At 35.5% G+C, this 141,786-nt stretch overlaps 13 protein-coding genes across 31 annotated transcripts; 3 read left to right on the plus strand and 10 right to left on the minus strand.

Annotated features, from left to right (window-relative positions):
• On the minus strand, positions 12,593-17,927 carry LOC109715321 (DEAD-box ATP-dependent RNA helicase 53-like). 4 transcript variants are annotated; one of them, XM_020240270.1, is made up of 8 exons: positions 17,369-17,927; positions 16,475-16,602; positions 15,923-16,331; positions 15,690-15,788; positions 15,343-15,567; positions 14,654-14,815; positions 13,702-14,253; positions 12,593-12,895 (listed from the first exon to the last, which is right to left on the minus strand). In XM_020240270.1, the coding sequence occupies exons 1-7, from the start codon at positions 17,780-17,782 to the stop codon at positions 13,702-13,704; spliced, it is 1,989 nt and encodes a 662-aa protein (XP_020095859.1). In that variant the 5' UTR covers positions 17,783-17,927; the 3' UTR covers positions 12,593-12,895. The 4 variants fall into 4 exon arrangements, with proteins under 4 accessions (XP_020095859.1, XP_020095858.1, XP_020095856.1 ...); XM_020240269.1 differs by lacking the exon at positions 12,593-12,895 and adding an exon at positions 13,095-13,515; XM_020240267.1 differs by lacking the exon at positions 12,593-12,895 and adding an exon at positions 13,095-13,539.
• LOC109715806 (renalase) lies at positions 18,739-43,686 on the plus strand. 11 transcript variants are annotated; one of them, XM_020240986.1, is made up of 11 exons: positions 18,739-18,852; positions 18,958-19,057; positions 19,164-19,344; positions 20,018-20,090; positions 20,177-20,356; positions 21,168-21,265; positions 21,682-21,779; positions 21,860-22,033; positions 22,661-22,833; positions 28,424-28,510; positions 28,589-28,782. In XM_020240986.1, the coding sequence occupies exons 1-11, from the start codon at positions 18,813-18,815 to the stop codon at positions 28,702-28,704; spliced, it is 1,320 nt and encodes a 439-aa protein (XP_020096575.1). In that variant the 5' UTR covers positions 18,739-18,812; the 3' UTR covers positions 28,705-28,782. The 11 variants fall into 11 exon arrangements, with proteins under 11 accessions (XP_020096575.1, XP_020096583.1, XP_020096576.1 ...); XM_020240994.1 differs by lacking the exons at positions 28,424-28,510; positions 28,589-28,782 and adding an exon at positions 43,297-43,686; XM_020240987.1 differs by lacking the exons at positions 28,424-28,510; positions 28,589-28,782 and adding an exon at positions 34,201-34,492.
• Positions 37,168-40,851, minus strand: LOC109715808 (protein arv1 homolog). 4 transcript variants are annotated; one of them, XM_020240999.1, is made up of 10 exons: positions 40,609-40,851; positions 40,485-40,532; positions 40,097-40,186; positions 39,332-39,377; positions 39,143-39,225; positions 38,952-39,049; positions 38,619-38,685; positions 38,447-38,522; positions 38,110-38,145; positions 37,596-37,732 (listed from the first exon to the last, which is right to left on the minus strand). In XM_020240999.1, exons 1-9 carry the CDS (start codon positions 40,756-40,758, stop codon positions 38,135-38,137), a joined length of 669 nt encoding a protein of 222 aa, XP_020096588.1. In that variant the 5' UTR covers positions 40,759-40,851; the 3' UTR covers positions 37,596-37,732; positions 38,110-38,134. The 4 variants fall into 4 exon arrangements, with proteins under 4 accessions (XP_020096585.1, XP_020096584.1, XP_020096587.1 ...); XM_020240996.1 differs by lacking the exon at positions 38,110-38,145 and having other exon boundaries at positions 37,168-37,732; positions 38,952-39,046; XM_020240995.1 differs by lacking the exon at positions 38,110-38,145 and having other exon boundaries at positions 37,168-37,732.
• Positions 41,766-46,774, minus strand: LOC109715805 (histidinol dehydrogenase, chloroplastic). Of its 2 annotated transcripts, XM_020240983.1 has the most exons (15): positions 46,592-46,772; positions 45,665-45,803; positions 45,453-45,574; positions 45,303-45,355; positions 45,118-45,190; positions 44,809-44,910; positions 44,626-44,727; positions 44,436-44,507; positions 44,300-44,362; positions 44,184-44,225; positions 43,732-43,791; positions 43,406-43,516; positions 42,668-42,838; positions 42,321-42,411; positions 41,766-42,182 (listed from the first exon to the last, which is right to left on the minus strand). In XM_020240983.1, exons 2-15 carry the CDS (start codon positions 45,786-45,788, stop codon positions 41,905-41,907), a joined length of 1,464 nt encoding a protein of 487 aa, XP_020096572.1. In that variant the 5' UTR covers positions 45,789-45,803; positions 46,592-46,772; the 3' UTR covers positions 41,766-41,904. The 2 variants fall into 2 exon arrangements, with proteins under 2 accessions (XP_020096572.1, XP_020096570.1); XM_020240981.1 differs by having other exon boundaries at positions 45,453-45,803; positions 46,592-46,774.
• On the minus strand, positions 47,531-51,943 carry LOC109715625 (WPP domain-associated protein-like). Its single transcript, XM_020240731.1, has 5 exons — positions 51,682-51,943; positions 49,297-51,176; positions 49,014-49,140; positions 48,292-48,393; positions 47,531-48,000 (listed from the first exon to the last, which is right to left on the minus strand). The coding sequence occupies exons 1-5, from the start codon at positions 51,697-51,699 to the stop codon at positions 47,917-47,919; spliced, it is 2,211 nt and encodes a 736-aa protein (XP_020096320.1). The 5' UTR covers positions 51,700-51,943; the 3' UTR covers positions 47,531-47,916.
• On the minus strand, positions 55,531-61,328 carry LOC109715458. The gene is made up of 9 exons (XM_020240465.1): positions 60,219-61,328; positions 59,014-59,143; positions 58,298-58,803; positions 57,813-57,893; positions 57,559-57,660; positions 56,980-57,093; positions 56,779-56,862; positions 56,536-56,607; positions 55,531-56,407 (listed from the first exon to the last, which is right to left on the minus strand). The coding sequence occupies exons 1-9, from the start codon at positions 60,558-60,560 to the stop codon at positions 56,147-56,149; spliced, it is 1,692 nt and encodes a 563-aa protein (XP_020096054.1). The 5' UTR covers positions 60,561-61,328; the 3' UTR covers positions 55,531-56,146.
• LOC109714896 (release factor glutamine methyltransferase) lies at positions 65,273-67,928 on the minus strand. Its single transcript, XM_020239625.1, has 3 exons — positions 67,237-67,928; positions 66,277-66,522; positions 65,273-65,686 (listed from the first exon to the last, which is right to left on the minus strand). Exons 1-3 carry the CDS (start codon positions 67,897-67,899, stop codon positions 65,555-65,557), a joined length of 1,041 nt encoding a protein of 346 aa, XP_020095214.1. The 5' UTR covers positions 67,900-67,928; the 3' UTR covers positions 65,273-65,554.
• Positions 68,236-75,423, minus strand: LOC109715822 (cell differentiation protein RCD1 homolog). Its single transcript, XM_020241013.1, has 9 exons — positions 75,126-75,423; positions 73,810-73,881; positions 72,834-72,923; positions 72,292-72,334; positions 71,025-71,131; positions 70,284-70,379; positions 69,224-69,414; positions 69,048-69,117; positions 68,236-68,664 (listed from the first exon to the last, which is right to left on the minus strand). The coding sequence occupies exons 1-9, from the start codon at positions 75,378-75,380 to the stop codon at positions 68,563-68,565; spliced, it is 1,026 nt and encodes a 341-aa protein (XP_020096602.1). The 5' UTR covers positions 75,381-75,423; the 3' UTR covers positions 68,236-68,562.
• Positions 79,944-87,109, minus strand: LOC109715829 (homeobox-leucine zipper protein HOX32-like). Its single transcript, XM_020241021.1, has 18 exons — positions 86,880-87,109; positions 85,468-85,627; positions 84,949-85,067; positions 84,768-84,858; positions 84,573-84,668; positions 84,387-84,500; positions 84,187-84,270; positions 83,922-84,077; positions 83,738-83,812; positions 83,550-83,656; positions 83,284-83,461; positions 82,641-82,832; positions 82,166-82,243; positions 81,946-82,074; positions 81,208-81,533; positions 80,871-80,976; positions 80,614-80,763; positions 79,944-80,415 (listed from the first exon to the last, which is right to left on the minus strand). Exons 1-18 carry the CDS (start codon positions 87,092-87,094, stop codon positions 80,269-80,271), a joined length of 2,523 nt encoding a protein of 840 aa, XP_020096610.1. The 5' UTR covers positions 87,095-87,109; the 3' UTR covers positions 79,944-80,268.
• On the plus strand, positions 99,637-102,675 carry LOC109714890 (40S ribosomal protein S12). The gene is made up of 5 exons (XM_020239620.1): positions 99,637-99,724; positions 99,815-99,878; positions 100,754-101,036; positions 102,153-102,218; positions 102,356-102,675. Exons 2-5 carry the CDS (start codon positions 99,874-99,876, stop codon positions 102,413-102,415), a joined length of 414 nt encoding a protein of 137 aa, XP_020095209.1. The 5' UTR covers positions 99,637-99,724; positions 99,815-99,873; the 3' UTR covers positions 102,416-102,675.
• LOC109714967 (accelerated cell death 11-like) lies at positions 103,403-106,791 on the minus strand. The gene is made up of 4 exons (XM_020239734.1): positions 106,482-106,791; positions 105,557-105,729; positions 104,616-104,761; positions 103,403-103,858 (listed from the first exon to the last, which is right to left on the minus strand). Exons 1-4 carry the CDS (start codon positions 106,674-106,676, stop codon positions 103,752-103,754), a joined length of 621 nt encoding a protein of 206 aa, XP_020095323.1. The 5' UTR covers positions 106,677-106,791; the 3' UTR covers positions 103,403-103,751.
• On the plus strand, positions 119,145-134,404 carry LOC109715867 (187-kDa microtubule-associated protein AIR9). Of its 2 annotated transcripts, none has more exons than XM_020241081.1 (38): positions 119,145-119,301; positions 119,863-120,700; positions 121,138-121,203; positions 121,736-121,801; positions 121,942-122,013; positions 122,097-122,162; positions 122,266-122,328; positions 122,428-122,493; positions 122,683-122,782; positions 123,482-123,583; positions 124,213-124,436; positions 124,534-124,648; positions 125,569-125,689; positions 125,818-125,993; positions 126,262-126,394; positions 127,258-127,358; positions 127,447-127,494; positions 127,611-127,795; positions 127,926-128,043; positions 128,138-128,265; positions 128,392-128,560; positions 128,987-129,105; positions 129,271-129,439; positions 129,652-129,736; positions 129,818-129,891; positions 129,974-130,093; positions 130,696-130,888; positions 130,982-131,103; positions 131,195-131,402; positions 131,529-131,602; positions 131,814-131,952; positions 132,033-132,214; positions 132,516-132,671; positions 132,813-132,944; positions 133,049-133,107; positions 133,495-133,527; positions 133,633-133,767; positions 133,881-134,404. In XM_020241081.1, exons 2-38 carry the CDS (start codon positions 119,957-119,959, stop codon positions 134,055-134,057), a joined length of 5,040 nt encoding a protein of 1,679 aa, XP_020096670.1. In that variant the 5' UTR covers positions 119,145-119,301; positions 119,863-119,956; the 3' UTR covers positions 134,058-134,404. The 2 variants fall into 2 exon arrangements, with proteins under 2 accessions (XP_020096670.1, XP_020096671.1); XM_020241082.1 differs by having other exon boundaries at positions 133,636-133,767.
• Positions 134,486-139,849, minus strand: LOC109715868 (cationic amino acid transporter 1). Its single transcript, XM_020241083.1, has 2 exons — positions 139,203-139,849; positions 134,486-136,165 (listed from the first exon to the last, which is right to left on the minus strand). Exons 1-2 carry the CDS (start codon positions 139,627-139,629, stop codon positions 134,772-134,774), a joined length of 1,821 nt encoding a protein of 606 aa, XP_020096672.1. The 5' UTR covers positions 139,630-139,849; the 3' UTR covers positions 134,486-134,771.

Raw genomic sequence — 141,786 nt, forward strand, 5'->3', positions numbered from 1 at the left:
AAAAACTTGGTAGCACTATATATATATATATATATTCAGAAAGTGACCTCTTCACTGAGGAGATTAGGTCTCTCAGTACACCCAGGAATGAGACCATGCGATCTGTTTGATATCGACCTACGAATCTCTCTCTCTCTCTCTCTCTCTCTCTCTCTCTATAGCATGACTCGTTTGGTCTCTCTTTGTTGGCGTGCAAAATTTAAAGTATTATTATTATTACTATAGTTACATTAGAATAACCTGTTCTTATTGATTGTTCATAGAATGTTGTTTTTAGCGATTGTTGATGTATTAACATATATGTTGCAGCGGTATGCATGCATGTGGGATTTTTTGATATATAAGTATTTTTATTCAGGTTGCTAATAGAACGCGTTGTCGATCCTACTGACTTAGATTATGACATGTCCCTGCATATCATTGTTTGTAAAAACTTTCGTACAACCCTTAATACCAAGCTGGTCCTAAGAATAGCTTGTTGGGGAGCTCTAGATTATTATATTCGTGACATTTAACTAAATAATAATAAAGAAATGGAACAAGGAACATGGCGCAAGTAACAAGACACTTGATTACATAGTTGTAATTAAGCACAACAAATTCTTTCTCGTGATCCCGAGGGGTTAACAGCTCTAATTCCTACTCTTTGACCCAGCTTTACATAACCATGCATAACATAATAAGGTGCTTATTTTTGCAACAGCTTAGATTAAAAATATTATTGATGAAGTTAATATTGTAAACATAATAAAGATTGGTTTAGATTTTTTGAGCTGATGTTGTGTCTGTTAAAATAATATAATAGAATCAATTTTTTTTCCAAAAATTTACGGTATTTCTAATATTTATATATATTCAGTGTTTTTGATAATCCTAATAGGTGAATTTGAATTAAATAAGAAAAAATTAATTATGTTATAGGTGTATGACGGGCCTCTAACTCGGTATTTTTAATTCTGATACTATATCAAATTGTATAAAATAACTGTTGTTTTTTAAAAACTTAAGCGGTTAGAAAACAACGTCTCTAAAATTTATATTCAGCAGCGCAACATTAATTGTCATATTTGAAATTTAAAAACTGAATCAAATGCAATATTAATCCATAAGCAGCGATAGAGTGTACCTTGGTTAATTAAAACTCTTTCTTATTTGTTATAGTTGCAGGTACTATATATGATATCAAATTATGTTGGTTTCGTATAACTCCACGACAAAGTAATTAATTATACACCTAAGCTAAAATGATTCGATCATAAGGGCTACTCACACGATAACAAAATAAATATAAAATGCTTGCTTAATTTCTTTTTTTAACTCATTAGTTTACCGTTTATATAAGCTATTTCTTTTTCCTTGTCCTTTTTTTTTTTTTTAAAACTTCACAAATAAGCTGTAATTCTTTTACATAGGCACACATCCATACTCTTATATGAATCCCCAATGTAAAATGATGATGTGGCAAACTCTCTTTTTTTTTAGTTTACGTTTCTTTTCCATTCTAAATGCTCAACCCTTCACCTCTCCACATTTAATTAAATGCATCATATTCCACCAATTAGTTTCTTCTCCATTCCAAATGCTCAACTCTTCACCTCACCATATTTAATTAAATGCATTATATTCCACCAATTAGTGAGCTTTGTAACTCCAATCCACTCCCCTCCACCATTAATCCCCCACCATTTTTTTTTTTTTGCATGACATGTTATTTTCCATGCAAAAAAGAATATTATCATCTAATCTCTCACCCCACACTCATCCATGCAAAAAAGAATATTATCATCTAATCTCTCACCCCACACTCATTTCCTTCTCTCTATCTCATTATGTTAACAAAAATTATGAGGATGATGAAGAAGAAGAGCATGCGAAGAACGTTGTCTCCTTCAAGAAGTATCGTCCTGTAAAGTCCAGTCGTGGCCCATATAAGTGCTCGCTGGGCCGGTCTGCGCCGGAGCCCTCACTCGCCGTGAACCGCCACCGCCTCGGCTGCCTCCTCGCGTGGCTCGCGCGCGCCCACAACTGGGCCGAGGGGAGCGGTGTCCTAGCCTCCTCTTTGCGGGCACGTTGCGCGGGAGCTCCTCAAGAATCGCAGGAGGTAAATCAAATTGTTTAAGAATTAGAATTTCTGTGTTTGATGTGATGGCAAGACTGTATCGGTTTAGATATCGCAGTTTGGTGATGCAGATGATGTGTTTGTTCATAGGTTACAATGGAAATCCAGAAGTGACTCGACGCGGGAAACAACTACTAGCTGAAGATTAAGAAGATGTATGAGATTTGGATGAGTAAAAGAAGTGCTCCAAAAAAGTATTAGTTTTTTTAAGATTGATGTTTTTTGTTTTATTTTTCATTTTATGACTTTTTTTGAGTAGACACCATTGTGGGCAAAATTTCTTTCGTAAATTAAAAAGTATGATGTGGAGACTGGAGCCTGAAACCCCACCCAAAATTTTCTTAAGCCAGATACATTAAGTTATTATTTATGTATTTCATATGCTTCTAGCTATAATTTTATTTTTTTAATAATTAAATTTAGCCATGCAAATTAACTGTGCTTAACATGGTATAGCTTTCTATAAGCTGTAAATATAAATTTTATTAAAATTTTAAAAAATTGTTTCTATTATCTACTCACTGCATCGCACGGGTCTCTACACTAGTTATGGATGACAACGGGAAAGGGTAACCTCTATCCTCGTGGGTTTTTAGAATCTCCATCCAATCATAGTTTGAAGACGAGAATACCGACGAATCAATAAACTAGTTTGCTATAGATAAGCAGATACATCCAATATGATCATAGTCACAATTTACTATGTGAAACATGCAAGTGCAGCGCACTAGTGTTTTATTTTTATTATTATTTTTTTTTTTTTTTTGAGAAATATGTGTGATATTACTATCCGGCTTTTGATTATTTCATTTGAAAGTAAACTTAAACCTCGAGTATCAGCCACCAAGCCTTTTATTGACCACTTGCGCTAAGACGGTCAGTAATAATTTCCTACATTATATAATATATATATATTATATATATAATATATATAATATATATAGAGAGAGAGAGAGAGAGAGAGAGAGAGAGAGAGAGGAGAGAGAGAGAGAGAGACCTCCTAATACTTTTCGAAAGTACGGAGGGTCCATATTTGTAAGTTGTTTTTGATGATGGATATCCAATTCGGCGATTAGTTCTATTAGACATAATCTACACTATTAGAACAATTAAAATTCAAATTTTATAATTTTTGACTTTATTTCTCTAGTGACACAAGTAGTCTAAAATGAACAGCTAAAATAAAAATTTTATAAAAATAATAACAAAAATTCAAAATTAAAATCAGAGTATTGACCTTGTTATTATATTAAGTAATTTTTTTTATTAAAAATTTCATGTAATTTAGATGTTTCGACACTGTGAACTTAAAAGCGTGCTACATTGACCGTTAAAACAATCATTTTTTAGACTTTTTGATCACTTGATAAATGATGTCGAAAAATTATGAAGTTTGATTTCTAAATAGTTCAATAGCGTAGATTATGTCTAATGGACTGATCGTTAAATCGAATGTCTTATTTATTTAAAACAACTTACAAAAAAAGAAGACCTCCGTACTTTCAAAAGCACATGAAACGTACTATAATATATATATAATATATATATATATATTTGGATAAAAATATAGAAAACTTATATCAACTATACTCATTTTGACCTGACTATCTAACCATTAAAAATTATGGATTTTGAATCCTTTCAGTCACTAAGTATAATATACAAAAAATCGCAAAATTATTTTTCTAAAAACTTCAAATACGCTAGATCAAGTCTAACGGAGCCGATCGTCGATTCGAAATTCTATCATCGAAAACGGCTCAGGAGCACGGGGCCTCCGTGCTCCTGTAAGCACAGCAGTCCTATATATATATATATAATATACTATATATATATATATATAATATATATTATTGAGAATAGTATATACTATTCCGCTTTTGATTATTTCATTTGAAAGTAAACTTAATACCTCGAGTATCAGCCACCAAGCTTTTATTGACCACTTGCGCTAAAGCGACGGTCAGTAATAATTTGCTACATTATATATAATATATATATATATATATATATAATATACTATATATAGAGAGAGAGAGAGAGAGAGAGAGAGAGAGAATGAGGAGAGAGAGAGAGAGAGAGACTCCTATACTTTCGAAGTACGGAGGGTCCATATTTGTAAGTTGTTTTTGATGATGGATATCAATTCGGCGATTAGTTCTATTAGACATAATCTACACTATTAGAACAATTAAAATTCAAATTTTATAATTTTTGACTTTATTTCTCTCTAGTGAACAAAGTAGTCTAAAATGAACAGCTAAAATAAAAATTTTATAAAAATAATAACAAAAATTCAAAATTAAAATCAGAAGTATTGACCTTGTTATTGATATTAAGTAAAATTTTTTATTAAAAATTTCATGTAATTTAGATTGTTCGACACTGTGAACTTAAAAGCGTGCTACATTGACCGTTAAAACAATCATTTTTTAGACTTTTTGATCACTTGATAAATGATCGATCGAAAAATTATGAAGTTTGATTTCTAAATAGTTCCAATAGCGTAAGATTATGTCTAATGGACTGATCGTTAAATCGAATGTCTTATTTATTTAAAACAACTTACAAAAAAAGGAAGACCTCCGTACTTTCAAAAGCATCATGAAACGTACTATAATATATATATATATATAATATATATATTGGATAAAAATATAGAAAACTTATATCAAACATACTCATTTTGACCTGACCTATCTACCATTAAAAATTATGGATTTTGAATCCTTTCAGTCACTAAGTAAATAATATCAAAAAATCGCAAAAATTATTTTTCTAAAAACTTCAAATACGCTAGATCAAGTCTAACGGAGCCGATCGTCGATTCGAAAATTCTATCATCGAAAACGGCTCAGGAGCAGGAGGCCTCCGTGCTCCTGTAAGCACAGCAGTCCTATATAAATATATATAATATACTATATATATATATATAATATATAATATATATATATTATATGAGTCCGGCTACTATACTATTGATAGTATCAAGCCCTTGGTACTATTGAGTTTTTGGCCGTTAGATCTATCCTTTGATCATTCTATCTGTTAGATTATGCTACTAAACCAACCACCCCACTCAACCTAGGTGGCCACTATAATTTACCGGGACCACTATCATCCTAACCGCACATCCTTCATCCAACGGCCAAAAACTCAATAGTACTAAGAGCTTGGTACTATATAGAGTCCGGCTACTATACTTTTATGAGTATGGCTCTCCTTATACTCATAAGTTTTCGGCCTTAGATTTATTCCAATGATCATTTTCACCCTTAGATCATACTATTAAACCAACTACCCACTAACCCTAAGTAAACCACTATCATTCTAATTAGGAACACCATCAATCCTAACCACCACATCTCATCAATCACGTTAAAAATTTATGAGTACAAGGGTTATATACTCATAAGAGTATAATAGCCCTAGCATAAATATATATATATTATACTATATATATAATATATATATATATAATATATATATATATATATTATATATATATATATAGTAGGTCTTTGGTGCTATTAGGAGCACGGAGGCCTCCGTGCTCCTAAGCCTGTTTCGATGATGGAACTTTCGAAATACGACATCGGGCTCCGCTAGACTTGATGCTAGCATATTTGAAGTATGCTAGGAAATAATTTTTTGTGATTTTTTCGATAATCATCTTACCTAACAATCGATAAGGTTCAAAATATCAGACGGCTGAAAATTAAAAATCTCATAAAAAGTGCTGATATAGCATTAAAATTTGGATCAAAGATATTGATTCTGCTGTGTAAATATATAAAAGTAATTTTCTATCAAAATTTCATATGATTTTTTTTTGAATATTCTACACGTTAACACTGCAAAACGAATATACATCAACTAATTAAAAATTATTGATTTTGACTACTTTCGATCGCTAGGTAAATGATCCGAAAAATCACAAAAATATTTTTGAAGATAGTTTCAAATACGTAGTTCAAGTTTAACGGAGCCGGATGCGTGCGATTCGGAAGCTCCATCATCGAAAACGGCTTAAGAGCACGAAGTCCTCCGTCCTAATAGCACACAAGACCTACTATATATATATATATATATATATACATGCTAGGGCTACTATACTCTTATGAGTATTGAAATCTTCGTACTTATAAGTTGTTTTCAATGATGAAGCTTCCGAATCGACGATCCACTCCGTTAAAAATGATCTAGAGTATTTGAGACTTCTAGAAAATAAATTTCGTAAATTTTCAAAATCATAATAAAGTCCATCAAGCGGGTATAAAATGAACGGTTAAAATCGAACGATGTCCTAAAAATGCATGATCGGATCCTTTAATTTAAGATCGGAGTTATTGATCTTTATCTAGTAGTGAATAGAATTTTCTATCAAAATTCAACCAATTCCGATTATTTTACACCGTTAAAATAGCAAGTATTCCATACCGACCGTTAAAAATTGTCAATTTTATGACCTTTTGATCGTAAGGTAAATGATGTCAAAAAATTATAAAATTTGATTTCTAAAAATTTTAAATGCTGTAGATAACATTTAACGGTATGGATCGTTGATTCGGAAGTTCTATCATCGAAAACGACTCATGAGTACGAAGACGATCGTACTCATAAGAGTATAGTAGCCGGACTCTATATATATATATATGTACACTACTCAAAGAAGCTGAAATAGTCACGGGGCCCCAAGAATCAAATTAAAGCAGTAATTAAAGATTCAAAATTAACAAAAAAAAAAGAAAAGAAAAATTAAAAAAAGAGAGAGAGAGAGAAATTTAGAGATGAATTGGGTCATGTGGTGGGTCGGAGTCGGGCTCAGAGAATCCCACTTAAATCCAACCGCTCCGAGACAAAACCAAGTCCAAAAAACACACAGCGGGCACAGTAATAAGCGAGGAGGTGGTACATACATGCATAGCCCATCGTCTGCATCTGAACACTCCCTCACCAGGGATATATTATTGCACGGACCATGTTCCCTGCACCGGAGAGCGTCGACGTAAATAAACCAACCGTTAGATATGATCTATAACTCCTGAATGATCATTAATTTGTGTATTAGACTCGATCGTCATTAATTAATTCTCGTGTATTATCTATATATATATATATATATCTTGGAACATATATAGACTTTCTAAATATGTGTTCAAGCAATATATATATATATAATCTCGATATATCGATCTTCTAATTAGCAGTAGCTTTAAACTTCTACTTCTACTTTCTAAGACAATAAAAGTACCAGACTAACCACTTCGCGCGCTAACGGTGACATGTTATATTATAATCTATATGACACTATTACTATAGAGTGTAGTACTATTTGAAAAATTTTTTAAGGTAAACTTCAAATATCACCCTATGTGGTTTCGCACTTTCTTACTTTAGTACTATGTAGTTTAAATTGTATTAAGTTAGTATCCTGTGGTTTCATTTTTTCTTTTCGTCAGCTCCTCCGTTAATATTTCGTTAAATTATATACAAAAAACTTTAGGTACTCCATCTAGATTTATCGAATATTCACTTTAATATCTTTTAATTTTAATTTTGTCTCTGATTTAACAAAAAAAAATAGTGAAATGAATAATAAAAAGAGAAAAATAAAATCACAAGATACTAAATTGATATACTTTATACTATAGGGTACTAAGGTGAGAAAGTGTGAAACCACAGAAATTGTATATATTTGAAGTTTTTCCAAAATCGTATATATAGGGAAATACTTTAGCTATATATTACAATCTTATGTATGAAACTCAGAATTTTATCCCTGCTTTCCATAGAGAGTAGCTCAAATTAAGTTATCTTTTATCAAACTCTCCACTAATTAATTATAACAGCAGAGATCAAAGCAAACCCTAAGATCTCATAATTAACTGTTTAATTAGTTTCGGAGACTCTGCATGTGTCTGTACATAATATACATAGACTATGGTACATGCAATATATAGTATCTCCACATGCACCAGGGAAGGTGAACACACACACACACACACACACACACACACGCATACTTAAATTAATTTCTAAGATTCTCACCCTCCACATACGGCCGAAGCCCACCCCTGACACTGTTTGCCAGCTAAACCCTAGCTAGCTAGGGTTTCCCTTTGGAAGGGTGTGTGCTTTTATTCCCCCTCTTTCTTTTTAACTTTTTATTTTTTTTAAATTTAAGTAAGAACACTGAGAAGGGGAACAGTGGTCATCATGGCTAGGGTTTTTGGTGGTGGGTCACTTTGCATCTCTTGTTCTCATGAGTTTGTGAAGTACTCATTAGCTGTAGGGTTTTGGGCTTATTTATACCCTGTAGGGGATGTTATAAGAGTGGAGAACGAACGTATGTGTGCTACTACTCCCTTCATGTTTACTCCTCCCTCCTCTCTCTTTATCCCTTTCCTTTAGAGAGAGAGAGAGAGAGAGAGAGAGAGAGAGAGAGAGAGAGAGAGAGAGGGGGAGGGAGAGTTGCATGGTGGGTTTTACAGGAAGAAAGAAGAAGAAGGAGAAGGAGAGTAGGGTTTGATAAGTGTTGGTGTGTGTATACATATAAAGCATGCAAAGCATGGAACTGGTTAAGTAATTAGTTAGGTTTATGAAGGAATTATGTAGAGAGGTGCACTTGTTCTTGTGATCATGATGAGTACTTTGTGGAGTACTCTTATATGTTAGAGGACTCTTAGGGGTTTGGTTTTGTATATGGTTCTCTATTTGTTATACCTTATAAGGTTTCTATTCCTTTTATCTCTATTGCATGAGGCCAGGGTTTTAGATGAAGAAGAAGAAGAAGAAGAAGAAGATAATGATGATGATGAGAGTTTTATGTTAGTGTTGGTGTAACTACATACATGGTGCATATATGCATGTTGTGGAGTGGAGTTAAATAAGTGTGTTAGTTGAAGATGGAGGAAATGAATTAATGGAGGAGGGAAACAATAGAGGTGATCAAAATGGGGATGTGCCTGGCTCCCTGTATGCCACCCTTGTAGCTACCAATCTAAGCATGTAGATTGGCTACTATGGTTGGCGTGCGAGGAGCCAAGCATGTCCTTCTCTCTCTCTCTCTCTCTCTCTCTCTCTCATGCATTTTTTGTTTATGTACTTGCAAGTGTGTGTTAAAGGGCTTGAACAAGCACAAAAGCTTAAGCTGATAGGTAGAGATTGATACTTTGCTACTTACCTTTTTTTTTCTATATACTAGTGAATTTTGTGTGTGTGTGTGTGTGTGTTAAAGGGGTCGAACAAACACAAAAGCTTAAGCTGGTAAGTAGAGATTAATACTTACGTACTTAATTTTTTTCCTTTGTACTAATGAATCTTTTGTGTGTGTGTGTGTGTGTGTGTTAAGGGCTCGAGCAAACACAGAAGCTTAAACTGATAGACGGAGATCGATACTTAATTTTCAGATTTTTCTGGGTTCATATGGGGGTATTATTCTTCCTCGGAGTGTTAATTAATCTCCAATAAATGGGTAAGTTTGAGTATTTGAAGATATCTGAATATTAAATTAATATGCCTTACCTTTGAGGTTAATTCGTAGGTCATTATATAACTTCATGTTTTAGTTTTTTTTTTTTTTTTAATTTCATATATAAGGTTTGGTAGGCAAATATATATAGTGTTTATAATGAAGTTTTGGATAACGAATTATTTAGTGCGTTTAGTGTTATTACTTGTGTTCAATTATCATAGATCGATGAAGCATATGAAATATGTTAATAGCTATGTGTAGAACCTTAATTAGGTATTTTTCCTTTGCATATCCTTATTAGTTTCTTGTTCAAAACATCAGTGTTTACAACTAAGAAATATTAACTAATCTCATATTCTATGATATGTTAAATCACCCTAAAATCAATCGTATTATCCTAAATATTGAAGTTCTTTTTGGATATGATATCATGAAGATGTTGCATTACTCTAGGGCTCTTGTTACAAATATTTGAGCTCTACAAATTAATGAAGCCGCAATAAGCCATGCATATATATATGTTTCTATTAAGTGCAGGTACATAGTCATGTCACTTCCGAGTGTATTTTGGAAATGAAAAATTAATGCGAGTGCAGGATTAATCAAATTCTCCATCATCTACACGAAAGGGATTATTCATTATTCTACAAAAAGATACGAGTTAGACGCATGGGCTCAGATGGATTGTGGTCGAACGAGCTCGATTTCGATCATACATGTGTTTGATGGGGTTTTAGATTGAAAAACTGGGTTTAGATAAGTGGTTCGATGTTGGTTTGATTCTGGTTCGCTTTGTGGCGACTTGTGAAGAAAATGGTGAATATATGATTCTTTGATGTAATCATAACGTTTTGTGTTTTGATCTCTCAAATGAGGAAATTAATTAATGTCGAGGCTATAAATCATATTGTACGTGATACTTGTGGGGATTGGTAACAATTTTAACTTTTATTTGTGGAATGCACACATTTTCATGTGCTATTTTTATTTGTGGAATGCACACATTTTCATGTGCTATATATGTTGGATTTTACGTAGAATATTGTTATATCTACTAGTCCAACTACATACGTACCTTCGCCTTTGTACTCATAAATTATCTTCATATTTATTAGTTGTTTTAAAATGATAGATTTTTTAAATCCGCGATCCATAAGGTTAAACATAATTTAAATTATTTAATATTTAAATATTGTAAAATTTAGATTTTGTAATTTTATGACTTTTTATACCTTATGTTAAAAGGTTAATTGTCTTCGTATTCATAAATTATTTAATTATTTTAAATGATAGAGTTTTTAAATTCGCGATCCATAAGGTTAAACATAATTTAAATTATTTAAATATTATAAAAAATTGAATTTTATAATATTTAAATATTAAANGATCCATAAGGTTAAACATAATTTAAATTATTTAAATATTATAAAAAATTGAATTTTATAATATTTTTACCTTTATAGTTTACGTTAAAAGGTTGTAATTGGTAATTTTGACGGTCGGTATAGAGTGTTTTCTAGTTCAACGATATTAAAGGGTTTTTCTCAAAAAAAAACGATATTAAAGTATTAAAATTGGTTAAATTTTTAATAGAAGTTTTATTTACTATCTAGAAGACTAGAACAAGATCAATAACTCTGATCTTGAATTTAAAAAATTAATACTCTATTTTAGATCGTTCAATGTTAACTGTTTATTTTATACACACTAGATGGACTCTATTATAATTTTTAAAAAATATAAAAAGTCATTTTCTAGGTTCTCAAATGTTCTAAATCATGTTTAATAGTATGGATTAGTACTTTTAAAAATAATTTATGAAAGCTTTATCACTAAAAATAATTTATGAGAAAAAAAACTTTCGTATTCACAATAATATAGTAGCCTTTACTATTATCTTCCCTCTAACTAGTATATTATTAACTGCCATAAGAGACACTCAAATCGAGAGTTTATTTATTTATCTTAATAAGGAAATCTCTAATTAAAATTAATTAAAATGAGCAATTTTATCTTTTATCAAACAAACACTTTTTAGATTAATCGTTGAAATCAATTACCAATTATAAGAAGAACATGTTGTTTACGTTCTCATCACGTAAGGCGCAAGTCCTTTCAAATATAAGGGTTTGATTAACACAAAGAAATAGATGTGAGAGGGTTTTAAGCTAAGGCTCCAATTGGAAATTTGGAATCACAGGGACAAAACTGAATTTCTTTTTGTAATGAATATCATGATTTTTTAAAAAAATAAATAATAAATAAAGAAAGTAAAATAGAGTTGATTATTCGATGGGTAGCTTCCCCCCGTCCCATTGCATATGATGCCTCTGCACACTACAAAAAGTTAAAATTAACTTACTTTTTAACTTTTTTTAAAAAAAATTGCCATGCATAGTAAACTAACCAACTTTCAATATTTCAAATAATATGAAATATACATATATTTTTTAGCTAGGGTTACTATCCTCTTATAAATATAAACACTATATACTCACAAATTTTTCATCATCGGATAAAAAAATCTCATTGAATAGTATAATCTAACGGATAAAAATATTTAAAAAAATAGATCTAACGGTCGAAAGCTCATAAGTATAAAAAAATTTATACTAGTAAGAGTACAGTAGCCAGACTATATATATATTTTTTAAAAACAGCAACTATGTCTAAAGGACTCGTAACTTTTTCGTTCCAAAAGTAGAGTTTGTGCCAAAATGAACTTATTCATAGCACTGAGAAGCTCGTCTACAGTAGCATCGCTAAACCACTCCTGCCTCTAATAAGATGCACAAGAGAGAGTCAAATCTCCCAAGACAGAAAAGCCATTTCATATGCATTCTCTCCCACAGGTTAGTAGATTTTCTTTCAAAGATGCAAGAGAATATGAACATATGAGACGCGTCGGAGACTCATGAGGCCAAAATATCAAAATAAACATTAGCACTCTTAATACATGCTCGAAGGCGAAAATGAACTTCAAGGAGATGATCCCAGAGAAATTGAAACAAATTACGTTCCCAATAAGAGTGACATTCTGGCCATATTTTTTATGCATAAAATCACAATTAACACCATTAAATTCAAAGTTGATTACTAGAACACAACATCAGCGCGAAGAGAGATACAGATAAGCTAAAAACAGATGGGCAGTTGAAGAGAACATACCAAACCTACTTTAGGCGAATTCGACAGCTTAAGATTGCATGTCAAAACTAGTTGGTTCACCATCTCTGAGACTTCGAATACCACAATAAAATTTTCACTGATGCTAATCCCAATATCCAGTTGATTCATAACTGTTCTGAAACAACAACAGAGTATAACAACAAGAACTTTACGCTACGCAGAAAATTCTATGATAAGATATACACAAAAATCATCACCAAATGTAACCATTATGCAGCTTAAAACAATTATTCACAATGAATTCACAAGAGCAAGATAAGGAAAGATAAAAAAGGCAAAACAAAAAAAAGGAAACAAAAAATTGTCAACTGACCAGCCATAACAAGAGCAAAATATTATCATTTGACCGGTAGAAAACTTGAGTATATAAGTAAATAGATAAACCATTTCGAGTAGCCAGATTCTTACAATACAATAATATTATGTTAAGAAGTAACAACAGAAACAGTAATTTCCATAGCAACGAGCAATACCCTCGAGCAATACCCTGGTCTATATTTTCGATATAGAGGCTCCAATGCACCAAAACTTAACCAAAAAGATGATGGAAGCTTCGAAAATTCGAAATATTATTTCCTTATAGTGTAGTAAGAAAGAATCTGAAGCTCACGCATCCCCCTGTTAGAGTCATGTGCATTTGAGTTTTCTGTTTGGTGAATAAAGGGTGACGAAATATTCTTTTGTCGACAAAGCTCGAAAGGATCTATTTATATTTTCTAGTTAAGCCTTCCTGCAAGATGAAAATATCCAGTACCTGTTACATAAGAAAGCCTCCTTATGAAACCTACAGCCGGTAAAAAATAAGTTAACACTAACTAACAAGGTCGAGAATCAAGCGAACAATTAAATTAGACAATATTGAGTTGCATCATGAAGGAAATTGATTAACTTTGTTTGATTTAAGTATGAGACAAACCTAAAACGAGCTCATTGACGATCCACTCAACCAGCCATCATCTCTGTCGTCCTTCTGAGAATCAGTGCCGAATTTGCCAGAGCCAAACCCACCAGAGCTGCCAGACTGACTGGGGCTAGGTTTCCTGAAACCGCTAGGACTGCCGAAGCCCGACTTTCCAAAACCACCCGAACGCGCTGAGCCTGACTCACCAAAGCTACCGAACCGCCCTGAACCTGAGTCACCAAACCCACCCGAACGGCTGGAATCAGAGGCACCAAAACCGCCAGAACCAGAACGGCCAAAACCAGACCCACCAAATCCACCAGATGAACCTGAACTGGACCTTCCAAAGCCACTGAATCCACTACCAAAACGGCCTGAACCAGAATCGCCACCATAGCCACCAGAGCGACCAGATGGTCTATCAAACCCACCAGGATCGCCAAAGTTGCGAGACCTCCCATAGTTAGAGCCACCATAACTGCCACGGCCAAAATTTGAGCCGCCCCGACCACCGGGCATATCATCAAACATATCTTGAGGCCCACCCTCGACTTCAATCCTTGGAAGCTATAAGGCATTAAAAAAGGGTTAGCCAGCATTCATGTACTAGCTAATTGCAAGGCCAGGAGATTAGCAATGTAGCACCAGGATAAAAAATCAGAAACAAAAAAAACAACATAAAGAACACAAAAGGACTTGAATAGTATTTTGTTAAAAAGCCATTAGAACTGTAAAACAAATGTGTGCCCCCCCCCCCATAGCTAGCCCACACTTCACTGAGCAAAACAAATTGGACCCAAGAAAACATTTGGAAAATATAACCAAGAAAAGCTTCCTTCGGTGCTCTTTCTATGGGATAGTTACCAGTCTACAACACTGCCACTTGCAGAAGAGAATAACACATATTTCTTGAAATATGATCAAAGAAAAACGATCACATAATGGATGAGTGAGAAAATCATCATACCTCAGTAAACTTGCATCCAACATCTTGCTCAATAACCCTAACGGCTCTAGTTTGTTCACGAGTATAAATCAGAATTGCACTACCTTTCTTTCCTGCTCGCCCAGTTCGGCCAGACCTGTGAACGAATAGCTCTGATGTGTTTGGTAATTCATAATGAATCACCTAGAAAATAAAAGAAACGCAAGTCAGACAATTTTTTCGGTCAAACTATTCTTCTCCGACTTAGCTATCATGTTTCACAAATAGAGGTCCATATACTAAGCAATACAAAATGTCAAAGCGATTGCATCACTGAAGCCAATGAATATGCTCTCATTCCTTGATTGATTATGCAACTGAAAGGTACACTCATTTTCCTAACAATTTTCAAATTTTCATTTTATAAGCACAACCAATGGAGTAAAATGTCTTGTGTTGTGTCCAATAAAAATCCGATTAGCAATCTTAGTCAATAATCAGATCTTTGGGTCAAAATTCTTTATCAAATTTGACGTAACTCGACATTTTTGCAATTCAATCGATTGGGAAGTCTTAGAAACTGGGATTTCTTAACTCTTCAAAATAAGGTGCTCCATAAAAAGTTCAGGAAAAAAAAACCCTTAAGGGTAAATAGACAAGGAATCAGTGACAACAAATCATAAAAATAGTGATGCTAACCTATCATATGAATAGCAAGCATAACAACTCACCAGATCTACATTAGGTATGTCTAGTCCACGGGCAGCAACATCAGTAGCTATCAAAATATTAAAACGGCCATCTCGAAAGCCGGCAAGTGTTCTTTCCCTCTGATTCTGTGAAATATCCCCATGAAGAGCATGACATGCAAGACTACGACCCATAGCATAAGCTAGTCGATCTGCATCACGCTTAGTTTGGGTAAACACAATGCATTTGCCACCTTTAGCATGCTCCTGTTAACAAAAAGAAGAAAAATAGAAAAAGTGGATAGGTTATAAGCCGCATATAGCATTGCTGGGCATATAAACTTAAAGAAGAGATTTGAAGAAGAAAAGAGAGCATGCTTAATACTCACTCTTATCAATGGCCCAAGAATCGATGGTTTCCCATAGTTGTCTGAAGCAACAGAATAAAGCGAAATTCCTTCTGCTAGCTTCTGGTCAGAATCACCGACCTGAAATAAAATTTCTCACTCCATCAATAAATATAAAGGATTTCTATAGAACAATAAAACTGTCAAATATTACTTTCAAAATGAGAACGTCATGCAAATTGACTGCTGACAAAAGAGTGAGAACAAAGACTCACAAGGTCGATGGTAACTGGATCTTTCAAGTATTTCTGAGTGAGTTTTCTTATCCAACTTGGCATTGTTGCAGAGAACATCATGCTTTGACGGTTCGCTGGCAACCGTTCGAGAATTTTCTCAACATCTTCGTCAAACCCCACCGCTAGCATTTGATCTGCCTCATCAAGAACAACAAACTGGATCTCTGACAAATTTAAAGAGCCTCTCTGCATCAGATCAATAATTCGACCAGGAGTTCCAACAACAGCATCAACACCATAATCAAGAGTTCTCATTTGTTGGCTAATGGGAACACCTCCATAAACACAAATTGTGTCCAAGGAAGAAGATTCTCTGAATTCCTTCTCCACTTGGCGAGCAAGTTCTCTAGTTGGAGCCAAAACTATAGCTAGAGGATTTCTACCACGACTGCAGGCGTCAAGGAAAATTAAATTAGTATGATATGGGTATCTACCTGATAAAAGATAAAACAGTCATAATATGTCACAAGTACAAGGGCAGAGAACATTAATAATACCACACAATTACATATGAGAAAATACTATACTAACCCATGCTTCTCATTAAAGCGAATTATTTTGTCCATAATGGGAATACCAAAAGCCAGAGTCTTCCCTGTTCCTGTTCTGGCACGGCCAATCATGTCCTTTCCTTGCATTGCAGGTTCAAGAACAGCCCTCTACACAATAAAATAAGAGTAAAACTCTTTTAACATGTTCGCTAGTGTTGGAATACATCCATTTCATGCATAAAACTGACAAGTAACTGCCTTCACTAGTGACAAAAACCTGCTAATCTAAGTAGTGCATTCCACATACAGAATTCTTAGGCCAGAAAGCATCTTTGTTTCATACCTTAATATCAATCTGAAATTACAGGTATAACTAACAAAAATCACGGCAAAGAGAAATGATTCCACAAGGCCGGTGACCACTCGCTCATGTGAACAAACAAACCAAACTCGACATAGAACTTTCTAGTCAATAGATTTTCTTGGTGCATAGTTGGATTTCCGTAGTTTATTCAATCATAAAAAGAACAAGTGGCATTGTCGCAGGCTAATAATTAGAGCATCCTGCAACGTAAAACCAAACAATAGTTTTGAATTCGCTCTCTGCTATGCAGAAACATTAGGATACCTCAGGATAAAAGGTCCCTGCACTAATAAGGGCTTCAAACAATACTAACACAATAATACCTTAGAGAAAGGTGAATCAATTCGTGTGACTCGCAGTAGAGATTACATTAGACCCTATACTATTACCTAATAGAACACAACGGTCCTTCCTGAGTAAATCGTATGTGCCACTGAGATAAACTTAAATGCCAAATCCTAAAGTAATCAAGCATCCCGATGCAACAAGAGAGTGGAAAATAGAAGCAAGAAGAATCAAATCATGGTACTAAATCGTTCAAAGCTACATCTCCAGTGAAAGAAGTGATACCTGAATAGGGAAAAGCTTCGTGATCCCCTTCTTCGCGAGGTGAGAGATGATCTCTTTCGAGATCCCCAATTTGGCGATCTCCAACCCCTCGTCCCCACTCTTCGAGCTCCCCTTCTCCTCGTCGTAGAACTCATCGACCGCAAACTCCGCGCGAGCGGCGTCGGTGGACCTAAACCCTAGCGGCCCCGAGGAGACATGGAACTCCCTCCGGAAAAAACCACCACCGCCTCCAAGTCCGACCTTTTCCGCCATGGCCGACCGATCAAAGGTCCTGGAAACGCCATATGCATCGGATAAGGATTTGCTCGGAATCGACGGTGAGATCCGGAGCGCTTCCGACGAGAGAAGCGCGGCGAGGGCTCGCCTCGACGCCGAGGAGGCGACCGAAGCGGATCTACGGAACAAAGAGTTCATCCTGGGGGGGTCAAAATCCCAAGAGGAGAAGAGGTTTGGGAGATATGTTGTAAAAACCTAGAGAACGGCTAGGGTTTTAAGGGGTGCGGGAGAAAGAGGAAGGCGACGAGAGAGGGTTAAACATAAAACCTCGCGAAAGGGTTTTCGACGGGGAAGAAGATATTTATGCGTTGAATACGGCGGATCCGGTGTAACGGTTGTGTATCACCTTCTCTGCTTCTGTGGACCCCACATTTCTGGGCCCCACTTGTCAGTTAACAATAAGGTGACATGTAACCGCTACATCGGAAGCTTTCTAATGAAGGTTACTCGAAGTTGCAAGCAAACCTGTGAAACCGTCCGATTGTAGAATGCTGATGATCGTGACCGTCGATTCTGAAGATTTTCAGTGTAACCTTGATATGTCAGTGAAAATCACCCTTGAAAATGGTCCACGGAGGCTTTGTTTGGGATTTGCTCTAATAGATGGAAAAGGAGGCTGGTTCATAGACCACGGTCCACGCAACAATCTCTCGTTCTCCGCAGTAGTGTTCAGGCTCTCCGAACGTCCACGTAAGCCGCAAATGTCCACCGCACGAAACGCGTCTCCGTCGTATATAAGGAAAGACAAGTTTTCAAGTTGCTCCCTCTTACGTTTTTTATTTAATTTGTGTTTCTTCTATATGTTATTTGTTTAATTTAACTCCTTCTAAGTAATTTTCATGTTTTTTAAGAATCAAAATAAATAGTAATGAGAGAGATACATGTATTAAAAATTACTTTAGTCAAAAAAATTATGTATATTTCTTGTAGGCATTTGGTCTTAACATAATTTTTAAAATTATTAATAAAAGAATCTAAATAAAAAAATATTCAGGCGATAGTTTCCAAAATGGTTAAAGTTCAGGGTGGTGTCTATACATTTAAACCTTCTATAAAAGCTCACCGTAACACTCGCTTCCCACTCATTGGGCCGTTATTGGGCTCCCAACACTCCCTCACCTCTCTTCTCTCCTCTCTCTCTCTCTCTCTCTCTCTCTCGGGGATCGCCATGAGAGCTGCTTCGAATGTAGCCATTATAGGCGGTGGAAGTAATCTCTCTCCTCCATACCCTTCCTTTTGATCTCATCTTCGAATCGATGCATTTGTTTCTAGTTCAAATTCCAATTTAAATTCGAATTCGAATGCTCAACCAGTTTCAGGGGCGGTGTGCGCGTCGATCCTCGCCGGAAAAGGGGTCTCCGTCACCGTCTTCGAGTCCGGGAGAGGCCCCGGGGGAAGGATGTCGCAGAGGAGGTCCTCTTCTTTTGTTTTCTTTTCCTCGTGTTGATTTTGATGTTGTTTAAGCGATCGATCGCCATTTGGTTTGATCCTTGTCGATTGGATGTTGTTGGTGGTGCAGAGAAGCTACGGGGGATGGGAGCGAGCTCCGATTCGACCATGGCGCTCCGTATTTTACTGCGGATCACGGTGAGGTAGCGGGGATCGTACGATCGTGGGAGGCGCGAGGGCTTGTGGCGGAGTGGAAGGCGAAGTTTGGGTGTTTTGATCGCAACACCGGCGAATTCTCCGATTTTGAAAAGGTTTGTTGCCAATATTATTTCATAATGAGTATATAACATGCATTGTGTTTACAAAGCAACTTAAATAACACTGAATTGAGGTTAGAGTTGTTTGTTAATGTGAATAGTGAGAAATTTGCATGTAAAACTATGAACTAACTGATTTCAAGAGGCATTTATTATATGTAAAATTTAGTGATTTTGTGAATATAATTTAGTAGTTTCATGTGACAGTGAGAAATTTGCATGTAAAACGGTGGACTAACTGATTTCAAGAGGCATTTGTTTGTAAAATTTGGTGATTTTGTGATTTCAATGTAGTAATTTCTTTGGACATTGTTAGCTGGTAGATCTTTCACATGCCTGCAAACTATGATAGTTATATGCATAAGATGCTACCGTCCAGTGATATATGTGCTCTTTATTGCTAGTGGAATGAACAACATTTAGTTATAATTCTTATATATTGTTAGGTCTCTCGAAATTTTAGGACAATATGCTAATCTTATGAAGTTCTACTCACTACTTGATGCCTCATAATGGTTTCCTAATGTATATAATCTTTCATTTGTTGAGAGGCTATTTTGGTGACATAAATTCAGATCACCTAGGGCCTAGGGGCAAGGACAAGCCTTAGCCATCACATTAAATAATACGTTTGAGGTATCATTGTCTACACTATTCAATTTTATAGGAAGGGACAGCAAAGAAGTATGTTGGAGTCCCTGGCATGAATTCAATATGTAAAGCTCTATGCTCAGAAGCTGGTTAGCTCTGTTCTCCCTTATTTGATTCTTCAATATCTGACAGGGAGAAAAGAATTAATGTCTTTTTGCGGTGCCTTCTTTGTCAGGAGTGGAAGCCAAATTTGGGGTCACTGTTGGCAAAGTGGATTGGCTTCACGAGAGGAGTTTATGGTCATTGGCTAGCTTGGATGGGCAAGATCTAGGCCATTTTGATGCTGTTGTGGCCTCGGACAAGAATATATCATCACGGAGATTTACTGGTTTAACTGAAAAACCACCACCTCTTGGTTAGTCGTATTTCACTATACCTAGTATCTCAGCAATTATCTTTGGCCTTAGTAGTAAAACAAAATAGTAGAATAATAATATTTTTGACTTAACTGTTAAATGCATTATACAAAAGAAGGGCAGGAAATTATGGGGACTTAAAATCTACATAGCCCCTGTGTGGCTGCGCAGTCGCGCGTGCGTTTGTGGCGCACGACCCCGCAAAATGAGGGAAATGAATAACGGCACGCGACAGCGCAAAATGGGGGAAATTAATACGCTCCAATGTTGGAGCTTTTCCAAGAAGCCCTGCGGTGTGGCCTGCTCGTGGGCTGCACCGCAGGGCTAAACAGGCCCATATACTTGTTCGGTTGCTTAAAAATCTCTATGCTTGAGAATTGTGATTTGTTCTTAGATTACACTTGGTTCTTCTTTAGTGCTTTGTTAGAGTAAACCCGTTCTCAAATACGCTATGAAATTGCCCTGTGATTTGTTCTTAGATTACACTTGGTTCTTCTTTAGTGCTTTGTTAGAGTAAACCCGTTCTCAAATACGCTATGAAATTGCCCAAGATCACTTCAAGGAGATTGCACTTGTTGGTTCTTAAAATATGATTATACAGAAGCTTGTTTAAATGTACCAAATCGTTCTTAAAATATGATTATACAGAAGCTTGTTTAAATGTACCAAATCAAATGAAAAGGCAATAAGTTCTAGGATCCATTCAAATTAAATTTGTCTGTCGACATATATAAAGCGTACTCTAATGTTGATTGATATGCAAGATAGCTGATATGTGCTTTCTAAAATCTACATGATAATCTTTTACAGATATAACATTATTTCCAGCATTGTCAGTGATGTCACAAGATATCCCTGTCCACTCATGCTTTGCTCTTATGCTAGCATTTGCGGAACCACTAACTTCGGTAAGAATTGTGATACTGTTCAATTAAGTATTAATATTCATTAGATGTATGTGTGTTATAATATTATTTATTTAATTTCTGATACTTTGTTTAATAATCTGAATGGATTGGCTTATTGGATGTGTTAGTGTTCATTGCCCACATACTCAAACAGATTTAGGATTTTAATATTACCTTTTCTCATGTCTTTTTGTCTTTGTTTTCTAGAGAGTTTATGACTTTTAAGTAAATGATTATAACTTCTTCGTTTATTCAGACTTTTGAATTAGTATACCAGCTTTTTCGGTTATGAAGCTACTTTGTGTTGTTACTTGATTCTTTCATTCCCCTTTGATTATTTTTTTAAGAGGTAGAAATTCTATTTGCACTGCTATTAACTTCTGCTCTTCATATATGTTTGGTTTCCAATGTTTCAGATCCCTGTTAAAGGCTTTTCGTTCAAAAACTCTGAGCTTTTAAGCTGGGCCTTTTGTGATAGTAGTAAGCCGGGACGTACCTGTATGCCCCCAGTAAGGTAGTCACTGTATGAACCTTGCACACTATATATGGCTATTTGTTCCTCATAATTTCACTTAATTACTTCTTTTTATCCAGAGAAACTTGGGTATTACACTCGACAGCTGAGTACGCCTCTAAGGTAATAGCTCAAAATGGGCTTCGGAAACCTTCAAATGATGCACTTGCCAGGGTTGCGGAAGAGTTATTTCAAGAATTTAAAACTGCTGGTTTGAATATCCCTCGGCCAGTATTTATGAAAGCTCATAGATGGTTAGTCTTTTAATCATTTTCTAATAACCACAGAAAAATTGTTAAATATTTTTTAGTTGAATGGATTATTAGCATATTGCTGCTAGTAGGCGAACTCACAATCGAAGTAAGACGCTGGTATAGCGCACCTTTCTTTTGCACAAATTCAAACCCAAGCTATTATTGCTAGTAGGTATCAACTTTGAAATTAATGCAAAATCAGTATAGGCCAAAAATAGAGCATATATATGGTCAAATTAACTCATACATGATCATGAATTCCTGTTTAGGAAAATTCAGTAACTCTGTTAATTCTGAGAACTATACAACTTTACTGAAAGAAAGTGAATTTGTCAACATCTATAAAACAACAGCTTAATAGGAATTTGCAGCAGATAAAACAAATTATGATCAAAACACCAGTTATGAGCTGCAATAATAGTGATCCTGAATATAGGGAATGAAGTACCTGCTTTGTACAAGAGATCCCAAGTATGTGGAATAAAATGGCACAAAAAACCAAAACACCACAATCGAACATGTGTTGTTTCAGTTCAATCGAATTTGATGCGAGTCTGATGCTGATAATCTGTTTATCAATCAACAATAAATTTTACAATATTTTTGGAATACTTGATGAAAATGCAGGGGCAGTGCTTTCCCTGGTGCCGTGATCGGCGGGGAGGACAAGTGTCTCTGGGACAAGAACAGTAAATTGGCTATTTGTGGAGATTTTTGCGCAAGCCCAAATGTTGAAGGGGCGGTTCTCAGCGGCACACGAGCAGCTTCCAAACTTCTAGGAAGTTTGAGTCTCTTATCAGGTATGTAACTGAACCTGACATTCCAGGTAATAATTTTTAAGTAAGAAATAGTCATCCTGCTATGATGCATCTACAAAAATTATTATGATCAGAAGAGTCAAAGTCTTTTATCACAGTTTATAGGAGGTTTAAGGCACCGTCGAGCTAGGGAAATTAATTCTGATGATGTGCATGTACTCTGATCATAACAAAAAATGAGAGAGACCTCACGTTTATGAATCTAAGCCAAATATCGGAGAAGAAATTCTAGATTAATAGAAAGAAAGTTTAATCTGAATGAATCATTATTTCTATTCTATGATTGACCAATGTAAACATCAACAACTTCGAATTGGACCAGTAAATGGTTTACCTTGAAATAAACATTTCATAGAATTTCTTTTTTAAAGAAAAATGGCGCGGGATGGCCCTCATCAACAGCCAAATGTTGGACCGGAGAATTGCTCGTGTGACTTGAAGATCTTATTTCATCCCCAAAAAGTTAGGAATCTTTGACTCATAGTAAAACTCCCCACACTGGTTGGTGCACCACTTTATGCTAGTGACCACTATAGCATCCCAGGGAATCTCTAAAGAATCCTTACTAAATCCACCCAAATATTGGTGCTCATCCACTCTTTTCAATATTTCATCATAGCCTTTATATATCCTTTTACATATTTTACCTTGAAAAGTAGCTTTAGCCTTTGGTTGGGGTATAAAGTGGGATAACAGTAGCTCTAGCAATTTTATGACAGTTTTGAAATTACAATATTACTATATGCCTTCATCTCAACTAGTTCTCATTGTTCCTAACCAAACATATTGGCGAAGTCATTATCTAGAAGAATTCTCATTGTCCCCAAACAAACATATTGGTGAACTAGTCATCTAGAATAGTTCTCATTTAGTATAGTTCTTACTATTCATGGGATTGAAACTCTCAAACCAACCATTTTATGAACTGTGAAATTGTATACATACATACTTATGAATACCCATTGTAAAATCCAATATAACATGCATGACCTTCAATTTTTTTCTAAAATTCCCTGTTTCAAGTAGAAAAGTCAATTCATGGGCCATGGCAGGATGGTTGGTATTAGAAAGTGAGTTTTAAAGGGTTTTGTTAAAGGGGTTTTTTTTTTTAAAAAAAAAAAAAGAAAAAAAAAAAGAAAAAGAAAAAGAGCTTAGGCTGCTATCATATACAAGTCATGAAAATACAAATAATTAATTTTTCTTCTTTCAATAGTTTCAAGCGATGCAAGGCATGCTTTTATTGCTTCTGCCACCTCCTTTTGTCACTATTTTCTATAGTCATTAGGCCCACATCCAAAAGGGGCCTGACAATTATAGGCCCTCTGATTCTAATAAAAGTGTGAGCCCAAGCCCATGGACCACCATCTTTTGTCGCCTTTTGCTCAATTTGTTACAGCATAAAATATGATTAATCTCAAGCTTAAGTTGAGTGTTACCTAACCCTGCCATGTTCACAAAAAGCCACCGAACGGTTATAGGTATCAACTTGACATTTGTTTGAGCAATGCTACCCGTACATCCTATTTATAGGTATAGAGTTTACACCCCCTAGGATTCTTGTCACTCTTTTTAACTCGCTTGTTTTAGCTTTTTTTTAAAAAAAAAAATAATTAAAATTCTAAGCCCTTGTTTAGTTGGGGGTTAAGGGGTGGAATAACCCTTTAACCCCATTTTATCCCCAAACACTTCAAAAAATGGGTGGGGTTAGCTAAGCCCACCTCAAATAAATTATCCCAGGTTAGCTAACCCCACCTAATCCCACCAAACTCCAACCAAACACTATTTTCTATTCATAATAACCCACTATTTTTCTTATCACACATACTCCAACCAATCATTATCCTTCTTTATCAATCATTATCTTTTTATCCCACCTACTCTAACCAAACACTATTTTTCATTATTCTAGACTAACTCCAACCCCCAACCAAACACAAAAAAATTTTAACCCCACTTTAATCCTGAACTTAACCCTATTCCTGGAATAGTTACTTTTTCCTTAACTCCGAACCAAACGGTAGCCAAACGGAGGCTAAAGCTACCGTTTGGTTCGGGGTTAAGAAAAAACTAGTTATTTGAGGAATAGGGTTAAGTTTAGGGTTAAGGTGGGGTTAGAGTATTTTTGTGTTTGGTTGGGGGTTGGACCAGGATAGTAAAAAATAGTAGGTGGGATAAAAAGGATAGTGGGTTATTATGAATAGAAAATAGTGTTTGGTTGGGGTTTGGTGAGGTTAGGTGGGATTAGCTAACCCGGAATAACCTATTTGAGGTGGGGTTAGCTGGGGTTAGTTAACTCCACCCATTTTTAAAAATGTTTGGAAATAAAATGAAGGTTAAGGAGTTATTCCACCCCTTAACCCCCAACCAAACGGAGGCTAAAGGACTTATCAATCCTTAGATAGTTGGGTGTAAAGTGTATACTCTTATATGAGATTTACGCGTAGCATTTCTTTTATTTTTTTTGTTGGATCTGGCCTAACCGAACCCGGTATGGTGCAAGGGCTTAACATATTTATCAAAGTCTATATATAATCTAAAAGTTCAAATCTTTACATTTGGATCAGTAGTGCACATCAATTCTTTGAAACTAGTCATATGAATTGCACAGTAAGTACTCAGAAGAGAGGAAAGGTCCAGGACCCTTTCACCGCCTAGTTTTATTAATTATTACATTCTTAAATCCTTACTAATCCCGTCCCCCTAAACAAAAGTCTTCAAAGTGCATCATTAGCATTCCATTGTGATCTCAATCATGATATCTATTTCCTGATTAATTTCGTACTGGGCTTCCTCTCTTCTTAATTCTTCCACTCATGCTCCTTATTGTAATTGATTAGCCTTTTTGTTCTTTCTTTTTTCTTTTTTTTTGTGAAGCGCTACTATGGTATATTAATTAGATTGCACATGTTTATAAGGAAGATTATTAGAGTAATGCGACCACGTAAATTAAGGGGAGTGGTCTCTCACTGAAATCAAGGTCGTGGTCCCTCCACTACTGCGGCTAAGTGCCATCCTTTCCTAGTGCTTCTTCGTTATATAATCTCTCTTCTCAACCAAGCGCGCGCGCGCTCTCTCTCTCTCTCTCTCTCTCTCTCTCTCTCTCATTATTATATTCGTTTCATGGTACCAGGAAAATTAAAGCAGTCGCAAAAGAGTGATCCTTTTCTATACCATGTAGTCTCTTTCCTCAACCAAAACATGCCTCTCTCTCTCTCTCTCTCTCTCTCTCTCTCTCTCTCGATCGATCTCGACACTAATAACCAACCCTAAACCAATTTGATCTCAAAAGGCAGTACTTTACAATGTGATTATGGGTGAAATGAGATTCTGAGCTTTAAAAACAAACACTCCAGTTTAAAGTTTCTATAATGTTACAAATAGAAGATATTGAAAAAGTTTTCAAGAGAGTGTTTCTTCTATAAAAAAAAAAAAAAAATTACTTCGATAATATTTTATTGAATAACAGTATTACACAATACATCTGTCAGTATGACCAAACAAGCGCTAAGTTGGTGTAAATTTGTAGTAGCTTCTCTACTCCTAGAGCTGCAGTTTGACCTTGAGCAAATAAAAGAAATCTAAAGATTCATAATCGTAAGAAGCTAAAATTAGTTTCCAAACTTAAAGAAGCCAAAAGTTTGCAAATGGTATATAACGATTGTAAAAGCCTCATCTCCTTCGAGGTTTTACTACCTTAATTTCTATATATAAACAAAGAATTAGTCCTGCAGCTAACCTAATCCTGGATCAAAAAAATTAATTAATTTAGCATTATGTATCACAATCCATAGATTAGCCCTGCACGTGTGGGCTATTTATTTGATCAAGAAGCTCAGGCTCAGCTGATCATAGTTTGACTAAAGCATGGTTTCTTTGGGTTTTCGAGCACTGTTTTCTTTTTTTCCTTTTCATTAATGCAAGCATTAGCTGGGCACTCTCCCTCCACAATTAATATAACCCCAGAAAAATATTAGACCATCGGGAAAGTAAATTTTTTATATTTGATTGAAATTTTTTTTTATATTGTACGAAAGTACGGGAGTAAAATTTTTTAGCATTATTTGAACATAAAAATTAGGTCTTGCACTATCTCACACGTACAAAAATAGAATTATTTGCATGTTTATTATACATAACATATCTATTACAAAGAGGACTTTCTCTAATGGCATTGCACTCAAGATGCATCTCCATTGTTTGTGACTTTGTGAGTTTTGATTGTTTAAAGGGACCATCACATCTGAAGAGTTCTATATTATTTTTAAAAAAAAAAAAAACTATGCACACAGATATAAAAATGAGAGAAATACTATTTGTACAATCAAAAAGAATGGTGTATAAGTAACATTTTGTCCGTCCAAGAACTTAAATAATTTTTTAAAGATTTTTACTATTAAAAAGCTAGTGTTGTGGTAACACAAGTGTGATAAAATAAATCTTTAAATAGACGAGATGTAAGATTAATTTACACTAATTTTTTGAATATATAGATGTTATTATTGCTCTAATAATTACCCCTCTAGTATGAGAATAAGGAATTAATTTCATTATCCAGGTGATAGCACTATTCGAACTAGATCTGTGGGACTTCTCTCTCCATGAAGTGGGCAATCCATGAGAATCTCATTTCATAGATAAAAAGAAAAACTTCAAATAGTGGTTTTCCATTTTTTCACTTTAGTACTCTATAATTTCAAGTGTATCACTTTCGTACCCTGTGGTTTTATTTTTCTTTTTTTTTTTATTCTTCTGTTAATTTTTCTCGCTAAATCAGTAACAAAGTTAAAATTAAAAAATACTAAAGTGGATATTCGATAAACTATAGATAAAGTATTTGAAGTTTTTTGTATATGATTTAATAAAAAATTAACAGACGAACTAACGAAGAGAAAAAAATAAAATCATAGAGTAGTAAATTCATACATTTTAAATCACAAAAATATTAAAATAAAAAAATACGAAACTATAAGAATGGTATTTGAAGTTTATCCTAGATAAAAAAAAAAAAATTTTTGAGAGATAGGTAGCACGCTACCCGCTTCGTTTATTTTATTTAGAAATAAACTTAGCTGGAAATGTGAATCAATTAGGATTCGAACTTGGGTCTCGGATGTCAACCACCGAACTCTTTGTCATTTGCTCTAGAGAGGGTCGGTACCCTAGATAAAAACTTAGTTTCTTTTAGAGTGCTGGTGAAAAGTAAGAACTTAGTTTCTTTTAGTAGAGTGCTAGTGAAAAGTGAAGAGTATATTCTACTAACCACAGTTTCTTACTTCGCCAAATACTTACCTTACTCTTCCCATTTATTAAACTGTGTCTGGTAATTAGCCGTACGTCCTCTCATCTGAGAGAGAGAGAGGGAGAGAGAGAGAGAGAGAGTCCAGCTCATGCAAAGCTGGATATAAATAAATGAAGCGCTGCTACTTTTGGCAATTCAATGGAAGCATCCAATTTGTACGCATCCTTTTTGGGGGGGTGGGGGTGGGGGTGGGGGGCGCAGGTGATTTTCGCTGCCAATGAATGGTGGGATGCATTTGTTTGATGAACATCGGAATGATCGTTTCCTGCGCAGGTATATTTTTATGCGTGGCTCGACAAAGAAACTTCGTCCGTCCATTTTTGTACCCATTACCACCCCCTAACCTTTGCACCGTAAGAGGCCTTGTTACCGTAACTGCGACGATTAGATGCCCATTTTTGTACCCATTACCACCCCCTAACCTTTGCACCGTAAGAGGCCTAGTTACCGTAACTGCGACGGTTAGATGCAATCCTCGGATCTCCATACGAAGTCCCGATTCGTCAATAAAACTGATTGAATCGCGATTGCAGAATCTTATGTGTAATAATTAGTTATTACTATATAAGTATAGACAAATTGGAAAAGAAAATTCGGAGGTTTGACATTAAACAGCTTAATTTCTTGGGTTAATTTCATACAGGTCTCTATACATATAGTAAATGACAAATATATTCTTACAAGGTTCAACTTTTTATATTGTCCCTATAAAAATTCTAATGTTTTCAAATATGTCACTCTGGTTTGTTATCATTAAAGAACTGTTAAAGAGTTCTTTATATTTTCAATTTTGCCATCACAAATATATTTTTTCAAAAATTATAACAGTATAATATAGAGGTAGAAAAATCAAAGATTAATCAGAGTCAAGTATTTAACATATAATTAACTAAATTTTTCTAACGGATTCTAATAATAGGGACATATTTAAAAATATCAGTATTTTTATAGAAACAACGTGTAAAAGTTAAATTTTGTAAGAATACATTTATCATTTACTATATTTACTAGGATATGTATGAAATTAACTCTAATATCTTATAAACGCAATAGGCCTTGGTATAAGCAAGAACTAGCTATTACAGGAATAGGTACAAGTATGGGGATAAGAAAAATAGCGTTTGGATGAAAATTGGATTGTTCCCGAAGATAAAAAAAATAGCGTTTAGATAGATAATATAGAATAAGAAAAATATTAGATAGTTTTATATAAAAAATGAAGGTGTTGGTAGGGATAGTTATAACTGGTTATTATAGATAACCTAAAATTACTGTTCTCGGATAAAAAATTAATGTTTGGATATAAAGGGAGATAAAGCTCTATTCCTATTTCTATCCCCTAACCAAACACTGCCTCTATATAATTTGTAAACTGACATTTCAATTATGCGGAGTGGAAAGCATTTTGAGACGTGCAAGCCATATTAAACCCTTTTTTTTTTTCGTTTTGTGCATTAAATTTTGTTCAAAGAGGAGACCATTACTTCGTATCCTAAAATAAACAATGGTGTTAGTAGTTGTGTAGACGGAAGTATCATATTTAAAACCAAAATAGAGAGACTAGTGCTAAATTCATCAACCGCCAGTTGGAGGAAAAAAAAGAAAAGAAAAGAAAAGAAAAGAAAACCGAACCGAAACTTTTAGATGGCTCCCGTACAAACACATTTTAGGAAAACCAGTAAAAGGGGCACCAAAAAAAAAAAAAAAAAAAAAAAAAACATGTACGTAACCAGAAATATTCAATCTTCCATTACTAGACCCAAAAAGAAACGTCATGAATTTTAACCAAATTTTTGATCGCTCCCGCTTATAATATGGTGGTGAGCATCTGGCCGACGAGGACGGAGTACGACGGCGATTGCGTTAAGGCTTTCTTGGACTTCGCAGGAGCGGTAGCGCTGGGAGGTGAATTGTTTATGAGCGGGGGGATCGCGGCCGTGGCCGTGGCCGTGGACACGGTCTGAGGGGACAACGCTGGGGTCAACGATCTGGGGGTCAACGCCTGTGGGGTCAACGGAGTGGAGGTCAACGGGGTGGCGGTTGGGGTGATGGGTTGCTTGAGGAGGACGGGGGTGAGAGGGGCGGACTTGCGGCGGTCGTGCTCCTTGATCAGCTCGTGGGCGAACCAGTCCAGCTTCTCGGCGTTGGTCTGCTCCGCCAGCTTCTTCCCCCGGAACAGCACCGACTCCACGTTCCGCTGCGACAGCATCTCCTCCGTCGCCCCCGCCACCTTCCTTGGCCCATCGCGGCCGCACGCGACCTTCGAAGCGTCGCGGCTCGCGAGGGCACTTCCAGTGGCCTGTAAAAGTTTTGATACCACACTATTTATTCAGTGTCTGCTCGGTCTCACTTCTGGTGAGGCGTAAAGGTTTAGAAATAATTATATGTTCAACGGCAATACTATACCAAGATTGACCTTCAACAGTACCTGGATGCGGATGTAGTTGCTTGTCCTGTTATGGCCAAAAGCCATAGCAACCGCTTGATCCACCTGATACCAAGAAGATACGAAAACATGATTATTAACTGTCACCGAAATTATTAAATTAGACACATTAAAACTTCCGTAGCGGAACTATGCAGTGTACAATTTCCTGCATCGAATATAGAATAATCCCTACTGTCCATCATTTGTTACCCATCTACTTAACTGTTCTACGTAATGTTACGTCCTGCATATTATAATGTGTATGTACCATATCGGCCACGCCCTCAGCGGCGATCCTTACGATCTCCTCCGCCGAGGATGAGGATGAGGAGGAGGAGGAGGAGAAGGAAGGGGCGGGGGGCTCGCCGCAGCCGATGGAGACGACGAGGAGGTCGTCGACGGTGGCGGCGAGGGGGAACTCGTGCTTGTTGTTGAGGACGTGGGTGATGGCGGCGGCGGTGGGGTTGCCCATGGCGAGCCCTGCGCCGACGGCGACGAGCCTCCTCCGGCCGTCGACGGAGCTCATCTCGACGGCGCCGCCGCCCTCCGCGCCGGCGCACGTCGCCGCGCACACCTCCCGCAGAAGGAAGTTGAAGCCCTCCGATTCCACCGCGTCCGCGCGCGAGAACAGGAACGGCGCGCCCGTCGCCATGTCGTAGCAGGGGATCAGCACTGGCCGCACCGTCTCCCGCAGCGTCAGATCCCGCAGAGCCCTCTCGAACACCCCACGCGCCCGCGCCCGCGCCCGCGGCCGACGCAGGAGCAGCGATCGGAGCGCGCCGCCCCTGCGGATCCAGCTCCGGCGCAGGTTCTTGAGGAGGAACCCCATCGCCTCCTCGGCGGAGAAGAGCGGCCGCCCCTCGCCGCCCCGGGCGAAGAGCACCGCCGCGAGCACCCCGCCGGCGCCCGATCCGGCGGCGACGTCGAAGAAGTCGGCGATCCGCGCGCCCGGATCGCCGGAGCGCTTGCGGAGCGAGGACTCGAGGCGGACCAGCGCGGCGCCGGCGAGGAGCCCGTCGGCGGCGCGGCCGCCGCCGTCGAGGGAGAGGATGCTGACCCTCGGTCGCGTCGCGGGAACCCGCGCAGCGGAGGGCTTGGGAGGGGTCTCCGGGAGGGCTCCAGCGCCGGCGCCGGCGCCGGCGTGGGCGAGGAAGAGCTTGGGGTCGTCGTAGCCGAAGAGGAACTTGCTCTCGAGGATGGAGAAGATCTCGTAGCTGAGCTTGTCGACGTCGAAGCTCGGCGGCTCCATCAATGGCGGTGCCGACGCCATTTCTAGGGTTCCGCCTCTCTTCTCGAAGGAGGAGAGAGAAATGGCCGAAGCGTGTGTGTGAGAGAGAGAGAGAGAGAGAGAGAAAGAGAAAAGAGGAGGGAGGTGGAGAGCTCGTCGTCGAGGGGTTTAAATAGAGAGGATTAAGGGCGGAGGAATCGGCGTACGTTAGCCTCGTTAATGCGGCGCACGATAGCGGCGTCTCGTGACCCCGATTCCCACTAATTAATTTAACCTGCGCCGGGGCCTCTCCCTCTACTGCAGCAAAATTACGGAAATACCCTCCGTTGCACGGACCTATCCTGGCCGTCAGATGCGCTACCAGCGGTTAGCATTCGACGGTGCGGATCGATCCTGCCCGTGGGAAAGATCCCTTGCCACAGTTACTACTTACTAATACAGGTGGAATATTTTTTTTTTTGAAATTCTTTTTTAGAAAAAGTTGAAATTATTCTTTATTATTGATCATTAATACTTAATAGGCTTAATTATAAATATTAATTAAATAATTTAGTTCTATCTCAAATAAATCTTTTTTCTAAAATTTTTCATTAATATCAAAGACAGCATTTTTTAATAGAAATATTCCAATAAAATAAAAAAAAATTATAAAAAAACATTCATATATGGCCATCTAAATATTTTTAATGCTAAATGATCTTGCCACGTCATCATCGTGGCGAGAGTGTAGTGCACACGTGTGGAAAGGGGGGAGCACTTGCGGCAGAACAAGTGAACAATTGTGTGTGGCGACATAAAAAGTCTACAGTATCATACTTACACCATATCATCAGAAACAAGTTAATTATATTTATTTTCTTAAAAAATTATAAAATAAAAATATTTTTTTATTAACAATGATAGAACGGTAGTGCGCTCGTGCGGAGAGAGGGGGTGCACGTGCGGCCGGGCACGGAAACAACAATGTGTGGCAACAAAAAAAATTACAGTATCATCACACTTATTATACCATATAATGAAAATATTTTTCTATTAACAATGATAGAACGATAGGCGAGAAAACAACAATATCTGGCGACGGAAAAAAATTACAGTATCACACTTGCACCACATCATCAGTAACAAGTTAATTATATATCTTTTCTTAAAAAAATATAATAAAAAATATTTTTCTATTAATAATGATATAACTGGTGAACACTGAAAGGATAATTCTATCGATCAGAAACATTACGTTATGTTTGTAATATAACTGATATATCTAAGAATTTTTTTATGTCTGTAATATAATTGGTGTATTTTAGAATATTTTTTATGTCGACCATAACAACGCCTAACGCACGGCCACGATTCAATGCTCGGGGTTGGGGGAGGGGAATCAGAGTAAACTTGTCGGGAAAGGGCGCGCCAAAAGTGTCGCCACGTGGCTCGCGTCCTCCTGTCGCGCTGTACACCATAATTGGATTGTATTATTCGGGCTTTTGATCCTCACGGATTAAGAGGCCCGTGATATTTTTATTTTTAAATTTCAATTTATAATAATTTATAGTTAAATTTTATAATTTAATTTAGTTGACTAAATATTAATATATCGCTAATATAAAAATAATATGACGGTACTATGATTAATGGTGCAGTAATGATTTTAAATATTACATTGCTTTCACATCAGTAATACGTCGGCATTTAGCCAATTAAATTAGATTATTAGACTTAATTATAATAATTTAGAATGTTCGAGTCGGAAATTACTATAGATTAAAATTTGAGAATTAAAATGGCATCAGCCTCATGTTTTGAGGGCCAAAAGTGTAATTTTCCTATTTTACTATTTACTAGGCACCTTTCTTTAATAAAGTGCCAAAAATAAATATCTATTCTGCTGTAATCATAAGGCTGCGAGCCAAACTAAAGTCTCATTCGATTATATGAATATTTTATTCGACATATATCTATTTAATTTACTTGTATTATTGTATTATTTGGTGGATGAAAAATATGATTTGATGTTTATGATTAAATATTACCTTCGAACTCTAAGTCATTTTTTTTTTCTTTTGAATAAGAAAAATTATTTCCCAGTATATCCAAACAGAATCTAAAGTAGTCCCAAAATTTTTGGAAAATGCTGCATGTGGGCAAACATTACAAAAGAAGATGTGGGAGGAGTGAGTGAGTAGTTAATTGTCTCCAAAAAGCATAAAAGTAGTTATACTGTGCTAAGTTAACACATTAGCTAATATGGTGTACATCATCTCCTAATTTAAGATTATTTTCTTAATGGTCAATGTTTTCGACGTTAATATTGTGATTAGGTATTGGGTTTTGCTTATTGTTTTAGTATTAAGATTTGGACAGCCCTAAAAATGTCTTTGCCATGTCTAAATTTGTTAGGAAACATAGAGTGGAGGTGCCAAGTTCACCATTACAATATATATGATACAGACCCAGAGAGGCCAAAAGCTTTGCCCAAAATAAGCACTTTTAGAAATTAGAACCCTTTAATTGATTTAGCAGTACATAAACAATGGGGTTGTTACATTATTTCACATAATTGATCATGTATAGATATCACTTTTGTCTAAGTGATCTGTGGCATACTATCAATAGGCCTTTCTTTTTGTGGACCTTTGGGTATTCTCCTAATCAGTGATTTATATAAAATTATAAATTAAAGTTTATTATATTCCTTTTCCCCTTTTTTTAAGTTCTTTTGGTTCTTGTTGATCATCATTCATATAAGTGACTTTTATTTTTATGTTCATTTGCTATGAATTAGGTTTTCATGAGCTTCCCCACTGTGGGGAAGGATGTTAATTAAGGTATCTCTGCAATCAATTGCAACAGAAACAAATCTTATAAGCAAAGTTTAGTGAGGGTCATTATAAAAGCACTTAAAAAGACTAGAGAGAGAGAGAGAGAGAGAGAGAGAGAGAGAGAGAGAGAGAGAGAGCAGAATTTGATGGTCCAGAAATAAGGAACTGGTGATGGGTAGGTTAAAAGTTGATTTCCTAATTACTTATAAAAGAAAATATCTAATTACTTAAATCACCCTTCACAAAAGAACATTGGCATATACATACACCCCTTGGAATGGTTTTCTTGTTCATATTGGACCTGGAACAGCTTCTACACTTGAAGCAGTAACTCAAAAACAAAAACTGTTTTGAGAAAAAGTAGCAAGAAACATTTTAGAAATGAACTCAGTTAAAAATGTAAAGCAAATAAGATTCAAACTTGGGATCTTATCTAGCAATCATTCAAGCCCTTTCACAACTGCGATATGTAGGGTCAGTGTTCATAGGGGTGGCAATCCAGCTCGCTGTTCGCGAGCCAGCTCGTGTTCGGCTCAAAATGAGCTCGAGATCGGCTCACTCGTTTAGTAAACAAGCCGAATACGAACTGAATTTTTCAGCTCGTTTAATAAACGAGCGAACACGAGCTGGGGTCAACTCGCTCGTGTTCGGCTCAATAACAGCTCGAATACATATATTTTATATTTATATAATTTATTTAATTTATATTTTTATATATAAATAAATAATTATATATAATATATTTTTTATTATTTAAATTTTAGCAAAATAAAAATAAAAATGCGAGCTTAATTATAAAAAGACTCATTTATATGTAAAGTTTCAACTATTAGATCAAAATCTAATGGATAAGATTTTATAAATTTATTTTATATATATATATTTGAATCTAATCTTTTTTAATTTATTGTTTGTTGGTCAGCTCGTGAGCCAGCTCGTGTTCAGCTCGTTAATAAACGAGCCGAACACGAGCTGAATTTTTTGGCTCGATATTTTAACGAGCCAGCAAGCCGAACACGAGCCGACCCCAGCTTGCTCGTGTTCGGCTCGTTTACACTCCTAAGTGTTCATAGGCAATGTTAAAATTTGATTATGGGGTATAAGATTTATTTATCAATATTTATTTGTTCTTTCCTTCTTTCACACTTGACTATGTCCAGTAATGATTATATCAAAACCATGAAGCTGATAAAATAAAATAGTTTAAACTGCAAAAGAAAAATACAGAAGCCATCATAGAAATTCTGAAGCTTAACAAAAATAAGAACTTACACTGAAAAAATAAATAAATCTACAGCATTCATTAAGATTGACAGGTACCTTCTAATCACATAATGTCACACCAACACAATGTAGAAAAGTTGGGGATTATGCAAAATAGATCAGTTAGAGGACAATTTCTTCTATATCACTCCATGAAACTAGAAAAGAAACAAAGGAGATGATGAAATCTAAATGAAGAGGAAATTATTTGATTATTTATGAACATTCCCCCACTACCTTGTATCTACTTGTCCATCAATGTCACAAGATATTAATGTCACCTCAAATAATAAAACAACATATAGTCTTGCTGTAGTTTTCTCACTGTCTCATGCACACACTCAAATCTCTCAACAGTTTCTAACTGGGCCCTTTTCCTTAAATAAGAGGTAGCAAAATTAATTAGGGCAGTATAGGAATGGTTTGGAGAAAAATATGCACCAAACAATCTAATCACCAAGCCATATAGGTATTAGGAAATGTGAGCTAAAGAGGGAAAACTATTTGCCTAGATTAATTGGTCAATGCAACTTAAGGTGACATCAATATCTACCTCTGGGCATGCATGAACAAGCCATGTTTATCTCATGATAAAAGCTGTAGTGTTATGTGTGCTGGTAGCAAACTTATTTGTCACATCAAGCAATTTAATGATGGTCCAAAGACGAAAAGAATCTATAATGTGGTGTTTTTCTTCTTCTTTTTTTTTTCTCTATTGGATCTGAATTGAGAAATTGAAAGAATCTTTCATTGTCTCGAAACCTAAAAACTGATGAACAAACTACATCAAACAAAGCTCATACTCTTTTGAACTATCGAAGGAGCATACAATAATAAAAACTCCACCTTTCCATATTGCATCTAAACAATGAAGATCAAATGTATACATTGAATCTAAATGTGTATTCTCAATTAGTTCCTAGCAACTTACAAAACCGAAGAACCAGAAAATCTTATGGTTTAAACTTCTCAAGAGATGATCACTGCAAATTTAGCCACCCAGCAAATCAAAAAATTGACAAACATCCATTTGGCAAAAACAAAGCATCAAAATAGTAAAATTGCTACCAGAGACTAGAGAAACACTGGGAGACTAAATGCACCCTCCAACAACTCCGAATTGCAAGCACGCACTTGTTGCTGTTATACCTAAAGGAGAGAAAAGAATGGCACTGAAAACTACCGACTGGTTGATGGTGAATTGCAAATGTGAACTTACTCATCATTCTTGCTCTATAACACTACCATTTACAGTATAAAAGAAACAGTAAGAGATAATGCAGTGTTTCATAAGCTATAATCTAAAGTTCTTTAAATAATATATTAATATTAGAAATTGACAGAAGAAATACAGATAAAGATACAGATAAAGTATGATAACCCCTCATGATTTAAACTGTACAAGCCAAAATTTTCAACTGAAGAACCTGATACTGATGAGGGTTCAAGATAAAAATATGGGAAATTTCAATAAGTTAACATTAAAGTATCTAGTGCACCTAATACAGAATTGAGCTAGAATACTCTCAAAAGCACCAACCCCTTGGTGCTTCTAGGTTTCTAGCTCTTGGATCTACTCCTTCATTACTAATAGCCTTCGGATCAAACACTATTCCACCTACCACCACCTACCACTACCTACCACCATCATCTCAACCCTACATCTCTCCGTCCAATGGCTAAAAGCTCAAAAGTACCACTCCCTTGATGCTTTTGAGAGTATTCTAGCTCAACTCCCTAATACAAACCATATAGTCGATGCAGCAGGCAATATTCAGTACAGAACTTCATTGCATGTGCGACAAAGCATACTCCAAAACAACGGGCAATTGGCGATTGAGTTGCAACTGTAAAGATGAAATTGGCAACATTCAGAATAAGAAATTAAAGCAACAGAATAATTTAAGAAAACTCATCTGAAGTAAAGACGAATAACAACCCCCTGTGATCAAGCAATCCTATAGCAGTGCATTTCTGTATCTTCTTAACATACATACTACATATGTACATACATACATATGCATACATAAATAGTTACATATGCACCTAGTGTATAGATGGAAAAACATATATGTATGTATTCATGTTTAAATAGAGGAAGGTGCTCAGCACTGGGGGGATCTTCTCTCCCGTCAAAATCAAAGATGAGTTAGTCTTATTGAAGATTCATGCCCTTTTCATATAGGATTAAGATTTAGGTAAGAGTAAAAGGCTAAAACAAAACCTATGCTGATCATGTCTGTGCCAATTTAAATAGATTCTGCAATAGTAAGATCAAAAAGTCAGAAACTGGAAATATGAGATGAAACAACAAAGTTTTACAAGGTTGATGAAACAACAAAGTTTTACAAGGCTTTAGTTGTGAAATTATCCTTCACAAATAGTACCATAGCTAACTTCCTCTATAGCCATTTACATAGAGTGAAACTTAAAGGGACCTTATACAACCTACAAAGCATCTGCTTATGTGCATGAAGAAATTGCATAGTACTACATTGACTAAATTTTATTCGAAGGAAAAGAGCGTCATATTTGTTTTCTTAAGAACACCTAGTTCACACCTCTTAAAGCCACTGTATTTGACGAGAGAACAAAAATCTCGACAATGAAAAGAACCGAAGATGGAAACTCCCAAATCTGTAAAATAAAATAAAATTTTCGTTAAAATAGTGCAGAAGCGAAACATTAGAATTTTTTTTCAATGAAATACTGTTAAGAAAGGCCAACATTTACCATCATTAATATAGGAAACAACTTGAAGTAGCTTGAAATGAGGATGGCCAGCAAAACCTCTTTGTACCTGAATAATTACAAAATGCTCTAAAAAACGAATAAAATTTTAACTTGTTTATTAGTAATCATTTAGTTTCTGATCCAAAAGATTAAGTAATTCTAAACATATGGAGTTCCACTACATAGTTGTTTGCAACAATATATATCAATTATTGGATGCATTACAGCGCAGAACCAGTCTACCACAATTTCCGTAAGAATAGAGAAAACAAAAGATCTATCAACAGAATTACAAGTAAGATTCTAAATGTGTAACAGAAGGTAAACTATTACCTGGCCATATCAAGTGACAAATTGAGGAAAAACCTCGTGGTAAGAAATATTATAAACATAAATACAAAGCTTCCCAACAATACATTCATCAGTACCTGCTAAACAGCAATTTCAATAAAACAGCAAAGCAGCTAATTAAGCATTATAAGATGAATAAAACATATACTTGGCTTCGGCAAGAATTGAACCACCTTTCCACAAGTCCAAATAGCAAAAGGAAGGCTCGTAGAAAAATCCCAGTCGTCTTTACTGCTTTTTAAGAAAGAAATCCTGACTTAAATTGTTAAGAACCTTGAACAAAGTAGATAAAGTATGTTTCTGCTGGAAAACTGATGATACCAAGGAACACCAAGAAAAAAGAAAGGAACGCCCAAGGATACATGCATCCAAAAGAATATAAATTAAACATGACTTTTGCAGTATTCCCTGCAAACACAAGACGATAAGTCATAGCCAAGAATACCCTGAAGACACAGTATAAAGTGATTATATAGGATAAGTAAATTCTGAGCACCAACTAGCACATTAAGCTGTAGCAATAAAAATAAGCAATGCACAAATAATCAGGATACACAGCTAGTAACATCTAGTATATTAAATTGAGTATCTATACCAACATAAAATATTTTAGCAGAAATAAGCGAGGTATGGCACACAGGAACCAATAACATAGTCAGTGCCCAGCTAGAATATCGATTCTTTTGTTCACTAAATTAAAAAATTTGTCAACTCAAGGGGAAAATATAGACAACAATAGCAATAAACTTTTCTCAAAAATTAAAAAAAAGTCAATAAACAGACATGTTTTCTTTGAACAATAATTACCAACTCAGATTAGCGAAGCAGGTGTTAGGGAACTTCAGTACATGAGACAATTGAACTATAAAGGTATCTTGAACAGAAAAGTGATTCACATCTCAGGCTGCTACATGTAGTAAGATGCAAAGTAATCTTTGTATCTCAATTCACATGAAGAGATTAAAAGACCAAGAGAAAAACAAATAGAATGGAAAATATAGATGTTATAGTACAATGGGAGATATAGATTGTTATAGTAATTCAGAAATAGTAAGTCAAATTACATAACATAAAAGATTGCTAAAAATTGTATTAAAAGCTTCCCAAGTGTCTCATTGATATCATACCATGATGTCGCCGGATTCTAGATTCAGCATATTAAATAGCAAATGACGATATGCCTTTTCCTTGTGCAGAATCAGATCGATCAAAATAATCTGGTTATAGAAATTGCCATTTTTTTAGCATCTCAACAAAAAAAAAAAAAAAGGTATTTTCTTACATTACAAGCAAAAATAAGCTATAAAATCAAGAAATTTATGCTGTCGAGATTAAAATATACCCAATAACAACATAATCACAGAGAAAAACCTAATTTTTTAGGAAAATATACTATTAAATTACACTACTAAGCCATTACAGAGGGGGAGGAAAAAAAAAAGAAAAAAAAAAAAGAGTACTAATCAGTAAAGGGCCGAGATTTAGGGTTTCTTCCTCTTTTTTGGACTTACGAACCATGAACTCGCACTCGATGTAGGGATCGGCGACGGCTTTACACTCATCCTGCGGATCATACGACACGATTTTGAGCTCAAACACTCGGCCAATCGAAGAGGAGGGATTCGTTCGAGTCTCTTACGCATTTCATCAAACGGATGTTGCCCGGGGAGTACTGGACGAAGAGCGCCCCCACGCGCGCGCCGCAGCTCACGCACCGCCGCCGCGCTCCTCCCGCCGCCGCCTCCTCGGCGGCGGCGGCGTCGCCGCGATCCGTCGCCGGCGTTGGCATTGTGCGGCGGCGACGATCGCGGGAGCTCTGATCCGACGCGAACGAAGCGCAAAAGAGAGAGAGAGAGAGAGAGAGAGAGAGAGAGAGAGAGGAGATTAGTGAAGGAGATCAAAAGCAGTAACCATCGTGCTTTAGCTTAGATTCAAATATTTAAAAATAGAAAAAAAAATCATATCATATGCATATATTCAAAATTTTAAAATGATTGTTTTTAATTTGAGTGAAAATATTTATAAAAATTAGTCAGCGATTGTACAAGTGTGACACTCAAACTTTAATTTGTATAATAAATAATATGTCGCCAATAAAATTACGTGACATCTTAATTATTATCATTATGGATCATTTTACTATCACATCAGCAATATACCACTATTTATTCAATAAATTATATAGAAAAACTTAACTATAAGAAATCCAAAAATATTAAGCAAAAAAATCATTACATATTAAAATTTAAGAGTTCAAATGTTACCGACCTAATAGTTTGAGATAGATGTTTTGATACGTAACTAATCGGAATCTACGAAATCATTGTAATAATAAAATTTTCAACCAAATTGAGCAATCATACAAAATTTTTGTACCTATTTGAAATGCTGATAAAGTGTACCTATTTGAATTGCTGATAATTTTTTGCACCTTTTAGGGTTGCATGGCATTAGGAAAGAGAAAATTTTCCAATACAAATAATGCTATCCTATGAAGACTCAAAAAGACTTTTTGGTACCGTTTAGTTCGAATATAAGCAAGAACTAGCTATTACCGGAATAGGTACAAATATGAGGATAAGAAGAATAACGTTTGGATAAAAATTGAATTGTTTTCGAAAATAAAAAAAATATTAGGTAGTTTTATATAGAAATAGAGGTGTTAGTGAGGATAACCAAGAACTACTATTATTTTCAGATAAAAAATTAGCGTTTGGTATAAAGGGGAGCCCAAGCATTTCAATTAGTTCATTGCATCAGGATCTGCTCTAATCTCCATCAGCATAAACTAACAACTTAACAAAAAGAAGCATTTCCTGCAGAACAAATGGTTTGGGAGAGGGAAAAATGCCTTAGATAAGTAAGTTCTCACAGGTTTAATGATATGTGATATCATAAAGTTACAGATCTGTAAATGAGCTAAGAGGTTGCAAAATCACTGAACAGCTAAAGCAGCTTCGATTTCCTGCAGCCGGAGGGTAACTGCTCTCTTGTGGGCCTCTAGCCCTTCGACCTCCGCCATTTTCGCCACGTACGGCCCTAATCTCCTCAACCCTTCCTCGGATAAAGATTGAACTGTGATGTACTTGAGGAAAGAGTTTAGCGACACCCCGCTGTACATCCTCGCGTAACCGTACGTCGGAAGGACATGGTTCGTCCCACTCGCGTAGTCGCCGACGCTCTCCGGAGTCCATTGCCCTAAAAATACAGACCCTGCGACAAGAAAAAGGAGAAAGAAAGAGTCCAACTTGTTTCGAAATAAAGGTGACAAAAATAGAAGCAAGTCGACGCACAAATCTCGTGCTTTTTCATGATCAAAACAATCCGATTGATTGCATATAGCGCAGTCACCTGCATTCTCAATAAGACCCTCCCATTTCTCCGCATCTGGGACATTGATGATCAAGTGCTCGGGAGCATACAAGTTCGAGAAGGAAATTGCCTGCAAAATTTAAAAGAGTGTTCGAGTTGTCCTGCTAACAAATTCGATATTGAATATCCAACTCTCAGTGGCCATTTGCCATCAGGATAAAATTACGTGACCATACTGCGATGGAAATTTGACTGCAAACTTAAGCCAGATAAGATTAGAAAATGAAAACCAATAATCAGCAGAAATGGGTTCTTCTCTAAGAAAATATTGTTCTTGTAAAACAAAACAACCTCGATAGATATATGACAAAGGGTCGAGAACCAACCTCAACCATATCTTTGGCGAACACTGTGAAGCTGTGGCTAAGTGCTTTCGAAGCAAATTCTCCTCTAGGAAGGGATGCACATTGTTTGTTGACCTCAGCTTCGATTGCGCCCATATCCACGCCATCTCCTGCTACAACAAGAACCACCTGACTATCCGGGCCATGTTCCGCCTGAAATATTATAAGACCAGCCGACAACAACTTAGGCGCCATAAAATGACAGAATAACTAGTCAAAGCTTACTTTCTCAACTCATTGCTACCCAATGCTCTTAAATTCTGTTATTCCGGAACTTTATAAAGAAACATCAACTACACAAAGAAGTGCTGTCATTTGCATTTTAGTGGGCGCTTGGTGTAGAAATTTCATATAAACCGGTAGTAGTGCAGTTTTGTTTCAAAAGTATCCTTAAAAGGTATCAAATTCATGGGGAGAAGTTGGTCTTGGTTTTGAATTAGAAAAAACTTTTGAAGGGATGATTTTTTGTAAGTACATGGGCATGCATCCAAGGAAGTTTTGTACATGAAAATTCAGATTTCATGTGGAGAAATGTACATAGAAAAACTCGTGAACCTATAAATATTAATATTTCGAATGATTTTCCTAATTATGTGTTACATAACATGCAGAATAAGCAAGGGTGCCTAGCGAAAGCAAAACGGGATTGTACAGAAGAAAACGCATGTCCTGTAGAAGCTATACAAACTGATAATAAAAGAAGTGAAAAAAGATTTGCACCTGAGAGAGTAGATCTGCGGCTACATGAACTGGATTGGCATGTTTATCAGCAATGACTAGAACTTCCGAAGGGCCTGCAGGCATGTCTATACTAACCATAGCTTCACTGTTCTGCGGCAGAAGGCACAGAACCGGATAAAATTATTTTAGAAATAATATTAGAAGAAATAAAATACTTATATCACATGAATTAGCTTGTAATGGACAACTTGAAGTATAGGTATTATTAACTCAATATATTGCATTCTGCTAATCCACACGCTTGATCAGTTTATTCTTTTTTATGGCGAAAGAAGCAGCAAAGTAAAGGGAACAAAGGATCATACTTGGAGTATCATTTTCGCAGCTGTAACATACTGATTTCCTGGTCCAAATATTTTCTCAACCTGCAACAGGAGGGGGGGGAAAATATAATGTCTTCTAGGTCCAATTCGGTTAACAAAGTAACTACACTGCACAATGAGAAATTGGCTAAATAGCACCACCTATGCACATTTTTCAAGTGTAAGCTACCAGACGAGAAGTTAATATCAGTGAGAACGTATGAACATTCAACAATCTGCCAACTGCCTAAAATACTGGAGATCTAGTTGATTCCACAGACGAATGAAATAATGAAAATGCCGCAAGTTACTGGTTCTAATGCATGTTCAACATACAACTGAAATAAAAGCCTCAATTGATCCCACAGCTCCATGTCAAAATTGCAAGAGAACATAAAGTCGAAGCTATTTAAAATCTCTCAATTGTAAATGAGCTAAAGAGTAGGCATTAATACCTTTGGACACGACTCAGTTCCCCAAGCCATGGCTGAGATGGCCTGCAGGTAGAGTGTGTTAAGAACTGTATACAAGGAGTCTTTTACACAACAAAATACTTTAAAATTTCTTCTACCTGAGCTCCACCAGCCGTAAGTATGTGTGTGACACCAGCTTTCTTGGCACAATATAGAACCTCCTGGAAAAAGTGTAAAGATGACGTTAAAATTTGTATAAACGATAGCAGCAACTAAGCGAGCCATGAAGGATACCTTACAAACACTACCATCAGGACGTGGGGGAGTCGCAAGAACAATGGTTTTGCACCCAGCTATCTGTGCGGGCTGGTGAGAAAAAAGTAAATAAGTAAACAATATCAACGAGGTGCACCCTGAAGATGCTTTGGACTGGTAGTGGAAAAGATCGCATCTCTTAAAAGGTCTAAACAAGACACAAGCATACCACTGCAAGCATCAAAGCAGTAGAAGGTAAAACTGCAGTTCCGCCAGGAACATAAAGCCCCACAGAGCCGATGCCCCGTGCTATTCTTTTACACCTCACGCCCTTCACACATTTGTTATTAACAAAATGAATCAACCGGAAGAAAAAAATGAAAGAAAACAAAAGAAAAAGGACTGTGCTTACTATCATATTCTCAGTAATCTTCTCCGGAATCTTTTGGGCAACATGAAATGCATAGATATTGTCATACGCAACATCGAATGCTTCCTTCACAGCTGGATCAAGCTACATTGCACAATGTCAACTATTTATGTTTTCTACAAATTTATCATTTAAGGTTAACTGCAACTGTTTCATCACATGTACTTATACATGAAAATCAAAGTTTTTACACATCTTATTCTCTGGGACATTAAGAAAGATAATTGGAAATATAGGTATGGCTTTTAGTGCTAAAATATATGTATATATTTCATATTACGAATAGCCCACCTCTGGATCTGGTAGATCATTGACAAGGTCAACTACTTTAACAAGCTCAACTTTGTCGAATTTTGCAGTATAACTGCAAGCATATTACAAGAAGAGCATCAGCTGTAGAACGACTATTTTCTTCATTGATGCTGATAAGTTTATTAAGAAGTATAGTAATATAATAAAGAACATGATCCACCTACTCTTTAACTGCAACATCCCCTCTTATCCTAACATCATCCACAATTGGCGTCACCTAATTAGAAAATAGTATATCATTAAAACTAAACAATCACTTTCATATAAAAATGCATCGATGATTTCTACTTCCTGAAAAGAATATGTAATCCTACCGTACTAAAAATCGAGGAGAAATCTACGCGAGGACGAGCCTTAAGGCCATCAACCTCAGCATCACTTAGCTCGGACAATCTATAAGACTTCATTGAGCTCCTGATACCGAGACCTTTGCAACCTAACATTGCCAAATTCTTAAAAGTCACGGCTTTAAGAAAAGGAAGAATTGTAGAGAGAAAAAACAACCGTGAAAAAGGGAACACTGTGCCTTTGGACAGAGAAAAGGTGCTAAATTTTGTGATTTTAGATGCAAAAAGTACTCCTGGAGTGAAAGTAATATGTTTGTTGACAAATTGGCTAGTCCTCGCAAAAGAGAAACATGCGGCGTCCATCAACCGCCTTTCGTCCTGCATTTCAAATCAAGTTTGGTTTTAGATAATATCACAGTAGAAATAAAGGAGTGGGGGGAAAAAGAAACAAAGAAATCAGAATCTGTTTATGAATCAAACTCTCTCAGTATTTAAAAGCTTCCCTAAGTGCAAACAACTTTTTCGGTCCAGAAGCAAAAGCCAAGAATTCGGCATCATAGAAGTCCTGAGCTTCTAGATTGAGCAAGAAGTCAAAGTGATATTTTGGGCATCAAAATTAGACGCTCTAATTTGAAACTCAGCCGTCAGGATGATTGGATTGAAGAATAATTAGGGTTTTCTCAAACAGTTCTAGTCAGAAGCGCTTCTGCAGAAGCTCCGGCTGGGCCAAACAGGACCTCTTACCCACTTTAACACCTATCAGCAGATTAATTAACAAGTGGTACCACAGAAAATTCACAAAAACCCCATCCTTTAATCCGCTGTCCTAATCAAATTCACAAACAAAGCACGAAACAAAGACGCAGGCAATAAAAATAAAACTAAATCGTCTCTAATTTATTTTGCACCATTATGAATGAAAAAAAAAAAAGGGCTTTTTCAAGCAAAACCAATGAAAAAACAAAAAAAATTAGCATGCATCGGTGCTCCATTCCCATTATAAACAGCTAATTCACAGCTACTCAATTTATCCGCAAGGAATCACAGTTCCAGCGTTCCATTTCGAAATCAATCACATTTCCAATGACAAAAATAGAAACTTTAACACAAAAAAAGGGAAAAAAAGGGCAAAAAAAATCCCTAATCTATCAGAGACGATATCTCACCTGCCCTAATTTTCCCTCCCACTAAATTTTTGGACGGATCGGGGCCCGAAGTATTCGGAACTGCGATTGGATCACGAATCCTCAACAAGAGAGAGAGAGAGAGAGAGAGAGAGAGAGAGAGAACGGGGAGAGGCAAAAGCCGGGAAGCTTCGCGTCGTGTGGGATTGAGATTTGAGAATGGATTTGATCGGACGAGGACAGAGATTGTGCGTTCGCCAAAAACACTACTTTAATTAATTAATTTTAGGTTTTTAAGTTCTTCGAATGAGGGTCCAAAAAAAAGCCTTAAAATAACTTTTTTTTTCCCCATATACTTAATGATTATTCTATAATTTAGCATATTTTATTTTTTACACTTAAGCATTTTTAGTTGTTATCAAAAAATTTTATTTTGATAACCACTAAATTTAGCATTAATTATTATTCTATAATTTAGCATATTTTATTTTTTACATAAGCATTTCGGCGGTGCCCCTCGTTGAAACTATTTCACTGGACCTTGTCCACCATGTAATCCGTGGACCGCATTGCATCTGGTCCCTCCACCCCTTCGTAGCTTTCAATCACCACCGCCCACCGGATTGCAGTAGGATTAAATACACCAAATGCACGTGTACTTTCGTCCACTCACAAATAGTTATTCAAAATTTAAAATTTAATATTTATCATCATTGATCATTTAAGTTTAATTCAAATGCACAGCTTTACTAACATAGTTATAAAACAAGTTCATAAAAAATTTCTGCATCGCTTACTGTCCGAAGAGCAAGTAACAAAAAATTTGATAGTTAGTCCCGAAAATTTTAAATTCGAAGTATAATTGCTTCACATTTACGGCTAATTTTATTCTAAAAATAAATCAAAGAAGCGGATAACATGTTATCATTCTCTCATAAAGAAACCTGCAAATAACTTGATTTATTTCAAACAAATATAGGCTTTGAAATTAAAATCTCACAAGATTCAATCAAACATTGCTCTGAAAATCTCTGCTAACTTTTTACAATGTACTAAATAACAGAACAGGCACCCAAAATCGTGCTATTTTACAATATTTAACCCAAATCTAAATTTTCCTATACATAAAAATACAAATAAAACAAAAAATTATCAACCCCCTCACAAAAAAAAAAAAGCCCCTCACTTATTAGGCAATAATTTAACAAAAGGAATCCCCACCCTACGCAAAATTTGAATATAGCTGATACTAATATAACTATGAAACAATATCTAGCTACGTTTTATTCGCCCAGATTCTGTGGAAGATCAAATATGTGCAACTTTGTTCGCGCGCACGCAGAGAGATTGTTTTCGAGATCTGAAGTTTACTTTGTATCCTTTCTTTCTTTCTTCTGATTGCTTTTCAAACTCGTAACGAGTTTACAAGTCCTCACGAAACTGTCCAGTAACTGCACATAGAACCAAATTGTATATTAGGTTTCGTATTATGAAATGACGATTTTACCTCATAAATTGACTTTACTGTCTCAGTGTACTTGAACAAGGTTTAAAAGATTATTTCACAGGAGGAAAGAAAAAAAAGTGTTATTAGATTCATTTTTCAGCTGCAGAAATGGAATTGCAGTGTATATGAGTGAAAATTCAAAGACAAAGCCGCGGTATCATGACAACTTTACATGAGAATAAACATTAACTTGCAGATAATTGATATGGAAGCAAACCATAGATGGAATTCTCACCCCTGGATAGTGTTGAGATAATGTAGGGTAATGACCGAGCGCAATATGTATCTTTTCAAGAAGACTCGAGAGAGTATCAACCTTGTCCCCCAACAAATTAACCTAAACAACAAAAAAATTAAAAAATAAACCAAGATCTTCAGTGTATAATATGTAAAAGGAAAAAATACAATGTATAACTAAATGATTTTAGTTTACTTGCTAAGTCAAAGCTGAACAGCTATGCGTGTTTATGTTGGCTTGAATAAACTACTATCCACCATAGAATTGTAAAAGATCCTTATCCATCATATAGTTGGACTGCTCCTACTCGACAAATGGAAACATGCCATGTAGATGGAAATTGGCATGGTATAATGCGGATCTGTCACACGCCTGAGACTTATGTTACAATGAATCGACAATGATCAGATACATAGCAGCTTTACTGTGATATAACCAAACCGATATTTTTATCAACTCTGTCACATGGACAAAGTTCGGAAGCAACGGCAAAAACCAACTCTAAATTCGATTACAGCTCTCGAGAAATGCAAAATAGTTGCCTCGCAAAATAGTTGCATGTCAATATAACTGATGACGCTTTTCAAAAATAGAACCAAGGACTAAAATGACTATAATGTGAGATACAAGGGTTGTTGCTTCTGACAACCTCTGCTATATGAATATGAAAAAAGGTGTTCAGAATATATAGTAAATTAAGTAAGACATTTGTGTGATACCTCAGCTTCAGCCTTTTGGAGGTCGGAACATCTGATTTCAAGCATTTCTTTGTACCACAGTCCTTTCTTATTTAGTAAATTAGCCTGTTCCACTACTGAATTGCACTGATGGCTTAGATTTTCCAACCTGCCAATTAAACACCAAGTATCTCAGTTCATCCAATTATTGGTATAAACTTGAAATTGTATTTGCTAATCCAAAAGCAACAACTACGGGTTTCAAGGTTAAAACTACGACTAAAATGGATAGCACATGTTATAGACTGAAGTAGAAGGCAAGTACCTATCTTCAAATCTTTGAACTTTCTCTACCATTTTGTTTTCTGCATCTGTACATACTTTTGACAACTCCCTGATGAGCATAACTATGGATTTCAACCGCTTTTCTTGATCTTTTTCCCTTGTTACAGATGATAATAATGCCTTTTCGTTCTCCTCTATAATAGTACTAAGTATGCAGTTGTCCTTCTTCTTGTCCTCCAAAGCATTCGAAGCACTGTTTAACTTTTGGTTTAGCGTATCAACCTCTGCCTCATATTTACGAATTTGCTGCAAACTCTCATCAAACCTCCTCTTCCACAAGTCTGATTCAGTCCTCAGATCACCTATTTGTATCTCTTGCTTTTCCACTTCATCGCTCAGTTTATTAATTTCATGGTGGAGTAGGTCAAATTCCGCTTGTCGAACATCACTCTGAATCTTTAGATCCTCTATATTGCTTCTGCAATCATCAATAAGTTCTCTTAAGAAAACTTGGTGCAAGTCATCTCTAATGCTAACTTCAATCTGTTGGTCTTCCAAATCCCCTTTTAATTTCTTGATTTGTTTCCGAAGTTTCGCTTCCGATAATGAGTAAATTGACATTTTTCTTGCTGCATCTGAAACCTGAGACAGTAAGTGCTTGACCTCCTTTCTCTTATCTGCAAGCGAACCTCGAAGGCACTGATTATCAAAAACTAGGGAATCAATTTTTCCCTTCAATCTACATACTTCATCATTATCATTGCTGTTTACAGGCGCATTTAGTTTCTTCAAGAGAATCTCATCTAGCTTTGAGACGACATCAGAAATTACCTTCCTTAGGAATTCAATCTCTTTATCTTTCCTGAAAAACAATAAGCGCTTCTCCTTGAGGAACTCTCGCTTGACTCTGAACAACTCTTCCGTCTTCTCTTGCAAAGCCAATTCATGCTGTCGCCTCACCTTGGTCATTTCCGTTCTAAAGTAAATTGCCACTTCTTCCTTTTTCATGTGCTTCAAAATGGGAAGATCGGCATAGTCCAACACAACTTCTCTAGCACTCGCGGACTTCTCTATCAAAGGAGTTCCATTTCCATTTTCGTCATGAAGAGGCAGCAAAAGGCGATCTCTCCATTTTGTAATACTCACATCTTCAAAACACTCCTGGGTATTATTGGAGTGAATAATAAATTCTTCTAACTTCATCGGCGACTTATAAACAGCATCGAGTTCTTCGCGCATCGAAGTAAGTTCGCTGACCTTTTCCTCCCGATACAAATTCAAACTGTTTATAAGACCTCTTTGTTCGTATAACCGAGTTTCAAACTCGTCTTGAAGGCCCCTAACATAGTTCTGAATCACGACACCACCGACTTCTTTTTGCAACTCATGCTCCCATTGAAGTTCGCAAACCGAAATTTTCACCAAGTCGAACATGTCGCTAATTTGATCAAAACCGAAATCTAGCAATGCCTTTAGCCCGTCAACTTTTCCGTCGATTTCGACCAACTTCCGATCAATTTTCGCTCTCGGAAGAACACTTTGCAACCCTAAATTCTTCCGACTAACATTAAAATTATCTCTCGAGCTTGAGCTCTTCAAGTCTTCAATATCATCCTTAACCCTTTGAAGCTGCTCCTCCACCGCGAATCTAAGCCTAACTAACTGTTCGCTGCAACTCAAATCTACTCTACCATCGAAAAGGCTCTGCGCCGCCCCTTTCGAAAACCCTAATCTGTTTCCTATACAAGGATCAAAACTTAAAGAATGCAATCTTTGTTTCAACATGGCTAAATCTCTCTCTTTTGGGGTGACCTTCTCCGCGGCCTCATCGGCCCAATAAGATTCCACATCAAGGAAGAACCTTTCATAGAAAGCAGGAGAAACTGTCTCTTTTGAGTTCTCACAATCCCCTTCTCTGACCTGCATTTGGAAAACTAGGGAGCTTAAACACCAAAATCAAAAGAGCAAATCCACAAAATTTAATAAAAATTTCTAATTTTGAGTGGAGAAAAACTTAAAAACCCCTACTCTTAACTCGCAATTTCTCCTCCAATACAGCAAGATTAGTGTGATTCCAAAAATTTAATATAATCATTAAAATTACGCTCTGGATACTTCTTAAACACTACATCAATCAACATCAACAAAAAAAGAAAAAACCCAATTCCTATCAAATCAAACTCCCAAATCCAACGGAAAACTCAACTCCAAAGTTCGAAAAAAGGATCAAATCACCAAAATTTACAAATTTAAGTGGAAAAACAAGAGATAAAGATAGAACCTGGTCAATTAAGAAGCCACCTACCATTCCACGGCACCAAAAATTAGCGGAAAAAAATGCACGGAATTAAAAAAAGTCAACACCTTTTTACCAGCCCACGATTAAATCGTAGGGGAGAGGGAGAGAGAGAGTGAGAGGACTCACGGATTGGATCCGCTCCATCCGAGGAGTGGGGAGCGGGGGATCCCCTTCGGATTTCCCGCCACGACCGTTGCTTTCCCGCCGAAAACCTAGCTTTTTCGCGCGCCCTCTCTCTCTCTCTCTCTCTCTCTCTCTCTCTCTCTACCCCGCACACCACTCCCAAGCAGGGGAAGCGAAAAGAGGGATTTTTTATTTTCTTTTTTCCGCTTTATTTGGGAATTGTTCGGAAAATTTGGGCGAAGAGAGAGAGAGAGAGAGAGAAAGAGAGAGAGAGAGAGACGTCGGTGGCTGATACAAGACAAAGCAAAGAGAGAGGAGTCGTTCGAAAGTATAAAAGTAAAAAAATGCGCGGAGACCCCTCAAGTGTACCTCGTTTTGAAAATGCCCCTTCAACTTTTTGTAAAATATTTATGCTGTGGATGCAAAAGAGGAGATGGAGTCCTTCCTCTCCCGCTCTATTTTCTTAACGGGTGGTTAGGGCGGAGCCGGAATGGAATTATTTTTATTTTTTTTTTATTTTTACTTATCGTTCGATTTGAGACGGGGCGAGACAGAAGCAAATTTTTAGCAAATTTTTGACGAATCAAGGCAGATTATAAAAAAAAAAAAAAAAAAAAGATCATTCATTTTCTTGATGGATCGGAATGAATTATCTCTTTTTATTTTTTTAGCTCTCACTTATCGCTCCATTTGGAATGATACTAGAAAAATACATTACTATTCCAGATCCATTTGTATCCTTATTTATGGCCTCTCAATTTTAGATAACAATCATCAATAATTGATAAATTCCGCAACTTCATTAGATATAATAGTGTTTATTGAATATAAATTATTAAAATACTATTGTTATTTTATAAGATTTTAGAGCTTCTAAGTTCGAGTTTGACGAGAATCCAACCATTATTTACTTTTTCTCGTTTAATTTAAGACCACTTATTAGAGTAATTGCTTCTCATCCGCAGCATTTGTAACTATTAGGTTTAACAAAATTATTCAATATAATAAATATCTTTAATTTAATTGATATATATATATATATAATAGTTAATTTTAATCAAAAAAAATTAAGAATGTAGCAATTAGAAGAAATATTAACAATGAATTGCTTGCAAAATATGGTAAAGTTGAGGGGTTACTATGCATCTTTGCCAAGTATAATGCTAGTGTGGATACTTGTGAATACGATGACAAAATGGCGATTCACAAAATTGACCTTCTTAAAGACAATATTAACCAAATTGCCATTCATTAATAATTAAATAACAATTTGCATCTTATATGTGTATTTTATTTATTTTTTATGTTTATGAGAAGCATGAGAGTAGGCTTTTTTTTAAGTAATCAAAATTTAATTGAACTATTGATCACTTTGAATCGGCCATTGGATTTTTCAAGATTTTAATTTTATCATCAAATCTTTTAATTTATTTGATTTGAGTTCGTCAACGATACTTTAATTATAAACTTTGAATACGTCGTTTATCTTTATATATTTAATTAGTATATTTAATATAATTTTTACAACTATAAATTTATTAAAATAAATAATTAATTTAAATTTTAAAGTTAAAATATTATTGATTGATTCAAATTAAATATATTGAAAGATTCAGAGTAAAATTAAAATTAAAAAAAATCAGATAGCTAATTTAAGATCGTCGAAAGAGTAGGTAAGTTATGTACATTTTTACTTTATTTTATTTTTTTGAATTGGTGCATAGCCTTTATTACACTGGTCCAAACATTAAGATCCCCAATAGAAATTTGAATTGATTTAATTAGTTGTTATAGTAGTTACTCATATGAAATAAACATTGGATACCGTAATGCCTCTCATAAACAAACGGTACTTTTAAGTTGGATACGGTCGTAACCATTTTGGAGTAATTTTTAGTTGCGACGTTTCAATTTTTTTAGCCACCTAAAAAATCCATCTATTTATGTTCTAACCCAATCTATGAACTATAAATATCATGTCAAAATAACAATATTATATAAAATACTCTTCGAACTCTCATTGCACTTAGTTTCTAACAATTAAATAATTTTCAGTGTTCTCAGTCCGACTTTCTGTGTGCAAATACTATCAAAAATCACGCTTTTATTATATCCTGAAAAGCTAATCGTAGACGAATTAAATCTTAAAAAAAATGGCATTGTTGTATGTCTTGAAGCTCTTTTTGTTTTTTTTGAGAAAACTTCAAAAACTCCCCTTGTGGTTTCAATTTATTTTACTTTAGTATCATGTGGTTTAAAATGTATCAAGTTAGTTCCATGTGGTTTCTCACTTTATCACTTTAGTACCCTGTGGTTTAAAGTGTATCAAGTTAGTACTCTGTGGTTTTGCACTTTATCACTTTAGTACCCTGTGTTTTTAATTTTGTATCAAGTTAGTATCCTGTGATTTTTTAAATCACAGAGTACTAAAGTGATAAAGTGTGAAACCACAGGGTACTAAAGTGATAAAGTACAAAACCACGGAGTACTAACTTGATACACTTTAAACCACAGGGTACTAACTTGATAAACTTTAAACCACATGGTAGTAAAATGAAAAAGTGTGAAACCACATGGGGGTTTTGAAGTTTTCCCTTTTTTTTCAATTACTACAAGAGGAGAAACAAAGCCGAGAAAAGGAAAAGCTATAATCCTAGAGAGTAGCAAATTGAGAATTCTTTTGGCAAAATTATATAAACCCTTCCGTAAATACTCACATTTTCACTTCTACTCCTGACTTTCAAAAATTTATATTTTATCCTTTTAAAATTTTAAAAATATTTTCAGGATGTACGACAGTAATGGAAAGAACAAAATAATCAAATTATTCTTACTTTTTCTAGAAGAAAAAAATAATTTTTTAATATATTTCTGTCAATTTAAAGGATATTTTCGATATAAATTATAAAAAATAGATGGAATAGTGATAGAACCCTAACGGAGGCGGACTAAATGCAATAATTTGAAATATATTGAAAGAATAAAATATAGATTTTTAAAAGTTTGGGAGGACAAGTGAAAAAGTGAGTAATTATAAAGGAGTTTTTTATAATCTAGCCTTTTTTTAAAAAAAAAAGAAAAATTGCACTTTTGGTATACCATTAGTGTTGGTTGGAAAGTTGCTACCCAAATAATTAGCTATGATCATAATTGCTTGATCCATGGTTTCTTGAGGTAAACAAATTGGAGAAGTGGGTCCAACAAATTATGATTTGTAACTACAAAGCCCAAATTTTTGGCTTTTTTAACAAAGAAACTTATTATCCAACAAAATCAGTTTTGTAGCTAAAAGACCAAAGTACTGGTCTGGTTTCTAGAATAGCTTTTTTAAGTCGATATCCTCATTTGGCGAATAAAAAAAATTAGAAAAGAAAAAAAAATCTTTTAGACTTGGATATAAATAACTTCAATTTAAAACTTCTACCTTTACAGAAGCTAACAAATACTAGTAGTATTTCTTTTAATAGCTCTATTTAAATTATTAAATTATTTTTACCCACTTAAATGGCTAAAGTCATTTTGCATTTTATTTTAGTGGCCATCCCTATTTTTGAATAATTAACTGCCTTTTACATAATCTTTTTCCTTTTTCTTTTTTTTTTTTTTTAATCCTAACATGGAGGCATCTGAAAACCCTCTGAGAGAGCTTCTTGTGTACTATTGCTTCCTTAAATCTTATTTTCTAAAATGAAATTTCTATACAAACAACATATCAGGGGCATTTGCTTATCAGCAAAAAATATTGTGATAACTTCTATCTTTTTGTGCAAATAAACCCTTTGAAACCTCTTCAAAAGATAAAAGAATCACATCAGATTAAAGCGAAAAAGATTTGCATCCAAACAGACCGAATTACGCAGCAGATGCTGAGATAACATCAAGAAATCAAACATCGAATCCGGTTCGCCGGTATACTATACAGAAGTTTACAAGAAGATTTTAGCATAATAGGCCTGGATTAACTACTTCCTCTACCAGCTGATCTCTCTAGTGTACAACATAATGTGTTACAACACAGCACACTCAAGTTCAACAGATTACTCTTGTTCTATTTACACAGTCATATTCAGATTCCTACTTTCGCTTTTCTCCCTATTTTTCTCTCTCAAACATCTGAGTAAGCAAAAGACACTGCTACCAAGCTTATATCCTCCGAGAGACCTGTCGATGTTCGCATAACCTCTTGTTGTCCTCCGAATGAACTTTAAAGGATAAGCTCCAGGGTTGTAACAACACTCGGAATCTTAAGATCAGTATGTAATACCATGCTCTTTTCCGTACCCACCATGCCTTTTTTCTTTTTTTTCTTTTGTGGTTCGTAAACTCGCATTAGCAGAAAAAAAGAAAAAAATTTCTGTTCTCTACCAAGGACCATCTATATACAGGTGTGCAATCCAATTTGTTTGTTAATGATCACCAAAGGCCTCGAATTCGAAAAAAGCCTGCAAATATAGTCTCGGTAATTTGATTATGGGGATTTCCTCGAATTCTTCGTACTTTTGTGGTGTATCTTAAAAGGGCACCAGCTTTTCCTACGCTTTGGCGACTTGGGGAAAAGGCTGGCCTCCAATGCCTGCTGAAACAAATCAAAGTCATCTTCTTCGGGGATCATCTCTGCATCCAAGCCCCAAGGGTACTCTGAAGCATTAGATCTCTGCGTTGACTCATCCAAATTAACCATGTTGACCATAAAGGTAGGGCGGTGAGTATTAGGTTTGCACTCCATACCCTGCGTTCGAAGAACATACGATTTTTTTTTTTTTTGGTCAAAGAAAGAGAAGCAAAAAAACAGATGAAGGAAAAAAAATGTGATTATGTTGCGTTATTTTTCTGAGATATTTAATTAACTATACCGACCTGACAACTTGCCCATTCAGACACATCAAATATTTTACTTTCCGCACACGCAAAAGCGCGGGGTATGTCCACCTGAAAAGCAAGATACAACTTCTTTAATAGCAATCAAATGTGTTCTTGAATTCAAAAGCTCAACAAATTAAAGCAAAGGAACTACATTCAACATTTCAACATGGATATTATATTATGAAGAGAATATAAACACCGAATCAAAAGAGAAAACTATTTTCAACATGAAAGCACCTTCTGAGAAGTTGAGAAGAGTGGCGAACACCCAATTTCTACCCATCCATCTCCATCCTTGGCTTGATGGTACTGCAAACAATCCTAGTACAGCACATAATAATCAAAAGCAAAAAAGCTTTAAGAATCCAACAAACAACATGTGAATTTAAGAAAGAAATTTAATTTGCAAAAAGACTAAAGTTGCATCTAGGCTCTAACCTGACACCACCTTGCGCTGGCTTTAATTCTAGTAGTGCATATCCATACATGAAAATGGCCACATTTTGTGCACTTTATCTGCCTGGATTCTTCTGAGAGAAACTCTAAGTCATCCTGTAATAGTATTGTATCAGATGGATAGCAAAGATATCACACTGAAAAGAAATTACTCACTTCCTCTGCAATTTATAACCTTTAAGTCTAAATTGCAACAAATCTCCCAGAAAATAAAGTTAATTGCAGTTTTACACTTTGCACGAATGAAATACACCAAACTGGAAATAACCCCCAGTATTTTAGGCCTTTAGAACTTGACCCCCTTTCTATCACATTTTTCGTTTAGGAATTTGTTAAATAGTCTTAAAATATGATTTAAATACTCGTACCCTTTTTTATGGAGGGAAGGGTAACATGTTAAAGACTTTCTAACAGTTACGAAACAAAAAATGTGAAGGGCAGGGGGTTAAGTCCTTTGTCCTTACGACCTGTTTCAATTTTAGTACATGATTTGGCAACCATCAATTTCAATTTTATAAATTGAAAATTCGAATCACATGTGTCAATCCGTAATGTTTCCACCTGTCGAGTGGTGCCTTGAGAATTCTGAGACACTCTCCTGGATTCCTCCTCCCTCATCAACTGTTCATCGTAACTATTCTTCTTTGTTACATCTGAAAGAATCTGAAGAGCTCACTTATGAGTTGCAGCAGTTGCAATCACAGAAACAAGAGGAATGAAAGAACTTATATCGAGTTCAATTCCTCTTTATACAAGTCGTTGATATTTCGCACCAATAAAATGACAGTGATCACTCTTTATTAAGAAAAACTTGCCTCATAAGCACACTGAAGCTTTTTGAATGACTCACAAGCCAAAGGATTTCCATTATTTTTGTCGGGATGCACAAAAAGAACCTACACATGAAAGGGAGAAAAAGAAAAAAAACTTAAATATGGTCAATAAACTATTTTTCAGCTATAGTTGCCACGGTTGAAATGTGCGGATAGTCCTGGTACTATTCTGATATTGCAACTTAGTCCCCGAACATTTCAATCAATTCCTCATATATTGCAATCCAAAATCAAAACCATTTCATCCCTATAGCAAATCTAACTTTTCCTTAACTATACTTGAACATAATTGAAAAGATCATTTAATAGGCAAAGGTTGCATGTAGTTAGATTTCGTTTTTAGTGACCCGGGATGAATTGCAACACATGAGAAAGTTCAGAAACCAAGTGGCAATGCCGGGATAGCGCACAAAATATTGAAACATTTTACCCGATTACTTAATGATATGGATGTTTAAGTGCAGCACCTTTCTGTGGTATTCTTTCCTCAATATCCTTGGATCGATGAACTCTTTTGGGAGAAAGCCTAGAATTTCATAATGATTCGATGCATCCATTATCCTCTTCATCTCATCCAATGCAGTTGAGTCATCTTTACCAACTTTGCCAGGGGAAACATCCTCAGTGGTATCAAATATGTTTGACATGGGCATTGTACAAGACGATTTAAATGCAGCCACATTCTCCGATTCACTAGTTGGAGGCGAATACTCAGAACTACTCGAAGATTCTTCCGTAACTGGTTCTGATGCCTTTTCGTATTGAAAACGTGCCTTTTTGCATTCAGAGCGTGAACCTTTTGCGGTGCCATCATACCCTTGAAGCAACTTATTTAGGAGATCATTTGAAAAGAAAGAGGTATTCAGCATGAGAAAAACTCCAAACCATCCGACCCGAGCGCTGATGCAGTAAACAGCATAGGCAGCTGACATGAGTATCAGGAACCGTGCATGATTGAAGGAAAACATATAACCTGCACAGGCATAAAGAAACTATAATCAACTAGAAAGGCGTAAGTTCTATTTCAATAAATGCTAAGAATTTCAAAGTACAGAACCTGCACTGGCCGTCAATCCCATCTAAGAGAAAAGAGAGAAGAAGCAGACAGAAACGGAAGAGAGAGAATGAGAGAGAAAGAGCGATAATGTGCTTGAGAGAGGAGGGGGACAGAAAGATCTCAAACCTCCGCCTAAGAGCACGACTCCTGCCATCCAGAATCCGCCAAACATCCACATAATCAAAATCCCAAGAACCCCTACTATAAAAAGACCAGTGATATAACCCAAGTAACAAATACTGGCACCTGCAACTCCCTGGATCAAAAATTCAATCATTAGAATAGCTGAATTTGTTAAAGTCCTTTTGTAGGCAAAACATGGATCTAGAATATAGTTGCTATTCATTATCTACTCTGACTAAATAAATACTAGCTAGTCCCAAAGTACTACAAATTAGACAAATTGTCAGATACTTCATAATGTGTACATGCAGCGTAAACATCAGAAGCAAGATACTTTGACTGAAAAAGTAACTGCATTATTCAGAAGGGGCTCTACATGCATGTATACATAATCATAAATATCCCTCCCCCCTATCCGACACCTCCTTACATGGTTGCGGATGCCTATAGTTTCTAAATTTACTATGTAGGCAAGAGAGTGAGTTCGAGTCAGCTAGTATTCTGTAATTTCAACTGTTTAGCATCAGAGAGGTGAAGAACTAAGCAACAAACAAGCACCTGCAACTAGCGCGTTAGACAGTTAGTCTATAAATCAAGGCTTACGTGCAACCAAATGAGGTTATAGATATAAAGGGAATGATAGAAAATCAAAATGACATAGAGGATTAATTTCAGTTGAAAGCTAATCAAAGTGCAGTGCCTAATCAAATCATATTCAGAAGGCAGAAAGAACACAAACTCCGCTGGAAATAGAAAAGGATTCAGTAAATAATAAAGGTAAAAACAAATGGAAACCCCTCAGGGCCTCAACTATAAGACATTTTGACATAGCCCTTCAACCCTTTTCTTTTTCTTTCGTAATTGAGATCTCAAATTTTTTGGTCTTGATTTTAAACATATCAAGTAGCTAAATAGGAAATTCCTTTAAATTTGACGACAATTCAGTAAAATTTAATGGTCCTACTCTGCTTTTCAGCTGACAAAATTGTGGTTTTCACAAACAATTACAGATCAGAAGCCACCAAAATCTGTTTGAGGTGGCAGAAAAGACTCGCCTCAAACCAAGAAATTTTTAAGGAGAGCATCAATCGACATAATTGAAATTTCGTGTCTATTTCAAAATGGCCTATAGTTTAGGGTATCTCCATACATTTAGACATAAAATAACTAAACAGTAAAGAAAGAAGTACAAGTTGAGATCACAAAACCAGACTAAAAAGCGCATATATGAGGCACGAAAGCGAAGTCCAGCAAAGGAAGCAACTCCACAACACAACAAGCAGGGCCGCAGAACCTGAACTGATCAAGGACCAGAATCCTCTAACAGCACAATTCCTCCACTCAATCATCAGCATCAGAAGAAGCCTCCCAACACTAACGAATCCCCTGTGAACCATTGGCCAATGGCGGTCGATCAAGAACACAAGCTTGTCCCTTTCACGGCTCGCCGCGATTTGGGCACATACCCACGCCTGTTTCCGAGATTGCAACCACTTCCACCCTTGTTTCAACAATCCAATATCTGCCATGAATGATTCTTCTAATTGCATCAATAGAATCCTTATATCTCTCAGAAGACATATTCCTACATTATCTTTGCAGGAGAAATCAACAATCCCATCAAAATTTAATCGCTAATCCTCCTCACCAGGTAAACAGGGATTATCAAGTGGTTAAAAATCCCGTTTTTCCTCGTTTATTTGAGGAAACTTCATCGGAAAATCTAAAAGATCAGTTTTTTTAATTGAAAAGAAATCCCTGCACAAATCAACAAACCCAACAGAATCTAGTTCCCAGTTCTCCTCCCTAATCAAACAAAGATCACCAGGTGCCTAAATGCCCATTTTTTCCTAGTTTATTCGAGGGACTATATCAGAAAAACAACATAAACCACCAAAAAATCCGATTTTTTTTTCAAATTGAGGAGAAATCCTCACACAAATAAACCATTATACGAAACAACTCCCTCTTCGACCAAACAAAACCACAAATCCCCCTCAAATACTCAACAAGCACAACGAAACGTCGAAACCCGACCCTCCTCGTAAAAGGCGCCGGGGAACCCTAAAATGCTGCACGAAAATCGGCAAAACCCGTAGCTTTTTCTCGGAATTTCACTACTCGCTCCTCTTTACTCCTCGGATTCAGGTGTTGCTCGTGAAAAAGCGAGCGAGGGAGAGCAACGCGGGCGAGGCGTTAAAGGAAAAAGGAGGAAGAAAAGGACGCTGAGATCCGTAGAGCAAAGAAAGAGGAATCACATTAATATACGAGAGAGAGAGAGAGAGAGAGAGAGAGAGAGAGAGAAAGAGAAGAGATTGGGAGAGAGAGAGAGAGAGAGAGAGAGGGTGGGGAGAGAAAATTAGGGTTTTTTAACTCGTTACCGTTGCGAAGAGTGAGAGAGTGGTCGACGGGGTGGAGGAAAATTAACAAAAAAAAAAAAAGAAAAAAAAAGAAAAAAAAGTAGTGTGAAAATTAACGATTATTGTTAATTATTTTTAAGTAAAAATAAATAATTCTGTATAATAATTAGAAAAAAACTAATTAAGGTAATATGATCAACTTTTAACAGTTAATAATAGAAATTAAACTTGATAATTCTGTATAATAATAATATCACACTCAGGTATGTTAATCCTCCAACTTGTTTTCTATTAACACATTTCAATTTGTAATCATTTACTTATATTTAATATTAGATTTAATTAGTAAATTTTTTATTCAATTAATAAAATTGATTTAGATCAAACAAGTTTAAAGTTGAGTGTATATATACGAATAAAAAACAAAAAATAATTATGTCACATTTAAGTGTTCGTTTATACTTATATTTTGAATAAATCTAATATGTAAGTTATATTATTTCTCTATTATATTATAATTTTTATTTTTTTAGGATAAATAAAGGACGAAACCTTTAGATGTCACGTTACTCCCAATTAAACCCTCTCCTATCAAAATATTTATAAAAATATTATTTTAAAATGTGAAAGATTATTTATATATTAAATATCACTATCTAAATCTTTTCGAAAAGAGCAGTGAATCTGAAAATTTCCAACATCATCATATAAACCATAATGTTTACTAAGAGCGATGTATTATGAAGGGGGATTGATATTGATAGAATTTTATTTTTTTTACAACTTATAAAAAAAATTTAAAGTAGGTTTACTTTTTAGCTTTTTTCACTATTTTGTATTATTTTTTTTCTTATTTAACTAATAAAATTCCTTATAATTTTACTATTAATCGCCAGTTTACATTTTCGATCTACATATAATTTTATATAAACTTCTATTTAGAAGGAAAAAGTTTAAAGTATGTAAAGTGAAATGGTCAAATTTTTGTAAAAACTTCTATTTGAAATCTAATGAGAAAATAATTCCAACACATAGAAATTGCCACACTCCATGTAATGCAAAATTTATATGGTAATTTCTAATATAATGCTTATGGCTTAATAATTCATTTTAATTCATTTTAAAATTATATAGTTGATCAATTAATTAACTTGTAATAAGATATCAAGTCAATGAGAATCCAAAATATGAGGCATATACATAGGCAGTTGAAGTATCAACTTGTAGGTTAATACTATTGATCACGAAATCGTATCTATTACTTCTTAGATTGTACAATAATGGCGTATATGTAAAATTTAAAAATTTTGGATAACGATAAAAAAAAAGTTATAATTTTCATATTTTATGTTTTTGGACAAAAATCATGAGTTCATGCATTTAAGTTTAAGTTCCACCACGTATCAACCATTGAGTTACAGGCTTATTTTCGCTAAACTTATATTTTTAAAAAATAATAGTAAATAAAAGCTCATAGGTGCAAATCTCTAATTGAGAAGTGCATAAATTGCAGATTACACAACTCTTTTTTTTTTCCTTTTTTTTTAAGTTGGTTATACAATTTGTGTCTTTTAAGTTACCAATATTATGTTATTTTTCATTTATTTTTTAAAATATATAAGAGTTGTCTCTTGTAGAGCATCATATATTCACCAAAAATAAGTTTCAAGTTGTAATAAGGGGGTAGAGAGGTAATTAATCAGNACAACTCTTTTTTTTTTCCTTTTTTTTTAAGTTGGTTATACAATTTGTGTCTTTTAAGTTACCAATATTATGTTATTTTTCATTTATTTTTTAAAATACATAAGAGTTGTCTCTTGTAGAGCATCATATATTCACCCAAAATAAGTTTCAAGTTGTAATAAGGGGGTAGAGAGGTAATTAATCAGAGTAAAAAATAGGTAAAACAATTCATTAAGAAAAGTGGAAAGGGAATATGAGGAGAAAATAATGATAGTAAATTGTTTTAAAATAAATAAATAAATTTTGGTAGCAAATTGAGAAAGAATATATTTGCTTTAAGAGACAAGGCAATATTCACCTAAAAAGGAAATTTTAGAGATCTACTTTTAATGTTAGGATCCATCTAAATAAGCTAAGTAATTAAAAACATTAAAGTTTTGGGTCCATGATGAAGCAAAATTAAAGTGTACAATAGGTTGGACTTAGCCTAATTAATTTCATGTACTAATCTCATGCTTGGTATGTACTAATCTCATGTGACTTGTCACAAACGAAAAGGAAAATATATTTGCAAACAAAGTTTTGTTTTTTTTAAAAAAATATTTTTTTGACACAGTCCATATATTTATTTCTCTACAACCCAAGAAAAAAAATAATTCGTAAAATTCATTGTGAAAGCAAGAAGATCTAACATGAACTAATAAGATACTTTTTTTTTTTGAATTAAAAATAGCTCTTCTTAAAATAATAACCTTATGGAAGTACCTCTTCAGATATAGAACGTTACACCTAACTAAAATTCCCAATTAATTTCTCTTTTTGTGACCATCTTTTTCTCATCGTCGTTTTCATTACGTGGGTCATAAATTAGCTTAACTCCCAAAAATAGTGGTTGGGGGTACACTGCTCCAGCTTAATGCTTCGCGCACCCCAAATGGTACCCAAGGACACACCGTTAACGAATCGCAGTGCGCACATGCCAGTTTGTGATTGATTTAACTTTTTAGAGTCACCGTATTGTCGAAGTATCACATCTCAAATTACATGCAAAAGCGTTGTTAACACATTTAATGTGTAACGATATTAATATATTCATAACTATTACACACCAACTAAATTCAACATATTAACTTCAAAACTATTACTATCACTATCTATTTAAGAGGTTCTTTTAAATGCAGCAGATGAATCAGTATTTATAGATTACATCTAAAGTGTTTTTGCGCCAAGCACTGCTCATTTTAGATATCATTGTTCGTACCATTCACTGCATTATATAAGAAAATAAATTGAAAAAACATTGGTAAAATATTTTGGTACTCAAATATCTCTATCAAACCATCACAATTAGCAACTGAATAAAGGAAACCATGATGAGGCTTCACCTACTAACTTAATTCTCACATAGGGTTGAACACTTGTCGACAAAGATATCGCAATTATTAGGTTGGTTGATACACTGATTTAGATGTTGTGTGGCGCGCTCACAACAAGCAGATAATCTAATCATCTGAATTAGTTACAGAAGAAGAATAAAGATTATTAAAAAAAGTTACCACTTTATTATTTATGATTACAGTTTGTACGAAAAGTGCTATTTAAATTGAGCTGCTCAGAAAGCAAGCGTTAAAATTATTCGACGGCGAATTATAATAGTAGCAAAGTTTTCTATGAAATCAAATGGATGTCAATTAAATGTTCGTATTGAATAGCAGATAATGGGAATTAACTTGATGATTGTGCTTAAAATATTTAAAACTCAAAAAGATAATTTTGTATTGATGATCATTGATCAGATCAGAGTGTCATTTTCGAAGAGGACAAAGTTATTGGCGTGTGCAGATGGTATTTATCAGATTGTGTCTGTAAAGTGTAAGATCACCAACACCTTGTCCTTTCCAACAAGAAACACTTCCTCCATGGTGAATAACAACAAGAGCACATGGGAGCAAAACAGTATTTTTGGTACTCAAAATTTAATTTATTATAATTTTTAGTTTAAATTTTCTAAATTATTACAATCAAAAACCACAATCTAATTTAATTAGTTAAATAATAATGTGTTGGTAATACAGTATTATAATGTTCCAATATTTTAAAAAGTTGGGCTGAAAATTACAACAAATCAAAATTTGAGGACCAGATTATCACGCGAATCAAAGTTCGAGGACCGAAAGTGCAATTTGCCCCAATTATGTGGAGCCTTTTACCAGGAGCTCTCAGGGCAAATTCAAGCACTCAAATTTGAAATAAGGATGAACACGAATCATAATATCCCAAACTTTAAATAAATTTAATGAATTTCGCGCCACGAAAAAATTTCTCAAACAACTAACAGGAGCACCTTGATTCTTTTACTATACTCTCTTGGGGGGTGTAGCAAAAAGAAACTGTTAGAAACTGGAGTCGAAAATTCACTTATTAAAGAGGTAGATAGATTCCTCCTTAACCTCGGCTTCGAAATCTCCTCAACCTCAAGGGATTCTGATAATCTTCTGCATTCATCGGCAATATCCGGTCACAAATCTTTTGATACCCGCAAAGTCCAATACTATCTTAATGTTGTGAAAGAACTTCCCCCATTTCGCGGTCATCAAATCTGCGAGGAACTCGGAGTGCGCATCGCCATTTGTCTGCGAGACAGTGGAAGACACTTCATTAGAATATTTGTTGTGTAATAGATCGTAACGATGGGAGATTAGCAACAGAAAAGGTTGTTTGTTTTTTCCGATTTTTTGCCTACTATACTGGGAGAAAGGAATGAGAAATGGAATGTGACCAAAAAAAGGAGCACGACTTCGAGAATTCTCAAGCAGAGGAAAGCTAGGACTTTCAGATGTACTGAAGGGTCGACGCTTCCGCTTTTTCTCACATCGGATCGGCTTTGAAGTCGGCGCATTTGCTCGATGAGCATGAATCTTAATGCCCGCTGAATCACGATGATGTGCATCACTGCATCTTAAAGAGAGAGGGCATTTTCGGATCTCAAACCCAATCCGACATGCGAATTCCTTTTAAACATGTGCTGACACTGCTAGGCTGAAACAAGGCAGAGGTGTGCAGCACCAGGGATTAAGACCCAAAAAAACTCACCTAATAGATGGATCATGGCAGGTTAATGAGTTACATTAGAAACAAGGTAAGAAAATATTAAGTGCTCGCTTTTGTTCGCATACTATAATATAATAACAAACAAGAGAGTAACAGGGGGAAAAGAAATTACCTCAAAAGCAAAGAAACCACCAGATTTTAATGCTGAAGCCGACCCCTCACAAAGATGAAGAAGATGATCCATGCCATTTTCACCACCATCTAGTGCCAGCCTCGGTTCATGCAATCCGACTTCAGGTTGCAAACCAGGTAGATGACTAGTAGGGATATATGGTGGATTACTGACTATTCCTGCGAGCTTCCCTTTAACATCTTGCAGAGGTTCAAACCACGAACCTTGCCTTATCTCAACTTTATCCTAGCGAGCGAAGTGAAATTAGGAACAAGGAGCAACTGCGAATGATCGAACGATATAGGAGTGCTACAAATTGATTTAAGGTTTTACCCTCCTAGGTAAGAGCTATGCATTAAACATGAATTTGCACAGCAAATTTGCAAATTTAGGTCATGTTGTTGCAGAAATTTTCAGTTTTTCTATGTCCATCCAACTAAATTCCCGAAAACCAAAAATTAAGCAGGGAACAGTTGACAAACAACTGGGTATGAAATCGTAGAAGACACAAACAAGTAGAAGGAAACTACTCTTACAGGCTATGTAATTCAAGTTAATTCATGGAAGAGTAGTTAACACGGTCCAAAATGTTCACCCCCAATAACATCGAACAAACATTACAATTACATTGTTTCAAGCATCACAGTTTACATAATTTCTTAAAAAAACATCTACCATTTCTATTTCAATGATCTAACAATTACAATGCACCTTAGCTAAACTACCCATTAAAAATTTACACGGAAGTTCCTGCATATAGAGTGTTTGTCGAAATGTCTAAAAGGAGAACTAGAATAATCAGGCCCTTCCTTAATGGCATGCTTCAGTATCACAGTAATGGAAACATATTACACTTCATAACTAGTTTTCATTTTCTACAAAAAAAAAAGAAGAGCATTTACAATAGCAAAAAATGAACAAGTATAAATAATGGAGAATAAACCCTACAAAGGAACTAACCTTTAATCCATATCTCTCCACATTAAATCTCGCCACCTCCACCGCATCCGAGCTCAAATCCGTGGCGAAAACCCTCCCATCCTCCCGCAACATCCTCCCGATCCCAATCGCGAGGGCTCCGCTCCCCGTCCCCAAATCGGCCCACCACCCTCTCTCGAACCCCTCCACCTCCCCGACCAAATCCACCACCATCTCCGTCTCCGGCCGCGGGATCAGCACCCCCTCCCTCACCCCCAGCACCAGGTCCCTCCAATGCTCGCACCCGACCAAGTACTGGAACGGCCGCCGCTTCTCGATCCGCTCCCTCCATAGCTCGTAGAGCTCGTGGAGCTCGGCCCGGAGGGGGACGAGGCTATCGTTTCGGGGGTGTTTGTGGGCGGAGGCGTCGTCGATGAGCCACGAGAGCTCGCGGAGGAGGTGGGGGTCGTCGACGGAGGAGAGGGCGAGGGACTCGGCCCAGAGGCGGAAGGAGAGGAGGGAGGAGACGGGGGCGGAGTAGGAGAGGGGGCGGAGGAAGAGGGGGAGGGTAGTATTAGAGCTATGGTTAGGGTTAGGGTTAGGATTTGGAGAGGAGGAGAGAGAGGAGAAGGGTTTGGAGCGGTGGGGATGGAGAGGAGGAGAGAGGAGAGCGGAGCTGAGCGTAAAGGGGAGTCTCAAGAGCATATCTCCCCTCTTTTTCGCTCTCAAAAGAGCGTATCTCCTCTTTTTTAAGTCAGTTAAATAAGAAATTTATAAATAAATTCATCAATTATTTGTGGTTTCTGAGTACTTCTTAGCAAATGATCTATATCTAATAGAGTATTTAGATCTAATAAATTTAAATTTTAAAATAATTAGAAGTTAAGTTCGATCAACACCCACAAAGGCCCAATGTGGGAAAACATAATAACCACTTATGAATTAATTAATTAATTAACAATATGGTTGCGAACTATTATTTAATCACAAAAAAAAAAAAAAAATTGCAGTAAACTTGCTAGCAGGTACATCCACAAAACATGTACAAAAGAAGAGTTTGATAACATTAACAACACAAAATGCACACAGATCGTAGTTGCGTTACAATTTACGACATATATTCACATCATTGGATTAACAAAAAAAAAAAAAGTTGGTTGTGCTCAAATCTCTACAACATGGAAAAAAATAGCACAACATTTTGAATCAGTTATAACATTAGATGCTGCATAAATAACAGCTTCAGTTTTCGCTACAAGACTCCCGGGATGAGGATGTTAACGGTCCAGATATTTATATAAATAGTAAGAAGCTACATTTTGATCTTATGAGATGGAAGGTTCGCCGTGGCGGTTGATCCGATCGCCATCATGTCATGTAGTCGAGTCCTGCTTGAGGAGAAGCTCCCAAGTTTCCTCCGGTCACATTGTGTAACAGCTGCTGAAGCCATCGCCGAGTTGCCGGATCATCCTAATGTTTTACAAACATGAAAACAGTTAAAAAAAGATTGATATTTTTAAATGAATACAATAGCAAACAACTATATTCTCGGCCCAGCTAGGGCTGTTGCAAAAGTTTTATTCGAACAGAGTTGTTTGAAGAAGCATTAATAATCCAATGAGAGAATTATTCCACAACTTCAACTGCAGCAATAGCAAAAACTTCGAAAACGGAACTTCAGGTCTCAGGTCCTAAAAGCTTATTTCAACTTTTTGACACAGCAGAAGCTTTAAACTTAGAAGTTAGCCGCATTAAAGAGAAGGATTATGATTTGTCGAGTAGAAATCTATTCCATAAGAACGGCATTAATGCCTAGTAGAAGCTTTATGTGATGTGAAAGAACTAAAACTTACACGAAGACAATTGTTGAATGTCCCATCTTTCAACATGTCCGGTAGGCAACTTTGCAGAGCTCCGCATGCCCTATCGCGACAACAAAGGAAAAGCCGTGATTTGTCGCACCAGCATAGAATAATTTAGCATAAAAATATAGAAACAACAAAAGTATCTAAAATAAGCACATGCAAACCTTGGATTGTCTGATAGTCTAAGATAGCATCGGATAATGTGCTTAAGCAACCTTGTAGAAGGTTGTTCAGCAAGCGTTACAACCATATTGGCTAGGACACTACCCACAGCAAAGAAACGCTCTGCAGTCGCGCAAATATAACGGAGCCCAATATCGTCCAGTAGAATTTTTTGAACAATAAAAGTTGCAACCTACATTAGAAGCTCAGCAAATTTCAGCAACTATGCATGAAAGAATTGTGTTAATTAGACTTAAAACATACGGAAAAATGACAGGCAGCATCAGGTGTGAGAACAGTTTTTTAGCTACATAAGAAAAAAGAAGCCAGAATAAAACAGTCTGAATCAGCAATCAAATATAGCGTTAATATGAACTCTTTCATATTGGTTAGATCAGTGATTAACAAGTAGCAACAAGGAGAAAAAGAAACCCATTTAGCAACTAAAGAAAATTCCCACACTAGGGTTAGGATAAAGTAAAGCAGTAACTTGATGCTAATATAATATGAAAAGTTTAGACATATCGTGAAGGTCCGCAGCAGCAACAAAAGTATAAAAAGAGTGAGACAATCTAATTTGTTTCATGAAGTGGACAGCTTAGATCATGTCTATCTCCAATAAATACACACGCAAAATTTGGTTGCTTAGTCTTAGCAGGCCGGCTGGCCATGTGCAGATCACTTATTGCTTCCTATTTTCAAAAGTTGAATACATTCTCAAGGTGAGCGAAGAGGGTATCAAACCATAAACCAACCCCTTTATTACATTACCATAAAGTGATGCTCCCTTCTTATTTTGCCATAAATAGTCTTAATAACAAGTGTAGATCATCCAGAGAAAGGTCAAATTTATCCATGTTAAGTAACTAAGTTTTAGTATCCCTCAAGAATCTTTTTCTTCTCGGCTCTTTCCATCTATTGCAAAGTGGCAGATAACTATAGTCAGAACAAAGGTTAAGCATTAGGGAAAGAATGCTTTCAACGTTAAACCTGGACAGAAAGCAGTATATAGTGTAATATGTACAGCCAAATCGATTAAGTCGGGAAGAAGTCGTAACATACTGTTTTTGAAAGTTCACTGCCCATCTCCATGGTGCGAAGACAAAGAGGAATTATTTCTGTCTGCAGAAGAAAACCAATAACTTCAGTATCGTCAACCTGCACATGCAAAAAGCACCATATAAATTAAGTAACAGGGAAGAATACAGATACCCAAAAATTGCATGAGCATAACGCGCCTATGAAAAAAATACAGTGATGAAAGAAGAAACTAAATTCACTCCCATCCCTCTAATACACAACTGGGAGAAAGAAATAAAGGTATGATGTAAATAAGGAGGCCAGGGAGTGATCGTAACAGCGAAGCAAAGATATAGGTGAAAATTAGCTATTTTGATAGAATCATTGCATACAAACAACAGGAGAGATGTATCAAAGGTTATGTTAAAGAGAACATAAAAATTTTCTAGGTATTTAGAAATAGTAAGATATAGACAGTTTTGTCATTGGTCGCTGGCTTAATTTGGGAACAAATCAGTAGAAACATACAACAAGCAATACTACAACAACCTTTGCCATGTAGCAATAAACTACTGATAAGAAACACATTCAATAAATTACTGAAAACACATGTTATCAGAGTAGAGGGTTATAGTTTACTCGAAACAAATTCATTCGGCAATAAGAAATATTAAAACGAGGCAAAAATAACCATGAAGAATGTCAAATCAACTCCAAAAATTGATAATGGAAGTGCCATGGAATTTATATCTTTCTAATGTATGCAATGTCAAGCAGAATTACCTTCACAAGGGCACCGATAACTCCCAAGCTGGTAAGCCTAAGATACTCAAATGGCCTCGTTTTACTGGTCGTATTTAAAAACGGGTACAGATACAGAGGTATATGAGCTGTAAAAGAAAGGAAAAATGCAGAAATTCGTTTACTATTCTGACAATAAATAACAATGTCTAGTAATAATTGATCAGGTCTAAGCAAAATATCCTAGCAACTAGTCCCAGCAGACAAGATTCTTCGGACAAGTAAAAAAGGGGAAATTCGGTCCAGAAAGTACAGTTAAAGAGTCACATGAAAGGAGAAAGAGAACACCAAACATCAATCAGAGATAAGGCGGTACAATGCAACCCTCGCATGAATGATTTAATAGATAAATCAGCAGAGAAGAAGAGATCGTACAACTCCATTAAAGTTCAAATATCAGCAAGGAGGTGCGCAATTTAAGGCATAAAGGTGCATTTGGTTCTAAGCACAGTATGGGAAAAATAAATGCCCCCTTGCCATGGAAAACAGAAAGTTGACATTGACGTCGCGGTCCATTTGGGATGAAACAAAGGAAGTGGACAATAATTTAATTCTGTGCAAGTGCTGAAATTACCTATACATAAATAAATCTCGTACTGGCCCAAGTCACTTATATAGCTTTAAGCAATTAATCACCTAATCAGGCTCTTTATTTCCCTCTTCCCTTCTTCAGCCAAAAAGCCTTGTTATTCGTTATCGCTTCCAACCATTTTTGAATCTCCATTTTCACTTGACAAGAAAGAATCTACGGTGACGCAGGTAAGACGGAAGCTTCCTTTTCCCTCTCCTCTTTTTTTTTTTGACTGATTTAGTGATTATTTGATCATTGAGCAGGAAGCCTGCAAGACTAACTCGAACGGCAGCCTTGTGGGATATCAATATTTCAAGGCCATCCTCTCTAGATAGGTTATTTGCTCTCAACAAAATTTAACATAAGCTACTTCACGTTTCTGCATATTCACCTGATTATCCCATTATCAGTGAGTCCTTATATCCTCCACATACATATTTTATGGAATTAAATAGATATGAGCAAATAAATGAGCAAGACAGTTTCCTCATTTTTCTACTTTCTGGAGAATATGGGGTCTGATAGCGGCATTACAGTTGGTCAATAAGACTCACAACAACACGACCTTCATATTTACACTACAATATAGACAAGTACAGAAGAAATATGATGAAAAGAGTAAAAGTAACATTCTAAAATGCTTTGGAAAGCTCACTAAGCATAGAATATCTCAATTACCATTTAAGAAATGGATCCTAGTATCCGGATGTGATGCGACACACTGCAGAAATTAAGAAGGAAAAAACAAAGGTCAGATAAGTAACAACTGGCAAAAGTCCTTGTCTAACAATTGTAAACCCTACACCAACAAATAATCAAATCAGAAAGAAACAAATAGCAAATCATGAAAAAACAGTACCAAGAAACCTAGATATTGACCAAAGTACAGTTCAAAAATGAACTAATAGAGTACTTCAAAATTATTTCATGGTGCTTTCAGAGCATATGAAATTGAGTAGTCTTTCTCTTAAAAGCTAAAATGTTGGTTTTCTCTTCAGCTGACCCTCCGTCAACAGCCAAACAATGAAAGCTGAACTACCCAACAATTAGGATAGCTTAATGAGATAAATCATTATTATATCAAGCATTGTCTATTAAAAATCACATAATCATCTAGTTGAATCTTAGGATTGGTTAAGTAGTCTTGAAATTGTAGGCTAGTTCTTCAAGATGGTACTGGCAAGTTTCATTACCACAAAAAATCAGAAGAAATAACTAACCTGAAGAAGAGCAAGCGCATTGCAAACTCGGTTTGATGCAGCTGGCGATAATGTTGGGGGTGAAAGTGCAGGATAGATTGAGACAATCTCCTGCATACGTTAAGTTACATAATTAGACCAAAAATAAAAGAAAAAACAAAAATATTAAATACTTTTGAACAAAATAAATCTAAGAAATGCTGTCAAAACAACCAAGAAAGTTCATAAAGTCCATCAAGGAACATTATTTGGTTGCTGTCAGAATTTCAATGTCATAATGAGGAGTGCTTATAACCAATTCTATGCTTGAACCTTTTGCTTGATAGATTACAGCTCATAAAACGACAAACAGGGATGCTAACAACCCTCGGCAGGACAATTGGAATAGATACAATAATAGGGTAAACTTTAACAGCATCCAAATTATTAGAATAAATAGTGCAATATATATATTCAGACTATACATGGTTGAATGAAATTAGGAGTCTGTATTGTTTTGCTCTTTAGTTTATCCAACAATGAAACAAATTCTATATGATCAAATTTACGAACTTTCTCCTTTGACTAACCACTTAATGAAGATTTCTCATAATAGCAAGAGCTTATGTTGTGATCATTTATTAACAACACATAGGCATTGTAGATTTCACAGCAAACTCCTGTCTTGACTGATTTTGTCATCATAAACTGACAACAATTTCTAGGGTTATCAAACATCAATATATGGTAGTAGCTACTAGTAAAGTCTCATGAATTGTTGGTGAGGCATTCACAAGTTGTTGCCTAGCTGGTCCATCTTAACATGCAAAAGCTTGTAGGAAGCTTGTGAGCTTGTGAGAACAAAAAAATATATGTAATAAAAGGTGAAGTAACAAGTTAGAGAAACTCTTTAGCCAAAAGATTTTAAGGAAAAAGGGAGGAGGGAAAGAAAAACAAAAAGAAAAGCATTCCACATAAGCAAAATGGCAACTTTATGAAAGAGGGCGGGGCAACTTACTTGGAGAAGTGCAGAAATTGTGCCAAAAGAGCTCCACAATAATGGCGCTAGATCCTGAAATATCTCCCTTTTCTGAACGAGCAAGGTAAATAATCAATATACTACTCATTCCATCAGAGGCAAATAAATTTCTCGCAAATTAATCGACCAACTCATAGAGGTAAAAGGAAAATGAAGCTGCTTGTGTATTATATCAAATAACTACAGCTCAGTACAAAAGGTAAATACTATCCATAACCGACCCATGCATAGCATAACTAAAGTGTACGTCCTCTTAGGACTCATTTGGTTTGGAACTTCGGATAAATACTCTTCTGGGATGCTCCAGGCCATGTGCTGACAAGTGGCATACCAGCTCAATCTCGACGCAAGCAACCCAAATGAGAAAAACGGGTCAATTTGTTGACGTCTAGTGTATTACACAACTCATGCATTCGCTTTCGTGCACAATCATAAGTTTCCATTTAGGCATCAAATAGTCCCAAAAAACCAACAGTATAGGAACCGATATTACTCAAGTCTCCTAAATTTATAATTTTTCATATACGTGAGCATTTTGAATGCCATAGAAATATCTAATGAATCAAATTTGGATTTTGAGACCTTTATGATAGTGTTTTAGAGTAATGGTGAATGGTGCGCCAGTGCCTGAAAATTATTTCTCAGAAAATTGAACGGTTCCCCATTCCACACATAATGCAAAGGGGCTGTCTCAAATTGGTTTGTTTAGGGAGCATCCCTAATGAATGTTTATCCATTTGGTTTCACTTACTTTTTGTTTTAACCAAAACAACTGTGCCATCGGGTAAATTCTCCGATCTTTTTATTGCCGGGTAGCTCGCAACTCATCTTCCTATAAAGAAGGAGGTGCTACTAAATTTTTTGTCTTTTATTACCAAACAAATCCCATACATGCATAGATTACAAACAATCCATTGTCCGCATTCCACATTCGCATAGAATTTAGGTTTAAAAGAACAAAAGAAACATAATTGTAACCACGCGAGGCCTTCCTAAGATCGAAATGACATATTCCACCAATATCACTCGTTAACATACTAACAAAACTCTCTTTTTTTTATCCGCAAAAACCTTTTTTGATGCAAAATTAAGCAGTTTGACATAATATCAAGCTCAAGACAATCGAAAGCAAAGATTTTTCCACGGAATTACTCGATAAATTAACGTTTATTCACTATATGAGGCACCACAAAGTGTCCAAGCTCGAGGAATCGTATCGGTGGAAGTGGGATCGGGATCCATTGTTACCCTAAAAAGGTTTCGGAGAGAGAGTAAAAGGGGGGAGAGGATCCGACCTTGGAGAGATCGAGCAGGGCGTTCTCCCTGAGCTCGGGGTCGCAGAGGTCGAGGACGAGTTGCTCGGCCGAGGCCATCTTGCGATCCTTGGGGACCTGCGCCGCGGCGGAGGCTGCGGCGGCGCCACCCGCCGCCGCAGCGGCGGCAGCGGCGGCGGCTGCGGCTGCGGCGGCGGAGGCGATGGGGGAGGGCGAGGGAGGAGAGGGGCCTCCGTAGGAAGGATTCATGGAGAGGGAGGGGGGTAGATTCGCCATGGTCGGAGCTCGGACCGAGTCAAAGAGGAGAGCTAAGAGGGAGACACATCTCGGTTATCATTTTGCTTGCACAGGGTAAATATGGGACCGGTACCTGTACTATCTAAAATTTATAATTTACTCCTTAGTTCCTATATTTTTTTTTTTCCCTCTTACATACTCTCAACACTCACTTGCACTAATATTTTTTCAAAATAACCATTCCATTCTCCTATGCCTGTAAAATAATCGGCTTATTTGAGTTAAAATATTTTTTAAATTTTCACTCATCAAATACTTTAGTGCAAGTTTAAGGATTAAAATGTTTAAGAAAATAAGTAAACGGGGGCACCGTAATATTGAGAGAGTACAGGGGCTAACCTACATTTTTAGCATTTCGGTTTTTTTTTTTACCGGCCTATCACAATCAGGTAAAAAATTTGACGGCTAAGATTGAGCGATAATCGTCAAAATCGTTCATTACACGTGTCGGTGGAGTAACAAGTGGAAAACGGAGTGTAAATACTGCCTACACCTTGTGCACCGATTCATACGTGCACCGTTACGAGTTTCCTTTCATTGAATTTCCTTTTGAAATTTTGATTGTTTATAAAAGTTAAATAATTTTCGTAAAACAAAAGCTATTTTGAGTTTAGATAGTACACGTGGAATTAAACGAATACGATTCACGGGTGATTTGGTGCACCAGGTGCAGGATTAATAAATTATGGGCCTATTGTTAATTCCCCCAAACAAAAGGCCCAATTACAATTAGGCTTAGCTTTCATGGGCCGGTCCAAATTTGCTACAAAATGGGCCTTATCTAAAATGGTTATATATGTAGAATTTTTTTTTCTTTTTTCTTTTTTGGTATCAGAATTTTATTTCAGCTTCCTACTGTAACAAAAAAAAAAAAATTTCGCTTATCAAAATTTTTTTTTAAAAAAATAACTATAGCTGAAAATAGAAGCAAAAGTAGAATTAGGAGGGCGTTTGATTCCTCTAAAATTCATCGAAGTTTTTCGAAAAAAAAAATATTTTTATGGAATACATCAGTTTCTTTTTTTTCGATGAAAATATTATTTTTTCATGAAATCTAAAGAAAAATGTTTTAAAAAAGAACCTACTTTTCTTATGGATAGAAAATAATTTTCCAGCAAAAAAATTATTTTCTGAAATATTTTTGTCGGAATGAAACATCCTGTAAATTATTGGTCATTTCTCAAAATAGACCCTTCAAACCCCTCAAATAAGGTACAATAAATTATCTCTCTAGTTAGTGTTGGCTTAAATAAACCAGCATTCTGCCCTGTGGCGGGAGACCAAGTGGGCCGAGTCACGTTCGAAATGGCGTGAGATCGGATTGTGTCGAGTCATATTCAAAGTGGCGCAAGGCTGGGTTGGCCGGATGACAATCGAAACTCGTGAGCGTTGTATTAATATTCTTTAAGTGCATTGGTTGCGTATTTCTAAATGATCGAGCTTTTGGAATTAATGGTTAGCGATAACGATACGACAATTAGGTCTTTTTTGTTTAACACATTGAGACAACAAAATCTCACGACTATCACAGCAAAAATTTATAGAGACAAAAAGATTTGAGGTTGCTAAATATGTTGTTGCAAGAGAGAGAGGAAAAATAAAAAAAAAAGAGAGAGAAAAAGGAAAAAAGAAAAAAGAAAAAGGTAAAGCACTTCTTGTCCCTAGAGAGATAAAGGAAGTGGAACACAGTGCTCGAAAACTTTTTGTAACATGCTTTGATAAGCTCATGCACAAAGGAAAGTTGATAATATCAACAAAAAAGAAAAAAAGAAGAGAGAGAGAGAGAGAGAGAGAGAGAGAGAGAGGGAAAGGTAATATAAAATATGGCTATTATATAAAAACAAAGCAAAAGTTGTTAATAGAATGGATTTTGATATTAATAAATAAATTTATTACATTTGGCTATTATTTATAGATATTATGTTCTTAATTTAAAATGAGATAGATCTTCTTCTCAATTAATAGTAAGGAGATATTTTTAACTGCAACGAGTGTTTATGTGCATCCTAAATTTAGAATTCCTGAGAGCCCAAAATCTTATGATAGGTATCTCAAATTTGGAGAAATTCCAACAACGCGTCGGAGCACCCAAGATCCAATGTTGGAAAATTGATCCAATTTGAGAGCAACATAGATAGGAGAAATGCTAAGTCCGCACAACCAAAGAGCACCGTAAGATTACGAACTTCCAATCCAGAAATTTTAATATTTTCATGTAAATTATTTTTAAAAGAAAACAGACTTTAATATCAAAAAAATAAAAAATGTCACGACTCTAGGAGAGAAGGTGACCCTTGGATGATATCTTACAATCCTGTTTGGGTTGTAGAACTAGCATTGTCCGATAAGAAAAATATTATATTTTATACGTGTACTGATTTAAAACAGATTAATTCGGATATATATAAAAAAATATTAAAATTAATTTCTTCAAGATATATATGCAAAAATTAACACTAAGGAGCGAATTGAAGGGGTCCCTACTCAAGTTTTGTCCTAAATTTGAATGTACTTATACGCTATTTGTAAGCTTATTAATTTAAAACATTTACTTTTGTAAATTTAATACTATTTTTTTTCTCTACTATTGATAATTGAGAGTATAGTTTACCTTACTACAAGAGTTTTAAATTTTAGGATTAATTTCATACAGATCCCTATAAACATAGTGAATTATAAATATAATCCTATAAAGTTTAACTTTTATATGTTATCTCTGCAAAAGTTCTAATATTTTCAAATATCTCCCTACCGCCCATTGATAAATTAACTTAACCTCGGTTAGTTAATGATGTGAATTGACCTTTTTATTCCTATTTAATTAATAGTTGAGATTTTTGAAAGAACATTTTTCATTTTTGTGATGGCAAAAAAAATCATTTCACTTATAAAATAAACAGTGTTTTAACAGTAACGAATCAAATGGACTTTTATATGAACTACATATGAAAGTTAAACTTTATAGATATATTCGCAAATTACTATGTTTGCAGAGATATGTTTGTAATTAATCTTAAATTTTATAACATTTTATTTATAAATTTTTTGGATAATTTAAATTCCATAATTCAAAATTTGATATGCGGTCACATCAGATGACTATGCGAACTGTCCCAACATGGATTTGTAAATTGTTGCTGCTGCTACAGATGATGTGATAGGACCTACGAGAGCTATCATGTCCTACATTTTATTTTTTGTTTTATTATTTTGGCATTACACTTTTTTTTGGCTTTTTTTTAAAAATTTATTACAATTTTTCAAAAATAGTGATTATTAATGTGGTGGTACAGTTTCGGTATCTGTGGCTTCGTTTTTGCTGAAACAAAGCGCAATAACGACAAAAGAACAATTCCAGTCAAATCATAAAAGTTCAAATAAAAAAATATTTTTCAAGTTTTCATGAACATGTAATGTAATTGGTTTCACTAGAAATTTTTTTTTTTTTTATACACATAGCTACTAATTTATATAAGAATTAATTTTATACAGCTTCTAATAAAAATATCGAATAATAAATATATTTTTATGAGGTTTAATTTTTTATATTTATTTTTATAAAAATTTAATGATATTTGTATTTGTTCTTCTGATTTTTTACTATTAGTGTATTATTTATTTTTTAATAAAAGATAACTGAAAGGCATTTCTACCGTCACAAATATGTCTTTCGAAAATTCAATAAATAATATAAGATGGGTAAAAAAATAAAATTACCTTATTCATTAATCAGGATTCAGTATATTTTATCTATAATTAACTATATTTTTCTAATGGATCCTAACACCAAGATATATTTAAAAATATTAGAACTTTTATAGAAATAAATATAAAAAATTAAATTTTGTAGGGATATACCTGCTATTTGATATGTTTACAGTAACTTGTATGCGATTAACCCTTTATATAAGTTGGTAAGAATCGTATAGAACTTATCTTAATTATTGACCATATTAGTTTTACTGTCTAATATTGCAATTTTTAATTTTACTATCAAAGCTTATGTATTTAATTTGTTTGTTTTAATTCAGTTAACAACATTTTAACCTTATAATTTGAATATATATTGTTTATCATTATAAATTTTGCTGATATATTTCATTAAATTATCGTAATTATAAATTTACTAAAATCAATAATTAGTTAAAATTTTAAAGTCAAATTATCATTAACCGACACAAATTAAAATTTTAAAAAGATTAAATAACCAAATCAAAATGGTTCATACTTCATATAGGTTTTGTATGTCTTTACCTTAATTAAATAGGGAGCCTAATAGATAATACCATTAAAATAGTTGGTATCATCCTCAACACCTGATTTGTTTAAAAAAATTGTACACAAAGGGAAGAGTTAAAGCTATATTTTTGAAAACACCAACTTTTGGGCCCTTGAATTCTCCCTATTACCACTATTAAAATTGTAAACCCTAGAAATCCAAGAGCCCAAAAGTTAACAATTAGTGCTTCTAAAGTATAATAAATAGCCTTACGCCACAAGTGAATGTTACAGATGCTCCAAATGTTGTAGATCCACAAGAAATTACCAGAAATTTTTGGCCACACCTCATAAGCCATTCATAACGTTTTTGGTTAAAAGGCTACAAGTGCTTCATCGAAAAGCTCATTCCTAGAACAAACAGTTCGATTGGGTGGACTAAAGCATATCCCAGTGCTAATATACCCCTATCCTCCATGTTTTACTCGAAAAAAACAGTAATTTAACTTAAAAAACTGAGAACAAAAGAACAACAACATAACTCAGCACAACAGTTCCATACAATAAGCTCCTAAATTCACAGGAGTACTGATAAACCCTGACAAAATGAACTGCGTAGTTTTCTTAGATGCTTGAAACAACGAATATCTCAAACAAAGGACCAGTTCAGGAACATTAAGCCCAGACAATGCGGCAAATCATCTTCGTCGAGAACTTTCCATGCCACTGCCTGCTCGTACGAAACCGGTCGACCCATGCTCGACATGCATATGCCGGCGGGTAGATAAGCAAAACCCTGAAAGAAAGAGAAAAGGGGTAACATTTATAGTACTTAGATGTCGCGGTTTAAAATATTCAAATAATAGTTTTTAAACGCATGTTGGAGTAAAGGCATCAAGTGAGAAACTTAGTTTTGTTTATGTCGCTGTATTCTAGTGCTTTTCAGCATATTGAGCTTGAGGACGAAAACAAAAGCAAACAACAGAAGCAATACCTGTTGCATGATCTTGTCGAATTCGGAGCACAGCACCTTCCGACCACCATCATCAAGAATTTTCTCAAGTCTTATATCTTGAAGAGCTACTAACGTAGTTTCCAGCATGTCAAGACCAGCTTGGTTCGTGAAGGTGAAAACAGGAGAAGCCTGCATTTGTTCGAGTGCCATATGGCATCAACCTTTGAGTTTGAGGTTATTCCTAGTGCATTGAATACGTTCGTTACGAGAAATAAAAGTGAGCAGTAAACACTTGCCTTCAAAGAACAGCACATGATAGCATCAGAATGGTGCCACAGGAGTTTCAGCAGAGAATCATCTTCTGGGGAATCGGCGGGAAAGAGCTCCACTCCAGTGTGAAACCTGGAAGTTATAAATTCTACTGTTTCAATAAAATGAGCATTTTACTATATAAAATGACTTTTCTCATTCAGCTTGTTTAAACAGTATTGATATGGCCAATTTGGACATCAAGAGCATACGAGTTTCAGGGACTACATTGTTCCAATGCAATCAAGGCAGCGTCAACTCTAAGCAAGTCGCAAAATCGAATAAAGGTTGAATGCAAGAAACTAAAATAAAAGAAGAAATTACCTATAGCTCCTTGAAATCCACCTCGCAAGAGTGTGAGCTTCAGGAGAGCCTGGCAGATTCTTCGCACCGATCTGAGGCCCTAGACGTGAAGGGGCTATTGCCATAGCTACTCTCTGTATAGAGGCCATTACGCTTCTCACATACTGTCTCGCCATTGTCGCAACATTTTCTCGAAGGTGGTTCTCATACATGAACTGGAATGCAATGGTCAGAACCGATCTTTGATTGTATGAATTAGAAGGATTGCTTTTAGGCCTTGAACCAACACCAGATCCAACCTCAAGTGTGGAAGCCAGGTCGAGCGTTCGAGTGGTGCCTGGCCCATCCTGCAGTTACACCGACAATGGCACAGATAAGAAAATTAGCAAGATGCTCTTAAGGATCAAATAAGAAAAGTAGGGACATAAACAGAAAATTGCACAATCAATAAATGGTATTTTCCAAGCAAAATAGAGATTTCAACAAAGGCACTTCGGGTTACTTAATCTTTCTTCCTCGCTTGTCAAGAATGGCAGATTAAAAAATAGGATAGTGGATCTAAGAAATGAGATTGCTTCCTTGCAGAAACCAAGAGAGAGATGCTGGATAAATTATCCATGCATCCATATAGAGTCCTAAATAATTTACAAACATAAAGCTAGAAACTTCAACTTCAAAAAACCATCACGGAAAACAAAAATTCTGTTTCCGTCAAAATCTCTCATGTCTTAATATAGCTTTAGGAGTGAAAATACTAACTGTCTTAGCGTCCAACGGGATCACACGGAAACCAGAAGCCAGCAGAGGCACATCATCAGCAAAAGATTCATCAATAGGTGCAAATACAAGCTGTGCACAAGCACCTATCTCATCAACTCCACTGCAAAGCTGTCGAGTAAAACCAAAAAAAGAGGGCACAAATCAAATAAAACCAAGTTGATACACACCTACAAAACAAACAGTTGAATCAAGTACAAACCTGAAGCAAATACATGTCCCTTGGCATAATTTCATCCTGATTAAAACCAGGGCCTTCAAGCCTAATAACCTCCAGGAACTGCAACAAAGAAGCTAATAAGACATACTGTAATACTAAAGAGATATTGATATGAGTAAAGCCTACAAAAAAAATTTCTTTTACATACATGCCCCTGTAAAAACTGAGGTTCTGGATTTTCATACAGGAAATTCAAAATCTTAACTTCTACTTAGATAAATACCCCACTTTAAAATGAGAAATTTTCGAATCTAAAACCAACTTCCCCATGAGCTGGACAACTCAGCTTAAGATAAGGATATGTTTGCAAGAAACAGCACTTCAAAGGCATGGTAAATTGGTAATTGAGATTTCACAGGGGTGTATAATGTAAAAATATGATTTAGCAAGGTTGTATATGTAGAAGTAACTATGAAGAACAAGCATATAGTAAGGAAGCATTTCCCAGAAAAAGTACCTCTTCATGTTCCAAAGTATGAGCAAGAGGTAGAATGACCTGACTGCCCATAAACCCATTATAAGCCCTCAAACCAGGAACAGCAAATGGGCTAGCTCTCAAAGAAGCAGCAGAATAAGCATCAACACCGCAGTCGGCCCACTCAGAGCGGTGCTCCCGTAGAAACCGGACAAGTAAGGCAGGAGGTACGTTCTACATTACATCATTACCAAATATATTGTTAGACTCGAGCATTTAATAAGAACAGAATGCAGGAAGTTTCAATTTCTCAGTCATATGTTGTTAAATTAAGACCAGAATGCAAGAAACTTTCTACAGGTATTGCAAGTTCGCATTATCCCCAAGAAATACAAACACTAAGGGAAGGAGCCAAAATCATGCAAGTCACCTATCGAATATTGATAGGAGGCTAGATGCTGAAATATTACACTGTGAGTGGTCTAGGTTTCAATATTTCATTCAGGACAAAGTGAAAACAACAATATTTATGTAGGGCTTCCACCATGTTAGCATTATATGTAAAAAGTAAGTTTCCAACTCATTAGGAAAATAGAATCAATAGGGTCTCTTCAGTTTAAGATACACAACATTATGACACATTTTAATCCAAAATGGAAAAGGAACGAAGGTTTATGAGTGAGACCTGCAGCAACATTGATGCCTTTACACATAAAACTCCTCCAACAGCACAAAAGAATGCAGAAGATCCAAGAAGCTTGTTTGGTGATGAGTTGATCGCAATAGCAACATCATCAACACCATCATTACTCATCAATGACCATCCATCTTCAGTGAATCCATTCACAGCATCATTGAAGCCTCTGATAATAGCAAAAATGCATTTCTTAGAAGCCCAATAATTATAAAGTACGAAGAAATTTGATAAGATATAGAAAAACATCAGCTAACCTGCAGAGTCTGTGGCTGAATGTCCTTAAAACTGCAGGTTGCCGGCCGCCAACATAAGAAACTTCACCACTTGATTCTTGAGCTATTTGTCGAATGTGGCGCAATGCCTGATTGAACACGATTTGTAAGCAGTTAGTGACATACTGACCATCTCCAAGAGAAGACCATTAAGATAACACAGAACTTACACCAAGAGTCATTTTCTGTGCAAGAATCTTCGGGGACTCATAAAGGGGTCTAAGAACCTCGGGAACACTCCAAGCCTAGAAAAAGGAAGAAACAAGAAAATGAAAAATATGATCGAATAAAAAATAAGTGAATAAAATTTCAACATAAGCACTCATTGAGAGCACTTATGAATATTGTTCTTACCTCCAAATCAACATGATCCACAATATGAATCATAGAGCCACCACCATCACACGGTCGAATTAGGCATCCACTAGGAAACATATCGGCTCTCACAAAATTCTGAGGGGGAGGCCCAGTTGGACCACCAGTTGTTGGAGTCAATGATCTCTCACAGATCTATGGATAAAATATTGCATATGAAATTAGTTTTGATCCTTTGAGAGCGATTGAATATACAAGACTAAGTAATATAATCTCATTATACAGACGATACAAAGGTATTTACCACAAGACTGCCATCTTCCAGACCAGTAGTGTATCTAAGCGTCCAAAAGTCACGTGCCACTGCTAGCGTAGTAGGTGCATAAGTCTGCAAAATTAAGGAAAATATTCATTTAGAAAGAATAAATTCTGAAAAAGAAAAACTAATAACAAAAATGTAAGAACAGAAATAAACTGGCCAAATAACCATATACATATACAGACCTGCATATAAATAAGTTCAATGTTTCCCCCGTTACCGGTAGGAATAACACTCAGCACATCAAGGCAACGGCAGTCACGATACCAAGATGGGCGATCTTTGATTATCTCCGCGACCTAATGAAAGGAAAATCATGAAGCATTTACGAATGAAAAAGATGTTGAAATCCTCGTCAGTAAATGATTTACCTTTGTTGGTTCTAGACTAACAAGGCCGCAGACTCGTGCTGCTACCCCACTGGAATTGTGGGAAACAGCAACGATTCCAAGAGAATCCGGACCAGGCTAGAACAGAAAAATAAAAAAAGAATTTGCCTTTTGAGGTTAGTAATCTAGGAATAGAAGACACTACAGCAATAAAGAACACAATATTGAATGAAATACCTTCATCCCAACCATCTGCACCCAATCAACAGCAGTTCCTGTAGCTTTTGATAGGAACTCTGCCAAGGTCTCCTCAGCGATTGCGAGTAGACTATCAAGAAGAATGCCAAAATAGTAACAAGTCAACTAACTAGTTAAAATAACAATTTTGAAACAATTTAACCATCAAATGACTGATTACCCAGCTGGGTCGTTTGCATCCCTAGGCGGATGCTGAGATGTTGGATTACATTGTTGATGGTGGTGCTGACCACTTGTCACTACAGACTCACAGCTTGTGTCTGTATTTGCCACAGATGCCTGAATAATTCAGAGAAATTGTTAGCCATGTAGGTATACTCAGAAGGTAGAGACTAGAGAGAGAAAGATAATAAAATAAATGATTCAGAAGATACAACATGAGAAGTGCAATAAGAGATGTTTAACAAAATGAGAACTTGAAATAAAGAAACCCATTAAAAAAACAAAATTGCACATCATAGGTAATGTGCTTAATTAGTCCTCCATAACAAAAACTAGAGTTAATATTTAATAAAGCAACTTTTGGCAATCATGCAGACGTAAAAAACAAAACAAAATAAATCATCAGACATAATTCCTAAAGAAACTAGCACTTATCATGCTATGCTAAATATCAATAAGAACAGCCCCCTAAAAAAATAAATTTATTTAGAGATAGGAAAGAATATAAATAGCTTACAGTGTGAATTTGCTGGTGCATATAGCCATTCTCATAAACAAGCTGAGACACCTGCTTCTGCAGTCGGTCATTTTCCTCCATCAACAGCTTATTCATGGCTGTTAGCTTCCGATTGACTGTTTGTAGTCGAGAGGCTTCCTTTCTCTGCTTTTCGCGGCATCTACAGATCACGACAAACAGTTAAGTGTAAGGAGAAAAAATAATGGATACATTGCTAGTAGTAGAAAAACACAAACATAAATCCTATTAGTTCCACCAAATGAGGCAACTGTAAACCGAATTATTTGGATCGAACCAATAGAGAGAAACAAATGTATAAAATGTTTAAAAATTACATCAAAATTAGTTAAAATTTCGCCTCACATTGATTTCCTACGAACAACAATCTTTTCCACCAAGTATCGATAAATCAACATCACATTTCGCTTAAAAAGGCTCAAGAATAGAGAAGAAAAAAGTGAAAATACTGCCTAAATGTGAATAGAAGAAAATGAAAGTTCAGATATAAAATTTAAGAACTTCTTGAACATACTTAAATTGTATTGCGAATATACAGATTGTCAAACATAAAAATACAGGACATTATTCTCTACTAGCTAATCTATTAGAGAACAACGATCGTTTCATATAGTTTAGCATGATATTAGAACAGGAGATCGTCAGGCTCCAAGCGTTATTGATTTTTCCCCATTTAATTCAAGTCCACGTAACGAGCCTATCAAAAAAATCTCGAGCACAGACATAAAAAAAAATATTAAATATTAAAATATGAAAACACATTACTCTATCAGAGTAAGCTGTTAGGAAAAATAGTTGTTTTGTATAATTTAATATGGATAAACTCATCAATGATTCAGCTCAACAATACAGTTACAAGGGGAATTAGTAGAAGGTAAAAATATTACGCCCACAAAAAAAATTTCAAACAACAATAAAATACATATGTACATACACATACAATACACGATATACATGTATACGTACTTGCACATATACGACGTACATTATGAATCTCCATATAACTACACGAATAGTCCACATGAAAACTTCCGAATAGAACAGAACAAATAGGACGAGACTAAAAGGTGTCGCCTTTCATTGAGTCAAATATTTGGAAAAATCCGATAAATAGATAACTCAGCATACTCTTTTAACCATTACCATATACACATTAACCCAAAAATAGATACCCCGAATCACTTGCCGTGTTATTTTTATGTAAAAATCTCTCCTTTCTAACAGAACAGTACAAAAAAAGCGCAAATTAATAAAAAAAAAAAACCATGAAATCAACATTTATTTTGAAAACCATTCGCATCCCCAAACTTGAATCAACGGAAACTTAATTCGGAAACCTAGATAAGTTCTCCAAAAATGAAAGAGTAGAAACCCTAGCTGGGATCTTATCTCACCTGCGATTCTGGAACCATACTTTGATCTGCTTGGGCTCGATGTTGGAGAGGATGGGGCACTCCCGTATGAGCTGCTGTCGCCGCATGGAGCTCGGCTTAGGGCACTCGTTGTAGACCCTCTCGAGCGCCTCCACCTGCTCCGGCGTGTACCTCACGTACTTCCCCGCATCCATCCCCGCCTTCTCCTTCCCCGCCACCCCCATCGCCATCGCCATCGCCACCTCCCCCACAAATCCCCCCCTACCAAACCCTAACGCCCCTCCTCTTCCGGACCCTCGGTAGCCGCGGCTGGAGCTGCTCAGACCCGCCTCTCTCCCGCATCACACGAGCTCACAACGCCCTCACCTCCTCCGCTGCCGAGCTCGGATACCCTAACCCTAGCATCGGCTTCTTCGCTACCACTGGGGACCCCATTTCTCCCCCCCACCCCCCTCCCAATCTCTCTTTTGTAGTAGTAGCAACAGCAGTGTAAGGGATTCGAGAGAAGAGGAAAGTGGAGGTAGGAGACGACGAGAACCTATTTATAAAAAAATTAAAAAATAAAAATCGATCTGTTTATAGTTTAAGAACTGCGGCTGTGAGATGACACTTTATAAAAGAAAGAGAGAGAGAGAGAGAGAGAGAGAGAGAGAGAGAGCACGGGGATAGTTATGGGGAGTTTTTTTTTTTTTTTTCCAATTTTTAAGAATTTTAAAATCTTTAAAAGTTTTGTTTAATAGGGAGGGAACGAGAATAATGAGTGTTGTTGTGTAGCTGTTACGACTGTGCTTTCGCTGTACGAGCTTGTTTGTTTCTTCGAAAATAAATAATTTTTAATAATAAATATTTATTTTTATTATTTAATTATTTTAATTTTATTTTAGATTGAATAAATAAAAAAAAATTATTACACTTTTACATCATATTTACTCTCTGCCAAATAAGTGCTATAAATGAAAAAAATTTCGCTTCATAATTATAAAAATAAAATTTATTTAGGGCTCAACTCCACCTTCAATGAAATAAATAAAAATTATTTTTTTTTGTATTTGTATTTGGCCTATTTACTGTTCACATTCATAATTTAAAAATTCGCATTTATAGTGCTAACTAATCTTTTAAATTACATTAAATCAGAGTTTATCGTAAAATCTCTACTGTTGAGAAAGTCTGCTATTCTTAATCTGTCATTTCATCATTTTTTATTTTACTTATTTTGATTTTGTGCTCATTATAAAAAATTATTATACCGACCTACCAAGTCATTCTTTTAGTTATATAAAGATATAGAAATAAAACATAATTCATACTTATTTTCAAGAACTATTGTGTTAATGGACATTAATTGGCACAAACGGTGTGTACGATTCGCGCTATCTGTCTATTCGAGTATGTCGTACCATACCTTTGGTTAAAAATAAAGTACAGCTTTAGAAATTAAGGTATTTTCGCTCTTAACTTTGCCAAATAGCTTTAGAAATATATTTTAGAAAATAAAAAGCATTTAAGATCACATTGTGATTTTTTAAAATCATGAACAACCATAAGAAGTGAATCCTTATTTTTAATCTTAACTTAGCAAAATACTCAGTAGCTTTTAACTAAAATTAATTTTTCAAATTAAGATTAATTATGTAGAAATTACTATTCCAAAACCTAGACGAAGTGGGCTCTTAATTTACTCTCGAAATTAAATAAATATATTGAGAGATCTATAGAGAGTTCTCTCTACGCCTCTGCCGTATAAATACTTTGGGTTAATTTCATACATGTCCCTATAAATATAGTGAATAGTAAATATATTCCTACAAAGTTTAACTTTTATATATTATTTCTATAAAAGTCCTAATATTTTCAACTATATTTCTATTATTAAAATCCATTAGAAAAAGTTAATTAACCATGGATTAAATACTTAATTATGGTTAGTTTTTGATATTTTTACTTTTTATATTATATTAGTATGACTTTTGAAGGAATATATTTTGATGGCAAAATTGAAAATATAAATAATTCTCTAACGGTTCTCTACCGATAATAAATCAGAAGAACATATTTGAAAATATTAGAACTTTTGTAGGGGTAACAGATAAAAGTTAAACTTTGTAGGGATATATTTATTATTCACTATATTTGTAGGGACATGGATAAAATTAAGCCAAATACTTTTATACCACAGCGTACACAAACCCCTCTCCTTAACGTGCTCCGCACGTACACCACACCACAGTATCTTTCCCAGATACGTTAAGTGTTTATAGCTTAAAACCCTACGACTACGTAGGCGCCAGCTACGTAATCTCGGCCGTAATTAATGATGATCCAACGGTTCCTATTTATCGTACAAAAAAAGGTCTAATAATTTCGCAGTTATTATTATTATTACTATTATTATTTCGGCGCCTTCTTTTTATAAACCCGAATCTCTGCATCAAATGCGGTGAGATCTTTTGTCCCTTTTACTTTTTCGCCCAAAACTCGTGCTTTTGAGTCCTTAAAAACTGTTTCTGTTCCCCAAAAAGTGAACGGTTTGAGTGAAAGAAGTTCCGGGCACAATTTGTAAACAGTCCTTTTACTATTCCCATATTGAGCTTTGCTCCATATTCTTCTGAGGTAGAACGAAATATACAAAGATTCTCTCAATTTTTGCTCTTTTAATATTAGAAATTAGGAAAAACTTCAAAAAACCTCCATATGGTTTTCGTAGTTTCTCACTCTGCCCCCTGTAGTTTAAAATATATCAAATTGGCCCCCGTGGTTTCGTTTTTATCTTTTCGGTAGCTTTTTCGTTAATATTTCATTAAATTATATAAAAAAATTTTCAGATACCCATTTAGATTTATCAAATATTTATTTTACTACCCTTTAATTTTAACTTTATCACTGATTTAAGAAAAAAAATAATGAAATTGATAAGAAAAAAAGAAAAAAAAACAACAGGGGGGCAAATTAATACATTTTAAATCACAAGGGGGCAAAGTGAGAAACTACGAAACCATAGGGGGTGTTTTTGAAGTTTTTTCTAGAAATTATAATAGGCAAACTTTATCAGATACTATTCTTAGTCGGAGTTACTAATTTATAGTAGTTTTGATTTGCATGTCTTATTCACAATATTATAAAATTTTGAAATGCGAAAAATATGTATGTTTCTTTCTCTTTTCTGCTTCGGAAATTAAGTATGAGAACTGGATAAAAGAATAAGCTTGTCTCCGGTTTTGTTGCTTTTCTCATATGTTGGAATAAAAAAATAAATTATTTTTTGTTTTGAAACTTTATAAGACGTCACGATTATATATGACAAAAACGGTATTGTAATTAGTAACTTAGCCATGCAGAACTGCAGAAGCGCACATTAAAATATTTGATGAAATTAGAAATTCTAATTGTCAAAATTAAAGGTTCGAATCTTACCAAGCCTATAATCTCTTTTTTTTTTCTTATGTAATTCAACACTGTATCCAAAGTTTCAAGCTCATACTGAAAATAATATTGAATATAAATATTAAAGATATTATTATTTGAGAGATTTCGCTTTTATTTCTTTTAATAGAGAATAATAGAATAAGACTTCTCAGACTTTTTTTAAAAAAAAATCTAATATTTATAGTTTTTTTTTTTCCTTTAAAAACCTTCCCAATCCTACTGGATAAAATTAAAATGGGTGAATTATTTAATAAATCACAATAAAATATTGTTTGTGTAAATAATTAATTTTTTATAATTAGAAAGTCAAAAACATATATATGTAAAATTAAGAGTTATAGCTTCTAATTCTGTTATTAGAAGTACTGAATTTTGGTACATTATCTCAAAAAAAAAAAGTTATATGCCATTGAAAATTACAATAAAACTCTACATCCAAAGTACAAGTTATAAACTTAATTATAATTTGATATTTCTAACTATGTTGTAAAAAGAAAAAAAGAAACCAAAATTTTGTAATCATCATACTCCTTCTAATAATGTTATTAAATTAATACACCATAAAATATAGAAAAAGCTTCAAATACCATCCATGTGATTTCGCACTTTCTCACGTTAGTACAACATAGTTTAAATATCAATTTAGTGCCCTATGTCTGTGGTTTTATTTTTCTCTTTTTATTATCAATTCCACTATTTTTTTTTATTAAATCAGTGACAAAGTTAAAACGAAAGGATATTAAATTGAATATTCAATAAAGTTAAGTGGGTATCTGAAATTTTTTGTATATAATTTAACGAAATATTAACGAAAAAGCTAGCGAAAAGAGAAAAATAAAATCACAGGATACTAAATTGATACATTTTAAACCACGTGGTACTAAAGTAAGAGAGTGCGAAATTATAGGAGTGGTATTTAAAGTTTACCCTAAAATATAATTGCTAGCCCCTGCATAATAGGCCAAAATAGTCCTTCTAAACTACTTATGGTAAAAAAGTTTAGGGACCACTTACGAAAAACGGAGACCTCTTTGTGTCCTCTGCTTTGCATTGTTTGATGAAAAAAAACAAACAAAAAACAAAATAGAGAGATGTAGTACAAACTATTGCCTGCACCCTGCGTTTCTGCGCATCTCATGCACCGCTGCACCTGAGTTTTTTATTAGATGTTTCAGAATCTTAAAATTGAGCTTACGAGATTTAAAAATTTATTAAGAGGGTCAATCAATTAGTTTCAATAATCAAAAATAGAAGAAAAACTGTAGTTTGACTAATGAGAAAAAAAAAAAAAGCTTTCAAAATTTATAAATTTTTATATACAGATTTTTGAATGCCTAATATACCGATTTACACTTGTAGATCTCAAACTATAGGTCGCGTGACACTTTGGTCCTTAAAATTTAATTTGATGCAACTTTTGTCTTGATCTTTTCAGATTATTCTAATTAAGTTTTAGAATCTAATTTGTTTTACTGAACTTGATTTGTTATTGAAGTGACAATAATATTATTCTATCACAAATAATAATATGATATTATTATTATATTACAGTACATTTTTATCATTATTCCAACTGTGACGCGCAACTTCTCATGTTATCATCCATTATAGGATTACTCTAACTCTAGTACGTTTAACTCTCTTAATCGCACGAGCCTAATCACCACCCAAAATGTTATAACCGGATTAAAAAATTTAACTATATTATATCTTATATATACGACTATCGGGGTCTTATAAATTAAGTGTAATTTTTTAAATTACTGGATAGTAAAATAAAATAAAAATAAGATAAATCGCGGTGAAATTGGTTTACCCTAAATTTTTACCGGTGTACTTTGACCCGTTTGGGGACGCTGTTTGACCGCGACCGGACACTGGGGGGCAAATATTCGAACGGATTGTCGGGTCGGATCCTCGGAGGGTTTTAATTAATTAATTAATTAATGTAATTAATTATTTTGTCGGCGTGAGATTTGGGTCGCTGACAACAGGATTATGTCACCAGGGCTTTTAACGGCGTTATAGCAGTAACGGGTTACGGATCTGACTTGTGGGGCCCGCATGGCGGGAGGATTTTTTATTTTTTTTAGAAAAAATTTCAAATACCACTCTTATGCTTTTGCATTTTTTTTATTTTAGTATTTTATACTTTAAAGTGTATCAATTTTATATCCTATAATTTTAATTTATTTTTTTATTATTTTCGCACTAATTTTTTTTTGTTAAATCAATGAGAAAGTTAAAAATAAAATATACTAAAGTAAATATTCAATAAATTTAGGTAGAAGTATCTGAAGTTTTTTATATATAATTTAACGAAATGTTAACGGAGGAACTGACGAAAAAAAATAAATAAAACCACAGAGTACTAAATTGATACACTTTAAATCACATGATACTAAAGTGAGAAAGTGCGAAATCATATGGGTGGTATTTGAAGTTTACATTATTTTTTTTTTTGGGTTTTGGCAATTTCAGTGGCATTCCTCAAATTTTAAAAATATATTTAGAACAGTTAATGTCGATATTATTTTTATAAATTTATAAAAGTAATTAATTTGTTTGAATTTTATTAGAATTACGATATAAAAAAAAAATGTATTTGCTTTTCATTATAGCTAACAATCATCAAATTTATATCATTTAGGAGAGCTTCCTTATCAATTTATAATTTGGATATTTTTTTAGTCCCATTTACTACCTATTTCAATAAACAAAATCTAATATATTTTTAATTTATTTTAATTTACATTTATTTTTATTAATTGGAGAGAGAACGTGACATGGTAGTCAAACAAAGAGGTAAAATAAATATTGAATATCATTTAGGAGAGCTTCCTTATCAATTTATAATTTGGATATTTTTTTAGTCCCATTTACTACCTATTTCAATAAACAAAATCTAATATATTTTTAATTTATTTTAATTTACATTTATTTTTATTAATTGGAGAGAGAACGTGACATGGTAGTCAAACAAAGAGGTAAAATAAATATTGAACAATATTTCGGATCGAATGTTAGCAACATGGATATATAATTATTCGATTCATTAATTCTACATTTTTCTCAGTTTTTGAGATATATACCACTTCTTTTTCTTCGTGTAGAGAAAAATATAACCGTGAAGAGTGTGTCTTAAAAATTCGGTCTAATAAAGAGTTTTTTCTCCTGTGAGTCGTAACGATCGACGTTTTATTTTGTTTGGTTACGTACTATTAAGATTATGATAATTACAAATTCTTGATTTGATTTGTATGTACTTGAGAATCACACCTAATAATTCAACCTAATGGACTCTGATTAAGGCTAAGTCAATTTTTTAAAAAGTCCAGTTCAAGTCCTAAATGAAGGACTTAAAAGATGCTTGTGATTAATTAAGATATATAGAAGTGTTTTAAAATTCAAATGAAAACATTAGTACGTAATAATCTACGCAACTCATGCATGCTCCTTAACATGAGGAAGTTTATTATATTAATGCAATGCTAGCTTGGCCAAACGTATACTAAGAATGATAGAGTGAAAGAGTAATATATACAAGTGTATTATGTTGAATTCGAAATGTTAAAACATCTTAAGTATTGTTTTTTGATAGCTTAGCTATTTGGAGATAAATGATATTAGAGTTTGAGAAGTGGTGAGCTCAAATCTCCTAAATTTATATATTGAAATACTTCTTGAGACCGACCGTCCCTAGAGCAAGTAGCAAAAGGCTTGGTGGTTGGTACTCTAAAAGCTTAAGCTGTTACTCTATTAGAGAATGGTGTTTAAATATTTTTATATTTAACACACCTCCTCACGTCTGGGCTCGAGGCTTTTTAATCGGCCCATGACGTGGGCTTGAATTAAATGGGAGGAAATTAATATGCTAGGAGCCTGGCGTGACTCGAACTCAGGACCTCATGCTCTGATACCATGTGAAACAACCGTTGTACTCTAAAAGCTTAAGCTGATAGAGAACGGTGTTTAAAAATTTTTATGTTTAACAGAATTCTAGTTGATTAACATTTCTAGCTAAGTTTATTTTTAAATAAAATAAACGAAACAGATAGCGTGCCACTTATCTCTCAAAAAAAAAAAAAAAAANTTTCTTAAAAAAAAAAAAAAAAAGAAAAGAAGAAATACTTCTTGAGATGAAGTGCATATTTGTGTCTAATCCTACATGTCCTTGAAACCCAATAATAATAATTAGAATAATTTCATAAAGCTTCCAACATTGGTCACATTCAAAACAAGACATAAAATAAGGTTTTTTTTAAAAAAAATACTCTTATAACAGGGGGCATGCACCATATTTTACCTAGTGGTGTACCATCACAACCTTAAACCCCTAAAACCCCTTGAAACCCTAAAAAGCCACTTTTTTGGCCTGATGCACGCCAACACCAACCACCACCATCTCCCAACAATATTTATTACTTATTTTATTCATTTTTTGTGTGTGATAGTACTACACAGTGTTGGCCACCCTTCTCTCCCTTCACTCCCAAGCTTTGCTATCAACTTTATCCACTCAAAAAGAGAGAGAGAGAGAGAGAGAGAGAGAGAGAGAGAGAGAGAGTGTGGAAAGGGTGCATGTTGGGGAAGTAAAAAAGCAATGAGCTTTTAAGTTTCCTAAGGTTGACATGCACACACACTTGTAGCTGGCTTTTCTATTTAATGTATCATCATCTTATAAAGCATCCAAGCACAAGAAAAGGACCCAACATTGTTACCAAATGGTCTCTAGCTCCTTAATTAAGTTGTAACATTACTTTACCAAATATAATCACCATTACCGACCAGAGCAATTAATGGGTGATGATGAGAGTCAATGTTTAGAGAGAGAAAGAGGTTGTTTTCTTGTCCCCCTTGTGGCATGATGAGTTCTCATGTGAATATGTGATCACTTTGCCCATGCATTCCTCTCTTCACTTGTGTTTCCTCTATCCTTTCTCTATAGAAATTTTTCATTTACACCTAACTAATTCTATATATTAAGTCATAAAAGATAGCAAAGAATCTCATTAAAGAGAAAAATTATTCTTATATATATATATATATATATATATATATATATATATATATATATATATATACTTGTGTACCTACTAGATTAGAGTTGTTTATTCGATGTTACTATTTATATACATAATCAGTATATTTACCGAAAAGCACCTTTTTCTCGACCGTTTCTTTCACTTATTTAAAGTGGCCACTTAACTTAATATGACACAAACATGTTCTTACACAACAACACAAAGTCGAGAGTTTAAGAATCAGTTTAATCTCGAACTGACACAACATAACACGTTATGAGACAAGTATATAAGAAGGAAGTTGATCAAAGGTTTAGATATTCTTGCATGACTAAAACGATTGTGGAACTCCAACACGATTTACACAAGAGAGAGAGAGAGAGAGTATATATCCATGCATTAAATAGGCGCATGGGCTAAGAAGGACCCCATAATAGTGCATTCGGGAGAGACATGCATGCTCACCCATGATCCATTGCGTGATCTCGCATACTTATCCCATTAGAACTTATATTGGTCCCATCACTCTCTCTCTCTCTCTCTCCTCTTTTAGAGAGAGAAAATATAGAGAGAGAGAGAGTGGGGCCCAAGGCACGCATGGTCCTCGATCAGCGCGCCACCTTAACTTTGCGTGCCTCCCACACCTCACACACCTCTCCTTTTTCACACTAAGCATGGTGTCTACAAAAATTAAAGCATGCATTGGTTTACTAGTTTTTTTTCTTTTTTTCTTTTGAGAATTTTAAAGCATTTGATTAATTAAATATATACTACTGCAAAAGCTTGTTGTGGAGGTATTAATTAATCATACTCGAGGAGATAAACTCATTGGGTTTGCATGTATATAATAATAAGCATGATTTGTTGGGGAACTATATAGATGGAGATTTTAGTTTAATTGCATGCATGGGCACATGATTGATTATTAAGCATGCAAGTGGAGTGGCTTATCATATTATCCTAAGATTTGTTCCTAGCGAAATTGTCACATATATAGGACGTGTTCGATTTCTTGAAAAAATGTGAAAAAATACTTTTTTTAAAAAAAGTGAAAATTTGTTTTTCAGGAAAAAAAAAATCTATGCAAAATACCATTTTGTTATGATTTTTCATTTTCTGGATAAAAATACAAAAAAAACTATTCATTCATGAAATTTGGCAAAAGAACCTTAATAAAACTATGTTTTCTGAACCAAATAGTTGAAAAATATTTTTTCGAAGTCTCCATTTCTTGCAAGAACGGTCATCTCTCGTACCCTCGCCACTCGGCATAGAGTAGGCCAATTTTACCGTGAAACACCAATTGGAGTTCCATCACTAATATATTCTGTCAGGTTTTTGCTCAACTTTAAAGTCCGCTAACTTATCCCTAAGTACTGAAAGGTAAGGGTTCGAATCGTGACTACTAGCGACGTCACCTCCTAGAATCTTGCCCTAATTCCATCCGTCGCTCTCGCTCGCCCAACATTTCATGGCTTTAATGTTCTTGTGGTTCGTCCTATCGTAGGCTTCAGGAAATGATCGTTGTAACGTGGTCTCCCCACACTAACGATCTGACCAAAAGTTTACAGAACTTCCACTACCTAGCTTGTATAGAACTTCCATTATCGTTGTATAGACATTGTCTCGTTACATGTTACATATTACAAATTCATAAGTGATTGCACTGAGACAACGTCTTATAACAAACTTCATCTACCCACCTACATTTTATGTTACAATTATGGTGAAATAATAAAGTTTCTACTACTGTTGTGTCTTCAATGCAGCTTTAGTTTTGTTGCTGTTCTATGAATAGCAAATGCTTTTAAAGCTATGATTAATTGCTCAAGTTCAAGTTTTACTCTGATATAGACCAAACAAAACACATATATATTTCACAGAGAGTAATTGCATGATGAACCACTCATATATATATATAATATATTATATTAATAATATAGAGTTGAGTAGAATACTCTCGATAGTAAACGGGCCGTTTACTATCGAGTTGTTTTCGATGATAGAGCTTCCAAATTGACGATCGGTTCCGTTGAACATGATCTATATCACTTGAATGCTTAGAAATCAATTTTCAAATTTTTTCGACATCATTTGCCTAATGATCAAAGGTTTCAAAATTTGTAGTTTTAATGGTGGATAAGAGACGTTTCTCGTTTAAACGGTGTAAAGATATCCAAATCAATTGAATTTTTGTTAGAAATTCTTTAAACTATTTAAAACAAGATTATACTCTTGATCTTGATTACAAGATCTCTATCATCTTTTTTTAAAGAATATTCATTTTCAGCATTCATTTTTTGTTCACTAGATGGATAAAAGAACATATCGAAAGTGCGTGAAATTTGATTTCTAGGTAGTTTAAATGTTTAGATCATGTCAACGAACCGATCGTCAATTTGTAAAGCTCTATCATCGAAAACAACTCGATAGTAAACACCCCGTTTACTATCGAGAGATTCTAGGCTCAACTCTATATATATATATATATATATAGAAGAGAAGAGAGAGAGAGAGAGAGAGAAGAGAGAGAGAGAGGAGAGAGAGAGAGAGGAGCGGTGTGTGTGAGCTACTATGCTTCTGGAAGCATAGAGTCTTCCGTGCTTTCAGGTCGTTTGATGTTGCGACTTTCGAATCGTCAATCTGCTCGTTAAACTTGATCTAGAGTATTTGAAGTACCTAGAAAATAAATTTTGCAATTTTTCATATCATTTGCCTAGTGAACTAAGGGGCTCAAAATCAACGGCTGAAAATAAAAATCTTACAAAACGTGATAATATGACATTAAAATTTTAGATCAAAGATATTGATCTTGTTTTATATAGTATAAAGAATTTTCTATCAAAATTTCACGTGAATTTGGATATTCTACACCATTAAACTTGCAAACGGCTCACCAGGCCATTAAAATTATTGATTTTGTGTCGCGTTCGATCACTAGGCAAATGATATCGAAAAATAAAAAATTTATTTTCTAAGTACTTCAATACTCTAAATCAAGTTTACACGGAGCCGATCGACAATTCGAAAGTCGCAACATCGAAAACGACCTGAAAGCACGGAAGGCTCCGTGCTTTCAGAAGCAAGTAGCCTCTCTCTCTCATCTCTCTCTCTCTCTCTCTCCTCTCTCTATATATATATATATATATATATATATATATATATATATATATATACACCATAACGCATTGATCCTAAAAATACAACAACTTATTGTTACACCACAAAATCATTAAGATTTTTTTTTTCAAAAAAAAAAAGCATTCAAAATGATGGCAACTTTTGGGCCTACTAAAGCCTTTTACATAAGCCCAAATCAGCCCAAAAGTGATTTTGGGCATTCATAAAATGCTTTAGCCCAAAAGCAGAGAGGGGTGAAGTAGTTTCCGGTCGTAAATATCCACCTATGTTGTTTAGTTCACTATAACCCAAGCCGAAGTCAATTATAGAAAATGAGGAAAAAACAATACAATGTTAATCGATCCATCTCTCGCACCTTAAGCTTTTACGTAATTCACTTATTGCCAAATAAACAATAGAATCGACGGAACTTCAATTCCACAGATATATAAGCACACAATGGAAAGAGAAGTAATTTATACCGAAACTCTACTTCACCCGATAGTTTATTTCAACCTGAACTTCATCTTCGGTAAAACAAACAAGCCCTGATAGACCAAACAGAATTAGGGCGAATATATATAGGGATATATATACTTTACCGATTTTCAGTGGGACCGTTAATCATAATCGACTTATTACGATACACGTAATGTGATTTTACGTACGAAAACAGATAAATTATTTTTCATTATACTTTTTCGCATGTAATATACGCAATCTCTCCGCAATTTTAAACGGAACCTATAATAAAAATATTGTTGGGTTTTGGGTTGGACGTTGAGCCGTATCAAGTATAAACCAAATCCGGCCCAAAGTTTCACAAGGCCTACTAAGGCCTAGGCCCAAATTGTAACCCATTTAATTATTGAAACTAAAGGTGAAAATGTATGGAGAACCCTCAACTATATGGAATTATGAAACTCCCCCTCAACTATTTTTGACACAACTTTTTTCATACTGAATTATGTTGAAAATATTATCAAACTTAATTACTCTATCAGCTATCAACCTCCAGATTGATTTATTAAAAAACAAAGTAATTAAATTTAGTTAAATCACTAATATAATTGATAAAATTTCCAATTTTTTAACTAATATCACTTAAAATTCGTTTAAATATCAGTCCAAAAAATAAGGTTGAGGTGGGTTTTCACAAATGCCTATAATTGAGGGTTCTCCTTACATTTTTCACCTAAACTAAACGTGGGGTGGGCTACATATAAAAACTCATCTCTCTCGCCCCTGCGCCGACCCCTCTCTCACAAAACCCTAACGCAAACCCTAGGTCGCGAGGTGCGGCGCTTCTCCCCTCTTCCTCGATTTCTCGCGTCGCAATTAATCATTTAAAATTTTTGCTCATTTCGATTCGATCTGTTGTTGCAGCTTCGCGGAGAAGTGTTTCGGATCCTTTTTTGATCGATTGGAGCTCACATCAAGCTAACATGGCGTTAGTATTCTATTGAATTTTTTTCTTCTATTTTTCGTTTTTTTTCATGCATTAACGTAGTGTTGATCCAAGCGTGGTTCTGAGCCGATTTATGTAACATAGCTAACACGGCGTTAATTATTTTCATGTTGTTTTTGATCCTGGTTTGGAAAAGATAAAGCTGCGAAATTTGATATCGTTGCCCTCTATCATTAGAAAAGGCAACACCTGTTTATTTCTATACGTGAAGATGTATTAATATGGCTCATTAGATTACTTATATGCAAAAATGCATGGTTTTGCAAAGAAAAAGTTGAGTTTTTTTTTTTTTTTTTTTTTTTTTTTTTTTTTTTTTTTTTTTTTTTTTGGCTATGTATGGCTTTGTGGTGGAAACGAATGGAATTTGAGAGCCTTTTTATGCAATTGTGGTTACATGAAATTGTCGTCTTGCATTTTAAGTTTGATAAAAATGGTTTAGTGGATTGGTGACTGTACAGTTTCTAACTTACTGTTGGTAGGGCATTTAAGTGGAATTTATTCTTTTGAGTGTGACCTCATGATTAGGTCTAATTTGAGTAAGAATCGAGTTTAATTTGATCTAGCCTTTGCCTGGTTTGTGTTCTGTATGTATAAAAATTTTATCAAAAAGTTCAACATGCGGAGTAAGTATTTGAGGCGAATATGTTTTTATGTAGTTTGATATCAATGACAGATACCAATTATCCAGATCTGATATGATTGATTTAGATAATATAATTTGATTTGACTCAGGATATGATTATTCCCAAAGCTGAAATGTTTTAGAGCTTTTTTGTTGTAAAACTGTTGTTAAAGCCACCTCTCTTTTTCTCTTCCACAGTTCCACTTTATATTTTCCTTTTTTTTTTGTCTTGCAGGGAAGATATTGCAGTTGAAACACCCGCTCCGGCTCTCGGAGAGCCCATGGATTTGATGACTGCTTTGCAGCTTGTGTTGAAGAAATCGGCAGCTCATGATGGGCTCGCGAAGGGACTCCGGGAGGCTGCAAAATCAATTGAGAAGCACGCAGCGCAGCTCTGTATACTTGCTGAGGATTGCGACCAGCCCGACTATGTGAAGCTGGTTAAAGCTCTCTGTGCGGACCATAATGTTCACCTGGTCACAGTGCCTAGTGCTAAAACTCTTGGCGAATGGGCGGGGGTTAGTAAACTTTTCCTATACCTGACATAAATTTTCTGTACTGTTAATAATTGGTGATGACGAAATAGAACATGTTCGTGTGCATTTATTATTAGCAGCAGGTTAATGAAGGCGATTTTCAATGTCTGGATAGTACATACAGTTGACGATTTCCCTATATGTTTCTCTTTTTTTTTTTTAACAAAAAAATTTTCGACAAGCAAAAAAATGAGACTTAAGATAATTTTTAATAGAGCATTATAATTAGGGGCTGTTTGGTTCAAGGTTTGTAATATTCCGGGAATGTTTTATATTTTATATTTGGAATGACAAGTTTGTTACTAAACTTATCAAACCTCTTGGGTTGGCAGGTTGTTAGTAACTAGTATATTCTTTATTTTTATTAATGGACTACTAATTATTCCCATTAAGTATGGGAATGAGAATAACTCCTAACTCATGGTAATGTAGTATTCCTACCAGATGCTCTGATTCCACTACTTCACTAACCACCTTAAGTTGAATGATAATAGTTTGAATATTATCAATAGAAAATATGCAAAACTACTGGAATATTGCGAACCTTAATAGTATATTATTGACATATGCCAGCGCAAAAAAATCATAAATGGTCGATCCTTGGCTACTATTTTTCAATTAATAGTTGAGAAATTGATAAATAGTCTAGTCTTTGCATTTTTCTTTCCTCTCATCATATGGCCTTTTATTCGAGAAATTATTGCCTGGACTGAACCTAAATAACTGTTTTTAGTGGTTGAAGAATGTTGTTTCTTGGTGAGAATTGCACGCTAAAACCTCAATGTCCTGTCCTTGGTGTGCATAGCTTTTTAACAGGGTGACGCAAGAAAATATTCTCCTTATGGACAATTGTTAAGGGATGTAATCTTGTAGTAGTAATTTGACTGGTTTTATGCCCTAAGTTTACTTCTGTGAATTGTTGTATAAATTTTTGAAGAGGCTGGTTGTTAAATGCATTGATCGCAAGTCTGAGTATCATATTATTTGTAAATCTGCTTGCTTTTAAACTTGTAGAACCGTTTTAAAATCCTTGTGCGCATTGAAATTTTGGGAGTTTTCCATTATCTGATAGATTGTCTACAAATGATGTTGATGCAGCTTTGCAAAATTGACTCGGAGGGAAAAGCAAGGAAAGTTGTAGGGTGCTCCTGTGTGGTTATCAAGGTAAGGACCACAGTTCTACCTTTTTCCCCCCCTTTTTTTGTGTCTAATTAATCAACATTCCGTGTAATTAATCAACATTCTTTTATTTGGCATGAAGCAAAGAATTTCAATGCTTACTCTCTATTTCCAAATTCCAGGATTACGGAGAAGAATCAGAGGGTCTTAATATAGTTCAGGAGTATGTCAAATCACACTGAGAGATGGTCCTTTATTATATCCACTCAACTTAGAGGAAAAAAATGCTTTAAGCTGTTGTAGCCCTCTTAGAGTAATGAGCATGGAGTTTTGCGGCTCGGAACATTATTTGTTTTCTTTAAGTGTGACCTAAGATTCTTAACTCGGTATTTTATTCAGTGATTAGCATTTTATGCTGGGACGGTTTGCTTAATGCCTTGCAGCAAATTATGATGAGACAAATAGTGTTCTTTATCTACTTTCTCATCCTTTATTTTTTTTTCCTTGTGGATTATCATAATATTAGTTTGCTGTTTCCGTAATTGGCTAATTTATATAATCAAAATGTCTAAATTTTCTTTGGCAGCTAGACTTTGTGACACTTTTCTGATATAAATATCATCTGTTATTTTTAACTCTTATTGCACTGGTGATTAGTCGTCCAGTACCTGTAATTTCTTTGTTGGCAGAGTGGAAGAACTTATCTTGGTGTTTAGGTTGAACTGTATGGGAAACAAATAAGAATGTAGATAGGCCACGTTGTGATCTACAATCTAAATGAAAGTTATTATTAAATGGGTTTTTAATCATTGTTTGGTTGCTTATTTAACGGCATCGAAGCTTTGCTTGCTTCACTTTTTGTTTCTACGTAAGCCATTATTGTCTTTTAAAGCCATTTTAGTAAGTACCGAGTATATTTTTAACTAGATTTTCTACTTATTGGGTTTGTTTGATTCGGCTCGTGCCGGCGCTTTGGGTTGAAGCAGAGTTTGTAGTTCAATTGCAATGGTTTGATTCAAGTCGATTTGTGGTTTATGTCCTGAGCTGAAGTGAGGCTTAGGTTTTGGTTGGTCTCTGTCGGGAAGATGAGGGATTCTTTTCATTTGCTATTAAAACCACAAATATGGCATGTAGTTTTAGGTTGAAGGTCGGTTCCAGCCTAAATTATCTAAGCCTGTAACGAAAAAATTTTTTTAAAAAAACAATGAATAGGAGGCTTCTGATTGAAATTCTGACGCCAGAATGATCAAATTTCTTGTTTAAAGTATGTAAAGATGTGGATTCCATACAAATAGCACTATTCGAACTAAAAGAAGTATACAGTAAGATCAAAAGAACAACCACCTAGTGGTCTAATTGGTAAGCATAATCAATCTTAGGCATCAGATCCAAACAGACCTCTTGTTCGCTGATGAAATGCCTAGATTGCCTTTATATAAGTTAAGACATGTAATAAATGTTACAATGTGGTACACCAAAGAGTTAACTCCGAAGATCTAAGCCTGATCAGATCTCCATATAAAACATTATTGAGATCAAAATAAAGTAGGAATAAAGATCGCAGGAAGTGGACCAAGCTCACCAATCTAGGCCCAGTTGTCTTGAGGTAAAAAGGTCTTCGACGTAGAGAATGACCGCTGCAGATGCCGTTATGTAATTCTGCATCTGATTCTTTGCTGAGGCCTCTGTAAAAAAATCAAAATAATTAGTTCCCAACACACCACAACTTAAATCCACACGAAGTGCCTCTTTGGCCTCATTTCTGAAGCAAATTTCTTACTCCGAAAAGCAATAATCACGCGCTTCAGTAAAAATAAAAAGTCTCGATCTTTTGCTACGACCGGAAGCTAAAACGAGGTCCCGAGCATCAAAATCGCAAGCTTTAAATTATATGTTGAATGATTCATAGTTGAAAAGTTTGTCGTTAATGCCATTTCAAACAGCTCAGCTTTAACAACACTTCGTAGCAAAAGCTCCAGTCACGATGAACAATCCCTCAACCATGCGAAATTGTATTTAATTAGTTTAATTTGTCAGTAATCAATATGATATTTTCGTAGCTACCAACTTTCCAGCTAACAGCAATTTGCCATTCTAGAATAAAGCTGCTTTTTCGCAGGCATCAAAGCAGCATTAAACCAGGAAGACAACAGATAGTATAAATTCCTCTCTTTTTTTTCCCCCTCCCGCTGTCTATTTATTTAACTATACAGGTGCTTGGACCACTGCAGCTACCTAATGTGTTTTGAGAATAGAGTACGACCGATGCCCGTGAATCTTAAAGCATAGTGGGTGGTCCTGATGCCATTTAGATGATTGAATACGCTGATGAGCAGAGGACCCATCGACTAACCTCTTGGGCACACATGAAGACCTCCCAATGGCTAAGCCAAGATAAAGAATTATAATTACATACGCTACTTGCGAAACAAGAGGACTCACCATCTTCATTTAGCTTCTTCAAGAGCTGTGACTTAGTGGGAAGTGCATACATTCCTGCAGCAACTGCTTTCCTAATGGCCCATCCATGATGAGGAGAAAACACTTCAGCATAAGCTATTGATGCCGCATTCCTCAGAGAATTGCCCCTGCAATAATATAAGCATGAATATATGTCAAAAGTAGAGAAACAGTTCACGTGGCTCACCAATTAGTAGAGAAAAATGGACTTGAATTATAAATATATAACAGCGAGTCTGTTGCATACTAGATAAGATAAGAAAGCAAACAAAGCCGGCATTTTACAGACTTATACGACAAATTACAATTGAAGGAACCAGAAAAAATAGAGAGTCAAAACATTTCTCAAAAAAGAAAAAGAGAATTAGAGGGGAAAGGAGAAGAAAGAGTTAGATATCAGCAGCTTTAGTGCAGCCAATGGACCATAATACAGAATATTCTGTGTTTATTCTCAAAAGGACGCTGGATTTCTTTCCTACAAGCATTGATCTACTCTGCATGCTTGACACTAGACATCAACATGTCAAATCTGCTTTGTTAGCGTATCAACATTATGACATTATCAACAATACACCTAGAAAACAGGAAAAAGCAATTTCAAGTAACTTAGTAGCAAAGATGAAAACTAAAATGATATTTGGTCCGCTAAGCATGAGATGAAGATAGTTTTCATCCTTAACATGGTTAAGATGGATCGTTCAAAGGCCATACGGAAAGGTGTGGCAACATATGATCCTTTCCTTTTCCTTCTCCCTGAAAATTTGATTCTAGGGGAAGGATGGTGAGTAGGCACAAAGGTAAATTACCTTTCTAAAGCTCCACCTTTTTCCGACACAGATGATTCGCATCACAACACATACTTCAAGTAACTATTAGTGAAAGGGTATCACCAAAGACACCCAATAGATTAGTTTGCTACATACTCTGATACTAAAATTTGCTCGAACAGCACTTTAACCATGTCGAGTCCACGCTTCACTCTGAGAAGGTTCCTAGTGTGGCTACCAGCTTCTCTCACACGGTTGTGCTCCACGTCTAAATCAAGCATAGATTGCAATGTTGAAATAGACTTTGATGCCTCCAGCAGATCATCCACCTATAAGAACCACAAGAATGGAAAAAAGTAAAAGAAAAGAAGAGCAACATGAATTGGCACGAGATGAAATAATGCTCATGAACACAAAGAAACAAGCTCACTACGAGCAATTGGAACCTAAAGCAAAGAGCTGTAGCAAAATAATGTTCATTAATAAACAAGATATGCACTTATAAATGTATCCGGCGGTAGGTAAAAGAGTGTTTAGACTTTAGCGGCGATTTAGTAAATGTAGAATGAAATTGACCAATGAAATTTACTAAAGCAAAAAAAAAAAGAAAAAAGAATTCAACTATTTATAACCATTGTCACTAGTCCCTTGACAGAAAAACATGCCCCATCTCATAATCTTTAGCATCTTTCTAATTAAGCAGTTGTTTTTCCACAAGAAACAAACTTTAATGGAGCCACAACATCTAGAATACAAATTAATGCTACAAAAGCAGTACTTTGGAGGTTGTCTTAGAGGATACTCTGTCAAAAAAACACAAATTAATATTATTTTTACGTGAATTGACTAAATCTTCACAATTTCTAGGGTTTTCAAATAGCAAAGGTCTAAACATTAGCAACAGATACAATTAACGCGCAAAACCCTACAGATCAATAGCGTAAGAATCTAAACCGAATTAAAAGCCCTGATTTTATTTGAGTATGCAGAAGAAACGGAATCGAATCGATGTATTTTGAATTGAAACCCTTTAGATCGGGGAACGGGGAGGGGAGAGGGAAAAGGAGGAGGATCATCATACCTTGGAGACGTAATCCATCTCGGCGAACTTGAAGGCGATGCCGAGGCACCCGAAGAGGACGGAGACGTGGGCGCAGGCGCGGGCGAAGGGGGCTACCTCCATAGCCGACGAGGGAGCCTTCGCCCTCGCCGTCTCCGCGAGGCCCTCGAAGGCTTCCGCGATCCCCCGCAGCGGCTTCTCCTCCTCCCCCGCCATTAACGAAGCTCTTCTCCTCCTTCTCCTTCCCCTTCCTCTTCCTCGGCTAGGCGGTGATTCCTCCTCTCCTAGGGTTTCTTCGGGGGGTTTTGTTGATGGCGATGGTGCGGTGCGATTATGCGGACGCCGATGGAGGGGGAAAGGGAGGAGGAAGATGAAGTGAGCGGAAGAGGAATTTGGTGGGCCCATCCCCTTCGTGAGACTCTTTCATATCCGTCCGAATAGCTTTGGGATTCGTGCCAATTATATGATGAACGGTAGATAGAATGGTCTCGCGCTGGGGACTAACCCCACCGTGGGTAAGAGAGTATTCCTCGCACGGGTTTGGACTTTGGGCTCGAGTCGGAGTGTTGGGTTAATTGAAAAGGTTTGAAACCCGGATTCGGACTCGGACTCGGGTTCGTGCTCGTCCGTAACTCCGACATTATGGGCCCGTGCTCGATCTAACCCGGTCCAGTTGCAAAATGTATGGGTAATCCCTGTACTACCCAGATATTGCGACGTAGCCCTTTCTCCTTTTTATTTGTTTTTTTTTTTTAATCCATACAAATTAGAACACTTTAAGCACACAAAATTTCACATAAAATGATCTTTTTAAACTCTATTTGATGTAACAAAAAACAAGTTCATTTTACAGATGGAGAAGTAAAATGGACATTTTTGTTTGAAACTATAGATTTATTTTTGACGATCGATATAAGTTACGTGAAATTTTAAAAACTAAATTTTTTTAAAATAACATTGTAAATATTAAATTCCAATATCTAAATAATGCATTGACCATCCACGCATTTCACTGAAAAAATGAAAGTATTGTTTGGATAATACAATTCGCGTAGGCCCAAACAAAACCTCCGCGGCGGGTTCAAGTTGGGTCTATTACATGCTGAATTGTGTCTGGGTCGGATCAAGTATTAAAAAAATTAAAATAGAACAGTGTTGTGAAGGGAAAAAAAATGTTTAAGGTGATTCAAATTTTTTGGAAGGTCTCAAAATTTGATTCTCAATCTTTCCCGAAAGAACACACTAAATTTGATGCAACTTAGAAAAAAGTTGAGCTCAATGGGCTAAGTTAGACGGTAACCGGATCTATTTAGGTCAAAATCCATCCACAGTGAATCTGTCATCCATCTCAGATCGTACATGCCAAACATTTTCAATATCCTTTTCTATTCTCAAGAGTGGTGTGGGAAAAGATAAAATGTAAACGACAAAATACAGATCAATTCAAATCCTATTACTACGATCCAACCCGCTAACATTAATAACTCGTTAAGTCAAAACTATCGAACCAAAATTCTCAGGTCCAATTATCAACATTAAAGTCTGTGATCTTTATATTTTCTACCAACATAGACTTTTCTGTTCAGACTATGCAATTTTCATCAAATCTCATTCTATAACCAAAGATCACCTCACGATGTAAGAGGCTATTTCACCCATCTGGCTAATAGATCAGCTTTGATAGCAAATATAACGATCTGTTCACTAACACTAATAATTCGTTGGATTTAAACTACTCTAATCCTTATATTCTCAACCATAATCTATTTCTAATATAATGCACGACTATTATTAGGGCGTCACACCTATCTTAGGTCCTTTAAAAGGAGATTGAGTATTAGGCTAGTTATCTTTGGAGAATATCAATTTTTGGGCCCTGCCATTATTGTCACCACCTGACCTTATCCTCTAGCAAATTAGTAGCTTAACATTAAATGCTTCAATCAAGTGTTAATAAATTAGACCCCTCCCACAATGTGGCTAACCACCCCTTAATCCAATTAATCACTTCGCTTAAAAGAGCAACTTCTTTTAATGGTCGAATCACCTAAATATCTGTCTGGCTAGAGTTTCTCCAGTGAAATTGAAGGATAAAAGATAGAAAAAATTATCGATTACACTTTTATTCAATCTTCTCGGACAATAATTTGTATGAATTAATGCAGTCGTAATCATATTTTACGTTACAATATTTTGCTTTCCAGTTTTAGAAACCCGTTTCCATATATTAAAAACATTTCATGGTGATTGATATGATACAAAGATCAATTTTATGATGACAAATTTTGTTTTTCCTTTTTTTAAAAAAAACTTTTTCAAAGGGTGGGTGAGCACCACACGTATAAAAGCAGCTTTAAAAGATCATGAGAAAAAAATATATCATAAGGCTTTTTGAGACGCCACTTATGCGATCGTTAATACGTCTAGTTCATGGACCCATTAAAGCTAAATAACAAAAATATATATATATTTTAAATGGTATTTGGTGCCAATATATAATGAAAGGTACCACTCAATTACTTTATGCTCCAAGCATAGAATCTATCCAATTCCATTGTTTTCCATTTTTTTAAAGGAAAGTGTTTTGATGGAGATCGTTTATCGAATCCCTTATAAAAGAATCCACTTTATCATATTTATTTATATATATGTTAACAAAAAATTTTAAAAAAAAATTAGGAATCTTCTTTATAATCTTCTTTATACTAATAAACTTTTACTGTTTATTTCTCAGTTAACGGTGTAATTATCAAACAACACATGCAAATAATTTATAAAAGAACTCGGAAAAGTAAAATATTAATTACTCAGCACAATTATCTTTTACCTCTAAATTTTCTCTCCTTTTTTTGTGTTCTATATTTTTTAGGTAAAAATATATAAAACTTACCTCAACTATCACCCATTTTAATTAGATTATTTAACTTTTAGGAATTTTAATTTGGCTACCTGATTCTTTAATTTTTTTTTTTAACCGGTTAATGACTCTCCAGTTTCAAATTTTAATTTCGTTGTTTATCTTTGCATGATTAATTAACAACTTTTATAAAATTTATAATTATAAATTTATTAAAGCAAGCAATAATTAGCTTAGATTTTGTACCGAAAGAATTATCAAATGAACTAAATTAACCAAATTGAAAGATTGAGTTTAAAATCAAAACTTTAAAAATATTGAATAGCTGAATCAAAATAGTCCGAATTTTAGATAATTTTTACACATTTTTTTCTTTTTTTTTAATTACATCTGACATATAGGAACCACACCAACAGGCACGGAATTAATACCAAGCTCTGATACTATATTACCAAAGAAATTAATTTACTAAAAATAATCCAAAATTCGTCTTAACACAAATTAATTACCTTATTATATTCCATATTTCCATGTCATCTAGAAACTATGAAAGTTTTATGAGGACAAATATATCCACGACAATGTCACGAACAAGATTAGGTACATCTATTTCTATTTTTTCTCTACATTAAAGGAGGGTTTGGGGGGACCTTGGGGTGACACGTGTCCCCCCAAACCCCCCTTTACTCTCTCTCCCTCTCTCTTCTCTCTCTATTATCTCTATATAATTTATATATATTTATTTTTTTTCTCTACATTAAAGGAGGGTTTGGAGGACCTTGGGGTGACACGTGTCCCCCAAACCCCCTTTACTCTCTTCCTCTCTCTCTCTCTCTTCTCTCTTATATAATATATATATATATATATATATATATATATTATTATATTATTATATTATTATTATTTTATCTACATTAAAGGGAGGTTTGGGGGGACTAGGGTGACACGTGTCCCCAAAACCCTTTACTTTCTCCCCTCTCTACTCATATATATATATATATATATATCAATTAAAATTTTGATATTTTTATAAAATTTTAAATTTCTTAAAATTTCAGATTTAATTTATAATATTTATTTTTCAAATTTTAAACTTCAAATTTAATAATTCTTAAATCTCTAAACTCTATGAAATTAATTAATTAATTAATATTATATTAATAAATTTATTGTATTATATATAATAATTATTTATAATTATAACACGCTAATAATCGCTATAAAGGGAGGTTGAGAGGCGGACCTTGGGGTGACACGTTGTCCCCAACCCCCCTTTATCTCTCTCTCCCTTAATATATATATATATAATATAATATATATTGATATTCAAATTTTAAAATTTCTATTTTCTCAAAATTTAATTCTTTTAATTTCATTTAACATTATAAATTTATTTTCAAATTTTAAACTTCAAAATTTTAAAATTATTAAATCTCAAACTCTATGAAATTAATTAATTAATATAATTTTATTAATAAATTTATTGTATATAATTAATTAATTAATCTTATTAATAATCACGTAATTAAATGCCATAATAAAATCTTAATTTGATCGAGATACTATAATAAAATAACAATATTTAAATTTGTAGGAGTAAAATATTTAAAAATATAGTGCGTGTGTGTATATATATAATTAATTTTATTAACAATTATTTCATTATTTTATCTTCCTTCTAATTATTTTTTTTAAAATTATTTTGATATATTTATCACAAATCTTTTTTCGCATAAATCTTTATAAAATAAGTTGTCATTTTAATAAATTTTATTTAAATAAAATTAACTATTAAATTATTTTTATATAACTTTTATTTAATTAATAATTAGAGTTATAAAATTATTTAAAAATATAAAAAATTAAAATTTATTAAAAAAAATTTTAAATTCGCAGCATCACACGGGTATTTTACTAGTGTTGTCAATATAGAGGAGAATCATAACTTTTGGGGCGGGATAAATTATGAATTAATTAATTAGCAGTTGAGCCAAAACGAGGTGTTTAAATTCAAAACCATGTTGTGCACGGAAATCAAGGCAAATACGCAACAATTGCAATTCCCCAGCAATGTGCAATTTGAAATTTTAAAAAATAAATAAATAAATCAATCAATCAATAAGATAAATTTTGACATGTTAGAGTCGAGAAGGGCATCTCTTTCCTGGGTTAATTTCATACGGATCACTGTAAAAATAGTGAATTACAAGTATATTTCAATAAAATTCAACGTCTATATATTATTCCGGTAAAAGTTCTAATATTTTCAAATAGGAACAATTGCTTATATACTCCTGAAAAGTTCCCGACTTTTCGATTTATCTCTCTTAGAAGGCTAATATTGAAAATATCATCTTTACGTTCCAACCTATTTCTAATATACCTTAAGTTAAAATCTGTTAATTAACTATGTAAAATTATTATTTTGTCCTTTCAAATATACCCCTCTATCGTTACCAATATTTCTTATTTGCCCTTAAGTTAACGGCAAAATTGACAATTTAAATTTTTTTTAACTGTGGTCGATATTTAACTCACGTTTAACCCAAGTTAACTTAACAGAAGATAACCGCGGGAGTATTTTGCAATAACGGTGGAACGTATAAGGGGTATTTTAGAAAGATAAAAAAAGTAAAGATAAATCGGATATTTTCAAATGTATGAAGGATATATAAACAATTATCCCTTCAAATATATCACTGTCGTTATAATTCATTAGAAAATTTTAGTTAATTGTATTAGGTGAAAAGGATTTTGAGCACATAGAGACAGAGCCCATGCTTCTTTGTTTTTTCGTGGGACATAAAATATAGGGTGGATTTTATATAAATCCTTGCAAACATAATGAATGACAAATATATCCCTCAAAAGTTTAACTTTCATATGTTATCTCTGCAAAAGTCTTGATGTTTTCAAATATATCTCTCTAATCTGTCACCGTTGGAGAATCGATAGAGAATTGTTTATTTTTTCAATGTTGCCATCATAAATATGTCTCTCCAAACATCATAACAGTATAATATAAAAGGATAAAAATATCAAAAACTAACTAAGGGTAATTAACTAAAATTTTCTAACAGATTCTAATGTTAGGGACATATTTAAAAACATCAGGACTTTTATATGAACAATATTTGAAAGTTGAATTTTGTAAAAATATATTTGTCATTCACTATATTTGTAGAAACATGTATAAAATTAATCATAAAATATATATTTTAAGTTATCAATTATCATTGAGATATAAGTTATATTATTAACGAAGATAAATATACTATAGTATTATTATTATTTTAATTATACATAATGCAATTAACTCTTCACAAATCCAAATTAAGCCTTAGTCTCTAAGTGAGATTACCGAAAGATTACATTACATACGGTAAAAAATATGATAAAATAAATATTTATTTATTTTTATACATAATATTATTATAATAAATTAGTTAGGATTTATTTTTTGGTGATCTATCAGAAAACCAAAAATCTAGTATATCCCATAGAATGTTTTAAGTTTCAATGTGTTACGTGGTCATTTTCTAAATCATTATCCATACGCATACATACTACACACATACGTGTGTATATATAGAACTAGGCTGGAATATTATTAATAGCACAAATGATTTGGTACTATTAAGTTTTCTACCCTTGTATTAAAAAATGTGCGGTTAGAATGATATGGATTCTCTAGGGTTGAGTGGGTGATTAGTTGAATAATATAATTAAAAAAATAAAAATGATAAAAGAGATAAATCTAACGGCAGAAAACTTGATAGTACCAAATATTTCGTGCTATCGATAGCATCCCAGCCGGACTATATATATATATATATATAATATTTAATTATATATGTATATTATATATATGGGAAACTTCAACCCCCATGTGGTTTCATTGTCTCCTTTGTACTTCTGTGGTTTAAAGTGTAATCAATTTGCCCATTATAGTTTCATTTTATCTTTTTCGGTAGCTTTTCGTTAATATTTCATAAATTTATATACAAAAAATTTCAGAACCTATTATAGATTTATGAAATATATTACTATAGTACCCGTTAATTTTAACTTTATTCACTGACTTAAGAAAAAAAATGAAATTTGATAAGAAAAAGAAGACAAAAAAGAAACCACAAAGGGGGCAAATAATATATTTTTAAAACCACTAAGGAGGCGGAGCCAAGTAGAAACTACGAAATTACAGGGGGGTTTTTGAAGTTTTTCCCTATTATATAGTATAGAGAAGAGAGAGTATGAGGAGCAGAGAAAGTGATTGATGAGGTCTTACTATGTATCGGAAAGCACGGATGCCTTTCTTGTGTTCAGCTCGTTTTCGATCGTTGCGACTCGAAATCGTCGATCGACTTCGTTTAACTCTTTGATATAAAAGTATTTGGAGAGCTAGAAAATATATTTTACTATTTTTTCGATATTATTTGCCCTAGTTGATTCGAAATCGCCGGCCTCAAAATCAACAAATTTCAATGGCCGTAGTGAGCGTTTGCAAGTTTTAACGAGATGTAGATAATATTCAAATCAGTGAATTTGATTAGAATAATTTTTAATATATATAAAAACAAGATCAATATATTTGATTTAAAATTTTAATGTGCCATATTATTATATTTTTAGTTAAGATTTTTATTATTCAGCTTTCATTTTGATCCCCTTGTTCACTAGGCAAATGATATCGTAAATCATTAAAATTTATTTTCTAGGTACTTCAAATACTATAAATCAAGGCGTTTAACGGAAACGAATCCGACGGATTCTTGAAAGTCTCGCAAATCTGAAAAGAGCTGGAAGTAGAAGGCTCCGTACTTTCGATAGCATAGTATAATATATATATATATATATATATATATATAGAGTCCGGCTACTATACTAGCCTTTGGTACTATAGAGTTTTCTACCGTTAGATCTACCCTGTGATCATTTCCACCCGTTAGATTATACTATTAAACCATCCACCCACTCAACCCTAGGGGACCGCTATCATTCTAACCGCACATCCTTTCATCCAACGGCCAAAAACTCAATAGTACCAATGACTTGGTACTATTGATAGTATAGGAGCGTAATTATATATATATATATATATACACACACACTAATCCCCTAATTACACCTTAATCCCTGCATTTATTTGTCGGCGCGCTTCCCCACGTATCCGAAATCGTTGCCACCACGTTGGTCTCAATCCCCTCTCTCTCCTCCTGTAGTTTTTTTACGGTGATTACGATAGCTCATTGTCAAAAATACCCCTACTCTATACTCATATTACCAAACTCATCCCTCTCGGAAAATTCCCAATTTTACAAACTCAGAAAATTGATAAAGGCGTCCGTATTTATTTCGACGCCGTAATTACAAAAATCGCATAATTTTTTACTCACAATTGAGGCCTCGAAACCGTCATTGTAATTATTAATAGTATAAAATCGACTTAATAAAAAAAGGTAATTCAAATTATCTTGGAGCGCTGAAGCTAATTAATATAACAAACACATTATTAGAATAAAAAAGCTAAATACAAATTAAACTTCAAATCCAGTCGCCCTACGATTTAAAATTCCAAACTATTACTTATTTTGACAAAGCATTTGACAATTTGAAAATTTTGTGGTTTATACTGTAGTCGAAAGCAAAAAAATTTATTGATTTGATGCTCAATATGGTATTAAAATTTGAGCAACAATTTTTAAATTGGAACAAAATATTAAAATTTTTTGTGCAGAATAAATTACACAGTATATAAATTGTCTCAGATTAAATTTTTCTAAGAAGCTTCACAACAAATCTTATCCATATGAACAACTAAATAATATTTCTCAATTAAACTTTTAATAATACCCACATTTTCTAGCCTAACTAATGGATTAAGTGATTAATTGTTGTATTTAGAATCTAACCTACCGAGAAATTAATAAATCGTTACGATTATTTTAAGAGTCTAATCTAATTGAGAAATTAATCTAATAAATTGGCGGTTTTCCTCCCAGAAGTGTAGAATCTAACCTTTCGGGGACTGGAGTGGCCTCTACCATGGACACACCCTGTCTGACCCTGACTCCCTCACTAGTCCGTTCACCCTCGACGAAGTCAAGAACGCTACTTTCCAACTCGGCAGTGACAAGGCCCCTGGTCCTGACGGTTTTCCTCTCGTCTTCTTTCAACACTTCTGGGAGACAGTTAAGGAAGACATCTTCAAAATTTTCGTTGAGCTCCAGGATAACACACTCTCCACGTCCCCATCCGACTACTCATATGTGTGTCTTATCCCGAAAAAAGAAGGGGCGCGCAAAATACATGATTTTCGACCGATAAGCCTTATCAACGGAATTCAAAAGATCATCTCCAAAGTCCTGGCCAACAGACTCGCGCGCATCTTACCGACAATTATCTCCCCGACACAATCGGCCTTCCTGAAAGATCGCCTACTGGCTGACTCCTTTGTCACTGCAAGTGAACTTGTCAACTGGTGCTCTAAATCTAGTAAGGAGTGTGTCAGTGTTAAGGTCGACTTCGAGAAAGCTTTCGACAACGTTAGGTGGTCCTTCTTGCAAAGTATACTGCGATGGCTTGGTTTCAATGACAAATGGTGTAGCTGGATCGAATAATGCATTTGCAACGCAAAAATCGCCGTCTTAGTAAATGACTGCCCAACAACGTGGCTGAAAACAAGGAAGGGGCTCAGACAGGGAGACCCGCTCTCTCCCTACCTTTTCATTTTGGTGACCGACTGCCTTGCAAGACTCACCGAAACTGCTAGGAGCAACAGCTTGATTTATGGAATTGGCCCAACTGCGGATTGCCAAACAGTGCTTCTTCAATATGCGGACGATACAGTTTTTTTCTGTGAACCAAGGAAGTCAAATATGCGAAACCTTCTGTTTATTTGGAAGATCTTCGAATGGGCCTCAGGTCTCAAGATCAACAGGAACAAAACGGAACTTTACTATCTGGGACCCAACTCTAGGAGAGCGGATAGACTCGCTGACATTTTGGGTTGTGCAGTAGGCATTCTTCCTTTCAAATACTTGGGGTTGCCGCTTCACAATAAACCACTGCGAAGGGAGGATTGGGCTCCGATCATTAACCGTATTGAAACACGCATAGAAGGCTGGAAGGCTAAACTACTCTCTCAGGGAGGAAGACTCACCCTTGTAAACTCGGTGCTCTCAAACTTGCCGCTTTTCTACTTCTCCATATTCAAAGCGCCGCATTGGGTTATACACCGTATAGAAGCCCTAAGAAGATCATTCTTCTGGAAAGGATGCTCCAAAATCTCCGGAGGATCATGTCTAGTCGACTGGAAAACCATATGCAAAAGCAAAAAAGAAGGGGGAATAGGGATAAAGGACATGGACGCTATGAATACGGCACTCTTAACCAAATGGTGGTGGCGCTTTTTCAACGAGCCGCACCTGCTCTGGGGGAGGTTGATTAGAGCTTTATACTGCACCAGACGAAGGCCGTTACACGAGGGAAGAGCTTTCCGACCCTACTCCCAGTGGTGGAAGAGTGTGGTGAGGTGTCGAGAGGCGTTCAAATGCGGTGTATCTTATGTACTTGGAGACGGAAGAAACATCAGACTGTGGTCTGACATTTGGACTGGAGAAACTCCTCTTCGTACCTTGCTCCCGGATATCTTCGACAAAATCGAGAACAAGGAGGTCACAGTTTCCCAATGCTGGAACGTACGTGGCTGGAGATGGCGTTTCATATCCAGAGGGCTCGGATCTTCTCCCTCCGCTAATAGTCGGCGACAATTGATGATGCTTAAAGAGCTGCTGCCCCATTACAATCCAATCCCCACACCGGATCTGCTCAAGTGGCGGTGGACCAGCAACGAATCTTTTACCGTTAAATCCATATATAACTTCATTACCGACGCAGGACAGAGAGACACGACGTATGTACACTTATGGGGTTTACGAACCCCGGTCAAAATCAAAATCTTCATCTGGATTCTGCTTCGCAAAAGACTGCTTACTGCTGACAGACTGCTCCGCCGAGGATGCCCCGTGGACCAGCATTGTGTCTTCTGCGCTACTTTCCCAGAAAGTTGTGACCATCTCTTCTGTAATTGTGTATTTGCCAGATACCTCTTTTTCTGTGATGGAAACCCAGACCCAACAGACTCGGGACAAAGTGACGTGCGAAGTCTTTGGGCAATTACTTCTAGCATCCCTGATGCAACGAGGAGAACGAAACGCCTAACCAAGTTGGCGGCAACCTGGTGGGTCATTTGGACGGAACGCAATAACACTATCTTCCGCGAGTACGGCCCCAATGCTACCAGGGCTTTTGAGCGCGTCTATACCTTGACGAACGACTGGACGTTCTTGCCTTGATGAATGCCGGGAAAGACCTGTGATTTCTTTCTTTTTCTTCCTGATCTCTCACTTTTGTATTTTCGCATCACCTGTTCTACCTCTCTAGCTTTCTCCTATAGCTCTAATTTTCCTTCCTTGTTCATTTTCTACTTTTTTCTGCTTCATAGGAAGCCTTAGCTGCTTCCATCATGTACGCTTAGTTCATTTTGCTTAATGAATGAAGCAGGTAGCTTGCTACCTCTTTCTCAAAAAAAAAAAATAAATAAATAAATAAATTGTACAGCTGTCACCACGTCTACTTTACTGTAGCGGTTTCAATCAACTCCCTCCCACTCGCTATGATCGGCTACGACAACTATCGGAATTGTCTTTATGCAAACCTCTCCAAAGCATGCCACGTGTCATCATACATTGCATTCGCCTAGAAAATGCACGAATTTAATTTCGTAAAATTTAATTATTAATTTAATTATATTTTACAGAAAAAGTAAAATTTTAACTAATTAACTTTAAAGTTATATATAATAATTTAAATTTTTAGATCCTATATAGTTATACCAGCATCTCGTTTAGTATTTTTTTTTGTTAAAAATTAAATATTTAATAACAAAATAAGTACTATAATAATAATCAGATATTATATTTTAGTAAAAAATAATTATTACTATCAACTAACACAAAAAGATGAATTTATTTTATATGAATGAAAATTTTAATAATTAAAGATTGAGAATAAATCTTCAATTTTTACTATTTACAGGTATACATGTATGTATACACAGTAGGAATGTTAGCGGGTCGGGTTTGGGTCGGATTTTTAAAAATCCGAACCCGAACCCGAAAACCAAATTAAAACCTGTATCCGGACCCAAACCCGACGGGTTTTAAAAATCCATACCCATATCCATACCCGACAAAAAATTCGAAATCCGAACCCGAATCCGAATCCGGCAGGTTTTAAAAATTCATGCCGTTGAATGAAGATCTAAAGCATAAAAATTATTAAATATTTTATATATTATATAAATAAATATAATTTATTCGGGTTCGGGTTTCGGGTCGGATAAATACAAAATCCATACTCGTATCCATGTCCGTCGGATTTTTATTTTCCATACCCATAACCGAATCCATACCCGTTTAGTTCGGATAAATCCGCCCGTTCGGGTTCGGTTCGGATAATATTTTGGATATTCATATCCATCGACATTCCTTATACAGAGTTAATTTCACCAGAAAATGTACACGTGGCGTCGATTCAAATGGGTCGGACAAATACTTGTACGGAACCAATCGGGGTAAAGCTCCGACAATATTACCGACACAGCGAGGGCAATTTAGTCAATTCAAGTTCCCTCCTTTCCTTCTTTTCAAAACACCACCAACCGATACAAGAGCGGGATTTTTTTTAAGCCTAATTAAATTAATTAATCAATTTCCACCTGTTTTAATATTTTTTTTATTCAATGATATTGGATGCTTCTCTTCGTACTTTTTCTCTCTCTCTCTCGTGCTCGCTCTTTCTCTCTCTTCATCCCAACCCCTTCTCTCTCCCTCCTCTCTCTCACTGCTGTGTGAGTGCGCTCGATCGCATTGTTCGGAGAGAGAGAGATTAGGGTTCTGGATCGACTCGTGGGTTGCGAAGGTGAGATCGCGCACTCCTGATCGAGTATTTTGTAGCTGCTTGGTTTCGATTTTGGAACTTTTTGAGCTATTTTGGACTGGATCTAGGGTTGTCGGCTTCGATCTGTGTTGCAGAAGCTGCATTTTGTCAGAATCGCGAAGAATGTTTCAGTTGATCGGAGATTTGTTCTATTTTTTACTCATCTTGGAGTGCTTTAGCTGCATCTTTGCTTTCAAATTCATACCATTGCTCTTGTTTTGTAATGTGTCTTCAGTAACTACGATTAAAAAATTCTCTCCTTTGAACTGTGGCTTCATTACGTGTGAATTTATGCAATTATCTTCTGGAATCTTTGATACAGATGGAATACTTTTGCGGATTTGCTATCAGGTCGACTTTTGTCCGTCATTTTCACTGTGATTTTGAGTAATATGCTCGCGCAATGTGCTAGATCAGCTCAAAATTGAGCTTCTTCACTAAATATCGCAGTGATTTTGCAAATTCTGATCTCAAAATTTGTTAGAATCTTTACGAGGAATGAGTAAGAACAGCTTAAATTTTTGGTCCTTGTTGATTTTGCAGTTTTTTTGGAGGACGCAAACACAACGAGCGGCTATAAGGTGTTAGTTCGATATAGTTTAATGAGCTGAAAGAGTAATTTTCAACTATTTTGAAGATGGAGACTCTCTTAGAGACGACCTCCTCCTCCCCGAAGTGCGCCCCAGTTGCTTCTGCAGAGAGCGCGAAGAACACTGTGAAACTGAGCAAGCCCCGTGGAGTCTCAACGGGCACCAAGGCTACGGCCTCATCTTCTCCTGCAGATTCCACGGTGACCAGCTCCAAATCTAATCTTGCCAAGTCCTCTGTGACCTCAAATGCCGCTTCTATCCGTAGAAGAAACAGCACTGGAGGTCTTATAGTGGAAAAGCCGGCGACTTCGGTAACTAAGCAACAGGAAAATGGAAGTCCAGTTATTCGGAAAGTTTCTTCTTCTATATCTGACCGAAGCAAGAAAATTAGCACCGAATCGAAAGGGCTATCATCACTTTCGGTCAGCCTGAAGCCTTCCTCATTAGTCACACGCCCGGAGACAAAGAAGGCATCGCCCGTTTCGCGCTTGTCCTCTGCACCTGATAGTGGTAAAGCTGATTTGAAGAAGCCCCTTGCCAAACCAGCACTTTCAACTTCTTCCTCGAGAAAGGTGTCCTCATCCTCGGCAGAGAGTTCTAATGGTCGCGGTAGCCTCAGAAGAGCTGCTTCTTCTTCGGCACGGTCGCCTTCAGCAACGAGCAGCTTGAAGGTGAGGTCCCTGTCATCTTCGGTGGAGAAGGGCTCTTTATCGAGCCGGAGAAGGAGTACAACTGTGGAGAGTCGCTTCATGATGCTTCCACAGGTGGATGTCAAAGCCGGCGATGAACTGGTTTGTGGCCTTCACCTGCTCAATTTTCCTTTTCTTATGTTTGAAAATTGAAGGCTTCGTTTGGTTACACTTCCTCTTTTATCTTTTAAATTCAAATTCTATGTGATGATTTTGATTGGCTGATGGACTTCTCTGTTCTTATTATTGTTGGTTAGATTGCAAACTCATCTTCTTTATAAAATGAAGTGAAAAGTTTTACCACCAAATTCTTGCTTTTTGTTGGCAAAGAAACCCCGCCAATGTATAGATTGGAGACAATTCTGTGACTTGCCGGTGCAGTCCGTTGCATAGAATTTGAGCTTTAGGAGAAAAAAGAATGTAACCAAATGAGGTTTAAAGTTTTTGTTGTTGTTGTTTTTCACCCTCGATGCATATTCGGTAAAAATGGAATATGATTTGGATTTCTCCAAAATTTGAATTTTACCTAACTTTTACAGAGGCTGGATCTAAGAGGTCATCGGGTTCGTAGTCTTAATGCCTTGAACTTGTCACCAAATTTGGAGGTATGTAGCTATAGACGAATGCAAATATTTCTGTTATCGTGATATCACTAGTATGCCGGAACTTTTAGCTAATCAACCTACAATTTAATTCAACAAAATGCGCAATCTAGAATCCACCTTATTTTGAGCCCAGATTCTTCACCATTTTTGTAACGTGCAATTTCTGTTTCTATGGGTCCTGCTTTACTTTTGATCCTCCTGTATCCATCATTAATTACTAATTGTTTTAATGCCCCTATAGGTCAACTAGTTTGTTCCTTGCAGTTACTGTGTCCCTTCTTTACCAAAATTCCCTGCTACCGAACTTTTCTATACGAGTACTTTGTCCTGCTAAAGTTAAACTGGTAATTAGCACAATCATATATTTTTAAAAGCTATGCCTTATTATGTACCTTACAGCACTTCTTCATTCGGGCAATTGTAACCTTTCTTTGGTAGATAATTTTCTGATGTTCTTTTATTGATAGTTCTTACTACCTCTTTTATTGATACTCTTACAGTTTTTATTCTTTCTCTCTTTTTTCTTTGTAAGTTTGTTTATCTTAGGGACAATCTTTTATCATCTGTTGAGGGCATTGAGATTTTGAAGCGGGTGAAGGTATGCATTTTGACTCGTTTTCCTTGTTTTACTTGTCAATAAATGTCTTTTGAAGTATATCCATCAACTGGTGATTCGCCATTACTTAATAGCTATGTGTTGATTCCTAATATTGCTGTTCGTCTAAATCCATCTTTCAGGTTCTTGATTTGAGCTTTAATGATTTCAAAGGATCTGCATTTGAGCCTCTTCGGGATTGTAAAGGCCTTCAGGTCTGCATATTCTGTTGTGTTTGTTGATCACAAACTTTCATTCTTTGTATCTACTTTCTGTAATACGTTGCTTATTTATTCAGCAACTTTATCTTGCTGGAAATCAAATAACATCACTTGCCAGCCTCCCTGAACTACCTAACTTGGAGGTTTGTGCCCAGGCTCAAATTTTTAATGTGTAAAAATGTTCCACACAATCTTATAATTATTCGTTAGCTTTAGCAAGCCTAAAAATGGTATCTCGCGTTCCAGTTTCTCTCAGTTGCTCAGAATAGGTTGAGGTCACTTTCTATGGCCAGTCAACCTCGACTGCAGGTAAGCGAATTTGAATTTATTCCCTAGATGGCCTTCTCCTCCTCCTTAACTCTCTCTCTCTCTCTCTCTCTCTCTCTCTAATTTTATAAATTCATGTAGGTTCTGGCAGCGAGCAAAAACAAAATTTCAACTTTGAAAGGCTTTCCCCATTTGCCTGCTCTTGAGGTTTGTTCCAAGCTATATACAGAAAGTATCTGAAATAATTCTGAATTCGTTACTGGAACATAGCTCACTTTTGCAAGTCTTTCCAGATCTTTCATGTCCCCGTAAATTTTAGCATGTTGATATCCACATTTTTTCTGTAGGAATCTCTTATTGTGATTATGATTGAATTTTCAACTGTTGCATGTGCAGCATTTGCGTGTGGAGGAGAATCCTATTATGGAAATGCCTCACGTGGAAGCCGCTTCTATATTGCTGGTAGGCCCTAGTCTAAAGAAGTTCAATGACCGAGGTATAAACAAGATCCTGACTTGCCAACATAATGTGTTTTCATTTTACTCTCTTTTGGTTTTGTATTGGTTCAATTTATACTCATCTACTTGGATATCTCTTTAGATTGATTGTTTTCCCGGTCCTTTCTTTTCTAACATACAAGAGTTGGGATTTGTGCATGTTTTAGCATTGGAAGTCTATTCTACCATAATGGAAGATAGGAACTACTTTTATTTGATACTCTTAAAATGTGATATGTGATCCATCATTGTTTGATTGTGATCTTTTTATGCCCTTTAATACATTTTCTGATTCATGGTTGGCCTTTTAAGGGATTTTCAGCTGCCTCCTTTTACAGTTTTGCTAAGAACCGAATGAAGCTTAATCTCTTGTAATTGTTCTCCAGAAGGCTATTGTCCAGTCATGCTCCCAGCTAAGTGGAGTCCTAGGAGTGAGTACGTGGATATAATATGAGTTGTCAGTGTTTTTACTGAGCGGTTGCGCTTAACTTGAATTTCCAACCATGTTGTTGCAAACCTGAGAATTTGATCACTTCACCTACCGAAGGCACCTAAACTTTGGCTTCAATAGACTTGTGTTAATAACAAATTTAGTGTATGTGAGTACAATGAAATTGTTATGGCTTATGATTAGCTATTGCTGAAGTTTCAGTAAATTCTTCTCTGTGAGAAATTTGGCAAGTTCACTGTTCATGCAGATCTTTCTCCCAGAGAAGTAGAAGTTGCAAAGCTATATCCTGCTCCAACGGCTCTGTGCATTCGAGATGGATGGGAATTTAGCCGCCCAGAGCTTGCTGCAGGTAATACTTTTTGGATCCTATATTTCGTAGACCATTTTTCTATTATGTTGAAACAATCTTTGATGCTATCATCTGGTACAAATGTGCTTTTACTCTCTAGGCACCAATTTGAGATATAAAATGGGGTGCAGATTTCATCTTGATCTTCATTTCTCTTGTTATTTTAGCTTATATGCTTTGCCATGATATTATAGCACACAATTAGATATTTGTGGTTGGGATTATTAGCGGTGCTAATTCTTGGTATATTGATTTTTATCACAAAGAATAAGTCACTACCATTAGCAGTTTGGTGGGAGGTTCTTCTGTTTATTAGCTAATGCCTGGAAATTTATAGTACCAATCTGCATTTATATCAAAATTTTAATGATAGCAATGGGAAAGTAAGCAAAAGGAATTAGTGCTAGTGTTTTTTATCTTGTTTCTTTTTATACTTAGAGGAGCTACTCTTTCTGCTCTGGTGGTTGCTGCTGGACATTTCCTTTCCTGAAACAAACGAAGCAAACAAAATTCATTTACTCGTCTTGCTGATGGATGGTTTATTGATCCTCAACGATACCATCAAATATCAGCTGTTACTTCATCTTTTTATTGGGCTCGACTTTTATACATTCTCCTCTATCCGACAGATTCAACATTTTCCTTCCTAGTTGAAAGTTGGAAGGATCACTTACCTCCAGGCTTTATGGTTAAAGAAGCCTATATTGATCAGCCATTTGAAGAAGATACCTGCCGTTGCCACTTTACCTTTGCCAATTTAAGCAGTGACAGTGAGTTGGTTCTTAAATATCAATGGTTTCTAGGTGACAGAACTCCAACAAACTTTGTACCTATTACTCATGCAGTGGGTGAGGTATAACTTTTCTTTCATTTGGGGAATAAGTTATTAGCTATTAGTTTTTATTTTGACCATCGCTCTCAGCTAATCTCTGATTATTGTCGATGACAAGGTGTACTGGCCAAAGCATGAGGATATTGGTAGATATTTGAAGGTCGAGTGCACTCCAATATTAGAAGATACAGAATTCCCATCTATTTTTGCTATATCTTTGCCGGTTTCACCAGGTATATTTAAAATTTCTAAATAATGCAGGTATATCAGAAACTCTGCATTATAATGTAACAAATGTAATCACTGGCTTTCGAGCATGTTGTGGATACCCAGTGATAAAATATACTAATATGATTGAACTGATGAACTATAATCTTACTTCTTACATACCCTTGTGACTTTTTGGATTGATACTTTGCTCTTGTTGTGTTGATGCTAGACAGATTCTCCATACATTGCTTATTTTCCTATTCATCTTTTGTACTGCAGAGAGTTTCTTGAAAAGCATGGGGTAATTAGATGACTCTGATGGGATATCTGGAGACTTCCATAGCCATCCAACAGTTATAGCGGAGCTCATGCTTTAAGAGTTGCCCATATGGGAAAGTGTAGGTTTTAGAAGGTTGTGGGAGGTTATAGGGCTTAGGGCATGCTTAGGTTTAGTTGTCTTTAAAATGGATGAACTTAAAGCAACGCTACTTTTCTGACGTAATACTTTTAAATTGTGATTTTCAAATTTTGTTGTTTGGTTCATCATGAAAATTGATGAAGAAACATATTACTTTTATGACTTCATTTTTGTGAATGAAGGGACGTTGCATCCATTGCCACTACAAATAAACTTAAGGAGAAGGATTGGTTGTGTCATAGAACCAATATCAGCCATAAACTGGCAGTGTGACTGTACACTTTCAACTGGAATTCACTGCAGTGCATGTTCTCTTTTTTCCCGTATAATGATAATTGTCTATATGAAGCACTATGCATAAAGAAAAGTACTTCATTTGCTATGCCTATCAATAGCTGTTGCACAACCTAGTATATCTGTTGCTTGAAGCTATATTTGCTGTAGATGGGTTGTATAATGTTATATGGCATGTTTGAAGAATTGTTTTTGTTTTTACTTCTTATATGACTGCACTTTCGTGATCAGGAACTGGATGTCCAAAAGTCATTAACCTGCGAGTGCATGGTGAGCTTGTTGAAGGAAATGTAATCAAGGGTGTTGCTGAAGTTGCATGGTGTGGTGGAACACCAGGGAAAGGTGTGGCAAGGTTGGTATCTAACCATGTTCATCTGGAATTTAGCTTACCAAGATGCATATTATTTTCTATATCATTATTATTTTTCCATGAAGAGGTCTTTCTTGCAAAATCACTGATTTAAATGGTTCTACTCTTAGCTGGTTAAGGCGAAGATGGAATGGTAGTCCTGTACTTATACCTGGAGCTGAAGACGAGGAATATCGGCTTACGGTTGATGACATTTCTTCTAGTTTGGTATATATGTACACTCCAGTAACAGAAGAAGGCATCAAGGGGGAACCACAGTATGCAATGACCGAGTTCGTGAAAGCAGGTGGTGCTCGATTATTGAATACCATCCCTTAACCACATTCCTAGTGGTTTTCTTCTATTGAAAATGCTCTCTGACTTATTTAATGTGCTTGATAAGGAAAGGTTTTTCCTTTCTATTCAACCTGCGATCACATTGTTATTTCTCGCATTATATTCATCCTATGTTGTGGCAATTGACCATTTTGTCCCGGCTTTCTATTTGCTGTTATTTTCTGTCACTGATATTACTAGGGATTACTATTTAATGATTTTCTTGCCTTTATTTTCAGCTGCACCATCAGTTAGCAATGTTTGTATCGTAGGAGATGCTGTTGAAGGCAATACGATCAAAGGAACAGGAGAATATTTTGGTGGCAAGGAGGGTCCGAGCAAGTATGAGTGGCTGAGAGAGAAGGAAAATGGGTAATGCTGACTACTGCTGCTACCATTCTTTTGCTTTATTTTCTAAGGGGTTTCTACATCACATGTTTCTTCATTTACTGTAAGTTGTTTCCGTAGTTGCCTAGTTGGTAACAGTTGGTTGTACCTAGGCACTGATTTAGGTGTTACTATAAATAACTAAATATGTAGTCAATACTCAACGGACAACTAGCATCTGCAATACTTGGATTTTATGTAGGTAGAGCAAGCTTTGATAATCAATTTGCATATTTGTCGTATATATCATGGATGTAAGGACAGGTGGTTATTTCTCATTAAAAAAGCGTCACCTTTAATCTTTTGCTGTCTATGCGACCAGTATATTGATGCACTAGAAATAGGTAGAAATGATGGGAACATAAGAGTGGATCTTTGTCATCTTTTAATAAGGAAATCCTGTAGATTTAGTTTATGAGAATATCAAATTTGTGATTCTACAACTTGGTGAATTTTTGTTACTTATTTCTTTAGAAATACTGCATAGCTGAATTCTTCCTAACAACTCTTGTAGATTTTATCCTGAAACTGTTTTATTAAATTTTTTAATGCTTTCTCTATTCTTTTCTTTGTGATAGCTTTCATTCTCTCTCTCTCTCTCTCTCTCTCTCTCTCCCTTGTGAAGTTTATGTTACTTGAATTGACCTTAATAAAGCTTTATGTAACTAAGTTTATTGTAAAGCTTTATGTAACTATGAACTCACATCTAATATAGTTTATCCTGGTTCTCGTTCTCTGTTTTTTATGTGTTGTCTTTCTTATCTACGGCAACAAGAATGACATAATACTGATGAGCTTTACTGTCAATTTTTTATGGTTTAATTCCGTTATCATTGCTTGTTGGATAGTGAGTTTCTAGTGGCATCATCTGGTACAACTGAGTATACCTTAACCAAACGAGATGTTGGGCGACGCCTGAAGTTTATATACATTCCCTTCAACCTTGAAGGTTTGTTGAAGTTTCTTATGCTATTTTTGGTGAATCTCATGTAAGTATTTTATGTGAAGTTACCAAGCTATTATTTGCTGATTGTCAGGTCAAGAGGGGGAATCAGCATCGGTCATGACAGAGATTGTAAAGAAAGGTAGAAACTGATGGCTGGTTTTCTACTGCTTTCCCTGGAAATTGTTCCTTTCATTATCCATTTGTTATTTGCTTTAATTTGTTTACCTTCTATTTTTTTTTTTTTTCTTTTTTCAGCTCCTCCAAAGGTTACGAATTTGAAGTTAGTGGGAGAACTGAGGGAAGGGAATAAGCTGAGTGTTACTGCCACTGTCACTGGGGGATCTGAGGGATCTAGTCGAGTCCAATGGTTTAAAACATCTTCTTCCAGATTAGAGGGTGAACATGGTCTTGAAGCACTTAGTACTTCCAAAATTGCAAAGGTTGGCAATCTTACATTTTCTATTCATTTTTGTAGTTCACTTAACTAACAAAACTTGTAGAACTAGTTTTTTTTGGGTTGTCATCTTTTTTAGGCATGACCTAATTTTTTTGGGTTGTCATCTTTTTTAGGCATTTCGTGTTCCCCTTGGTGCTGTTGGATATTATGTTGTTGCGAAATTTACTCCTATGGCCCCTGATGGTGAAACTGGTGAACCAGCATTTGTTACATCAGAAAAAGTTGTCGAAAGTAAGTATATGTGCCTTTTATACTAACAGGAAGAATATTCATCTAACCTTCATTATTCTATTTGGGTGGATTAATCAACCTTTTCCTCTTGCAGCACTTCCGCCAAGTTTAAATTTTTTGACAGTAACTGGTGAGTTTTCCGAGGGCGAGATGCTCACTGCATCATATGGTTATATTGGGGGCCACGAGGGAAAAAGTCTATATAGTTGGTGTCTTCATGAGGTATGTATATAAATCTCCTACTATCATCCTGCATATTTATAGGACTTCCTAGTTAGAGCTTTATTACAGCGTCTGGCATCTTAAACCTTCATCTTTTTTGTTTCCGACAATTGCGATTCTTTGCAGACTGAAACTGATAAAGGTGCAGCAATCCCAGAGGCATCAGGTCTTCTTCAGTACCGTATTACAAAGGATGCTATTGGCAAATTTATTTCTTTCAAATGCACTCCTGTAAGGGATGATGGTTTTATTGGTGAGCCAAGGACTTTCCTAGGGAAGGAGCGTGTTCGTCCAGGTACCTTTTTTTTTTTTTTTACTCTTTTTTTCTGACACAAATGCAAAAGAGAGATCATTTCTTCTTTGTAAACCTATTATTTCAGAAATGACAAAATACAAGTTGGAAAATGTGGAAAACGCCTATATTTGGCACCATGATTATTAAGTAAATGAGCTGTTGCAGAATGCAGAATACTTAATTCTTCTGCAGTATCGAACAAACCTATTAAAAGTTCTGGAACAGGAAGAAAGGTGAAAGAAGAAACAACACTTAAGTATTGTTATCTTGTTTCTGAACCATTCTATTATAGTAGTCCTGATCCAAATAACTGTTCTTAGACATGTGATACTTGTTTGTTACATCAGTAATAGTCACTATATTGACATGCATGTAAGAAGAAAATTTTAACTTTGTGCTAAATTACATGATTTGTACTGTTGACAGGAAGTCCGAGATTGATCTCCCTCCAAATAGCTGGCAGAGCAATTGAAGGAACTACGCTGGTTGCTAATAAGAAATATTGGGGGGGTGAAGAAGGTGATTCAATTTACCGTTGGTTCTTGGTAAGTATGCTCTAGGCTTTTTCTTATAGATCACCAATTCTAACAGTCACAACTCTTTGGCAGCACAATGTAACTGCAATCATATTAAACTAGCTACTCTTTCAATTTCAATATGCTACACTGCCAATTATTGTTAGTCTAATAAAATTCATTTTTGTTTTGCAGACTAAATCAGATGGTTCACAGAGTGAAATTGAAGGTGCTACATCCGCATCATATACCTTAACATGCAATGATATTGACTCACTTGTTTCCGTTTCATGCGAACCTGTTAGAAGTGATGGGGCTCGGGGTCCTGCTGTTGTTTCAGATCATATTGGCACCATTATACCTGGTATGTGTAACTTGAAAGACAATAGTATAAACTGATCTACAGCTTACTAACTTACAGCTTACAGCTTACTAACTTACTATCTTGTTCTTTTTTCTTGAGCTCAAATAATCAAATTTTACTCTTTTACTGATATTCTTTGTACTTTTGCTTTATTTGACTATAAGAAGAGAAATCCTCCCGGAAGCTTAGTTTTTTCCTTCCCTTGTTTGCAGGGCCACCTACTTGTAAATCGCTAGATATTCTTGGCTCCATGGTTGAAGGTGGCCGTTTGAGCTTCATTGCTGAATATAGTGGAGGGTGAGATTATTATCTTTTTTTCTGGCTTATCTTCAGATTATACTAGGCTAAATGTGATAATCAGTTGCCTTTTATATTTAGTGAGAGAGGAAGTTGCATTCATGAATGGTATAGAGTGAAGGATCACGGTATGAGGGACAAATTAACTAGTGATGGTGAGCCCTCAATTTTGCAAACACTTTAGTGATTTCTTAAAGCTTATAGCCTTCGGGAATGATATATTTTTTGTCCCCACAGATTTTCTGGATCTGACACTTGAAGATGTCGGCGGGTGCATTGAGCTTGTTTATACTCCTGTAAGAAAGGATGGATTGAAAGGGTCACCCAAGAGCATTCTTTCTGCTGTCATCATTCCTGGTGAGTTTTTTCTTCATGTGTTTAAGATAGCAATTTTTAATATTTTGGTGGTTGCTTTGACCACCATTGGTGAATTATCATATGGCCGAGCACCTCACCTAAATCCTAGGCATGGGCACAAGTGCGTAGGAAAATGATCAAATGTAAAATATCCAATTTCTCCTTGCTACAGTGCCAAGCTGTACTACATTGTAAAATGTCAAAAAGTAGTTTTGATAAGCTATACGGTGGATACTATCATTTTTTGAACCTTCAAAATCAACATGTGTACTGCTATCTGAGGCATTTTGGTGGGAAAGAAATTTAAGATTAGGGGATATTAAAGCACATAATATATATTGGAGAAAATGTAAATATGACTGCACTTACAAAGAACCTGGTGAGTAGAAATTAGCTTTCATCTAAAAAATGTTTTCTCAATTTGTCTATTAATGGCATTTAAAACTCTTGACTTATCAGGTAAACACTTCTTATTTTAGTATTTTAGGTGGGTAGATTTAGTTTTATTTTGCTTGAAGCGTATTTCATTGTTACTTTTAGTTTATTTGCATTTACATTAATAATGTATCATTGGATTTTGTTCTGTCCTCCATTTGCTACAGCTGATCCGAAGGGTGTTGAGCTAGCTCTACCAGACTGTTCTGAGGACGAGGAAATTGTTCCGCTGAAAACTTACTATGGTGGAAAAGAAGGAATTGGGAAATATGTTTGGTACCGAACAAAAGAAAAGCTACCTGAGTCAGAGTTGGTTAATATAGCTTCGTCTGATGATGTTTGTGTTGTTGGTGAAATGCTGTGAGTTTTCTGGTTACAACTTCTAGTTATTCTATAAGGTTGTTTGAATTTGTGAAACTATACTTGTTGAGTAAACCATGGAATTTGAAACAGAACATATATACCTTCACTAAAGGATGTTGACTCTTACCTGGCCCTTTGCTGGGTTCCTACACGTGCTGATGGAAAAGTTGGAGATCCATTAGTTGCCATTAGCCCTAATCCAGTCAAAGCAGGTCGCACAGATTTTTACAGAGTTTTCAGTATATTTTGCCATGTCTTTCCTACTTTCTGACCTCGTATTTTGAATGCAACTTTGCTTCACAGCTCTTCCAGTTGTTTCTGAAGTTGGCTTGAAGGAGATAAGATCAGGTGTATATAATGGGGAGGGAGTATATTATGGTGGATATGAGGGTTCAAGCCACTACAGCTGGTATAGGGAAACTAATGAAGGAACTATAGTTCTTATAAATGGAGCTAATTCGGCTACTTATGAAGTTACAGATGAGGACTACAATTGCCGCTTATTATTTGGGTAATACATTTTTTAACATCTTTTTCCTATCTGCTGTTTTATTAAGCTGTCCGGTATGTAGATTGTATATTTATACCATTGAAGCTTGTGATTGAAGGCTTTCGATCTCTTATAATTATTCCTCAGGTATACTCCAGTTCGTTCAGATGGAGTTGTTGGGGAAGTCAAATTATCTGAACCATCTGATGTAGTTCTTCCAGGTAATTTAGGAAACTTCCAGTAGCATGAAGGAAAAACAGAGAACATGCTTCGTTGTCTTATACTGTGATCTATATTATCTCTCTTATGCTTGCTTTCTTATGCTTTGTTGTTCTTTATTTGGACGAACTTTCCCTTTTTTGCCTCTTTACTTTCGGCACATGGTATATGCATATATAGTTAGCTGATAATCCTTCCTCGCTATGTCTTTAGAACTTCCAAAAATTGAAATGCTTACCTTCAAAGGGAGGCAGATCGAAGGGGAAATACTGACTGTTGTTGAAATAATTCCTAAGACCGAGGTTCAACAATGCGTGTGGGACAAGTACAAGAAAGAGATTAAGTACCAGTGGTAAAACAGCTACATTATTGCTTTGTTCGTTATCATAAGATGATTTAGTACACTATAATAATAAAAAACCCTGGAAACAGGTTCTGCTCAGTAGGAACAGAAGATTGTCAATCCTTTGAACCATTGCCTACTCAGTGTTCTTCCTCATATAAGGTGCGTTTCGAGGATATTGGTCAATGCTTAAAATGCGAATGCATTGTTACCGATGTGTTTGGAAGGTCGAGTGGACCTGCAACAGCAGTAACTGCTCCTATATTGCCAGGTTCTTCTTTTTCCCACGTGTTGCCTTTTATTACGTGAAGCTAGAATTTCAGTATAATACTTCCAATGAATGGATCGGTACTTATGTGAGATTATTACTGGAAGTTTAAGTTTTTCAAATCTCTGAGATTCCTATTTGACATTTTGTTTGGAATGTGAACTACTACAAACAGATATTTAAAGTTCCAAATGCTTGATTGCTGACCCTGTACATTTTCCAGTCATATATTTACCTGCTTGGATAGACCTCTATTATATGGTAACGTGTTTGCTCTAATAAGCTTATTTTTGGGTGTTTGTAGGGATACCCAAAATTGACAAGCTCGAGATTGAAGGAAGAGGTTTCCATACTAACTTATATGCTGTTCGGGGGGTTTATAGTGGAGGAAGAGAAGGTAAGAGCAAAATCCAGTGGCTAAGGTCCATGGTTGGAAGTCCTGATCTTATTTCCATTCCTGGTATGATAATTTACAGAATTGAATCCTCATAATATATGCTATTTGTGTTCATCAATTATATTCAACTCCAAGACTGAATTTGTGGTCATGCGAGCAAAATGCATTTGCAATCTTCCTATACCTTCAATGACATGTATGCAGGCGAAGTTGGGAGAATGTATGAAGCTAATGTTGATGATGTGGGGTATAGAGTTGTAGCAATTTACACACCCATAAGAGAGGATGGAGTTGAAGGACAACCAGTTTCTGCATCAACAGATCCAATTTCAGTTGGTATGGTCTGAGTGCTTTCTTATGAAAGCTCAGTTTCCTTTTTTCTATTTTTTTTTTTTTTTCTCTTTGCCTTCTTTATTTAATTGGCTTTTCTTTGTATGCAGAGCCTGATGTTTACAAAGAAGTGAAGCAGAAGCTAGATCTTGGTTCTGTGAAGTTTGAGGTGATACTTGCAGCGTTAATATGATTTCTCTTATTAATTCATTCAAATCTGAAAGTACAATATTATTTAAAGCTGCTTCTTACGTCTTGGACTATAGTTTGTTGCTTCGGCTTTTCCCCTGCATTTCAAAAACCACAATCTGGTCTTGAAGATTAGGCAATTTAAATGGATTCTCTCTCTCTCTCTCTCTCTCTCTCTCTCTCTCTCTCTCAAGATTTCACTGGCCAGAATAGGTTTTACTTCCCTCAAAGACTAGGCTGCTTAAGAATTGGTTATTTTGGGAAACCCAAAACATACATACATAGGCACAAAACCATGCATGTAAAATGACGTGTCGTTGTGATGCTTGAATTTGGTGATGACATTCTCCTGTTGTACTGGAAACAGGTATTGTGTGACAAGGACCGGTCCCTGAAAAAGGTAGTTACCCTTGGTTTGACTTTTCTTTCTTTTTTCAATAGACCGTCGATCCCAAAACGTTAATTCAGGCGAAAACGAAGTTTATGTTTGTTGTCCTCAACTCAACAGGCTCCTGGAGTGGAAAATCTAGAGAGGAGGATTTTAGAAGTCAATAGGAAGAGGGTTAAAGTTGTGAAACCTGGTTCTAAAACTTCTTTCCCGACTACTGAAGTACGGGGTACCTACGCGCCTCCTTTCCATGTAAGTTTCCCGAATCCTATTGAAAAGTTATACAACTTCAAAATTTAGCTCGAAAAGGTGCTTCAAAGTGGTATCGAATGGTGATGATTACATCGTTGGGTTGGGTTTTGCAGATTGAGCTGTATCGGAATGACCAGCACCGCTTCAAGATTGTAGTGGACGGTGAGAACGAAGTGGACTTGATGGTGCCGACCCGGCACATGCGGGACGTTATTGTTCTCGTTATAAGAGGCTTTGCGCAGAGATTCAACAGCACCTCTCTGAATTCCCTTCTCAAGATAGAAACATGACACCCTGACATTTAGTTTTATATGTATACTTGCCCTGGGCAGTTGGAAGGAATTCTTTGATGCTGGTGCACTGATTATTGTTTGATTGAGAGCAAATGCATGTTTAATAGGCTAAAAATCTAGGGTTTCGGTGTGGTGTGGCTTGTATATTTTCGTATTGACACATTGCGCGCTGCTTTACGGCTTTGTTTTTCAGCTCGGTTATCTTTCCATACCAGCCGGTTTGCTAGCTTTGAATGATGTTGTATAAATTAGGCTTTCTTTGTATTTGAATGTTGTAAAATGTACAGGATGTAATGATGATATACATGTATTCAGAGATGTACGCGTATATATTTATTCTGCCAGTTGGGTTTCAGAAAGTACAATTAAAAATTAGGAAAACTTCAATAAATACAGCTAAACTTCAATAATAAATACAGCTTAACTTCAATAATAGATACAGCAGCTTAACTTTCAATAATAATCAATTTGACGCAATATATAGTAATATACAAAGCACACCACCAAGTCCCAACATTGACCATAACTTAAACAACCACCTAATGCTCACTTAAACGTGAACGAACATAAACGTTTTAGAAAACACAGCCCTAATTAATTAACCCCAAAAATAATAATAATAATAATAATAATTTAAGATTTAACCCTCTATCCCAACAATTACACGCAAGCACGCACGCACGCACGCACACACACGGGTTACTGACTAGTTTACTTGTCTCCTCCAATGTGACTTGCATCCGCCAACCCCACGCCCTCTTCCAACGCCTTAGCCTTGCCGTCGTTGCGGCTCCTCTCGGCGGCCTTGGCGGTGTCGTAGGACGCGTGGAGCCCCACGAAAAGGTAGTACAGCAGCAGGAAGGCGCTCCATATCCCGAACCGCATGAACGACTTGCTGTCGATGGAGCCGAGCAGGAACACGTTGATGGCGATCGACGCCGACGGCAGCCACGGCACCAGCGGCACCCCCCACAGCTTCGGCTGCCTGGCCTTGGGCACGAACGCCGCGAGGTACAGCGTCGCCAGGAACCACACCGGCACCGTCACCACGTACGCGACCCACCCCTTCGCCTTCGCGCTCACCCCCCAGTACGTGGCCGTCGCGATCGACGACGCCAGGATGAGCACGAGGCACGCGGCGAGCTTGCTCCGGTTGGCGTCGGACGTCTCCCCCGCGACGTAGTAGCGGCGGACGAGCAGCGCGAGCGCGACGACCATGAAGATGAAGAGCGTGGAGATGGAGAGGAGGTTGGAGAGGATGCCGAGGTCGGTGAAGAAGGCGATGACGGCGGTGGCGACGAGCATGACGATGGTGGCGTTGACGGGGGTCCCCGTGCGCGGGTGCACCTGCGCCAGCCACGGCGGCATCATGTGCGTCCGCGCGATGTGCGTCAGGTACCGCGCCTGCCCCACGGCCGACACCAGCAGCACCGTCGTCATGCCCTTGAGCGCGCCGAACGCCACGATGTACTTGGCCCAGTTCATGCCCACCTTCTGGAACGCCACCGAGAACGGCGCGTCCTTGTCGATCTGCCCGTACGGCTGCATCATGCACAGCGTCAGCGCCAGGATGCAGTAGGCCGCGGTCGTGATCGTCATCGCGCCCACCAGCCCGACGGGGATGTCCTTGGCCGGGTTCTTCGTCTCCTCGGCCATGGTGGACACCGCGTCGAACCCCACGTAGGCGAAGAAGAGCACGGCGGCGGAGGCGAAGATGCCGCGGGGCCCGTAGGGGGTGAAGGGGGACAGGTTGTGGGTGTCGGCCTTGGTGAGGCCCGCGACGATGATGAAGAGGATGACGACGAGGTGGATGATGGAGGCGATGTAGTTGAAGCGGGAGCTGCCCTTGGTGCTGAGCGAGGCCGCGATGCAGACGATGGCGATCACCACCACCGCGATCGGGTCCAGCTGGTTGTAGTCCGCTGCCAGCGAGTGCGCGTGGATGCGGAAGTCCGCGGGCTGGTGGTTGAGCAGCGTCGCGAAGTAGGACGTCCAGGACCGGGCCACCGCCGCGCCGCCGATCACGTACTCCAGCAGGATGTTGCCCGCCGCGATGAACGCCACGAAGTCGCCGAGCTCGACCCGCAGGTACGCGAAGGAGCCGCCTGTTTTAACCGAGATACACAACCCCCTGCGAGTTAGTACTAATGCATGCTAATGCCATGCCTCCAGAATAATACATGCACGCGTGAGGTTTCAAAACTTGTCTTTGGCTAAAGTTATTAATAGAATACCAAAACCCGCTTGAATCACGCGAAGTGTATATAATATTGAACCAAACACAACCAACCAACAAAATATTTTACTGAAAGACCAGAGCAAGCGACAAACGGCTTGGTGGTTGGTACCTGAAATTTCAAGTTCGAATCCTAGTTGATTCATATTTGGCTATAGTTAAATTTATCTCTAAATGAAATAAACGAAGCGGGTAACATGCTACCTATCTCTCTCAAAAAAAATACTGAAAGAAAATGAACAATCTACAACGAAAATAGTAAGCTATTTTCCCTAATTAATTAGGACGTACGTGAGAAATTTGTCAACAAGTCGTTTACTTACTGATCAAACAGAAGCTCTTTATCCCCGAAGTAACTACTAGTCTGTTGATAGCTAAACTACCTGCCATATTTTTCCTTGTAATAAAATTTATGTAGAATTTAATATAATATTATCGGTAGTTTTTAGATTAGACATAGAGTCCGGTAACTATACTGTTATGAGTACGATCGGCTTTATACTCATAAGTAGTTTTCGATGATAAAATTTTCGAATTGAAGATCCATACCATTAAATATTATCTAGAATATTTAAAACTTTTAGAAATAAAATTTTATAATTTTTTGATATTATTTATCTTACGATTAAAAAATCTCAAAATTGATAATTTTTAATAGTCAATATGAAATGCTTGCTAGTTTACCGGTATAGAAAAATTGAAATCGCTTGACTTTTTTATAGAAAATTTTATTGACTATCTAAATAAAGATCAATAACTCTGATCTTAAATTGAAGGATCCGATCATCCTTTTTAGGACGTCGTCCGCTCAACTCTGATCTTATTATGATTTCAAAAAATTACGAAATTTATTTTTAGAAGTTTCAAATACTTTAAATTATATTTAACGGAGTGGATCGTCGAAAGTTTTATTATCGAAAACAACTTATGAATACCAAGGGCTCTATATTCATAAAAGTTGGATTAGAATACTTTTAAAAACACTAAATTTTAAATATTTCCACGTTATTTTCAATATTGAAACATTCGAATCAAAATCATTTCCATATTATTTTAAGACTATTTTAACAATAGCTAAATTATATAAAAAAAATCATGAAATCTAATTTTTAACAAAATTACGACTCGTAGATCTGTATTTAATAATAACAATCATCAATCAATTCGAATCTTCGATCATTTGAAAAAAAAAAAAAACAGAAGAAAATATTAAAAACTTTAGAGATGACTAGTCCAATAGGAAAAAGCTAGAATTCCTATTCGGCAACGTGTACTTAACGGATACGATGTGATGGATCCAATCCTTTCCGAGTTTTCAGTTGAGAGAGAGGATGTGTGAACATGATGACGCATCCCCAAAGTCAAAGTCTCTACGCTGAAGTGCGACTCAATGAACAACATGGGAGGAGACTTATCAAGTAGACTTTTCGACCAATCCAACGACGCCATTATGTCGGTAAAAAGTATACGAAATTCACATGAACTATGAATCTTTTTAAAGTTACTATCCAACTTTTTAAACTCTTAATTTTATAATTTAATCTTTTAATTTATTTGATTTGAATCCGTTAATAATATTTTGATTTCAAATTTTATACTAATTACTTATTTTAATAAATTTATAATTACAAAAGTTATATAAATCTGTAACGACAAACGACGCACTTAAATTTTGAAGCTAAAGTATCATTGATAGTCTGAAACCAAACAAATCGAAAAATTTGATATCTGACTCAAAACGATACATAATTAGGTAGTCTCTTTTATATTTATAATATACGAGCATGTCTGAATTTTTATATCACCACTTAAAACTCATATTTTTTTTTATTTTTTAAAAAATGTTTGCATATTAGAAAGTTGGTTTGAATTAAATGATTCTTCCAAAGCATTATTTCCGTGTTCATAGGGAAGGTCTTATACGGTAAAACTATAGAGAACTTACTTGAAGTAAGATTTTTTTTTTTGATTTAAAATATTCACATCTTTAAAAATTTAAATTTTAATAACTAATCATTAAAGTCGTTGGATTTGAATTATTTTGAACTTTAGTTGAAGCCATCAAAATAAAAAACATATCTAAATTTTGAACTTCAAAAAATCATCTAATTGTTCGAATTAATCTAATGAAAAAATTATTAAATAGTAAAAGTTCAAACGAAACTAATAAAACAAATTAACAGATCCACAACTGATTAAAGGGCAAAAGTGTAAAAAACTCGCAGATAGTCGTTATACTATACTCAACTTTAGTCAATATATATATTTTTTGTTTAAAAAATATTTTAACTATCGACGTATCATAAGCATGTATTTATATTTATTTACTATTAAAAAAGCAAAAAGCAATCAATATCTTTAAGACGACTATTATTTTATTTACTATTAAAAAAAAAGTAATCAATATCTTAAGACGACGATTATTTTATACATATGATGCATGGATAGAGTTAAGTTCTCTATCTAAAAAAGATCAAATAGATCAAGAGTGCAACACATATATATCAATTAAACGAAAACAAAAAGTCACCACTAAAATAAAATCACAGTGACAATCAAATCATTCAATTCAATCACTCCATTATGGATCGTTTTAATCGAGATATGTGGAGAAAAAAAGCAAAGGGTGATGAGGATTGTTGAATATACAATATAAAATATTTCTAACAAAAGATTTTGAATTCGAATTTCACCGCTTCCTAATATGTTTTAAGTATATGTCTTGAATTTGTTAATAAATTTCGAAGGGTATTGAGTATGAAATATATAAAAAAATAGATCTGTGATGGTTTAGATTTTTGAAGAGAAACGATCGCTTAGTAGTAGAATTGAAAGAAGAATATAAAAATTGAAGGCGATCGAGGAGAAGAAGCATGAGTTGGAGGTGGTGGGTGGGTGGGTGGTACCTGCGACGGGGATTTCGACGGCGAACTCGGTGTAGCAGAAGACGGAGAGCATGGCGGAGACGCCGGAGACGACGTAGGAGAGGACGACGGCGGGGCCGACGACTTCGTTGGCCTCCTGGCCGGTGAGGACGAAGATGCCGGCGCCGATGACGGCGCCGATGCCGAAGAAGATGAGGTCGAACCACGTGAGGGTCTTCTTCATCTCGTGCCCGCTCCGCGCCCGCACCTCGTGCATCTCCTCGCTCTCCGCCGACCTCGTCACGATCCGGTCCCGCAGCCTCCGCCCCGTCTCCCCCAGCGCCCTCCCGTAGCTCCCCCAGCTCTCGAACGACTCCTCCGGGAGAAAATCCCCCTTCGAGCACCCGCACCCCCTCCTCCTCCCCTCCCCCTTCCTCCCCACGCCTCCCCCATCGACCACCTCGCCCATCCCTCTACTCTCAACAATCGATCTCTCTCTCTCTCTCTCTCTCTCAATCTCTCTCGATCTCTCTCGATCTCGCTAATGGAGGAGGAGGACGAGGACGATGATGGGGACTAGGGTTTTATTTGGAGATATTTTGTTAGGGGGTGTGGGATCGATCGATGGGTGGTTACACGAGGGCGTTAGGGTTAAGAGAGTCGGAGATGAATGAGGGGGGTTTAGATATATATATATATATATACATCTACATAAGAGTGAGACAACGCTACAACCTCGGCGTGCTACGGAGAGCTTCACAGTGTTTGGCTCCTGTTACGGTAACTAATCCGGTAAAGTTACCGCCCACATCTGTGGTGTGGGAACGATCGATTCAGTATATTTATCCACCTATGCGGTAAGATTACCGCCCTAAGCTCGAGCCCGTGTGAATGCTTTTATCCATATTTATTTATTCAGCCGACGACGAGTGTTCAAAGAATTAATTTGGGCGAACGAATCAGATCAGATTCATCGGATCTGATTCTCTATTTGTAAATTATTAATTATTTCTAATTAAAATTCATGTGACATAATAATTTATTTACTACTTACTACTAGTAAATTTAGAGTTAACATTTATAAGATTGATTGTACTGAATTAACATCTACTTCTTAATTTTAAAATTTTCAGTGATTATGAAAAAAAAAAAGAAGAATAAAAATACTCCGTCCGACTGTTTTGTTAATCGTTCTTGTTATTATTATTATAACTATCATTTTACTTGTAATAAATTACTTTTCTCAGCAAATTATTTAATTAAAGTCCTTTAAAAATCAACATGTTAGTGAAACATTACGAAATATGTATATCGAGACAAGTATATTTGAAAGAGCGGCCGAGCACGAAAAATTCCAAATGAAAACAAACAAATTAAAATTCGACTAATGATTCGAAAATAGTCGGCTTAGCTTTAATTACCTGTCAAATATGTTGTGCTATGCGCACCACGTAGCATACCCCGAAGAAATATATTGGTCTTAAATCTTAATTAATTAGAGCGTGTTTGTTCCACCTAAAGTGATTTGTTCCAATATAAAAATTTCACTTTGAGAGCTCAACAGGGTTCTGTACAATAATTAATGATTTAAAAATCAAATCGAACCAGGCTGATCCAACCGTGACGTAGTCTATAAACCGGTTCGGTTCAACGCTCTGAACCTAGTAAGTTAAAAAAATATTTTGAGCTATTTGAATTGTGGTTCAATCATTGGACCAGTAAATCGATCTAGTTTTAATCATGACCAGCCTAATTATTTTAATCAAGTTATATTAAACCCAATGGTTTAAAATCAACTTAATTGATTTTATTTTCTATTTAGCATATATTAATTTTATAAAAAGAGAAAATTGAAAATTTTTACCTACTTTATTTTGGTATGTAATTTAATATTTTAATAAATTAAGTATAATACTAAAATAATACATATATATATTTATATAATAAAATTAAAAATAATAATTAAATAATTATGATGCCGTGCTAACGTCGCTTGTTCAACAGGTCGAACCGGTGACCCTTAGCCTGATAATATTTTTGGATCATTATTTGATTCGATTTTTAAAACGCTGACACCAATTTGGAAGTTGCTTAATAAAGACAATATTTTCGAAATAAAATAAACTTCTTTTTTTAGATCATGGAAACTAAAATATTATCAAAAATTCCAAGAAAAATATTTGCTTAAATAAAACAAAACAGATGCGCAACAGTAACACTCACCCGTGGAATCTCCGCAATAATCGGCGATTAGAGATTCCACCGCGGCGATTTTTAAGAGCCACGACAAGGGTGTTGTTTATTGTTACGGAATTAACGGATATTGTTATTGATGGATTCATTGCGTGTGCGACCAAAATTTAAATTATTAAATAAAATTATAGTAAAAGTGGATTTGTAAAATATTAATTTTATAATTAGTTGTTTAATATTCTAATAAATTTCAGTTGAAATTAATTATAAATACAATGTAGATAGAGGTTCATATAATTAAAATTATAACAATTCTAACATATATATATATATATATATATATATATATATATATTAAAAAAATAAAAGCTCCATCGTTTGATATTGTGTTTATTTTTTAAAAAATATTATTTTTTGTAATTTAATATATTGG

This window comes from Ananas comosus, linkage group 9 (assembly GCF_001540865.1).
Source record: "Ananas comosus cultivar F153 linkage group 9, ASM154086v1, whole genome shotgun sequence".
In the NCBI taxonomy this organism is placed as follows: domain Eukaryota; kingdom Viridiplantae; phylum Streptophyta; class Magnoliopsida; order Poales; family Bromeliaceae; genus Ananas; species Ananas comosus.

Bases quoted from the DNA above. Each gene is read 5' to 3' on its own strand.
- LOC109715805 (XM_020240981.1), bottom strand. From the start codon at position 45,788: ATGGACGCCGCATGTTTCTCTTTTGCGAGGACTAGCCAATTTGTCAAC. The intron at 44,226-44,299 runs GTAGAAGAAATT...CTCTACCTGCAG, and splicing joins TTACGGCTGGTGGAGCTCAG to GCCATCTCAGCCATGGCTTG. The intron at 42,412-42,667 runs GTTGGTTCTCGA...TAAATTTTGCAG, and splicing joins TCGCCAAAGATATGGTTGAG to GCAATTTCCTTCTCGAACTT.
- LOC109715829 (XM_020241021.1), bottom strand. From the start codon at position 87,094: ATGGCGATGGCGATGGGGGTGGCGGGGAAGGAGAAGGCGGGGATGGAT. The intron at 82,244-82,640 runs GTACTTTTTCTG...TCTTTGTTGCAG, and splicing joins ATACTTTGGAACATGAAGAG to TTCCTGGAGGTTATTAGGCT. The intron at 80,416-80,613 runs GTATTGCTTCTG...TCTTTCTTTCAG, and splicing joins TCGACAAGATCATGCAACAG to GGTTTTGCTTATCTACCCGC.
- LOC109715458 (XM_020240465.1), bottom strand. From the start codon at position 60,560: ATGCAATTAGAAGAATCATTCATGGCAGATATTGGATTGTTGAAACAA. The intron at 57,661-57,812 runs GCAAGTTTTTCT...TGAGCTCTTCAG, and splicing joins AGCTTCAGTGTGCTTATGAG to ATTCTTTCAGATGTAACAAA. The intron at 56,608-56,778 runs GTGCTTTCATGT...CTTGCTTTTCAG, and splicing joins TCTTCTCAACTTCTCAGAAG to GTGGACATACCCCGCGCTTT.
- LOC109715806 (XM_020240984.1), top strand. From the start codon at position 18,813: ATGAGAGCTGCTTCGAATGTAGCCATTATAGGCGGTGGAA. The intron at 20,357-21,167 runs GTTAGTCGTATT...AATCTTTTACAG, and splicing joins TGAAAAACCACCACCTCTTG to ATATAACATTATTTCCAGCA. The intron at 22,834-30,866 runs GTATGTAACTGA...CCACGCCCTCAG, and splicing joins AAGTTTGAGTCTCTTATCAG to CGGCGATCCTTACGATCTCC.
- LOC109714896 (XM_020239625.1), bottom strand. From the start codon at position 67,899: ATGCTCTTGAGACTCCCCTTTACGCTCAGCTCCGCTCTCCTCTCTCCT. The intron at 66,523-67,236 runs GTTAGTTCCTTT...TTCGCTCGCTAG, and splicing joins TGGAGAGATATGGATTAAAG to GATAAAGTTGAGATAAGGCA. The intron at 65,687-66,276 runs GTAATTTCTTTT...ACTGTCTCGCAG, and splicing joins GTGGTTTCTTTGCTTTTGAG to ACAAATGGCGATGCGCACTC.
- LOC109715625 (XM_020240731.1), bottom strand. The intron at 49,141-49,296 runs GTACTTGCCTTC...TTTAATTGGCAG, and splicing joins GTTCAAAGATTTGAAGATAG to GTTGGAAAATCTAAGCCATC. The intron at 48,001-48,291 runs GTGAGAATTCCA...TTCTATGTGCAG, and splicing joins TATCTCAACACTATCCAGGG to TTACTGGACAGTTTCGTGAG.
- LOC109715868 (XM_020241083.1), bottom strand. From the start codon at position 139,629: ATGGGCGAGGTGGTCGATGGGGGAGGCGTGGGGAGGAAGGGGGAGGGG. The intron at 136,166-139,202 runs GTACCACCCACC...CGGTTAAAACAG, and splicing joins CGTCGAAATCCCCGTCGCAG to GCGGCTCCTTCGCGTACCTG.
- LOC109715822 (XM_020241013.1), bottom strand. From the start codon at position 75,380: ATGGCGAATCTACCCCCCTCCCTCTCCATGAATCCTTCCTACGGAGGC. The intron at 72,924-73,809 runs GTAAGTTGCCCC...TAACGTATGCAG, and splicing joins CAATTTCTGCACTTCTCCAA to GAGATTGTCTCAATCTATCC. The intron at 70,380-71,024 runs GTAATTCTGCTT...TTGCATGTGCAG, and splicing joins TTATCGGTGCCCTTGTGAAG to GTTGACGATACTGAAGTTAT.
- LOC109715808 (XM_020240995.1), bottom strand. From the start codon at position 40,758: ATGCCAACGCCGGCGACGGATCGCGGCGACGCCGCCGCCGCCGAGGAG. The intron at 38,686-38,951 runs GTAATAGTTTAC...GTAATTATTCAG, and splicing joins TTGTCACTTGATATGGCCAG to GTACAAAGAGGTTTTGCTGG. The intron at 37,733-38,446 runs GTGTGAACTAGG...TCATCTTTACAG, and splicing joins AAATACAGTGGCTTTAAGAG to TTGCAACTCAATCGCCAATT.
- LOC109715321 (XM_020240270.1), bottom strand. From the start codon at position 17,782: ATGAACTCTTTGTTCCGTAGATCCGCTTCGGTCGCCTCCTCGGCGTCG. The intron at 15,789-15,922 runs GTGAGTCTTTGT...ATTTTATTTCAG, and splicing joins ATCCAGTTACCATCGACCTT to GTCGGTGATTCTGACCAGAA. The intron at 14,254-14,653 runs GTATGATGATTT...AATGCCTTATAG, and splicing joins TTGGATGCAAGTTTACTGAG to CTTCCAAGGATTGAAGTCGA.
- LOC109714967 (XM_020239734.1), bottom strand. From the start codon at position 106,676: ATGGCGGGGGAGGAGGAGAAGCCGCTGCGGGGGATCGCGGAAGCCTTC. The intron at 105,730-106,481 runs GTATGATGATCC...TGGTTCTTATAG, and splicing joins AGATGGATTACGTCTCCAAG to GTGGATGATCTGCTGGAGGC. The intron at 104,762-105,556 runs GTATGTAGCAAA...ATATTATTGCAG, and splicing joins GAGCAAATTTTAGTATCAGA to GGGCAATTCTCTGAGGAATG.
- LOC109714890 (XM_020239620.1), top strand. The intron at 101,037-102,152 runs GTTAGTAAACTT...ATGTTGATGCAG, and splicing joins CTCTTGGCGAATGGGCGGGG to CTTTGCAAAATTGACTCGGA. The intron at 102,219-102,355 runs GTAAGGACCACA...TCCAAATTCCAG, and splicing joins GCTCCTGTGTGGTTATCAAG to GATTACGGAGAAGAATCAGA.
- LOC109715867 (XM_020241081.1), top strand. From the start codon at position 119,957: ATGGAGACTCTCTTAGAGACGACCTCCTCCTCCCCGAAGTGCGCCCCA. The intron at 125,994-126,261 runs GTGGTGCTCGAT...CTTTATTTTCAG, and splicing joins GACCGAGTTCGTGAAAGCAG to CTGCACCATCAGTTAGCAAT. The intron at 128,044-128,137 runs GTAAGTATATGT...TTCCTCTTGCAG, and splicing joins ATCAGAAAAAGTTGTCGAAA to CACTTCCGCCAAGTTTAAAT.